A 131,898-nucleotide genomic window follows, 5' to 3' on the forward strand; every position below is an offset into this window, starting at 1 on the left:
GTGCTTCACAAAATTAACATAAAATAAAAACACACACACAAACTTACACACAAGTAAAACATTTGTAAAAGGTTCCCAAAATCAAACTTTCCCTACTTCAGAGGCCTGCGGCATTCTGCACGAGCTGCAATCGAGATAGTTGCCGTTCACAGATCCCTACGTAAAGGGAGTTACAGTAGTCCAGTCGTGAGGAAATAAAAGCATGAGTAACAATCTCCAGATCTTTAAAACTCAGAAAAGGTTTTAGTTTAGAGACAATCCTAAAATGATAAAAAAAAAAACTGCTTCTTACAACTGAATTAATCTGTTTATCAAAACTGAGAGATGAATCTATTATGACACCAAGATTTCTCACACTGTCTTTCAGTGTCATTTTAAGGGGGCAAGAGCACTGGCTATCTTCTCTTTAGCTTTAGGCGGACCAAATATTATGATCTCAGATTTTTTTTTTTTTTTTTTTTTTTTTTTTTTTTTTTTTTTTTTTGTTAAGCTAAAGAAAATTATTGGAGAGCCAACCTTTAACCTCATCTAGACATTGCAACAGGGACTGTAAAGACTGCTCATTTCCAACCTTAAGCGGAAGATAAATGTACAGAAGGCCCTCCATTAATCTAGTATGTATATAGTTGGTATAGAAGCATTACCTGTTCTGATCATTCCTGAGTGGTTTTAGTTGGTGTGCGTCAATGACGATATGCAAGTACACTGTTTGTTATTAATGTTAATTTGAGATCGTTTCTAGTCACTGTTTAATGTTGTGATATGTGACGATGCAGCCTAATGCTAAGCTAATCATGACTGGTAATGAAAGACGTTGTTTGTACAGAGTTTGTCTGGCATTAAGCGATCATTTACGGTGACTATCTGTACTGTAATCGTTTGCAGTGGATTACTTTATAAAGAGAATTGCTGTTCTATTGCTAATGTGTATATCCTAATATACATCTAATATTGTTGTAATATCTTAGCGTGTGAGCATAATATTGTATTATTTGGGATGATAATATTGCAGTTAGTAATTATTCCTTCTTTTTTTGTTCAGTTAAGAACCACATCCATATATACCTAATTGCCTATTGTGTAGATTGGAACCACAGAAAGAAATCCCTGTATGCCATACCGTGCTGATTGCTGATTCTGAATCCTAATCATCCAAGTAAACCTACATCAACCTGATTCTGTCTCCCTGAGTCGTGACTGACATCCTGTAGCGAATACAACATATTACCAGCTAACTAAGTTATTCTTATCCCTTCCGAACAATGAATCTGGGTGTCATCTGCATACGTATAATAAGAAATGTTGTGGCGACAGCAAATAGACCCCAACAGGCACATATGTGACCAAGGGCCACAAAACCAGTCATAAGGGTCAATTTTTCAAAATTGAGATTTATACATCATCTGAAAGCTGAATAAATAAGCTTTCAATTGATGTTTGGTTTGTTAGGATAAGACAACATTTGGCCAAGGTAAAACTATTTGAATATATGGAGTCTGAGGATACAAAAAAATCAAAATATTGAGAAAATCACCTTTAAAGTTGTCCAAATAAAGTTTTTAGCAATGCATATTAGTAATCAAAAATTAAGTTTTGACGTATTTACAGTAGGAATTTTACTAAATATCTTCATGGAACATGCTCTTTACTTAATTTCCTAATGTTTTTTGGCATAAAAGAAAAAAATAATTTTGACCCATATAATGTATTTTTGGCTATTGCTACAAATATACCCCAGCGACTTAAGACTGGTTTTGTGGTCCAGGGTCACATATATAGAGAAAAAAGTATAGGCCATATTTTAAGGGAACCACAGAAGATGAAACGTTTGCCAAATTAACAAAAAATGTTCTATCCTTAATATAGGACTGAAACCACTTCAAGGCAGTTCCCCCGAACCCGACCTCACACTCCAACCGTTTTAAAAGAATCGAATGATCTGTGTCAAATGCGGCACTGAGATCTAACATAAATAAAACTGCAGCCATCCCAGAATCAACCGCTATCAATAAATCATTTAACACTTTTAACAGAGCGGTCTCAGTACAATGACCTGCCCTGACACCAGAATGAAATTTGTACAAATCATTCACCCACAAAAAAGGGGTGATTTGAGTCAAAACTACCTTCTCTAAAACTTTAGATAAAAATGGAAGTTTAGAGATGGGACGGAAATTGTTCAACTCTGTAGCCTCAAGGCCAGGATTTTTTCATTAAAGGAGAAACCACGGCTTGAAACCAGAGAAGATGGAACACGACGCTGGGTTAAGGAACTATTGGTAACACTTTCTATGAAGCCCGTATTTATAATACATTATAAGGGTATTCTTAATGCATTATAATGAATGCATAATGCATTATAAAAAAAAACATATAGTATGTTGTATCATCTCATGAGTATTCATAAGAACAGTTTTAATGTATTATAATTTTTACTTACTTGTGTTTATAGCTTTTACGAGTATGATTACCTTCATAGTTATAACATATTATAAATGTCATATCTTGCCATGTTACGCATGTCACTTTACTTAAAGCATACAAAGGCCACTTATAAGTAATAATAATAATAATAATATGTCTCAAAGAGCCATAAGATCAGATGAATATGTAATATGACACATTTGTATTATCAGTTTGATTATGTTGATGATACTTCATGTCAGCTAGCAGTAATTATTATTAGTAGTAAGCTAAATATATGCTAACACCCTATTGTGATGGTTCCCCAGAAGACAAACTGATTATAAGTAACTTTGCAAGTACGTGAACCTGCTACCTAACCTTAACCTAAATCTACTACTACTCTAAGGCAGTGGTTCCCAACCACGTTCCTGGAGGCCCCCCAACACTGCACATTTTGCATCTCTCCTTTGTCTGACACATCCATTTCAGGTCTTGAAGTCTCTATTAATGAGCCAGTTATCTGAATCAGGTGTGTTTGATTAAGGAGACATGAAAAACATGCAGTGTTGGGGGGCCTCCAGGAACGTGGTTGGGAACCACTGCTCTAAGGGATTTTTTTTTATAATGCATTATGCATTCATTATAATGCCTTAGAAATATCTTTATAATGTATTATAAATAGGGGGTTCATAGAAAGTGTTACCGAACTATTGACAATAGCAAGTATACTAGCGCCCATAGTGTCAAACAAATATTTTAAAAACTGTGGTGGAACAGGATCCAGTAGGGAAGAAGCTGATTTCATGTGCTTAACTAAGTCCGCTAGGGCTGGAAGGGAGACCTGATCAAAACAGTCGAATGTACATGAACGTAACACAGGAGATTCGAGAACAACATTGGAGGGGACAATCTCTTTTCTAATAATGTCAATTTTTCTCACAAAAAGTTCAAGAAATCCTTAGAAGTAACAGAAATGGAATCTGAAAAAGATGTTAAAGCTGGGTTTAGCACAGAGTTTATTGTGCCAAACAAAGCTTTTGGACAATGGGCGGTTCTGTTAATTAAGTCTGAAAAATATTTTGTTCTTGCCTCTTTGACTGCACACTGGTAAGTGCTAAGAGTATCTTTTAGCATCTCATAAGAAATCTGTAATCTGTCCTTTCTCCATCTCCGTTCAGCTTTTCTACAGGCCCGTCTGAGAGCATGAGTTTAATCATTAAACCATGGCTGAGACTGAGGTTTAGCCCTTTTAAGTCTGAGTGGGGCAACATCATTCATAATGTCCAAACATACAGAATTAAAAACAGCAGTTAGTTCCTCTATATCTAGAGTGGATCCAGAAGCCTCAATGATAGCAGGCCCTGGGCTTGCTTCATAAATCTCCGCAAAACGCTTTGCTGTAATCTCATTTACAGGACGAACATAACAGTCAACAGATTCATTCTTCGAGATAGCAGCTGGCAAATTAATATTAAACATAACAGAGCTATGGTCAGATATCCGCTATGATCACATTATTAATGGACAGACCTACAGATAAAACTAAATTGAGAGTATGACCATGTCTATGGGTAGCATCACATACAGACTGAGTTAGGTTAAAAGAGTCCACAAGACCAACTGTAACAGATCCAGTAAGCTGTTACCTGTTTTCTGTATTTTAAGTTGTAATTTTACTCCCGATCATGAGAGGGCGCAAGGGAGCCATTATCAAAGAAAGTTTCTCCAGATCAAAGAATAAGAGGAGTGGGAAGTGTGGGTGAGGATACTTGTGAGCTGGGAGTGTTTGCTCTCTCCATGCTTTTTCAAACCCTTTTTGAGGAACTGTTTCTGTAGATTTATCAGAGGTTTCCAGTGGAAAATGTATTTTGCTTACTGAGCCTCATGTTGTATTGTTTGGTTTGTTTTGTCTAGAGGGTTTCTGTATCCACTTAATTTTGAGGGCATCTCAACTGGTTACTGTTGCTGATTTACTATTCACTTAGACTTTGGAATTTCTTTTGAACTACTTCAAAGCTGCTGATGATCTTGGACTTTAGCCTTTCATCAGCCTAACTTCTACAATGATGTGATGAACCAAGGACATTTGTGGTAACTCAGGACTTTAATGCTGGTTGGACATTTAAAAGGCTTTTGCCACCAAGTATGAACAAACTGATTGCACTACTGCATATGGTCTAGACTTTTGTGATGTTCAGTGTTGAAGTTGTATGCTCTCCTTAAAAGGGGAAATATAATATGCTGTTTGATGGTGATTGATCCCCCTTCTTTTTCTTATGTAAGGTTCGGGATTGTTAACTGTTACATAATTTGGCGCCCGAACAGGGACTTTGATCACCAACTTAACAGATCCTTTAAAGAGTGAGATGAATTCTAATTAAGTCTTGGCTGGAGCTCCTGCATGAGACAACACTGAGTCTATTCCCGAAATGGATCCAGACTATACTTCTGAACCTTTCACAACCCGATGTGAGCCAGTTCAAGAGCTGATACACTCTTTCAGCAGTTTGTATTTAGAATCAGAAGGAGGGGTGACTGCTCCAGAAAAGGACAATAACTTAAGCGGTCTACCACCTCCACCACCACCACCAGATGAGGATGAGGATGAGGAAAGTTTAATTAGTTTGACCATTGCAACAAAGGTGAGTCAGCTGGCACTCAGAATAGATAAGATGGAGAAAGAGAGTGTGGAACGTGTCCAGGGATTGGAAAGATATATTCAGAACTATCTTCAGCAGTATGACCGTCATTTGGCTGCTATAGAAGGACAGATGCCAGATTTGGCAAAGCTAACGAGCATTCAGACATCATTTGACACTCAAAGTCTGACGAAGTTGGAAGAGAAACTTACTTAGTAGAAAAAAGTCTTAGTAGTCTCCTGAATAAATCTTTAGAAGACCAACTGCAAGACATGGGAAAAGCTGTGATGTATTGTATGAAAAGAAGAGACAACCATCTCAGATCTTTGATTTGTCTTACACCTGGAGCTACTACCACAACAACACCACATGCACAGTTCACCTCCACGCTACACCAGTTGCCTTATAAAACGGCTGTAGAAATAGAATTCCCCAAGTTTGAGAGCACAGTAGATGAAGATCCAATTGCTTATTTAGAGAATTTACAGAGTATTTAGCTGTACGTCCTATGAGCGAAGCAGAGATATTAGCGACATTGCCATCTGTGCTAACACACACAGCCAAGAATTGGTGAGTTGCCGAAAAGGCACATGTTAAAACATGGAGTCAGTTCAAAACTGCCTTTTTGCATTTCTTCCTACATTGAGCCTTATGTCTTAGACTTAAACCAACAATGACCGAGAAGGAAATTATGCAGGCTAATTTGAGAAACTGTAATCCCCGTCTTGCAAGCAATTTAAGCGGAACGGTAATTACCTTTGATGACCTAGTACGCCTAGGAACTTTGGTGGAAAGAGACATTGCTGAGGAGAGGGCCTTCTGGAAGCAACGACAGGCAGAGAGAGCCTTTAGAAAAGGGGGCCCTGATAAGTCCAGTGGAGGTAAGCCCAGGAGCCACAGCATGGCATTGCTGACAAGAGGTAATGTCAAACTTCTTACCTTGACTGTAACTTTACGTAGCCAGCCTTGTGAAGCCATTGTGGATACAGGCAGCTGTATCCTTGCTGATGCTTCCCGGACAGAGAAAAGGCATTTAGAGGGATTGCTGCTGAATTGGCCAACTGTCTGTATGGATGTGTTGGGCCAAACATCTATTATTAAGCACCTGATCCTAACTAGCATTTCTATCCCAGTATGTAAAAGAGCCTATCCCGTTCCAGTCAATAAGCAAAACTTTATTGATGAGGAAGTCAAAGCCATGTTAGATGAAGGTATAATACGACCTTCTACATCCCCATGGGCTGCTCCAGTAGTGCTAGTGCCCAAGAAGGATGGAGGTATGCGTTTCTGTGTGGATTATTGGGCACTAAATGTTAAGACTCCTTTGGATGGCTTTACAATCTCCCAAATGCAAGATATCCTGGAGTCTGTCTTCGGAGCTACAGTATTCAGTACCCTAGACCTCAGGAGTGGATACTGGCAAGTGGGGATGGATGAAGGTAGTATCCAGAAGATGGCTTTTGTCACCAAGTAAAACCAGTATGAGTTTGTTCGTCTACCCTTTGGGTTAAAAAAATCTGGAGCAACATTCCAGAGGCTGATGAATAAAGTTCTGCAAGATCTTATAGGCAAATGCTGTTTTGTGTACATAGACGACATTGTCGTATACTCTAGAGATGTCCAGCGACACTTCCAAGATCTAAAGAAGGCATTTGCTGCGTTGGAATCAGCTGGCCTGACACTTAACCTTAAGAAGTGCAAACTGGTAAGGAAATCACTGACTTTCCTAGAACACGTCATTTCAGAGGAAGGAATCAAGACGGAGGATTCCAAAGTAGGTGCTGTTAGGAATTTTCCTACACCCAAAAATGTTAAAGAAGTTGAGCAATTTTTAGGTCTTGCTGGGTGGTACCATCGCTTTATCCCACATTTTTCAGAACGTGCTGCTCCACTTCATGCCCTCAAAAAGAAGGGTGTATCATGGAACTGGTCTGAAGAGTGTCAACATTCTTTGGAGGACTTGAAGGATGCCCTGCAAAAAGCCCCAGTTCTCATGCCTCCAGACGCAAGTAAACCCTTCAAAGTGCAAACTGATGTGAGTGACATCGGACTTGGGGCTGTACTGACTCAGGATTCAGAGAGGGGAGAACACGTCATTGCCTATGCCTCCCGGCTGCTTCAAGGAGCAGAAAAATCATATGCAGTTTCAGAGAAAGAATGTCTTGCCGTAGTCTGGGCAGTAGAGAAGTGCCGTCAATACCTAGAAGGGAGACCATTTGTAGTACTTACAGATCACGGCACACTTACTTGGGTTTTCAACCATCCTCACCCGACCTCAAGACTTACCAGGTGGGCTATTAGACTCCAAGGGTTTGACTTTACTGTGATGTATCGGAAAGGAAGATGTAATGTAGTGCCTGATTCACTGTCCCGTGCAATTGCTGAAGGAAAGCCACTCGGGTGTATTGCTGTATGCAAAGCAAAGGATGTGAATGGAAATTTACCAATTAACTGGGAAGAACTTGGTCGAAGCCAGAAAGGTGACCAATCGTTGCAACCTCTGTGGGATGAAGCAAAGCTTAACCCTGTCGATCCTTAATGTATCCACTATGTAGTACAAAACGACTTTCTGTTCAGATGTATTCCTGATGGTCAAAAGGGACATGCCTTGCAAGTAATCATCCCAAAAGATCTATGGCAGCAATTTCTCCATTTTGCGCATGATAATCCTTTGGGCGGGCACCTTGGGTGCATGAAAACGTTGCATCGACTGCTCAGTGTGGTGTATTGGCCAGAGATTCAACAGGATGTATGGGATTATTGCAAACAATGGCAAGTTTGTCAGCAATACAAGCCATGCATATCCAAACTTTCTGGAACTCTTCAATCTACTCCTGTGAAAGAACCTGGATATATGGTTGGTATCGATCTTATGGGTCCGTTTCCGAGGACCACGAAGCTGAACAAATATCTGCTGGTCACTGTGGATTATTGTAGCAAGTGGGTTGAGGTATTCCCTTTGCGGTCAGCTAAAACACCTTTGATAACCTACATTCTCATCAAGCAAATCTTTACTCGATGGGGGGTACCACAGTTTACGTCCCAACTTCTGAACGCTACCTGTAGACAATAAGGGTGCAATTCAAAAACTCACCACTGTGTACCACCCGCAGACTAACTTGACAGAAAGAGTGAATAGAACTCTTAAGATCATGATTGCATCATATGTCAAGGATAATCATCGGAATTGGGACCAGTGGATCCATGAGTTCAGGTTTGCAATCAATTCATCTTGGCAGGAGAGTACAAACTATACTCCAGCGGAGATTGCTCTAGGACGCAAGTTGAAAGGACCCCTTGAACTACTACAATATCGCTCTCCTGATCCTGACCAATCTGCATATGAAGTTACTGAGCGCCAGCAGTCACTTCTGGAAAGAGTGAAAGGGAGTGTTGCAAAAGCCCAGAGCAGACAACAGAGATACTACAACCGAAAGAGACGGCAAGAGACCTTCCAAGAAGGGGAACTGGTTTGGGTTCGTGCTCACTCGTTTGGGTCTCGTGCAGGGGATGCCTTTACAGCCAAGCTAGCTCCTAAGTGGCAAGGGCCTGCCAAAATTTTACAGCAGCTGAATAATGTACATTACAAACTTGAGACCCCAAGCAGGTCGAGAACTACCATGTAGAGAATTTGAAAAGGTTCTATGGCCAGGTCAGGCCTTCTTCTGAGAGGGGGTGTGTGTAACAGATCCAGTAAGCTGTTACCTGTTTTCTGTATTTTAAGTTGTAATTTTACTCCCGATTTCTCTTGATCAGAGAATAAGAGGAGTGGGAAGTGTGGGTGAGGATACTTGTGAGCTGGGAGTGTTTGCACTCTCCATGCTTTTTCAAACCCTTGTTGAGGAACTTCTGGGTTCTACATCTCAACATGAGTTGCTTTATTGTTTCTGTAGATTTATCAGAGGTTTCTAGTGGAAAATGTATTTTGCTTACTGAGCCTCATGTTGTATTGTTTGGTTTGTTTTGTCTAGAGGGTTTCTGTATCCACTTAATTTTGAGGGCATCTCAACTGGTTACTGTTGCTGATTTACTGTTCACTTAGACTTTGGAATTTCTTTTGAACTACTTCAAAGCTGCATGATCTTGGACTTTAGCCTTTCATCAGCCTAACTTCTACAATGATGTGATGAACCAAGGACATTTGTGGTAACTCAGGACTTTAATGCTGGTTGGACATTTAAAAGGCTTTTGCCACCAAGTACGAATGAACTGATTGCACAACTGCATATGGTCTAGACTTTTGTGATGTTCAGTGTTGAAGTTGTATGCTCTTCTTAAAAGGGAAATATAATATGTTGTTTGATGGTGATTGATCCCCCTTCTTTTTCTTATGTAAGGTTTGGTATTGGTAACTGTTACACAACAAAGTGCTTTACTACTGGTTTTGATGGGCAGCATACATGGGAGTTAAAGTCCCCGATAATTAAGAGATTGTCAGTGGTCGACACAATAAAAGAAAGGAAGTCTGAAAAGTCCTGAATGAACTCCTTGTCATATTTGGGAGGACGATAAATTAGTGCACAAAAAACCAGTAACAGTTCCAGTTTAAACAGCTGCAGTTCAAAACTCGTGTATTTCTCCACTGAAAGAAGACTACATTTAAATCTCATAATCATTTTAAACCTGTCGGCAGTACAGACGGTGTTGTGAGATAACACCAGCGGTATGGACATCAGGTGTTTAGGAAAGTTATGGCCTGCACATGCATACTGATAATCCACACTATTTACTGAGGCTTGACTATTCAGAAGTGCTTTTTTTAAAATACTATACAAAAAAGAATAAATATGAATCAACTACTGAAACATTTGTATTTATTTTATTTAACTATAAACATAAACATATCTTATAATTTTTAAAAATAATATACACAAAATAATAAATATCATTCAAAATAATTATATATCCAGGGTGCGATTTGTGGACAAAAAAAAAAAAGCAGATGGGCATGGTGGGTGTTTTTTTAATACAACGGAAATTGTCAGCGTGATGATTCACCCTTTTGAAGTGCTCCAACCGACTCCCGTTATGGGAAGGCAGGCTACTCTTTGCTGCCCTCTTCGAACGGCCCGCACGTCTTCCTGCGTCAAAAGCCGTTTTTGGTCAGCAGTCGAGCTACAGAAACCTGACAGGCCGAGGTTGTGTTGTGAGAGCATTGAATCCTAACCATTAGACCACCAGGGGAGGGCTGGTCGGTTGCTGGCTTGTTAATAGCATGAAAAGCAGCAGACAACAGTACAGGCCTCTGTCACGTCAAAAACCAACACATCTGGCGCGAGCACATGGTGCAATAGATAACATGTCTAACTATGGATCAGAAGATTCTAGGTTCGACTCCTGGATGGCTCACTCTGTGCTTTTTGTGTAATGCAGTGTGGTTTTGATGTCATGGGCATTCCTAAGTGTCACCCGGACATTAAGAAACAGTTTTAAACAAAATGAAAATAAACTAGATTGTTTAATTTCATGATTTATCATTTTTGTACCTTGACTGAGCGGCGTAGGCTGTTTATCCTTGAGAGGATGGTTACAATGCAACATCATGCATGTTTTTGAATGCATGACGTGCATATTTGTTTATTTATTTATTTTTTATTTTACCTGGACAGGACTTTACTGACCGGTTCCCATGTAGTCTAGCGGGAAGGGAAGGCGGGCTCCTCTTCCCGTTGCTTGCTTCGATCGCTCGATCGCTCAGCTGGTAGAGAGGAGGACTGTGAGAGGAATGTTGGCAATCCTTAGGTTGCTGGTTTGTCATTTTTCACACACTCACCCTTTTTTTTGGGCCGGCCTTCTCTCAAAGCGGCAAGCAGAGCTTGACTTCACAGTCCACAGACTTCACAGTGAGAGCACTTCCCATCTTCCCTTCCACACACCAGACTGACAGGACCACCATGATCATCCACCAGGGCTTGCTGTACCGACGGATCAAGAGCGAGGACGGCCGGCACTGACTGCAGCTCGTCCTTCCAAAGGCCTTGATCCAACAAATGCTACAGAGCCTCCACAGCAGGACAGCGGAGAGACATCACGGATGACTGAAAATTGTTCTCCGCATCCTGGAGGTCGCCTGGTGGCCAGCGGTCCGCAAGGATGCCTGGCGGTATGTGGGAAGCTGTGGAATGTGTACCATCATCAACCAAAGCAAAGAACCATCTCTTCCCCCAGCACCAACACCAACCATCAAGCTAGGAAGGAGGAATCTACGGAGGGAGCGGCGTGCCGGCAGTGCTGGGTGTAGAAAGCACCAGGGAGGAACCGTGCAACCTCTCCAGGGTTACCCAGGCTGGTACCGACTTCCACCTCTCTGCAATGGTTCCCCACTTCCTTCCAGCAAACTAGGGCCTGCATGGGAGTGCCTAGTTTTAACTAATTTATTTCAAAGACATTTTAAGTTACACTGTAAAGAGGACACCCATTTTATGGACAACAGATGACAGTGCTCTTAAGAGACTAGTTTCTTCCCCCGACATGCCGTAGGTGAAGGGGGGGAGACTATGTGACAGTCACACAAGAGGCATATTTTACCGCTCTATTTATTGAAATGATTGCATGTATAATAGAGTTTTAACTGGTTTACATGTTTTCCTAAGTCCATTTTATTCCTCTTAACATTTTAGTTTGTATGTCTTTAAGAAATGTATGGTTGGTCACATGACAGGAAGCAGGAACTGTATAAAGACAGCAGCATGCCAAACAAACAGGGAGTCACTAAACAGAACTTGCTGGGTTGTGGCGTTTCCAAACTGTGGACTTACCTTTCCAGTCACAACTTTGCAACCAATTGGATTATCACTTCTCATGGACTGTATACTGTTGGACACTCACATTGGGACAATTCAGCAGACTAGGATTCTGGGACTGTTTTAGGTCAGGGTGCAATGGACTGTACACTTTTAACAGACTGTTTTCCCGGTTTCATTGTGTTGTTTTAAAGTCCCGTGCACTTTGTAAATACACTGTTCCTAACCGTATTTCTGTTTTATGTCATTCTTTTAACACATACGAATCACTCACACAGTAAAATCTGTACCCATTTTAAAGTGTGTGACCCAGCCTGTTAAGCTGATCGTTACATTTGGTGGCCCGTACGGGGCATGTTTAAGATTTTTTGGCGATTACAATACAGTGCTCTGAAAATTTGATGAGTACTTTTTGTCCAAAATGAATGTGATACACGAATGGACATTTGCACCAGAGAGTGCAGAGCCACGGAGAAAAGGCAGAATGTTACATTAGAGCCCTCTACGAATTTAATACTAACTGTGAATTTGGGACAAACCGAAATGAACATATAAGAGACAGACTTGTTGTTGGAATTTGGGTAAAGTGCTCTTTAAAAAAATGCAGTTAATGACAGAGCTTACCCTGGAAACGGCGGTGCAGATGACACGGCAGGCCGAAGATGTCACACAGCAGATCAGCCAGCAGAAGGTAGCATCAAGGCGGTCATCAACGGTGCCGGAAAGGCTCTGGACAAAAGAGAAACGCAATAGAGGCAGTGAGAAAAGGAGGGAGGATACAGCAAACTAATGTGGCAGGTGTGGTAAAACTGGACACAGACACATCAGAAGATGCCCAGCGGTGGGCACAGAATGTAGAAAGTGCAAAAGAAAAGGACACTGGGTGAGAATGTGCAAATCAAAAACTCTGAGACAGGTGATTGCAAAAGAAATGAGTAAAGAGAGCTGTAGGTAAAACGTGTCTTTCACCTACAGTTTTTATTTGTTTTTGCTGTCTCTGAAAATAAATCCTTACATTTAATGTCAACAGCTCAATTAAAATAGTCTAAAAAGAATGTGGTAACATTTTGTGTTTGCAAAATTATTATTTTTTTAAACATGCCCCATATGTTTTTAAAATACTTATTTTAAAGAAATATATCTATGTAGTGCTGTCATGTTCAACTAGTTGATTTGAAAAAATAAAAATAAAAATAAAAATTAATAATAATAATAATAATAATAATAATAATAATAATAAAACAAAATAAAATAAAATAAATCATCGATTGCATTTTACCCGTGTGGAGTAACCGGCAAAAAAGTGGTGCCTTTCACGGAGAGAATCCAGGAAACGCATTTACGATCATAACTGTCACGGAGGCAAGACAAGAAGTGGTCGATCGAGATAAGGTCCCTGTGTAGCGTGACGGAGAACTCAAACGCGGATACACACGAGTGAGCAGGTTAGCCACGCAGTTATTCTGAGAACGCTCCAGCAAAGGAGTAGAGATTTCCACCAGGAAACCCGCGTTCTCATACACACACAGAAAGGTATATAAATGTTCCGCCAAGCGGTACTCACGTGAGTCGAGATGGAGAGATGAGGTGACCTACAAAGACGTTCACACATGAACTCAATGTCCGGTGCCGACTGAACCTTACTTCCTGTTTATATACCTGCGGAGATTACTTCCGGGACCTCGTGACCTCACGTGATTCGGTGCGTGTGACAGTACCCCCCCCCCTCCAGGACCGGCACCAGACGGCCCCGGAGTGGAGGATACCCGACGACGGTAGTCCTGGATGAGAGCTGGATCCAGAATGAACCGTCCGGGAATCCACGACCGCTCCTCCGGGCCGTAGCCTTCCCAGTCTACGAGGTACTGGGTGCCCCGGCCACGGGGTCGCGAGTCAAGGATCCTCCGAACGGTGTAAGCAGGACCACCGTCCACAATCCGAGGTGGGGGGGGAGCAGGAGTCTGAGGAGACAGAGGGGAGAAGAAAACAGGTTTTAGTTGGGATTGATGGAATATGGGATGGACCCGGAGGGAGGCAGGCAGCTGGAGCCGAAAGGTGACAGGGTTCAGACGATGGGTGATCTTGAAGGGGCCAATGTACCGGGGGGGTGAGTTTTCTTGAATCAGTCTTGAGATTGATATTCTTGGTGGATAGATAAACCCTGTCACCGACATGGAACAATCGTCCCGGAGGGTGTCGGCGGCGGTGCTGCACGACGTAACGTCGGTTGGCCTTTTGAATGGCAGCACGAGCGTGGTTCCAAAGCCGCCGACACCGGCGGACCAACTGTTGGGCAGACGGAACTTCAACCTCCGGCTCCTGATGTTCAAATATGGGAGGTTGAAATCCGTAGCATACCTCGAATGGGCTTAGGCCGGTGGCGGTGGAGGTGTGGAGATTGTTGGAAAGCTCGGCCCAGACGAGGTAGCTAGCCCAGGAGCGCTGATGTTCGCTGGCAAAGCATCGGAGGAAGCGCTCCAGTTGTTGGTTGGCCCGCTCCGTCTGGCCGTTGGTCTGTGGATGGAACCCTGATGATAGACTGGAGGTGGTGGCGACCAGGCGGCAGAAGGCCTGCCAGAACTTGGCCGTGAACTGGGGCCCTCTGTCCGAGACGATGTCCTGGGGGAACCCATGCAGGCGGACTACGTGTTCAAGAATAAGTTCCGCGGTGGTTTTGGCAGTGGGGAGCCCAGAGAGAGCCACCAGGTGCACAGCCTTGGAGAAACGATCCACGATGGTGAGGATGGTGTTCTTTCCTTGGGACTCTGGAAGTCCAGAGACGAAGTCGATGGAGATGTGGGTCCAGGGGCGTTTGGGGATGGGGAGGGGCTGCAACTCCCCGGTGGAGGGCGCGTTGGGATTTTTTGAGCGGGCACAGGTGTTACAGGCCAGGACGTACTCCTGTACGTCCCTCCGCAGCGTCCTCCACCAGAACGCTCGACTGATGAAGTGAATGGTTCTCTGGACTCCCTGATGTCCAGCCAACGTGGAGTCGCGTCCCCACTGGAGTGTTCGAAGAAGAGTGCCCACCGCGCCTGCCTGGGGTTGAGTTGTTTAGTTTGCTTGATGACAGTGAGGTTCTGGTGATCGGTCCAGACGGTGAATGGTTCACTGCCGCCCTGGAGCCAGTGACGCCATTCCTCCAGGGCCCATTTGATGGCCAACAGCTCACGGTCCCCCACCCCGTAACGCTGCTGAGTGGAATTAAACTTCCTGGAGAAAAAGCTACATGGATGTAACTTCTCGTCTGGACCGCGTTGCGAGAGGACGGCTCCTACACCCACATCGGAAGCGTCCACCTCAACAACGAAGGCCTTGGTGGGGTCGGGATGAGTGAGAATGGGGGCGGTGGTGAACTGGTGACACAGTGTCCTAAAAGCTTGAATGGCCTCCGGGGTGAGATGGAATTCTCCGCGTGATGGTTTAGTTAGAGCAGTGAGAGGTGCTGCAGTTGAGCTGAAGCCCCGGATGAATCGCCGATAGAAATTGGCGAACCCCAGAAAACGTTGCAGCTGTTTGAGCGATGTGGGTAGGGGCCACGAACGCACAGCCTCCAGCTTCTGGGGATCCATGGCAACACCCTGAGCAGAGATGATGAAGCCCAGGAACGTGGTGGAGTGCTGGTGGAAAGCACATTTATCCAACTTACAGTACAACTGGTGGGCCAACAACCTCTGGAGGACTGCTCGGACATGCTGGGTATGCTCTTCTAAGGTCTTAGAGTAGATGAGGATGTCGTCCAGGTAAGCGTAGCACCATCTACCCAGCAGGTGACCGCGGGGCGGTACCGCGCCCGGCACGAGATCGATAGCTAGGTCGTAGGGGCGATAAGGAGGCAGCCGAGCCGCGCTACGCCTGCTAAAGACCTCGACCAGGTCGCGGTACTGGACGGGGATGGCTTCGTGGTCGACGTCGAGGGCCCCGGGCTCCCCTGAACACGTCCCAACCCTGGCCCGGAGACAGAGCTCCTGACAGGTCGCACCCCAGTGAATGATCCGGCGTGATGTCCAGGAGATGAGAGGGTCGTGAGTGACGAGCCAAGGGTGGCCGAGGATGATGGCAGGTGAGGGAATCTTTGTCACATAGAACCGGATGACTTCAGAGTGATTTTCAATGATGAGGGTGAGTTCTTGGGTACGGTGAGTGATGGGACTGAGAGTTAGGGGGCGACCGTCAATGGCAGTTACTTTCAAGGGTTGGGATAACGCCTCGATTACAATCCCCATTTGGGCAGCATAAGCCTGATCGATGAAGTTCCCAGCCACACCCGAATCAACGAATGCGGTGGTCTCGATCCGTTGGTGGCCCATGAGGATTGATACCTGTAGCAGCAGCCAGGAAGAAACGGGCTCGGGGTAGGTTTTCGCAGTATTGGGACCAGATGAGGACCTCCCCCTCCTCACCTGGTCTGCCCGTTTCCCGGCCGAAGAGGGCAGATAGCACGATGGTGGTCCGGGGAGGCGCAATAGGCACACAGGCCCTCGCGGTAGCGTCTGGCCCTCTCTGCCGCTGACAGGGAGGTGCGCCCTATTTGCATGGGTTCCCCGGCTCCGGTTGAGTGGGCCTCTGAGGCGATCGGTGGAGGTGATGGAGATGCAGCGACAGCATAGGAGGTGGATGGTTCTGGGATCCTGTGGTGACCGGTGGCTCCTGTAAAAGAACGAAAAACAGTTTTAGTATTGTGATTCATCCGCTGATCCACCCGGAGGGCCAGCTGTATCATGCCCTCCAGGGTGTCAGGGAGCTCCCGCACAGCCAATTCGTCTCAGAGACGGGTGGAAAGTCCTTCGTAGAAGGCTGTGCGGAGAGCTGAGTTTGACCAGGAGGTTTGAACGGCGAGAGTGCGGAATTCGGTGGTGTATTTGCTGACGCTGCGACTCCCTTGCTTGAGATGATATAGCCGTGAATCAACCTCCACCTCGCTCTCAGGATGTTGAAAGACGGCTCTGAGCTCGGAGGTAAATGCCGGGTATGAATGTGCAACGTCTCCGTCAGCCTTCAGAACCGCCGTAGCCCACTCGGCTGCCTGCCCAGTGAGGAGTGAGGTGAGAAGTGCGATCCTGCTGCGGTCGGAGGGGTATCTGGAAGGCTGGAACTCAAAAACCAGGTTAAGAGTGGTGAGAAAGACATCGCATTTCGTTCCGGACCCATCCCATTTGTCCGGAAGCGATATTTTGGGATGACTGACAGGGGGGTTTTGGCGGACCGGTTCGGCGGGAGGAACCGTAGCAGCGGCCAGGTCGTCATGATCCGCCTGCAGGGCGGTGAGATCCGAGCGGAGACCCTCGCACTCCGCCCGAAGACCAGCGGCCTCGGTGTGCAGCGCGGTGATCTCCGTCCGAAAATGCACCATCTCCTGCCGCAGATTCATAATCTCTGCGGCCTGCTGCCGGATCACTCCCACCAGCTGCTCCAAATCCGCCGAGACCATCTCGGGACCGGACATTCTGTCACGGAGGCAAGACAAGAAGTGGTCGATCGAGATAAGGTCCCTGTGTAGCGTGACGGAGAACTCAAACGCGGATACACACGAGTGAGCAGGTTAGCCACGCAGTTATTCTGAGAACGCTCCAGCAAAGGAGTAGAGATTTCCACCAGGAAACCCGCGTTCTCATACACACACAGAAAGGTATATAAATGTTCCGCCAAGCGGTACTCACGTGAGTCGAGATGGAGAGATGAGGTGACCTACAAAGACGTTCACACATGAACTCAATGTCCGGTGCCGACTGAACCTTACTTCCTGTTTATATACCTGCGGAGATTACTTCCGGGACCTCGTGACCTCACGTGATTCGGTGCGTGTGACAATAACAAAGTATACTGCTATTGTGAATTCACAGACGGTACAGTTCAATTAAATATGCCATGCAGATTTAATATACGCGCTTAAATTATGTGCAAGTGTGTAGGTTACGTGCGTGTCACGATTTTAAAATAAACGTTTGAACCCTCACTCTGAGTTTACACGATTTGATGCGCAGTAAACTGTAAAAAACAATCGTCAGGCCATTAGCTTTATTGTTTATAATACATTATGTATTTTAACAGTTTTGTTCAATAAAACCATATGGTTACTTGCTTTTGATACTTTATTACCTACTTTAACTACCCTGACTACGCTAATTATTGTTACCATCATCACCTCAATTGTCTTCTTTCTATTCTTATTCAAATTCCAGCTCAACTTGCTGTTTGAAGTGACTAATTCAGATTAAAGGAGAAGTCCACTTCCAGAGCAACAATTTACAGAAAATGTACTCACCCCCTTGTCACCCAAGATGTTCATGTCTTTCTTTCTTCAGTTGTAAAGAAATTATGTTTTTTGGGGAAAACATTTCAGGATTTTTCTCCATATAATGGACTGATATGGTGACCCCAGTTTGAACTTCCAAAATGCTGTGTAAATGCGGCTTCAAACTGTCATGAACCGGAACAAAAACAGAGGTCGGGAAGAGCAAGACAAGACGAGCGTTTGGCATTAAAAAGTATATAATTTATATTCTTTTTCTGAAAAATAATCGATCATTTTACTAAATAAGACCCTTCTTCCTCCCCTGGGATCGTTTACAACCGCATTTGTGATCGTTTGAAGCCGCATTTAAACTGCATTTTGGAAATTCAAACTCGGGACACGATATCAGTCCATTATATGTAGAAAAATCCTGAAATATTTTCCTCAAAAAATTTCTTAAAGACTGAAGAAAGAAAGACATGAACATCTTGGATGACAAGGGGGTGAGTACATTTTCTGTAAATTGTTGTTCTGGAAGTGGACTTCTCCTTTAAAACTAAGCCAGGAGACCGCAGTAAAGATAGTTTGCGGTTTGATATTCCGATTTCTTTTGGCTATAAATACACAGTGCGCTGTCATAAACATGCAAATAATCCCGAATGTTGTTCTCCATGATTTGTGAATTCTGGTGATGCTGTGCCTTTTGGCCGAAATCAGTTTTTTTTTTTTTTTTCGATGCAACTCTCAATTTTATAATGCTTATAGCTCCGAAAGTTGGAAACTTAGCAGACTGAAACCAGTGTCATCTGAACCAGCTTGATCTGTGAATTTTTTCACAGTAAAGCTCTTGTCCGTAACCCACTTGGTAAGTCCGCTATAGTAAGGAATGTGAAAAATAGGCGCTGTTCATGTTTAACGTGTTTTACCATTAAACACGCAGACTGCTCGAATACAAAAACATTGTTTTTAAGTCAAACTAGATTTGTGAAAACTTTCACAATCGCTATTTATTGCGTAACAGTGTTTCTTTATGCTCTGCTCTCTTTTCTTCTATCATAATGTCACATGGTGCTGTTCCAGTGAGTATCGGTTTTTTTCAAGCCCTTAGATAAATCATACACATCTCTAATAGACTATTGTTATTTGTGGCATCTTCAAATTTAAGCTTTGGACGTTGTACCTTTCCTTAAGTCTTGGCTTCAATTTGCTGATTTGAGGAAATGTTTCACAGTATATTTGTCAGTTGATCCTTCCTGAGCCCTTATGTACTATTCTGATTTGTGACAAATTTCACAGTGCAATTTTAGACAGTTAACCCTTCCCTGATTCAATGACATCACAATTTTGATTTGTGAAAACTTTCACAGTTCAGTACTGGTCAGCTGATGTTTCCCTGAGTCACTAACATCACTATTCTGATCTGTGAAAAAAAAAATCACAGTTCAGTTTGGGTCAGAATAGTGATGTACATGAATCAGGAAAGGGTCAGCTGACCAGTACTGAACTTTGAAAGTTTTCACAGATCAGAATTGTGATTTTCGTCCAAAAGGCACAGCATCACCAGAGTTCACAAATCATGGAGCACGACATTCGGGATTATTTGCATGTTTATGACAGCGCGCTGTGTATTTATAGCCAAAAGAAATCCGAATATCAAACCGCAAACTATCTTTACTGCGGCATTCAGTTGTTAGTTGTGTTCTGTATCATTGTGCATAATGTAATAATTGCGTGTGGTCTAGTGATTTCGAGTTGGGGGATAGTTGTCATATCAGTCGATGGATTATTGCATCAGCAGCTACCACAAATAATCAGATTTGGCCAAAAAAAAAAAAAAGAAGAAGAAGAAGAAGAAGAAGAGAAAAAAAAAACGAACCCTAACGGTCGCATTTTTTTCCACACGAAAGAGAGAGGCTGCGCATTGTGTTTGTTGATTTGTTTGTATAAATAGTCTAGTGTCGGTGCCGCTGTTGCCTGCATATTATGTTTAGCAAATACGGCTGCATTGAACTCAGCTGATCAGATAAATAGCGATGGCTCCAGCGTGCCCGTGCTCGTGCATGTGTGTTTGATGTGAGTCCTTCAGCACGCGCACGGCGGATGTGTTTCTGCTCGGTCAGTCTGTGTGGAAACGGGCACGGTATGTCGATTTGGATCTAATTTAACCGGTGGAAATGTGATAAAACGATCAAGAGGTAAAGCTGTGTGTTTAAACGACATCGATGGACGATCGTGACTCGACGTCCCACACCAAAGGTAAGAGGGCTGATGTGACAGTTGGGTTATCATACGTTAGCGATGAGAAATTATATTTTGCTAAACACACTGATCTCGAGATGCTGAAGAACGTTTACTGTTTGGAGAAACTAATAACTTGGCAACTTGGTGGTTTTTATATCCTTCAGGAGATTTGGATGTGTTTCGGTGGGCGACACTGGCGCGTTTGGGCTCAAATGTTGCGCGTGTGTTCAGAGTCCAGCACTGCTCTCACATGATCGCTTATGGATGAGCAGAAACTGGCGTTGTGATTCTACGTCAGTCACACTGAGGGTGATTTTGTGAGTGACAGCAGCATCAGACTGAACACTGAATACAGACTGTCTGATCCTCTGCTGGCTTTGGCGTTATAAGTACCAGACGCAAACCGCATTTCAAGCATATTCTATGTTAAAAGATTTTACGTGAAAAATGTCGATAAATGTGTATCTTACGTCCACAAGATGATCATGTTTCCTTTCTACTTTTTCGATTACATTTTAAACGGCCGTGCAGTGTGACAAAGGATGAAAGTTTAAGCGAACTCATAAAAGCTGTGTGCATAGTAAGGGGAACAATCTAACCTAGTAAATCCACTTGGGTTCCAGAGTGTTTATTTTTTTTCCAGATTAATTTCACACGTCTAGTACAATTATGTTTTGTTTTTCTTTATTTCACCCAAAATAATGGAACAACATGCCCCATATGTAAAAAAAAAAAAAAAAAAAAAAAAAAAAAAACGAAAATATTTTGTCAGTAGAATATAATAGTTAACTTTTTCATACAAGACAAATGGCTTTTTTAATATTTAAAAACAAACTATTTTTTAATGTTTGAGTTTGACAATGAACAAAACAGCTGTACAGCAAGACAATGTGGGCAACAAGGTGAAGAAACATATTCAGACATGTGGAAAAACACAGAGCTGAACACAACACACCCCTCTCCTTCCCTCCACACACAGCTCTCACTCAACAGGAGACAAAAGTGGATCTTGTACAATGCAAATGCCAGTTTTCCATGAATATTTGCCATGCCACATCCCATGCCAGAGTTTCTTCAATAAATGTAATGTGTGGAGACAGATGTGAAACAGATAGTATCATGTGTTTGCTAGAGTTTGCTCTCGGCCACAGTGTGAAAAAATAATAATTAAATAATAATAAATAATAAAACTGTTTGACTTTGTGAATGTGTAGTACATGTCGAGGATGAATACCGTATCACTTGCGTTGTTCAACTCAGAGTGAACCAGAATAAGCAAATCATTTCCAATAAATTAAATGCATGCAGTGGACAGGGAACAAGTCATGACTGGAACCGTGTCGACACTAGATAATGCACTGCGCAGCTTGTCAGACTGTTATTAAATGCGTAGATGGCTTTTGTTCGTTTGTTTGTTAAGAATTGTATTTATGTATGTAAATATGTTCCGATCAATTCATCAGACCTCGCCTAGTAGTAGCAAAGACAATATAATATCTGAAATTTCTCAGTGTAATGTCTTCTAAAATAGCCCATGCAAAGACATTTTAATACCAGTAGGTTTCCATAAATTATTATTCAGCCATTAGAAATAAGTTTTTAAGTTTCAACTGTACATTTTAACTTTTTACAGTATACACCAGAAAATGCAGCAGTTTTTGACTGTGGAGAGTACACCGGTTCTTTCTTCTGTACAGCACTATTTTACTAACGTAAGTATTCCTGAAATGCACAGTGCTCACCTGAATTCATAGCCATTCAGGCAGACACACTGCTAGAACCTACTTTGTCCTAGACCCCCTAAAACTCTGATAGTCATGTGATTTCTTCACATTGGCTGAAAACAGCACCTGCAGTAGCTCTCAGGTTATTCAAAGTAGTAGTCTTTGCTGTGCATCACCTGTTCACTTAAAAACAGAAGTGTCCTCAGCTTTTACTCAAAAAAGAGCTCCGTCCCACATGCACGTGCACAGACACGCCTTGAGCATCACTTTGTGATTCGTGTCGGGGGCCATTCACATATAACGCATTTTTCCATGCCATTGTGCTACTTTTCCATTGTTTTTCAATGTAACAATGCCTGAGACGGACGTGTATGATGGTTGCACTCGCTGCTTGTGTCTTTCGCAGCATCTCTCACATGAGCGGCACATTTTTGAGATGCCGTGTCGGGTTAAAAGAATTTCAGTTTTCAGCTCATCAATGTCAGTTCCAAAAGTGGACCAATCAGAAGAAGGGCAAGCATTACAAGCTTTTTTTGTTTGTTTTTTTCAGTAGCAAGTTGACATGGCAGATATTTTATTTGACAGCAACATGGTAGAGGAGGCATTCTGCACAGCGTGTTTTTTTTTTTTTTTTTTTTTTTTTTTTAACCATTCCTGAGCACTGCGTCTCATGTTTTTAGACACGAAGACGCGTTCGGTGTAAACGGCCCCTTAACAGTACAAAGTAACAGTTGAATCCGGAAAAAGTTTTTCAAGCCCAAGGCTGATAGAATCATACTTGTGGTCAGCACTTGCAGGGAGTGGATTCCTGCCGGCCAACAATTGTTGTTTTGAAATGAGCAATTTTTCCACCAAGAACTATAAAGATAACTATATTAAGCATCCACATCAGCGGACAAAATCGTCTGTTTATTCTAAAAGCACTCGCATCTGCCGATTTAAATTTTCGAGCTCAATTTAGCAGGATTGATTCTGATTGGATGTTAATGTTTCCAATGATATTGTTTCTCTGTGCCTTTATCGCTATGGCTGTGGTGTATACTCCGCTATTCTTTAATACGAGAACAATTTTTAGAACTATACCTTTATTGTTATCTTATAGTTATCCCAGATAGCACACATACATCTGCAAGATGTCAATTAAAGTTTGCTTGATCTGGAAAGCATCTGCTGTGTACAAACGTCTGACAGACATCCTTAAGATATCCATTTTACAAGCATTCTAAATCTTAAACATCTTAAAGATGCTTAATAAATGTCTGTTTGACATCTGATATGAAACGTCTTATAGACGTATTACAGACGTATTACAGCAAACACTCTATAAAATACATCTTGCAGACGTCAAATGTGACCCTGGCCACAAAACCAGTCATAAGGGTCAATTTTTCGAAATTGAGCTTTATACATCATGTGAAAAGCTGAATGAACAAGCTTTCCATTCATGTATGGTTTGTTATGATAGGACAATATTTGGTTGAGATACGAATATATGTAATCTGAGGGTGCAAAAAAATCAAAATATTGAGAAAATCACCTTTAAAATTTCCAAATGAAGCTCTTAATAATGCATATTACTAATCAAAAATTAAGTTTTGATATATTTACAGTAGGAAGTTTACTAAATATCTTCATTAAACATGATCTTTACTTATTTTCCTAATGATTTTTGGCATAAAAGAAAAATGAATAATTTTGACCCATACGATGTATTTTTGCCTATTGCTACAAATATACCCCAGCGACTTAAGACTGGTTTTGTGGTCCAGGGTCACAAATAGACATCTCCGAGACGTATGTGTGCTATCAGGGATAGTTATCATCCTTGGTGTGAACAGACCTCTAGTTCTTCCCATTGCACAATAAGACACAACCAAATATGTCACTGACTGTCACTGTCATATGCTAGTTTAAAATATATTTTAAAAAAGGTCAAACTCACAAAGAAAAGAGATGTTCCTCTGAGCCACATACACAGATATGTTTATGACCTGACGTTAACTCTGATCAAACACACCTAAACGAGCTAATCGAGGTCTTCAGCATTACTAGAAAGCTTCAGGTTTGATCGAGGAACGTGGACCTTGAGGGCCAGATTGAGAACACCTTAACTATCAGTGAAGACAGTCACAAACATAATTTCAAATCCAAACATTACAAAATGAGTAACTTACTCAGAAATGAGTAAGGCAGGAAATGTAGACATTTTTTCCTGAATGTGGAAGTCACGCCTGACTGTTTAACCTGAAGGATGCTTTGCATTTCCGATCTCCAGTGTTTCTAGTCAAATTAGCGTATATTCCGAGATGATAATCTAATGTAAAACCTGTTAAAATGTGTCTTTTTTTTTTTAGTCGCATGGCTCCACAGCGCCATCACTTTGCAATGTCGCAATGACCGTCATTTGTCAGTGCCTTGCTCCTCAAAGTTTAATGAGTGTGTAGGCGACGCAAGCCTGCCGACGTTACCTACATTAAAAACAGATGGGCGCTATTTGAACGGGTTCCTGTGGAGACCGGAACAGAAGTGCATCCAATCGGAAGTTAGAATTTGTAATGGCGGCGCTCTTCGTTTTGTCAGGAAAAGGGTCTATAAAAAGGCAATAAATGCAACAACACTGCGTGTGCAGTTACTGTGATGTCACGGTGTTCTAGTTATTGTTGAAATAAAAACAAGCCTACTATAATTCAGATAATCACAGTGATTCTGCATTATATACTTTCCTGCTCAAGTACACCGACTGTATGCCATTTAATAAACTGTAAAACTACTATATGGTGACTAGACATCAGGAATGCGTTGTACATTTTGTTACTTATTTTTGCAGTGTGGGGCTACGATGTTTGTTTATTAGGAAGAAACATAGTGACTGTCTTAAGTTGACAGCAGTCCAAACAGATCTTCAGGTTTTCAAATAATACCTCTCTAAGTAGCCCTCGGGCCTCAGAGGATCTGCTGGCTATAAATAAGGGCACATATGTCACTGTGCTTCTGGCTGACATGAACTAATCTCCCTCTGAGCCAACGGAGCGAGATCTCTTTCGCTGCTTTCTGACAGAGCTCACGGTTCCCGTCTCTTTCGTACAATAACACCTTGTTTTTTCTATTCTTCACGAAATGCCGTCTCCCTGTTCCCCAAATCACCTTTCAGTCTGCACCGCTGTCTCCGCCATGTAAGACTCCAGCCTGACAGACAGGCTTTGATCTGACAGGACAAGATGTGATTGGGATTGAGTTTGTTTGACTCAAAATCCCTTGCCATATGTCATACTTCATTTGGATGCTCGTAAATCATAGATGCCACCGTGTCACGACATCAGAAGAGCGTTCGGCACACCGACCAGCTTTGATGTAATGAAAAAGAAAAGCACACATTTGTGCTTTTGCACAATGCTATTTCACATGCATACGCTGCGCCGTGATTTTAATTTGAACCATTGCACAAAAATAAAAAAAAAAGTCACGTCAACCGACTTTGAAATACAAATAAAGTGATATACACAGTAGGTGATGAACAGCAGTTTCGTGTTACTAGTCATCACTAGATTGACCAATCGGAGCACACCAACACAACCATTTTATAGTGAGTATTAGACCAAATAGTATTGTTGCATTTTTGTGAATTCTCGTTTGTTTTTGTTTTTTTTGTTTTTTTCAAATGATCTTGGAATCTTTGGGTGGGGAAAACATTTTACCACGTATCAACATAATTTTTTTGTTTTTTTAGGACAAACATGAGATGTCATTTCTTTTGGGTGTATCTAATGGGCAATCATGGGTCTCATAAATCTAGGGCAAAGTTAGCTTAAATTTGTTTTATTAACCATTAATGTTGTAATAGTGATCTGCCTTTTCTCAGTAGATGTTGTGTTGGCCAAAGACAAGAACATTTTAAAATAAAAAAATGAAAAAAAGGCAGGGGTGTAATTTGTTTCATTGTAAATTTGTTACAGTGCCATGTATTGGCAAAACAGGTTGAGTATCAAGAATATTGCTGTTCCATTTACAGAATAACCAGAGGTGAGCATTAGCCAATGGGATTATCGCTTGGGTGTTTGTCCCGCCCACTGCCGAAAGCAGCAGCTGCTCTTAAAGTCTTTCCACTGTTTTTGCTGTTCGTAGAGTGATGCATACAACATAGACAGTGTTGTGCAGGGCCTCCAGGACCATGTTTGGGAAGCCTTGGTATTAACGGAACAGCAGAATCTCTTTTGGTCAGCCGTTCCAGTAACGCAGCAGGAGCAGAATGTGCAGTGCCAGGCCAAACGGAGCAGAAACCTTGCACCAGCTCATCCTGTTTTTGTGATTGCTGAAATGAGCCTCTCTGTTGCCCTCACATTTACAGCTCATCCAGACAGCTTTTGATTGATTTTGTGGTGAGAGCAGTTGCTCAAATGCTCGATGTTGTTCTCTTTCATGAGCTCTGTTCAGGCAGAAAATGATGAGATGTAAATGTGAGGGGAATATGGTAATGTGAGGAAGAGAGATGATGATGGACAAAGTAGAAACGTGAAAGAAGTACGTCATTCATTGTCATTACTAAATTCTTGTCTCTTGGTCTAATATACAGAGTCAGTATAAGTGAGAGACATTCGGATGAGTGTGGGACAGGGCTATGTGCAGACAGGTTTGGTGTCATTATTTCTCAACAGTCATCAGTTCTGGTTGGTGACATAGTTTAATTCAAATTGAGAGAAAGCAAGAGCTATTTGGAGTTACGTAAGTCTCTCATTAGCAGGTGTTGCAGAGGGACAGCGCGTCTGTGTCACTGTGCCACAAATGACCTGGTGCCACATGTCACGCCAAACGGCTTCAGCCAATTAGAGAGTCCTGTCATAGTTCATTTGCTCTTCACTTCACGCCGTGTCTTTTCTGACACGAGCTTTCTAATTCATTTCCACTTTCACCTGCTGTCGTTGTTTTCTCTCATCAGCGTCGACGCCTCACGCTCCCATGGTCAGGTGGCCCCCTTTTATTTGGAAAGCATTAAAATCCAAAAATGCATTAACAGTCTCTATCCAACTAATCCAGTGAAAAAAAAAAAAAAAAAAAAAAAAAAGTATGATTTGTCACAACAACGCAGAATAGCCTTCCCCCATCACTGTGTTAATTGTGTAGATGGAAATACTCCAGTCATTATTATTATTATTATTATTATTTTTCATAACAAGATGAGATAAGAATCATGATGATAATGAAAATTATCTAATGTAATCTAACGTAAAACCTAGTCTACATACTGATCATGAAAATAATATACTGCAAGATACTATCAGTGCACCGACAAGGAAAGGAGTACAGTAGTAGAAAAGGAAAAGGAAAAAAAAAAAAAAACTGTAGAAACGATATGGTTAATTCAAAACCAATCACAATATTTTGCAGATTGTCCTGAATTTAGACTGCAGATACTTCAGGATTCAGAGAGCTGAGCTGAAATGCTTTGTCGTGAGGTTATGTAAGCACGTTAGAAATCCAGGATTGGGCAATATGACCAATTGTATTTCATGATAACAATATATCTTAAGATATGCTTAATTTTGCTGGAAGAAAGGTTGTTAAAAGTCCGTATTAGACACTAGTTAATAGTTTGTCAAGACAAGCTTTGATGTTAGTTTGATGGAAGCCTGGACAGAAAGCACTTCAGAAAGCTTGAAGATGGTAGTTTTAAAAGTAGAACGTTTCTTTAGTACACCAATGTAATTCATTTTTACTTCATGAGAACTGCAAATACAGTGTGGTTACATCTTGCACAATTACAACATGCGAAAGCCTTCTTCAAATGTGGGTCTTTTCATGCCAGACAGAAATAAACCACCTAGAACACCCTAATAACACCCTGGCAACTGCCCAGATCACCCTAGAAATGACAGAGCAACAAAACTCACTCACAACATCCTACATTTCCACTAATCCACAATTAGAGTTGGAGAAATGCTAACTTTATGTCCAAATATCAAAAGGATAAATATGTTCACAGTTTCATTCACTGTTAACTCTGTTACCAACAATGATGTGTATAAACACCTATGAAATCTGAATGAACAATGATAAATTTGAATGAGGCGCTGAACCGTGTTTCAGAGGATTATTTTTTTGTTTGTTTGTTTTTGAAGATTTTCTCAGGAATAATGACATAACCCACTCTGCTGTAATATTTTCTATTGTAAAACTAGAAATGGATGGGACCTTTTTGTTCACTTTATCAGGGACTATTTACAGCATCACTGAAATGATTTTCTAGCATTTTGTTGTGTAATTTTCCCAGCATTGTGTACTGTGGGCTAAATAGTCTGGCAGGAATCAGCGAAGGGACACGCTCTGATCAGAGAGGCGTGAATCATGCAGCATTGTGCAGGAAATATTATGACTTCATTAACTTAAAGTGCATTTCAGATAGATGTGAACAAGCCCACGAGCACTAATGCTCTCACACTGCAGTGTGCCGCCACATCATGCGGCTCATGTTCTCTCAGACCACACTGCCATAAGTGCAGCTCATTGTTTCACAGATTTTATTAAGCTTCTTTACAATAAAGCAACAATCACATTCTTGAAGAACAACAATTGCATTTGTTTCTTCCTCTGATGTTGTTCAGTGATGATATTTGCTGCTGTAGAAGCCACAAGTCAGTATGATTTCAACAAAAAGTTTGATAGCTAAATTCTGGATGAAGAACTAGCTGTAGTCCTGAAGAGAGATTCCCCAATCAGGAATTCAGTGATGTGGGGAAAACAGAAATATTAGCGCTCCGTCCCATAAACCATTGCAAATGGCATAGAGTGTGGTGGCTGTTTTGTTTTGTTTTTGTTTTTTGTTTTATATATTCATATAAATTCATGTTGCAGTTCTGTTTGACCTTGGTAACAGTTTCCTGGTCAATGGAACAGCATTTTTTTTTAAACTCTATTAACGAGACAACAATGCTATAATGTTGAGGTTTCCCAGCACTGCGCATTGAGCGCGTCTCCTTTCGTCCACACACCCATTTCAGCTCTTGGACTCTCCAGGGGGCTCTAGGAACATGGCTTGGAACCACAGATTTATTTTGCTTACTACATGGCTACTTGTCACATAAGAAAACAGTTGGACACAAGATAGTAATTCGAGTTGAAACATTTTATTTGCCCACTTGTAATAAAACCTTGGAGCTTCTGAAAAGAAAACAGTTCTTAGTAAGAGGCTTTTAGTCAAAACAACTGAACAAGTTGTACGTATAGCACAATGTAGCACAAAGTCATCATGCTACTACACGGCTGCTGTGTGCAGATAAAATATTAATTTGAATTAAAATTGATGAATTGAAATCAGTTCGTTTTAAAAATGTATATTATCTGAGCATTCTGCTGAGAAATGATCATTTACATGTAAAACGATTGGCTTGCAACAGGACGAACACTACAATAAAATTCCGTAATAATGAGGTTCTTCATTATCAGTATAGTCGACAGTTAAGATGTAAGATAGCGGAGGGCGAGTCCACGGGGCGAAACGAGAAATAAAAGTAGCACCAGTTTCAGTGACCTGAAGTTTCAGTGAGTTTGAGACCCGGCTCGGTGTCCTTTCCTGATCCCGCTGCACTGTCTTTCCTCAGCTGTCCTCTCAAATAAAGGATTATCTGAAATCCCTGTGGAGAAACTGAATGAGAAAAATACTTATGAAATGAAGACTGGTAAATGTGTGGAATCTGTTGGGGAAAAGATGGTCAGGGGCCGCATTCACGAAACATCTTAAGGCTAAAAGTAGCTCTTAACATGCCAATTTAGGAGAAACTCTTAAAAATAATAGGCACGTCAGTCCTAATTTTAGGACTCTAAGAGTATTTCACAAAATGTTTTAGCACTAAAGTCAGCTCCTAAATCTGTAAGAAGGGGTTGTCAAGTGGACCGCAAAGTCACCACATCACAAACCATCCTAAAAATGGCTGCTGCTGGCAATCTGCCAATGCATTTTCATTGTTTTATGGCTCAGTTGTATAGCTGTTTGCTGGTTTCTGAAGGCTGACAGTACTTGGTTATATCCTAAAAAAATACTTGCATGTATTTACATTTATTTAGCTTGACGTGGCACATCCTAATTCATAGATTATTTGTCTGATAGAATGTTAAAAAGTGTGAAGTTTTAGTGAAAGCATCTGTAGGGGCTAAGTATACAGAATTCAGCTATACGTCCGCTAGTGATGCAGTGCTGGGAATTCATCATTGAGCTTAATTATTACAGGTGTTTATTGTTTATTTCTGTCAGTAATTGATATCATAGTGTGGCTACAAATAGGTGAAGTGGTGGAAATATATCTCAATTCACCTCCTGTAACCAAAAGTAGACCTTTTCCAGCTTTTCCAATCAAGGATAATCGGTTGAACAGACCGAGCTATTTATGGACCGGGCACAACTTCAGAGAGCATCACCAGAACAAAGGCCTCAATCGATCCATTCATATTTAATTAACTTAAAAATAGACAAGCGCTCAGAGCCTGACTTCCAATAATTGCACGAGAATCACCAATGATGGTCATGTTCGCGGAAATGAGCGCTATTCCCAAAACAGGATCTTCCCACATTAGAACCGTATTGACCTGCTAAGTAGACGCAGAATTATGGTGCACTTTACTTCCGTTGGCTGAGGATCACAGCTGCTGGTACTTGAATGTTGACGTACATTTCTAAAAGCAGGGATACTGGTTTGTTGTCATTTTAATAAAGCTGCAGTGTCTAACTTTTAAACTGTTTTTAAACGGGTTTTGACAACCTTCTCAGCCACTCCAACCCAGAAAAATCTATCGTCATGGATATTGCAGATAACCGATAGTTCCACCAATCAACTATCGTTGCCGATTAATCGGCAAAACCGATACCTTGGTCGACCTCTAGTTGAGATCCATCCACTGTTGTTGGTGGCAACAAACAGTAGTAGGGGAACGCGGGCACAAACTAACACAGGGTTAGTTGTAACACACATGGTTGAAATATTTCCACACACGCTAGCATAACCAAATTTACAGTATTTACTAGTTGCCATAGCAGCAGTATATAGAGAAAAAAAGTGTGCCAAAATTCAAAAATATTTTGAAGATATTGCTGAATATTTATTTTACCATAGTAAAAGTACATGGTACTGGCTGAAGTAAATTTTTCATCTCAGTTTTTAGTATTAATTTAAAATGAGACAAATCTGCTATTGTTTTAATCTCCAATCTGTTATTTATCAGCTTAGGACCAGCAGAAGACACTAACCAGTTTAAAATTTCATTGCACACGATTGAGAACGTTGTAACACTGCGTTACTATGTGCCACGCTATTATTAAACTCTTATTCTATGACATTAGCGATGTAATTTACACCATTCACTTTTATGAGTTTTAATGAGAAACCACAAGAAACAGGTGAAAAGACTGACAATCAATGTTTAATGTTCAGAAATAATTTCAAGAAATGTAAAGCATTTTGCATCATTTATGTGTCTCTGTGAGAGCTGTGTGTGGAGGGAGGAGAGTGTATCTCTGTTTTTTTTCGTTCAATCAGATAACATTTTATGCTGTCATATGGTCATGTTACAACGTGCCCCTCACACGTTACAGTGTACCCCACCTACGGGGCATGTTGTCACACTTCACTTCCATTCTTTTGAGGTAAATAACAAAAAATGTACACATTGTCATTATGAAACAAAGTGACATATTTGTAGTAGACAAGTGTAAAATAAATGTGGATAAAAATTATAAGTCAAGCATTAAAAAGGCAACTGAGTATCACAGTTGTAACACACAATACATATATTTTCCCATACCACTGCAATTTCTCTCAAATATAGTTTTGTATTTTCGAATTCACTCCATAAGTATGAGTTAAACCTATTCTATTTTGCGTAAAAATGAAAAAAAAAAAACTCTCTCAAATGAAAGATTAAGCAGACATATACTAAACCACGCTTTTTCCAGTGTACAGAGGTTTACGGGAGTATTTGGTTAATTTTTTGCAAAAAAAAAAAAAAAAAAAAAAAAAAAAACACACTGAAGTGGTAAGATATCAGAACCAAACCGAACCGAAAACCGTGGTTAAAAACCGAGGTAGGTATTGAACCGTGGACTAACTGTATTGTTGCATCCCTAGTATGTATATATGTGTGATGTTGGTCTTGTGCTATCTGGCACCACTGATCCTGCAGCTTTAAAGATGGGAATAGGCTCTGAGAGGAAGAGTTGAGAAGACAGTGAAGAGAGCCTTTATGTGGACAAACAGCTGTTAGAGTTAGAAAATCATTTCATTAAAAAAAAACAACTGCTATTATCCCCTACCTTTTAACTTACTGTACTCTACTTTGAAGGAGACTGAAGCCCCAGAACGACTGAATGCTCTCACACGCTGGACACGTCGTTCTGTACTCGTGTTCTCTAAAGAGTGAATCTAATCACCATACAAGCAAAAGTTCACTTCGGGAATGACGTTTAAAGATACATGAAGCACAGACCCTAGAGTGATGTCAGTACATTAACAACAATTTGGGACGTATATCATTTATAATTTTAATGAGAATGATGTGAGCACGGCAGGATTTTGAGCCGCCTTCAGAGTCGCATCTGGGCTCCTGGGTGTGTGTACACACGTTGAAAATGTGCGTGCATTTTAAAGACGTGCACTGGTGCAGTGCTTCTCATCCAGCGTGCATCACTCATGAGTCGCGCACTGCAGGTTATATGAGCGTTTCATGTTCACTGGTCATTGCAAATCATGTGCTGGTCTTCTGCAGACACATATGCACTCTTTCTCTCTCCCTCAGTCACAAATCCAATTCATTCTCTGCTATCTGCATCACCATAAATATAACGTTTTAAAGTATAAAAATCTTGCAATATGCACATTGTCATTGTCAACTGTCAAATCTATACGGTTTCATCGTTTGCCATCATTGGAGTTTGACGGTGTTCCTGATTCTCTTTCTGTGAGTTCGGAGCGGCCTGTGTTGAAGGGATCCAGAAAAGCACCCGCTGTCTTTCCTTTGGAGCCCCAGCGTGTGTCCGACATGAGTGCGATGCCTCTTCTTTGTCTTTTGTCACTAGCCTGTGTTTCTGTGCTTCCTTGTGGTTGTTCTTGTAGCGTGTTCTTCCTAAGAGCAGATGCACAGTTTTCAATGGATGCCATTAATAATGGCCATGATGAGGAGCATGGTAGAACATCCATAACATAAAGGCTATTTATACTTCTGATTTATAGCCTTTATTACACTAAGGGTGTACTCACACTAGGCAGTTTGAACCGTGCCCGAGTGCGTTTGACCACCAAAGCGCGGTTCGTTTGACTAGTGTGAGTGCTCCGAACTGTGCCCAGGCGCGGTTCGTTTATAGTGTGAGCGCTAACCGTGCTGGAGCACGGAACAGGACGCGTGACGTTACGTTTTTTTTCCGATGTACGGGAACTGTAGTCGGTAATCAAAGCTGCAAAGTCCTTGCTGCACTTCAGCTGGTACCTTGCAAACCTCGTCATACGAGCAGCATGATTGCGTGAAAATTTTCGTGCCACAAAAGCGATAGACCTGTTTAGCAACAGGCTGTGAGAGGGCTGTGGACAAACCGCGGACCAAACGACTCAAAATTACTATCCACAAAGTAACCAGAGCGATGGACTCCATTGCGTTCAGTGAGAGCGCCTGAAATCCTGAAACCGTCGTAGCATAATGACGTAAGCGTGCTCTGGCACGAATGCTGAAACCCTATGTGAGTGCAGGCCAGAGGGGGAGTGGGGAGGGGGGACAATCGTACTCGGGCCCGGTTCACGGCAACCATGCCTAGTGTGAGTACACCCTAAATGATGTATAATGCTATGTAGTATAATACATGACAACACACTTGAAGAGTTCAGATGCAAAAGCCTCTAAATCCATCTGACATTTTTCTTTAAAATGAGCATTTCTTTCTGGCTACTTTGTGTAGGTTTCTATGTAGGTACTGGTACTTCTGATTGGGCTGAGGCTGGAATTTAGCGAGTTTGAAGTAAAAGTATTTGATAGACGTATAATATGTTTTCATTATCTCATTTTTGACCAAGATGGCTTTAGGGAAATAGACAACTAAACAAAATAATGTATGATTTACTAGAGGTTCTGACAAAATGTTTTGTTTCAGTCTATAAAAAAAAAAAAAAAGTTTAACAATTACAAAAAAAAAAATCATTCTGAATGAATGATTCGGGCTATGTCCACACTAATACTCTCTAAAACGTGATAAGTTGACTTAACTTAAAAAAAAAAAAAAAAAATTAGGAAACCTGTTGCTGTGACACACCGGGATAACACACACAAACAGTCCAAAGGGTATATACACAGGTCTGACATTTGCCTTAAAATTAAGTGAATATGAACACCTTACTTATTTTTGTTATTATTTGCTTAATAATTTTAAGGCAATGGGTTTCTTCAGTTTTTTTAAGTTAAGTCGACGTATCACTTTTTAGAGTGTATGGTTTCGTTTGAAAACCCACATTTTTCTGTCCGTTTTGGCCTTCTGTTCACACTGAGATGGCATTTTCAAGGAAAACTGAGCTTTTTGAAAACACTCTCCAAAGTGGATACAACACCATTTTCGTGTTTCGGCTTTTGAAAACGATGACGCATGTTTAGTCATGTGACGCGTTGTTCCAATAGACTAATCTATGTTTATATGGGTAATTGTGCATTTATGTGCTCTTCACTTACACACTGTTGCTAAAGATATTTACTTTGTTCACTCTTCATATTACAGTCCTAAAAAAATGACAGAAAATTGACTCACAATTGCTATCCTGCGGCAAAACATGAAGACGGCGGCTTTTTAGATCAAACACGAGTGAGCGTGACATCGGTGAATGATGAGATATTTCTGTAAATAAAATGATCCTGCCAGAAGAATTGCTTGAAATGTATTATGTCTGTTTGTCTGTATCATCTCGGTGAGGTTTTATGAGGTTTTCCACATGCACAGTAAGGCGAGTTTAATGTTTTCTGACATTTCAGTGTGGATGGAAAAACTTTTGGAAAATGCTAGCGTGGATGGAGAGCATTTTAAAACACAAACTCTTTTTTTCAGACGTATCTTGAATAATGTAGACGTAACCTCAGTGACTCGCTCATTAAAGACAGCGTTTTTTAAACAAATCTCTTTTTAACAGTCACTCGTCGTCACCTACTGGCATATTGATATGATTGATACAACCTTTATTTGGAGAGTCAAGTCACTTTCAAATGATGAATTATGCTCTTTTTTTTTTTTTTTGATCACTACTGTTTGAATGCTTTAAATGTTTGTAACAGAAATAATTTATGTTTGGAAAGTCTGTTTGTGAAGCCGTTTCACGCATCCACACATGACGACTGCTCTCTGTAGAGTCTCTGATAGCTGAATCGTTATCATTTAGGAATAAGTTGCATGGGTGTTTAAATCAAGACTGTGATCTTTAATGATTAACCGTGCAGCTGTAATGCCTGTGACTGAAGCTGGATCCAAGTCTTCTCCAACACACTGACCTGCTAATGAACGCATTGATCGGCTGGTTTAGGTGAGGCTGGTTAGGGTTGGAGCTAAACTCTAAAGCAGTGCTTCTCAACTCTGCTCGCACCTCCCAGAATATTCAGGTGTGTCCCTGCTGATGAGCCGAATCAGGGGTTTTAATTAGTGAGGCGTGTGAATCATTGTGGGAGGTAGTGGATGTGAAGCACTGCTCTACAGGATTCACTCCATCAAACCCCTGGCCTGTGACATATTCAATTTTCTGAAGCCCGCTTCTCAAACTCTGAGAGGATGGCTTCTGTAATAGATGCAGCATCTTGTATGACAAGAGGACTAAATCCCAGAAACTATTCACATGTTTTGGCTCCATTGTCAGGGTTTAGGTAGTGAATGCAGATGAGTCCCGCTGATGTCAGTGGTTTCATCTGCAAGGAGAGAGAAAGCTGGCTTTTTTTCCTTTACTCCTGATTGTCAGCTTCACAGCATGCTGTTAGTCCATTTGGAATACTTGCTTGTATGTATTTGGCATGCTTTGGTGCGGTGCCGAGATGAGGATTCGGTGTGGGCTCAAGTGAAGATTTCCATGTGAGGAAGTGCTTAACTTTGCCACTTTTCACTTCATGTCCAGTTGCCATGCAGTGCCATCTACCTTTTCAGTGTTGCCAGGGTTGCAGTTTTCCTGAGTAATTGGGCTAATTTGAAAAAGAGTCGTGGGTTGCACTTTTTTGGGCTACTTCTATAATGTTTCATGGCTGCCGAAGCTTTATCTGTAGACCAAAAAATGAAAACAAATTCTTATGTTAATGTGTATTGATCTTTGGCATGGATACCTGGCAACCGAAAGATCACTGAAAGAGTGCGAGATGGCATGGAGGCGCGTTTGAAGTCACTTCACAGACTACAAGTTACGTGAGTTTCAGGTTAATTGGGGTTAATTGAGTTTGCCAGTGTAGATTAGAGACCTGGAAATATCAGCATTTATTAATTGTGAAGATGTGTACAATCTATGATGTGTTAAAAGAACGGGGGAGGTGAAGAATGGTGTGTTTTCAGGCAAAAACTATCTTGTAGAAGTAGCATTTTAAAATCAAAACATTTATTTTAAGGCCCTTGAGAATCCCATAACTGTCAACTGTGACTGAACATGAGGGAAAAAAATGAGCTAGTTTTCATTCTGTTTGAGGAGGTTTTAAGCGGGCTTTGTAACTCAAATTTATTAGAATTCTGTGATGGAAGGAAGGAAGAGTTCTGCGATTGGCATATGCATTGCTTAGAACTGAATTAATGCTTTTTCTCCTTCCATTTCATTGATAGCATAATTGCTTTTGACTCAACTTTGTTTTCGGGTAATGCTGGTTATGTTTAAAGCACTTAAGAAGGCAGCACATATCTTCGTCTATTAGTAGATTATTTTTGAACGTGGCTGTTTTGACTGGCATCATCTCATGTCTCCTTTCTTCCAGTCCAGTCTCTTTGCGTGTGTGATCGTCTCTCTGACTCTTTTCCTTTGTGTTTCCTCTGCTGTTTTTATCAGCCTCCATTTCTGTGTCTCTCTGCTTTCTGTGAGCTGCTCCCTCTCTCTCTCATCTCCTCCTGTCTCTCTCTGTTTTCAATATTACATTATTTCAGTTTTTTTGTTTCTCTGTTTTTACTCCTTGTTCTTTCTCTCCCTTTGTATTTACAGCCTGTCCCCTAATCAAAATAATATCATAAAATTAGTATTAAGTATTAAGTATTCATAATTTAAAAATGTCACAAACAGTACATACACTGTAGTTCTATAAATCACATTTCAAGGCACATGTACATATATAAACATTTTGTAATGTTTGTGGCAGTATAGTTAAGAGATAATGGTTTGAATACTTACGCAATGTGATTTCGCATTCTTTTTTTTTTTTTTTTTTTTTTTTTATAAATTTGCAAAGTAATCACAAATCTGCTTTTTGCTTTGTCATTATGGGGTATAATCTGTTTTATCTTGTCCTGTGTTCCTAACTTTTTTTTTCCGTTTTCATTTGTGTTCATGAAGAATGTAAACATATGCTAAATAGATATTTATATGTAAATGTTACTGCCTGCACTCAACGAAATTTCAATCTCAATGAAATAAAGGAACTTCTTCACATTTTGATAAAAGTTATTGCAAATAGAGGCTTTATTCGAAAACTGTCACGACTGTTAGCATCTGTTTGGATTAGTTTATTTCTGTTTTTTGGATGATAACCTTCAGCCCTATTCTATTTTTCATTCAGTGTCCATTGTAAAAACTATTGGTTGGTTCAATGGTTATCGGCCAGTGTGGTTCAGTAGTTATTGTTAGCTGTAAAATCCACTATCAGTCGACCTCTATATCCTGTTACTTTCTTTATCGGACTTTCATGATCTGATATTGGAGAAAATATATATCAGATATGAGATATTAGTGCATGCGAACAAACCTGCTAACCGTGAATGTGAGAGAATTAGACGAAATCTTCCTTTTCAGTATTTTTTATTTTTTTAGATGAATTGTGAAAGCGCACATCCTCGTAGCAGTTGTGTACTTAACACACGTCTAATCAAGCTGCTCTTCAGACGATTTGCATTGGACCAGAAGTTCCTGCTCTTGACTAATCTGCCTTTCAGCCTGGAACCTTCTTCAGAGTTCAGCAGACGTAGAGAGAGCAGAAGCAGAGCCGGCAGACAGGTTCTCTTCACCTCTCTTCTTATATATGTAAAGGATAGTTCTGATCCTTGATGGCACTGGTCAGAGCAGTTGTGACCGCTCCAGTCACTAGATCTGCGTGTCACTGCACAACGCCCTTAGCCATCAACCATTCTGTCAAAACCGGTGCATGCATTTTGTATTTCAGAAAAATGAACTGTTTATTAAATCTTTAGTGAAGCATGAGTGACTCCTGTTGCTGTCGTGTCTCTGTCATTCACCTCTCATTTTGAGGCCACAACTTTGTTGCTCTTGCGCCATGACAGCTGACGTAAAATAAGGATCAGGCTGAAGATAGCCGATAAATTGTCTTGGGACATCCCTAGTTTATTTATTGTTTATTCGTTCGTTTGTGCGTTTTTTTGTACTTTTTGTACTTACTTGATTATATCGTCGGTGGCATAAAATGGTCTTAAACTGACAATAATATTGTTTATCACAATTTTTTTCTGGGGCAATAAATCACCCAGCAGAAAGAAATCATTGTGACAGATCCTTCAAATACTCTGCATGTTAAACCCCTTTCTGAGTGTTTCATGAAAATGAATGAACGTAGCGCACGTCACCGGGATTGTGCAGTAGCTATTTTCTTCCATTTCTGTTCACATTTTTATTTGAAATGTAAATCACATTATTCACCAGTCATTCAGCTTACTCATTACATCAGCACAGCTTGTGTGACAAGTCCAGTGTCATGTCCCATTTCAGATGACAGCAGATTGAAATTAGCACAGTTTTACAGCGGTCATGTCCCGTACGGTTATTAGCACAGTCAGCGGTCACGACGCGTGGACAGATCTTTCACAGAGTGTTTTTGTGATTCATCTTTGTGTTTAGTGGGGTAATGATGCCTGAGATTTTACTCTTTGAGAACAGCAGCCCTGGTTAAGAGACCACAGATGATTTGGGTTTGATGCATTTAGATTGTTTAAATCTGTTGAAGGAACAAAAATCTGTGGCATTCAGTTGACATGATAATTGTAAATGAAGTGATGGTGTTGCAGTTGGACTGTCTGGAGTAGTTGTGGCACAAGTCATAAATCAAAAGAGGGCGTCTGCTGAAGACTGTGTCGTTGTTTATAACAGGAGTGATGTCCTGTAGTTTTACACAGGAAATAGTGGTGCACTGGTGAGTGACACGGGACAGTAACAGAGTTTGAAACTTTTGCACCTTTACATTCACGCTTTAGCACAGTATGCCATTAAAAGCCAAACCAAAACGGCACAAGTGAAAACTGACTTGTGGATGTAGGTATAAGATAATAATGCTTGAAAGGAAGTATGAAGCTCATCGGTTGATCGTGGTCCAGCTGATCAGCGGTGCTTTACAGTTGACATTAGCAGTGCTTGTCACATGAGTGGGTGAAAGTTTGTTGATGAGAAGCTTTTGCTCACAGACTCACAGAGACACTGTGCCTATATCCTATTCCCTAGCCTATATCCTTCTCATAGCCACTGTTAAGGTGAAGTGTTTGTATTATAATGGGTCTATGAAATGTAAAAATCTTGTGTAATATAACTAATAATTAGACATGCTAGAACACAGAATTTGGTAACAATAAACATAAGGTGGGCAAAAAATAAAACATTTCATAGGGCCCTAAACATGGATTTTTTTTGTTAAACTTTTGAGAAACTGATGTTAAATTGTTTAAGTTTCATGATTTTAATCAATTAGACATGCTTTTTGATTAATAACATTTGATTTAACCATTAAAAAGGAGTCCAGAAAAAAATTAATAAAACAGAATTTGGGAAAAAATAAAACGGATTTTATAGGGCCCTACTTGTATTTTTTAAATTGTTTTTGCCATGAAAATAGCTGACATGGCATTAAATAAAAATATACTACTACTACTTGATTAATCTGATTAATTGTATTACAGTTTCTCAGCTTGTCTGTCTTAAATTACTTGAATTAAAGTGATAGTTCTCAAAAAAAGTTGTTCAACACCTTTATGAAAAGGTGAAAATAAAGTCTGTTCATTGGCATTGGTGGTTGCATGAAGAACCTTTAACATCCATGGAAGCTTTCCGTTGCACAACTGTTTCTTTTATAGTGAAAACGGGTCCTTCAGGCTTTTAAAATCTTCAAATAAATGGTTCTTTTAAGAACTGATCGCTGAAAGGTTCCTTTAGGAACCAAAAATGGAGTCATATTGGCGTAATATGATTTCTGGCTCTTGTCAGAGCCTTTGTGAGACGGTGGCAGGGAGCGACTGAGACGGTTCCTCAGATAAGCCTGTTGAACTTGGATAATTAGCACAGATGACTTTATCCTCACGTGCACCGCAGGCCGGTATTTCACTCACTTAAACAGATTTCTTTTTATTTGAACTTTTTCTGCTCGATTCAGTATTATCCTGTTGCTGTAACGTCATTCTACTCTTTTCAGACCACATTTGATGAGGGAAAGAGAGGAGATTGAGCAGCAGTAACGTTCTCGGGAAGATCGCTCGTCAGCTCGCAGCAGTGCGCATTCGATATCTGAGAAATATAGCAATGAGGAGACCTGGGATTACACCTGATAATCAGATAAACTCAGCCCTCAGACCTTTCTGTATTTAACCTACTTCATTATCCCATTCTGTTGTACCGACGGTGACTCCTCAGGAAGTCCCGTCAAGAAACGCTAGCAGTACACAGCTTGATGATATAGCTTAAACCATTACATCTCCATCTTTTCAGTCACTTGACAGTGTTCAATCGCCGTTGCATACGTTTTGAATCAGATCACAGAGTAAAGTCTAACATAAGCGGTTATCGGCCAATAATGGCCCATTATCATCTGTTCGATCAGCGTGGCTGAGATGGTCTGTTACTTTTCTCTCTGGAGCACGTGATTGTGATATTTGTGTAAAGTGATGCTGTTTTTCTACAGAGCTGTACTAGTTTAATCACTCCACGCACATAAAATGATTAACACTCAAATCTACTGCATATTTCGTGTCCCTCATTCATTTATTTGGCGAGTTGTTGGGGTCCCGATCCCTCCGCCTGTTTCATTTTCCCATAGCGATTTTGGAGAAAATCTGGACACACGTTTGCATGTGGAAAGCAGCCCTTGGATTTGAATGTAGATGCTGTTGTTCCCCTGTGTTTGGGAGCTAAATGAGTTTGGTCGCCTTCATTTTCATGCAAGACGTCCTCACCCAGCCGATTACCTCTGTCCAAGATGAAAAAACGCATGTGATTTGCAGAATGATAAGCGGTTTAATGCGGGGCTCTTTCAACAGTGCGAGTGAGTCGCGGCAAAGCGAGACCGAAGGTTTTTGATGTGTTTGCCAATGCGTCCGAAGAGAGCAGACGTGTCTCTGATCTGCCAGCTCGTGTCACGCTTTCCGAGCGCCTGTGTGGACACCAGTCGCAGGAGACGCACTGATGTTTATTCATGTCTCCCGAGCACGGCTATATATACACACGCACACCTTTCCAGGCAGAAATGAAAGGGCTCTCTGCACAAAGAGTAGCTGTGATGGCACAGACAATAATGATGCCTATTTATAGCTGTGCGTATCATAATGTTTTGAATAATGCAAAAGTGAGCCGTTAACGAGGTCTAGAACTAAACCGTGGCAAACGGGGAGGATGAAAATAACCAGACCCAATGAGACAAGAGGCGTTTTCACTGAAGGCTTCCACATCGCCATCCATTTTATGATCAAAAAGAAAAAAACAAACAAACAAACAAACATATTTTCTTTTTATTTCATTTTTTAGAGTCATGGTCAGTGGAAGGTGCTTGAACAACATAGCTAAACTCAGCCCTCTGGATAATGTGCAATGCGGAATTAATGTGTGAATTTTTTGTGTGTTGTTTTTTTCTGGCTAGACTTATTTCCTAAAAATAGAGTAACAAAATGCCACTTGGTAACATGATCACCTGAGGACTAGAAACAGTAATTAGTTACTTTCATATGCACCACAGTTTTTTCTAAATGATAGTTTTCATGATTCACTATTATGGATGGAGGACTTTTTAGAGGATAGAGGATATTTTAGTCATATTCAGAAGCAACAGTTTGAAGTTAAAAATGCCTTAATTATGGATTTCTTTTGTCTTCTCAAGACGGTAACTGATGGACTGAAGTGGTGTGGATTACACTCTTAGGAAAAAAAAAAGGTTCCAAAAGTGATGCCATAGAAGAACCTATTTTGGTGTCCCAAAGAATCTTTCAGTGACCATTTTAAAAATCGAAAGAACCTTTTTCAATTACAAAGAACCTTTTCTACATTTAAAAGGTTCCATGGATGTGCAAGGTTCTTCATGGAACCATCAATGCCAGTAAAGATATTTTAAGAACGTACTTATGGATTATATGTTTTTAATCAGCTGTGTGGTCTCTGATGGCACCCATTCACTGCAGATGATCCATTGGTGAGACAGTGATGGAATGACACATTTCATGTCGTATGGCCTGATGGTGGTTATCACATACACGCTTTTGGATGTTTAAATGTGTGTGGTTGTGTGCACTAGAGGTCAGGAGCTACAGGACCATCCTGAGATTGAGGTTTTTGTAAAAATCTGTGTAACCAAAATTTGTTGTGGGCCATGACAAAGATGGCTGCTATGCTTAAAGTAAAATAAGATGATTTTAACATAATGTCAAAATTACATGTCTTTGTTGAATAGATATAATCAAGAAGGTCAAAGCCTTTGATTTTGGACAGAACAAAATCACCATTTTAAGGGTGAAATACAGGCAAATGACATTTCTAAAGACTGTGACACGCCAAACCAACATCACAGAACTAGTGGTGATGGACACTGGCCGTGTCGCCTCTGTTTGAGCCAAAACGTTGTGCTTGAACACAACGCAAAGACTACAGCCAATGGCCAACTAGCACATACATGTTGTGCCTGTGACAGAGGAAATAACCATCTATATCAGCAGGTGGCAGTACTCAGTATTCATCGTTCAAGAAACTAGGACTGCCTATAGACAAACTGTAGGCAAAGCTGCATTTTCTTACCATTTTGAATAGGAATATTCAATTCCAGATGGGCATGTCGTTATGTACACCTTTCCGTATTCAATAATATATATTAGAACAGCCATCTTTGTGACTCTTGTTGTCTTGCTTTCATCACTTTCATTTTTCGTTTCAAGCACTGATTCACTAAGCTGAACAGCCAGTCAGAGTGATCTCTATCGTGTACTCAATGACAGACCATCAGCTTGGTGCGTCACAGCCTTAAAAATGACTTCTCTTTATGTTAGGGTCATTTTACATTAAGTAATAGTTCATCAAGCAAATCTAGCAGATTTCATATCAAAAGAGCTGTAGTTGTAATGCATTAAAGTCTTGGGGCAAAGAAGTGTACTGTGTTTGTGGAAAGTGACATAGTTTTGCACATCCATACGGCTCATGTTTTCTCCTCTAATAGACGAGTTGTTCTGAGTCAAATCCCTAAGCTGACAGAGGGCGCGATTTGCATAGAACTCCCATTAAAGTTTGTGTCCGTGAAGAGTTGCGGATGAGAGCGGGTTTTGGGGATCTCAGGAATGGTGGATGCGTTGACATAAGCTTCTCCTCTCAACCCTAAATACCTGAACAAAGCTCGGGAACGGGAGGAGTTTAGGGAGGTCTGGCAGCGTTTATTGACAGAAGATGCGTAAGAAGGGCGAACGTAAGACCCCGACGAGAGCCGGCGATCTGAACTAATCCTCCGCTCTCTGAGGGCCGGACCTGACGGATGAAAACGCTCTTGATCTGAGGCGAATGAGGTCACCTAAGCCCTGATTAAACAAACAAAACTTCAGCATTTCTGCTACTTTTTGGCTGTTTAGCTGACAGAAGGGAGTTTTTTTTTTTTTTTCCTTGACGAAGCAAAGTCACAGTGATTTAGCGATGAATGAACTAATGCGGCTGGAGAAAACTTTTCTCTTTATGTCAAGGCTTTGCTTGTCAACGTTTGCCAGAAAGTTTGCAGCCTGACTTGAGCCACGACACACCACAGTTGATACTGCGAATGCATTGACCTCAGAGGGGAAGGGTGCGTCGCAAGGTCACACAAGTGACATAGCGAAAAAAGCACTATGTCATGCAGCCAAATGTTTAAGAATGTTTTAACTTGCTGCAACGCTCTGACAAAGGCATCTGTTGACCAATGAGAATTGGTCTAATTGCCCTCGTCCAAATGTTCACTGCTCATTCCACATCCGCAAAAAAACAGCAGAAGTCGTCGGCCTCTGTCGGCCTTTAACAGAGGAGCGGCCTCCCGGCCTCCCCAGCAAAATAGTGCTGCATGTGCGGGGTTCCCGTGGAACATTTTAAAAAGTATTAAAACTGAAAGTCATAAAAGTCTTATTTTTACTTGAGATCTTAAATTTTAGATGGCACTTTGACATATCTAATTACCTAAACAAATTAGAATGATTTAATTAGCATTGCATGATTTTTATAATTCTTTCTTTCATTGTGTCTGCTGCACATGAAAGGAAGAGAGTTAGGAAAAGAAAGAAAGAGAAAAGTTCAATTAAGTTCATTCTATAGGGGTGTGCAGTGTGTATGGTCTATGATAATATCATAAATGTTGTTTTAAAGACGTGCAAGATGATATCGAGTTTGTCACTCACGTCTTATATTAAAAACAATAAATTAACAGTAAGTTCATTTTAGACACATAATTGTCAGTTTCGTTTGTTTTTCCTTTATTTCGCCCAAGCAAATATTAAAATGAAACCGCAGCAGAACCGAGTCTGTGAGCAACACACAGTGGTGATTAGTTACTGAATTAAAGGGATGGTTCACCCAAAAATGAAAATTTGATGTTTATCTGCTTACCCCCAAGACATCCAAGATGTAGGTGACTTTGTTTCTTCAGCAGAACACAAACGAAGATTTTTAACTCAAACCGTTGCAGTCTGTCAGTCATATAGTGACAGTCACTGGGATCCACGGCTTTGAGAGTCAAAAAAAAAAAAAAAAACATACACCGACAAAATCAAATTAAACCCTGCGGTTTGTGACGATACACTGAGGTGTTAAGACACGAAACAGTCGGTCTGTGCAAGAAACTGAACAGTATTTATGTCATTTATTTATTTATCTTTTTTACCTCTGATCCACCGCGTGTTCACAACAGCCGGTGCATGACGCGTCAACTTCCTCTGGCATAGACGCATGCGCGGAAGTGATGTGTCGCACGTATACGTCACTCCTTGATTACACAGTGCAGAGATTGTGGGTTCAATCCATGGATCCCATTGACTGCCATTATATGACTGACAGACCACAATGCTTTTAGTTAAAAATCTTCGTTTGTGTTCTACTGAAGAAACAAAGTCTCCTACATCTTGGATGTCCTGGGGGTAAGCAGATAAACATCAAATTTTCATTTCCGGGTGGACTCTCTCTTTAATCTGACTTTTGAACAGATCAGTTTAATCCTTCGGTCACCCATTCATAAAGATGGTCATCTGCGCTGTTCCTGAATGAATCAGTGGTTTGAACAAATTGTTCGAATGAATGACTCATTCAACTCTCTTATTAAGACCGTGACTTGCCGCCACCTCACTATAAATCTGAATGGTGAGTTAATTTCACTTAAATAATAATTAAAGTTCATTGGATTTAACTGAAATAAGTTCTGTGAAATCAAAATGTCGTTGTAGTAAGCTGAACCAAAAATAGAGATTTCTAGTTCCCAGCACGGTTTGCATCAGACTACAAGGGAAAAAAAATGTTAAAATTAAGTGTTATTTTGTGTGTTTTTGGGGAGACATATGTTGGTATTTAATGCTGTGTTATGTTAGGATTTACAGAGGTTTCTGTTATGTATGTCTTGTAGTGTTACTGTAGGGGTTGAGAGTGGACATCAACATTTTAAGACTACATACACTGTATGTTGCGTAAATAGATGCAAATACATGCATTTTGCAAGTGTATAGTGAGAGTTCTAATGACTAATAACTACCTTAGCACATGCTAGTGTGCTGTTGCTGACTAGCTCTAGATTTGAGTGAATGTGATGTTTATGTAAGCAAGCTGCATATACTTCTCATTGTGATGAGTGGGGTGGGACTGAGAGCCATGGAAGCGAGGTTTGGCTTGGCTCCCACGGCTCTCAGCTCTGTCCCACTTGTCAGAACAATTGTAAGCTCTGTTAACTTAAAATGAGTTTGTTTACTCAAATGTTTTGAGGATTCTCAGCTTATCAGGATTGCAGTGTACAAGCAGTTTTCGAGTAATACTTAAAAGTACCTTTTAGCAAAGTACCTTTTAAGTTATTTCATATTTAAATATTGAATGGAAAAAAAAGATAAACTAAATAACTCATAGAATTATTTCTGCAATTGTAAATGAAGTGTAAATATATTAATGCCACTTCTGATGCTGCTTCTGTGCCACCTCTGTGCTGCAAAGATGGATTTTGTTGATAATGGTTTCATTTGATAACAGCCTTATACTGTATTGTTATTCTAAAATAATTCTATTTCAGTGTTAGAATTTGAAAAGGATACATGTTTCTGATAAGTTTATGTAAAATGGCCTTATATAGGTAAAAATGGAAAACAATTTAAGGTGGCAAATATTGCCCCTTAATAATAATAATAATAATAATAATAATAATAATAATAAAAATAGTTAATGTCTGTCACTGCTGTGAACGTTTTTCTTAAAAGAACATACAAAATACCAAGCAAACAACAGTAAGAAAAATCTTAATACAATTCCAAGAAGTCCAAATAGCTGGATACTATATATGAACAAAATAAACATAATTAGAACATTAAGAAAGAACAATACATACATACATACATACATACATGCATACAGACATACAGAAATAACATGCAATACAAGGGACTAGAGGCACTCCGATCAGGATTTTTGAGGCTGATCACCGATCGCCGATCACAGGAAGCTGTATCTGCCGATCTGATCACAGATACTGACCTTTTTAAAACGTCCTGTTAATCATGTAGAATTATTTATAGAGATTCAGGGCCTGATGTGTTTTTTTTTGTTTTTTTTTTTGAGAGAGGGGAGTTTTTTTTTTTTTTTTTATTTGACTTTCTTTTTAAATTATGTATATGTATATGTATATGTATGTATATATATATATATATATATATATATATATATATATATATCTCACATAAATGTTTGACCAGGCAGTGCATTTTTGTTTTTATTGCACAATAAATTACAAATATTGCACAATAGCTTACACACAGCACAAGTCTGATTTCCACGAACACATTTATCCATTACTTTGATTTCAAATTCAAACATTATTAAAAATACTTTTCAGCATATTTACTGCAAACAATGCGCTGTCACTTTAATTCTGCATGTGCAGCACAGACTCTGTGCTTGAACGCTTTAATCTGTTAGCGTGAGCGCGGAAAAAAATACGCACTGCAAACGGAGGTATGCAAATGTGCCGTTATGTGCTTATGCTTCAAGTGTGCATGAGCGCCCAGTCTCCAGGAGAGCGCGCGAGCGATGAATGGTTAAACGCTGAATGGAATGAACAAAAAATGCAGTTTTAAAAACTTTAGCGACGATGCGACACTGATTCTATTCTGTAAGTAACAATTCCTGTGTCAACTGTGCAGCTCGCTTATAGTCAGACGTGATGTGGTGTTTGGAAGCCATGTGTGCACTTTTGAGAGTGAAAGAGAAAGGACGCGCGGTCATTCACTCGTGTTATTAAATGAAGAAATATGAACTGTACCTCACCTTCAGCATTATAATTGTTTTACCCGTGTCGAAAAGCGCCCGAGACGGTGCCGCTGCATGTCGTACCAAACCTCTCACGGCAGGCACTTCATCAGCTTTAGATCGGTTTATGAGATCGGCCTTTTTAGAGACCACCATCAAACATCCTCAAGGGATTATCGGCCGATAATGATCGGTAGCCGATCAATCGGAGCACCCCTATAAGGGGCTTGAGACTGCTGTGAATTGACCAGTGCAAAGAATGTTTGGTATTCATTTTTATTTCTATTATTCATTTGGTTTTAAAAAGGCTTACATTGGACTTCAACAGCAATCGTGATGTAGTTTTTGAAAAGTGTTCAGAATTCAAAACAGGGCAGAAGACAAGCGGCGCTCTTCATCTGAAAGAAAAGTCATTCAGCGATCGCAAATCACGCTCTTTAGAAAGATTAAACCGGGTCTCCAGGCTCCACATCACAGCCTGCTGATTGTATTTATGAGTATGTCAGAATGCGTCGCAGTCACTTTCGCATGCACCCGCGGGCGCGGCGCTTCCTCTGACCCCCCGCCGCATCACATCCACAGGAAGTCTGCGTGTGACATTTTCAGGGGCGTCGGGTTGCATAACCAGGCGCAATTGTTCTTTTCGTTTGATCTCTTCTCTTCAGCGTGCGCTGCAGACCTGCGCCGTTCGCTAACTCTGGAGGATTATTTCATCCCGACTGAAGTCATCAGTTTTATTACATCGATGAATTCACCATCACCTTTGGTCCTGCCGCCTGGCTGAAACACTGCAGGGTTTTGGCCGTCCGCCAGCTTCGGTCACGTGACGTTTCGTAGCAGGATCTCACTAATCTGCGGCTCATGTAGGGCAGAGCAGCTGCGCAGTCACGCCGTTCCTCAGGATTATGTGTCTGCAGTGGTGGGGCCGCTGCGCTGCAAACACACAGTACCACCAACACATGCAGTCACACAGTCTCACAGTCCATTAATGATTTTAAGCACAAGCACTAATGTCAACACAGTGTTTTCTTTTCAGGTGTTTTCTTGATGTTGTCGTTTTGAAGGTGTAATGTATTTGAATGTGTTCTCGGCAAATGATGTCAATTTTGTCCGTGTCCCCATCCTTTCATCTAAAAAAGCAAACTCACTCAGAATGAATTGGCTTTTTTGCATTCACTGAAGGAATTTAGTAGATTAGGATAGTGTGCAAACAAACATGGCCAAAGAATTAGTGCTTATGCCAATTTGCACCAGGCAAATGATATTACACATGGCTGCTGCTGCTCCTGGTGCCAGGTTGTTCCAGCACCTACCGCTTGCTGTACGGTTTGAGGCAGACGCGCACTAAGATGGAAATTGCTTGCATGAGAGTTTTAAAATAAAGGTGCATCCTAAAAATGTACATAGAAATATGCATCTTTACACATTGCACTTGCAGGTAAAGAAAGGCACAATGAAACAGGAGCGACAATTTTAGTCGCCAGATGAAAGTGAGCTTGAAGGGGCAGAGTTTAAGTAACAAAATGATTGGAGAAGTCCTGCATACGTCACACGAGAGAGGATCCAGTTGTGACATTTTGATTAAATATTATGAGGCAAAAACACTTCTTAAAAATTACACCGGCACAGATGTTCACGTTAACATCTATAAACATCTATTTAAAAAACGTGGTGAATTTTCATTTCATCACATGCTCTCGTTTGGTTCCAATGTTTTTAATCAAGAAAGAACTTTTTATTGGTTCTCAACAATAGACACTGGTAAATATATTCCTTTAAATGAACTGTAAGCAGTTTTGGATCAAAGCATCAGGTAGATTTGTGATATGCGTGTCCCGTGAGTGATTCTGGACATCCATGTCACCTCTCACGAGAGCTCAGTCCAGTTCTCCTGGAATCAGTGGGCAGAACTGGGCTGAGAGAGTGGATCTATTCTCACACATTCGTTACAGTCAATAAATGTGTGCAGCGTTCCAGCATGCAGAACGTGTGCACTGCAAAAAAAGCTTGTCTGTCTTAGTATTTTTGTCTTGTTTCTAGTCAAAATATCTCAAAAAAAACAAAAAAAACAAAACAACAACAATTACAGCAAGATGCATTTACTAGATAAGCAAAAGGACACAAGCTATTTAATCTTGTTGCCTGGGGGGGAAATTAAGTGCATTTTCCTTAAAATAAGTAAGAGCATCTGCAAGTGGGGTAAGAAAAATAATCTTGTTTTAAGAGTATTTTTACTACCCCGCTGGCAGATAAATTCACTTAATTAAGACTAAATATCTTTTGTCATTTGTGTCTTATCTAGTAAATGCATCTTGATTTAAGAATTTGCAGATATCTGGACTAGAAACAAGACAAAAATACTAAGCAAGATGGGTCTTTTTTGCAGTGAGAAAGTGATTAAACACCCACAATCCCACGCTGTATTTCAGGCCTCGTCTCTGTCTTTCTCTCTCTGTAGTTCTCGTTCTTCTCATAAGCTTTAGTGTTTATGACAGCACTGCGGAGATCTTACAGAGGTGAGAATAATACATTCATTTCTCAAACCCTTAGGCTTTAAAAGTGCACGTCACCGGCGGGACACAGACACTACAGATGCAGACGGCATGTGGCTTCATTGTGCCCTGCGCAGGGTAATCAAAGGTCGGCAGCATGGGAAAATGGATAGTATAATTCAGCGAGGCCATCAGAACGCATCTGTGATTCGGCTGCTGTGAAAGGATGGCGCAGCAGCGGATGAGACACATTGTTCTGGTAAATAATGGTGGATGTTCCTCATTATTTTTTTGTTTCTCCACACTCATCTGTTACATCATGCCAGCCTGAGATGAATGCCACTTTTTGGAACATCCTTATTTCACCTAAACCTCATCTCATATCTACCTTTGTTTCAAATTTGTATCTATCGACTATCTTGCTTGTAAAAAGGATCATTTCTGAAGAACCTTCACGCTAAGGGTGGGCGACGTGGCAAAAATATCGTATCACGTTTTTTTTTCAGAAATGTCACGATTCACAATTTTATCACGAGTCAAGCTGGTTTTACTATTTTGCAAGTACAAGCAAATTTCCCTATTTTAAAAACTTTCAAGGTAACAAGTACAAAATATAAAAGAGTGGCAGATATTTAGGCCAAAGTGAGTTCTTCAGTCAAGAGCAGTGAGTGATTTTTCTCTTTGTGGTTTGTTGTTTTATTAACAAGTAAAAGAATAGTTCACCCAAAAATAAAAATTCTGTCATCTGTCTGTCAATTCTGTCATAGTGTTTTATTTTTATTCCATCATTTGCTCGCTTTCAGGTTGGTTTAAATCTGAATGAGCTGAACGTTATCTACTTGATAATTTCTACTATTCAATGGGGACCAGGTACTGTTTGGTTACCCACATTCTTTAAAATATCTTATTTTGTGTTTAGCACAAGAACGAAATTAATACAGGTTTGGGCAGAGCCGATCCTCCTTATAGGCAAAATACGCAAGCTGTGTAGGACCTCCTTGCTCTCAAAGATGATTTATGTTTAGTTTTGTTTATGCAGTGAGCCAACACGAATGTTAGTTTCTTTTAATGTGGTGCCCTTACTACATAAAAATTTGTCAAATCATGTATTGCGAATGTCCATTCTCTTGCTCGAGACTAAAAAATGATTTGAAAGCTGCAAAAGAGACTGCTGTTTCTCAAGTGCTTCCCCAAATTTTTGGGTGAACTATCCCTTTTAATGACAAGCGCCAGCATTGTCTGTATACTGTCGCTTTAAGAGCTGTACGCATCTAATATACAGGCAAGCGTCCGTTTATCTCTCAATTGTTTACTTTCACTTTAGACATAAGCAGCTGTGTTTACATGTAAACCTTGTGTGTTTTGACAATATTAGTGCACAGTGGCGACTTGTCGGGGAGGACAATTTAATGTTAATAAAATTCACAATTCATTTAAGTTTTTTTTTTTTTTTTTGTAATTTCACAGCTATAATATAACATGTTACTGAAGTTGGAAAGCATGGCTTTTCTATCACAAATGCCAAATCTGCTGATGTAATTACAACCGCTAAGTCAGGGGTGCTCAGACCTGTTCCTGGAGATCTACCTTCCTGCAGAGTTTAGTTCCAACCCTGACCAAACACACCTGTCTGTAATTATCAAGTGCTCCTTCAGATCCTAATTAGATGGTTCAGGTGTGTTTGATCAGGGTTGGAGCTGAACTCTGCAGGAGCAGGGTTGAGCACCCCTGCGCTAAGTGATAGAGGAGTGCTGAGAAAGGAAACCTGGCAGGGGAGGCGAGCCTTCTTTCTGGTATACAAACCAATCATCATAGAGACATACATTTTGCTATATTAGTTTGAACGTCTCCCGCTGCGCTGATGATGTACTAAGTACTTATGATGAGTAGCTTTATTGAATATTTGATCACCAACAGATCTACGAAGCTGCCATTTAAACAGTATATATACAAATGAACAACAAAGAGAGAACATGCCTAAGCTTGATAAAGGCTACAGCATGCAGCTCTCTTTTAACACAGACTTTTAAGAAGGGATGGATGTTTTCTTCAGGTGATAGGCCAGGTAAGTGAAATTATATGATCTTGCTGTATGTGTGCCGTTTTCTTTGTTTTCTGACTAAAAGTAACCAAAAGGCCATTGTAAAGTGGTTAGGCTAACAACAACAACAACAACAACAACAACAACGGGCAGAGATCTCCAGACCAATACAATTAGTGTGCCTCCTCGATTTAAAAACCCATGAGCCGCCACTATCACACGCGATACATAACTCGGTTCAGCTGCAGCTGATAGAATAGCACAAAAGCAGATCGTAGAGAAATCGTCATATCGCACACCCCGAGTTCACGCAGCTCAAGTGTAGCATCGGTTCATAATGACAGCAGAGCTCAATGCCAACAATTATTTCTGCTGGTCCAGATGGGACTGTGCCTCAGATTTTTTCGTTTTTTTTTTTTTTTTTTTTAACTTGACCTGCCAAAATTTTCACTGGCCCTGATTTTTACCCATGTATCCTTGTTACGACATTATTTTAATTTTATGGTTGATTCCCACAGTAAAAGCTAGTCAAAGTCGCCTAGCTAATATAAACTTCAAACATTATCAAAGACGTGTATACAGTCAGCGATAATAAGAAGAAACAAAACAAATTACAATCAGCAGCGCAAATAAATAAATAAAAAAAGATGAAATAATCTAAAGTTTTTCAAGTGAGGTTAACAGAAGTATTCGGGTCAGAAATACTATGGAAATTAAAAGTAATCGACTGTAAAACAGCATAGAATAGTCTTTACTGTATGAATTAAATATACTGTAAATGAATCCTTATTAAAGCTTAAAATGCTATTTAATCTAGAACAATGAGTGTTTTTCTTTTCTTTGAAAAACATTAATGACATTAAGTGACAGCAGCCTAATATACTTTTTGCTGTCTACGACCTAATGCACACATCTGATATATTGGCACAAATCGTATGGATACACTAGTACTTTTTTTTTTATTTTTTTTTATTTGTGGTCACTATGAACTGCTGTTGAATTAAAAAGAACAGGGCCGGTTGCATAAACTGCTTAGACTATCACTTTTTTTTTTCTTTAAGACTGACCATGCCTTTTATGCTATTGGAACAAGTCAAACTGAACTGGGCTTAATAATGGCTCGATGTTCTTCTGTAGAGCAGCTGAGCTGAACCCATTTCATAGTTAATGAAATTTACACAGTGATTGAACTGAAAGGATTCAACACTAATACTGGTACTGTTGTCTATGTAGAGCTGCTTTACAACAGAAACTGAACTTGTTAGCGATATAGAGAAAGGTGACTTGACTTGACATGAGGGTGAATAATTGATATTGGTATATGTACCTCTGGCTGAATGACTCCTTTTACAGAGCTTTTAGATATAAGAGTGCTGGAGCATTTAGCAGCTGAAGCAGCAGCGTATCACACTCTACAATCTCTCAGATGCTGTGTAATCTTGTCATCCGTTTCCAGCAGACAGGATTGTGTATCAGGTTAATGAATTGAACCTCATGAATCTGGCAGTAATTGATATGTATAGTGTTTCCTTCATAGCCATCACCATCTCATGTTATATTGCAAGTAGATGCCACTTGGTTACTTTTGTGCATACAAAGTATATAGTTTGTGAATGCTGTGATGAGCCCTGCAGTTCAGCTGACATAAACACCCTGAAGGATGACATGAGTCAAATGAGTTATTTGCAGTGGTGGGCACTTAGTACCACTAAAAGAATCAAAAAGAATCGAATCGCTGGACTGATTAGCTCTGTCAGTTCCTTCAAACGGCACGCATGTTTTCTGCCACCTCACCCTGTCTCAGGACACTGCATCATGAGAGACAGAAATAAGCAGAAGATATTCAGATGTTTACTCTGCAGTCTGAAGATAAAGATGCTTTCCATGTCAAAGACATCCAACACAACTTCACCAGCACACGTTCAGATGAGGCGACATGTTTACTGCTAACTATCTGAAGCACACGGTTTACTGCTGTCAGAGACACACACACACACACACACACACGTCGTGTTTCCGTGTTTTATGGGGACATTCCATAGGTAATTGTTTTTATACTGTACAAACCGTATTTTCTATCATCCTACACCTAAACCTAACCCTCACAGGGGACTGTGCACACTTTTACTTTCTCAAAAAAGACTCATTCTGCATGATTTATAAGCCTGTTTCCCCATGGGGACCTAAAAAAATCAAAATTTACTGGTATTACCATAACGTGATAAATACCAGGTACACACACGCACACACACACACGTTTGTTTTCGTGAATTGTGGGGACTTTCCATAGACTTCTATAGTTTTTATACTGACCAAACGATATTGTCTACCCCTTAACCCAACCCTAACCCTAAACCTACTTCTTACAGAAAACATGTCTGCATAATCTTTTTTTTTTTTTTTTTTTTTTCAAAAATTTCGGGTTTTACTGTCCACGTGGGAACATTTGGTCTTACACTTTCTGCTGGTCAGTTTATGTTGTACAGTATAAAGATAGTTTTTGTGGTGACAGTATAATTGTGTGTTAAGTGTTGAGGTCTGCATTTGTAAACATATTGCACATAATAAGATGTTTTGAGTTTTGGGTATTTTAGCCTTAAGGCTGGCTGTAAGAGAGTGTGCTCCAAAACAATGACAAATATTTTGCACTTAGAAGATAGTATTTATGTGTTCAGAATGTACAGTCTGAGACAAATGCACATCAGAAATGTTGATGACATCCTTCTGCATTTCAGCTTCTCGTCCGATTTTTCTGTCCAATCAAATGCTCTCTAGAATCTGCAGTGTCCCGCCCCCCTACACTACAGCTGCTGCTGCTGAAATTAGTAGTTGTTAACACTGGAGCTCTTTTCTGTCTGGTGAATGGCGCATGGTAGTGTAGTGGACAAGTCACTAGCTGTTTTTCCATTATCCTTCAAACTGCACAAAATGAAATTGTGAAATGAAAATATGCCTAATGGAAACATTTTGATGTTGCAAAAACTCCTATATACTGCAAAAAAAGGTTTACGCTCGCATGAGATGGGGTTTTTTTTGGCAATTCGAAAAAGAAATATTTTGCAAAACTGCAATAGAAACAGCTTTTTCACAATTGCAGGGTCACCTTGCATACATAAGTCATTATTCTTTAATGTGCTATAACCTCACAAAAACACCTTATATGTGACTGCTTACACAAGCATTAACTACACAATCTTTGCCATTATTAGTGAAAGTTCAGGGGGGGAAAAGGAATTCAGACGCTCACAACGTATGCCATAATATGTCTCTCTTTATTTTTCGTGTCAGCAACCCGCTGCACTACTTCAAACTGCATATTGTCACGCCTACGCATACTTAGTATATACTTCACATATACAAATGCAATGCTTATATGCTAAATGTTTAACTGAACAAACATATGAGTAAAGGACATGTTTTTCTCAATTATTTACATTAACTGTAATACATGTCTCTATTCAAAGAAAAATAAAATAACTATTTGTAAACAAAGTCTCAACATCCTCCCACCCGATGAACCAGGTTCATACTCTCATTTTAGGGTTGTTTATTTAAACTAATTCCAAGGGATATATTAGCTGTACAGGTCTTCTTAACACATTGCCTGATGAAGTACGGACACTGCATGAGCGTACTAGGCCGTCTCTTCCTGAATGTAGTTTCTCAATTGTTCCCATTTTCCATGTTTGACGTGGTACTCTGTCCTCTCCAATTAAGACAACATCACCTTCTTTTAGCACAGTAGCTTTTACTGAATCACTTTTATGCGCTGACTTTAAATCCATTAAATAGTCTTTTCGCCAACGGTTCCAGATGGTAGTCAGCAGTCTCTGTCGGTACTTCCATCGCCGATTTGCATGTTCTTTAGTCAAGTTTGAGTAGCTGGACTCTGAGACCACAGCCTTTGGTGGCAGAGATGTTAGTCTTTTTCCTATTAGGAAATGTGAAGGCGTCAAAGGTTGGGGCTCATCTGCTTCGCTGTGTAAGTAGGAAAGTGGTCTAGAATTCAAAACTGCTTCTACTTCTGTCAAAATAGTTGTCATCTCTTCAAAGTTTAGAGAAGCTTTCCCTAGGACTTTCTTCAAACAGTTTTTTACTGAGCTAACAAGTCTCTCCCAAAAACCTCCCCACCAAGCAGCACGTTCTACAATGAATTTCCAAACAATGGATCTTGAAGCAAAGAATTCTGTAAGCTCAGAAATTTTAAAGGATTTCCACAGTTCTTTCAGATCTTGATCCGCCCTTTTAAATGTTTTTGCATTGTCTGAGTAAATTATTTTACACACACCTCTTCTTGCTATAAATCTTTTCAAAGCAAGTAGAAACTTCTCTGTAGTTTGGTCTGACACTAATTCTAAATGTACTGCTCGTGTAACAGCACACGTGAAAAGTGCAATGTACGCCTTTTTTGATACATTGTTCGATTTGACATACAGTGGACCTGCGAAATCTACTCCTGTTACTTCAAAGGGGGAAGATTCAGTCACTCTGTCCCTTGGCAAAGGAGCAGTGATTTGCTGAGCTGGTCTTACTGTCAATCTTTTGCAAACTTTACAGCGTCCTAAAATGTACTTCACAAGCTGGCGACCACGTAGAATCCAATATTTTTCTCTTACCTGGACTAGAGTATCTCTTACACCTGAATGCATTACTCTTTCATGATAACTCTGAACTAGCAATTCAGAGTATCTTGACTTTGTGGGAAGCACCCATGGGTGTTGTTCTCGAAAACTGAACTCGGATTGCTGTAGTCGTCCACCAACGCAGATTAGTCCATTTTCATCTACGAATGGGTTCAAATCCTTGATCTTTGAATCTTTGTCAACCATTTGACTTGACTTAAGCAAATGCATTTCTTTGCTGAAACTCTGTTCCTGAGTTATCCTTACCCAATATATCTCAGCTGTGATCAGTTCATTTGTTGAGAGTTCGCCTTGAATTTTACATCTGGATCGGGTGTTTGTTATGAATCTCTTTATCCATGCAGTTATTCTCAACACTGTTTTCAGCTTACTGTATTTTGCTAAATCCAAGAGAGGCTCTGTTGGTTCAACACCGCCAAACTGTACGGTGACCTGATACTTGGATCTTAGCTCAGTGTTCACTTCAGCAAGGCAGGTTTCCTCAGGTTCTTTTGAGTAAGCGTGAGTAAAGGATTCTGGGCCCCACCACCAGAGCCGGTTCTGTACGAGGTCTGCTGCACTTTTTCCACGTGTAGCTAAATCAGCTGGATTGTTCTTTCCATCACAATGTGACCACGATTCAGGGTTCGTGAGATTCTGAATTTCAGCTACTCTATTAGCTACAAACGGCTTCCATCTTTGTGCAGAACCCTTGATCCAGTGTAAAGCAATTAGTGAATCTGTCCACATGCATATTTGGGTTTTCTCCATATTCAAGGGACGAAGCAGATTATTTCCGATCCGAGCTCCAATTAAAGCTCCCATTAATTCCAAACGTGGTAAAGTTAGCTTCTTCAGTGGAGCAACTCTTGTTTTAGAGGCTACAAAACTGGTTACAGTTTCTCCACCTTCATTCTCTCCTTGCAGATAAGCAACTGCACCATATACCTTTTCACTAGCATCACAAAATATGTGTAGCTTGTGCACACGAACGTTAGGTTGGACCTTAATTCCATACCACCTTGGTATGTTCATTAAGCGGAGCTGTGGCACTTCACAACACCATTGAACCCATAACTTTGACAAATCTAAAGGCAACGGTTCATCCCAGCCAAGTCCTCTTTCCCACATTTCTTGAAGAAGACATTTCACTCTTACAGTGAAGGGCGTTAGAAATCCAATGGGGTCAAAAATACGTGACGATGTTTGTAAAACATTTCTCTTGGTGTTTCCTTTGCCCTCCACAATATTCAACAGTTGCTTGGAATCGAACACAAAATCATCTCTTTCTGGTCTCCATACTAAACCTAATACTTTTAGTACATTTCCACTACTGTCTGGTACTAGGTCTTGCTCCATTGCATTCTCCGTCCATCTTGCTTTTAGTTCTGCTGAATTTGTCACCCATTTGCACAGTTTCATACCCGCTTCTAGCAGGATGTCTCTGGCAGCTGTGGAGATATTATATGCCTCATCCACATCAGGAGAACTTAAATCATCTACATAGAGCGACTCACTCAAGGCTTTTACTGCTTTCGGTTGTTCTGACTCCTTTTTCTGAATATGATGCTTAATGGTTGCAGCTAACAAGAATGGACTTGGGGAAACTCCAAAAACTACTCTACACATTCTCATAATGCGCAGCTCAACTTCTTTGTTGTCAGTTGGAAGACCATGAAGCCACAAAAATCTGACGGCATCCTTTTCCTTTTCTGCCAGAGCAATCTGCAAAAATGCCTTTGTGATGTCCGCAGTAAATGCAATTTTGTGTAGTCGAAACTTGATAAGTACATCTAACAGATCAGGATTCAAGTTCGGTCCCGTAAGCAAGCAGTCATTCAATGATGGACAACCCTCCTCATGCGAGGATGCATCAAACACCACCCTTAATTTTGTTGTTGTTTTATCTTCTCTGATCACGGCGTGGTGTGGTAGATAGTACTCAACAGCTTCTGCTTTCTTTGGTTGTGAGTTTTCTTTCGGAACATCTTCACAAATGCCTTTTTGCACATAGTCTTCTATTACATCTCTGTATTTTGTGTAAAAGGTTACGTCAGCTTTTAGGTTTTTCTGCAGCTTCTCAAACCTTTTCTTAGCTACCCTGAAATTGTTCTGTAGTTCTGGTTTATTTGGTTTCCAGGGTAACTCCACCTGATAACGTCCCTTCTCGAAGGTTACAGTCTGGTTAAAGTGTTGTACGGCGTCTGATTTCTCTGGACTTTCAGTCGTCTTGTTCAATATGCCCAAGGACTCTACTTCCCAAAAGGCCCGTAGCTGTTTTGACATCTGCATATCTTCTTCTAAACAAATTTGCATGCAGGTTGTGTCTGTTACACTAGACATGGGAATTGGCCCTTGAACTGCCCATCCAAAAATACTTTCTAGGGCCACAAGAGATTCAGTTAATCTCTCGACTTTTCCTGATACTACTTGCCAGTAGTAATCTGCTCCTATTAAAACTGAAAGCTCAGAATCATTAGTATCCTCTGATACAAAATCTGCAAGTTGCAACCCTTTAGCTTCAAGCTTCTGATGCACATATTCTCCAGGCACTTTCATAACAGCCGAACAGACTTGGAGTTTCAAGTGCTGTGATTTCTATTCTTTGATTCGGATTCCACACACTTTCAAGTTCTAATTTCACATTTCTGAATTCTGTAATTACAGGATTCTCCGCTCCAAAAGTGTGAAGATTCAGTGTCTCTTTTTTCATCACTGGTAGTTCTAGTGTTTTCACTAGACTCTTTTGCACAAAGCTTCGTTGGCTTCCTCCATCCAACAGGCAACGCACTAATTTTCTACCTGCTGGACCTTCTAGCCACACCTTAACTGTCTGAAGCAGCACAGTCATTTGCCCTCCAGCTTCTGGCTTTACAGTGCTAGACACTGATGACACTACAGCTTCAGTACTAGCATCATTATCCTCCGCACTGTCCTTGTTAACATCAAGCGGCTTGTTGTTTTCTTCACAAATTGACTGATGATGCTTACGTCCACACTTACTGCAGAAAATTCCCTTGATCCTGCAGAATTTTGCTATATGTTTAGGCCCCAAACAAACAAAACATCTTCCCAACTTCTTCAGCCTTTCCTTTCGAGCAGCCACTGAGTATTCAGAGCAATTTTCAGGTTTATGATTCAGATTCTCACAATATACACAAGCCTTAGGAGCATGACTAGCTGTGTGTAAGGCAGCTGCAGAAGACACTGTCCATTTTTTGGGTCTTGTTTCATAAGTCATCTCCGATTTGGTAAAGCATCTATTATTGTACTGTTTGTCCTTTTTTGCGCTTTCTGGTCTGGTAAGTTGCAGCGCTCTTTCTCTGCTTTGCACCTCCCTTTGCAGAAACTGAATAAGGTCAGGCACCTTCCATCCTCCATCAGAATCCAACTGACGAGTATAGGCTAAAGCGACGTCCTCTGGCATCAGTTGCATTAATACTGGACATAAAAGACTGCCATAAGTGTCACATGGAACACCCAGAGATTCCAAACTCCGAATCTGAATTTCACACTCATCATATAAACTTCTCAGAGCCCTTATGTCTGACGATCTCTTAACAGGTGCCAAATTCAGCAATTTAGACATGTGAGCACTGATAACAATATCCTTTCTTCTAAATCTGTTCTGTAGTAATTCGATTGCTGCATCGTAATTACTGTCTGTTAGAGTTAGTCCTGATACTGCGTTCGCTGCTGCGTCAACTAAGTACGTTTTCAAATAAGCAAATTTTTCTTTCTTGCTCAGCATTTCGTTAGAATGAATCGCGGCTTCATACTGACTCCAAAACTCCTGCCATTTACTGATTTCCCCAGTAAACTTATCAATGACTAATTTGGGTAGTTTGACATACCGTTTTTCTGGCAAACGTTCGTGATTTGCGGGACTTTTTATCCGTTCGCTTTCCTGTTCGAGCCGTCTCTCAAGCAGTCTCTTTGCACGGGATTTCCACATGATGATGCGGTCTTGATACTCCAGCGCGCTCGCTATCTCACCCTCCAAGTCATCCGTTGAAGTTTCGTTTTCAATGCCTCGGTCAAGATCCACTAAACTTTCCTCCTTCACGGATAACATTGAAAGCAACTCTCGCAGTTTATCACAGTCTGGCTCTTCGTTCTTAATCTCCTCTTCCAAATTAGTTAGCAACTTCGTTGCCGAGCTGCGAATCGTTTTCCTCTTCTTTTTCATACGCTCTAACTGCGCAGCCATCTTCTCTTATCTCACTTTCACTTCCAATTTTCTTCTAACTCCGAGATTCTTATTCCACGATACTATCCCGGGTTTCGGCACCAAAATATCAGTGAAAGTTCGGGGGGGAAAAGGAATTCAGACGCTCACAACGTATGTCATAATATGTCTCTCTTTATTTTTCGTGTCAGCAACCCGCTGCACTACTTCAAACTGCATATTGTCACGCCTACGCATACTTAGTATATACTTCACATATACAAATGCAATGCTTATATGCTAAATGTTTAACTGAACAAACATATGAGTAAAGGACATGTTTTTCTCAATTATTTACATTAACTGTAATACATGTCTCTATTCAAAGAAAAATAAAATAACTATTTGTAAACAAAGTCTCAACAGCCATTAAAGCTTGAATAACCCCTTATTTACACTGCACTAGTCTGTGGAGCTGATCACGGCCACTGTAGTCAATGCTTGTGTTTACAACAGGCTTGTTTCCATTTTAGAAGTGGCTCTCCGTGCTGCTTTTGTAAAGATGGATGCCTGCATCTCCTGCGATTAAAATTAGTATGGTGGCTGCGACATACGTAAACTTACCAACGTTCATTGCCATGACTTATCACAAGAGAATTAAAAAAAATTAGTCACATAACATTGGTTAATGGAAACACTGTCATTTTGCAAGTTTTTTTAATCGACATTTAGCAAACTTTGCAAAAATCTGTAACGGAAACGCACCCACTAATGCTGATCAGACCTCTTATCTGTCCACTGCCGTTCTCACGTTGTGATCGATTGAATGACCCAAATGGCATCATTTGATAAGTTTTAGCTGTGAACTTTTTCACTTAGTTTTCATTGCACGGATCACTGTAATGTACTGAAGCTTAATGTTAAAATGTTAAAATGACAGCCTTTTGGCCTGTTGGAGCTTAATGTTAAGCACCGACAGACTGTTGAGAGAGAGTCCATGACAGACTTCATGAATACCACCTGTGACTGTTTCCAGGCTCTGGCTCGGCCAAATGAGTCCTGGCTGCGTCTCGCTCTCCCAAACCTGCGGACTCCACCTGTGACTGGTGAGCTTAAATGGGAAACCAGCTGAAGATGTGTTTTTATTTGATCCGAGATGGGTCTAAACCCCACTGGCGTCTTTGTCTTGTGAAGGTCAACGTTCGCCTCTCATTAGACTGCTGATGATTTATGTGGCATCTAAGCCCAAATTGTGTACATGCCATTTTTCCCTCAGTAATATCTGGCCAGCGGTTGATGTGTCATCTGTCTGAGCAGTGTGCATGATTGACGCCTCTTTAGGAAGCTCTTGCCAGAATGACAGTTGTTAAGAAGACATCCACACAAAAAATGGGTGTACACACCTGATGTTCAAAACCTGACATTCTTTCTTCTGTGGAAAGCAAAAGATGATATTTTAAGGAATTTCCTGTTGTTGTTTTGTCCATGTAACATAACAATTGTTTGGTTACCAAATTCTTGAAAACATCTTTTGTGTTACACAAAAGAAAGCGTCAGGCTGGTTTTGAATGACATTTGCTGAATTTTAATTTTTGCGTGAACTGTTCCTTTAAATTCTGTAACAGCCTCTGTGAAAACAAAAACATGATAAGAGTTATTCTTAAATCCGCAGTCTGAGACGTTTGTCTCGCGTTATGGATCTGCAATGCTGTGGCTGCTCAAGATCAGATAGGCTTTAACCTTTAACAGAGATCAGATATCATACTGTTGTTAAAAAACGATCAGGATTTACTAGAGACATACAGTGTGGAAACGCTGTGGATTGGTTTATTTTCGTGGCTGACCTCATATTGTAGGAGTTTGCAGAGAATTTGCTCCACTCGTGCTGATTTATTTAGAATGCCAGAGGAAGACGGTATCTGAACATGTAGATTGTCTTGGTAGATTGCATTGGTCATTATGGAAATGAGCTGCGTCTGTGCCCTTTAATTATCGGTATCGGATCACCTGCAGAACTCTCCACTTCCATCAGCACTTTTATGCGATTTCAATTTGGCCTGTTTAGTAAGTTTGGCCTTTTTAAAGAGCTAACCTGCGTGATGAATGTCACCTATGATGTTTTGTATGAAAATAAACACAATTAGCTTATAATGTTGTGTATTTTATCTGATGCAATCTGGTATTATGTGTAGGGGAGAATTCAGTGAATTCATCTTATGCTCAATGAACAGGGAGCAGAGAACACAGCTCAGGGATCTCTCTCTCTCTCTCTCTCTCTCTCTCTCTCTCTCTCTCTCTCTCTCTCTCTCTCTCTCTCTCTCTCCCCTAATGAACTGATGATCTGAATCAGGTTTGTTAGATAAGAGAGATGTGTGGAGCGGTAGGCGCCAGGACCAGAATTAAACCGCTGCATTAAGGACAGCACAGACAGAAGCAGGTTTTTTAGGATGCTTTCACTTTAAGATCTAATGCACTGGTTTAATATAGTGACACACATCACATTCCTTTCCCAACGGTTTACGTTCACTTATAAAAACGGATAGCTCCAGCCCTTGATTCTGATCGGTTGAGCCGCATTCTAAGCTGTTGTAAATTACTCTACAAACATTCACCTTTGTTTACATTTGTGTGTTCTTCGGCAACCACAAACATTTGAGGAACTATGTTGTTTGGCGGAAGAATTGTTTTTTTTATTAATATCATTAGTTTATTTACTCTGATTTATTTTGGAAAACCTTACTACTGTTACATACTTTCCCTGTCTAGGGATTGGAGAAAAGGTGCAACAAGAAAGATTTTTGGGAGGTCATCACTCCTGTCCCAGCCAGCAATCAACACACAAATTTGAAAGAAAACATTTGTTCTTTTTATTGATTCTTTAGGAAAGGAAGCAAAAGGGGGACCAGGCCAAAACAACAAACAAAAGGGAATCTGATTGTTGGGAGGATCAAACTGACTTACCTGAATAAAAGAAAAACAAATAAACAACAGAACTTTTGCTTCACTCCCTATCTATTCAAAAACAGGAGAACACATGATTAGCAAAAGAAAAACACAGATTTGTCAGCATTATCAGACTTGAGGATGTTAGAATAAACCCGAAACACACGTGATCATTGTCACGTGGTGATTCTAGCCAATCGTGAAACAGCCATGTGGTCATCAGAGCTCCTGCAGCCGCTCTGAAGAAACTGCGCCGGCTGAGTCAACCGGCTGCTCTCGAATCGCTGTCGCGGTACTTTGATGCCACAAGTGACAGTCACGAGGCGTCGGCGCCGCCTCAAGTCGGACAAAATTTCTAACTGACATGCACTGCTTTAAGTCAGAATTTGATCGAGCTGTGCAGCGCTGCGTTAAGTCGAACACACCTAAAAAGAAAACAAAGTACAATCACATTGCACAGTAAATAAATAATGGCCACATACATCATAGATGTAAACAGGAAATTGAATATAGGAAATACATCCTGGGTAACACTACATATATGGAATAACCTTTTAAGAGCAATAAGCCCCCTGAAGCAATAAACTTTTGGGGCTTATTGCATTATTAAGACTACTTTGATGCATTAACTAATTAGCTATGAAAAAATAATGGGATTAAAATATTTTACCTGTACATCATCGTCATCGTTTGTTTCATACAGTTGACTTTTGACAAATATGATGCAGGGCAACAACTCCATGAATGCAGTTATGCCCTAAAATTCATGATATTGGGGTAAAAATGCTCTTGTTTGAGTTGTTGTTTCATATTTATATATATATATCACATATCACACACAGCAAGAGCAATATGACACGACTGCTGATTTTGTCCCTTTTCTGTCATGAGCTAAAATGTGATTTTATACAACAGTTCAGTAAATTAGTTGATGTGTTATATTTGAAACACAGTGTGATGTGTTTTTGCTCAATTTAGCAAAGAACGTATTACTTTTGAAGCCACAGCAGAATTGTTCCACATCTCCGAGCAACACAGCGGTGTTTAGTTTATAAATGAATCCACACTTCTAAATTGAATCACACTGAATCGTGTGAATCAATGATTCAAAGGTCCATTGTTAAAGAGAGCCATTTACTTCATTCCTGAATAAATCAGCTGTTTAAACGAACTGAATGAATGAATGAATGAATGACTCATATAGACATTTACCGCCACTTGCTGGCAGATTTAGTTTCTTATTTAGAGTATAATTTCATAAAAAAATAAAATAAAAATAAAAATAAAAACATTAAAGGGATAATCATAAAAAGTTTGTGGAACATAAAAGAAGGCATTTTAAAGACTGTTGGTAACAAAGCTGTTTTGGTTACCAATGACTTTCACTGTATGAACAAAAAAATACTGAGATGTTTCTGAAATGACCTTCTTTTGTGTTCCATTGCTTATGTTAGGCTGTTGCAGCCTAATCAATTTTATACTGAATCAAATAAAATATTTCTTTCTAAAGCTAAAAAATGTAACGTCTACTTGATACTTTCTCATTTAATACAAAAAGAGCTTTAAATAATCTTTTGTGGGCATTTTCACAGTCAAATTTGTTTTGCGATTAATTCGATTAAAAATGTTAATCGACCCACAGCCCTAATTAAGACATAATCGGCTATCAGCATGCGAGGACTGAATTGGTCGTTCTTTATTTTCTCGTCCGTACACAAGTTAAAGGAGCACACTTGCGGTTTGCAGTCAATGCTCGAACACGAGCGTGACCGTCAGAGACGGAGGTAGCGGAGCGGGTCTGTAGAGAGGAGCCGCTCGTCGCCGTCCTGATCCCAGACGCTTCAGCGCACGAGAGGCTTAACGGCCGCTCTACACCTGCCCACGGGCCGTATGGCAGCTGTGAGCTGGCCAAGAACCTGCTGCGCACACGCGTCTTTGCATATCTCTGCTGACAAAAGTATCCAGCCATCTGCCGCTGCATATGGAGATCTTTTGAAGCTCCGACAGGAGTCAGAGCTGATGAATCAAAGCTTGTGCTGTTTACTTACCTTGGCATCTCAGCATATGAAAAAGCTGAGTTTGTATACTTTCTTTTGTCTGTGCCAATGGATGGCTTTTGAAGAGAGATGTGGGATGATTTACGTCAAAAGTCTATAATGCCTGGAATTGCCTGTCATCTCAATGGTAGTTGCCCGGCTGGAGCAGTATGTGACCTGCTTGCTGCCATCTTTGCTAATAGGCCATGTTCATGAGCCTTGCAGTACTGTTCATCTAAATGGCCGTGATGAAGAAAAGTGCCTTTGGCCCAAGCAGTTGTGAATTTAGCGGATTCAACAAGGCCCCCCCCCCCAAGAATCTGTGATCTAAAATTATCGCTGTAGCAGCAGGAGCCGACCAGACATGCTAACCAGCCAGACCTCAAGCCTGTGGCGTCCATGTTGGAGTCGTGGGTGGTGGGATTTGGGACCATCTTAAGTCTTTGTGCTTCACAAGATGCCTCTGTAAAAAATAATAAGGGAAAATCTATATCAGAGCCATGCCAGACCCACGGGATCTCCTCGTTTCTCTGACAGTTTTGGTTTGAAACGTCCACAGATGGCTTCGGTGCACAGAATTAAACCATCAGGGCATACATTACCGCTTGAAAGGGCTCACCTTCTCCAACGGCGTCATGCGGAAACGGCGGCTCGTAATTGCCCCTCTAGGACGCGGGGGCAGTGAAATCGCGCTTGAGCAGAGTAATGAGCAGAGCTCTGCAGCTATGCGGGACTGACGGAAGACACGCGGGAGAACTGATCTCCGGCCGTTTATTACATTTTCTTGTGGGTGGGAATGGAACGGTGAAGGAGAACTGTGGACAAATGAAAAAAACGTGTCGACGTCAGAGTAGAGGTCGTTCATAATGCTGCAGATCATATGCATGTAATGAGGTGACCCACTCAAATCTTCTGATTCATCAGAGAAAACCAGGATGCATTTAGTGGTGGGTGGAGAGGAAAAAAAAACATGTCACGTCTTCACACATTCATTCTCCCTCTCCCGTTAAAATCCCATGTGCACCGGAGGAAGATTCTGGGCTGTTTTCAGCTAAAATTCTGTGTGGATTGTGTCTGTGTCCTTTACCACATTTTATGTACACAAACATTTTATTTAAAGGGAAAAGCTTGCATTGTCAGCAGAGGGGCTCAACAGAATCAAGACGCTTGTGTTTTTTTTAAAAAAGCACTTGAATCTATCAGTGTCACTGCACTGTAAAATGTCTAAACAGTTTCTTTTTATCAGTGCTATTACTGTAGGTCATGTGTGGTTCTAGACCCTTTTAGGTCTGTAATAGAGGTCGACCAATATGGATTTTTCTCTGTCCAATGCCGATATTTAGAAATCAGGGCAGCTGATATATTATGCCAAAAAAACAATAAATAAATAAATAAAAAAAATCAATAAATAAATTATATATATATATATATATATATAGTTTTCCTAGTTTTCACGTCTTGGTTTTGGATGTACTATAAAATGACTATTATAACAATTTTTTTGTACTTTACTGTACTTAAGTATAAAGTTCATCATTAAATAATAATGCATTGAATATTTTGAAATATTATGAGATTTAATTTAAAAACTACATTGCCTCAAGTTTTGTCTTTATTGTTGAAGCTGCTGTATATTCAGCCAACACAGACTTGTAGCCAACACTCTTAGTAGTTTTTTTTTTTAACTCTGAATTTACTCATTTACATCTGCTCGTCCCTGTGTGTGTAATAAGTAGAGTGTATGTGCATTGTACACCTACTTATAGGTGCGTATTACTGACGCGCTCTTTAAATAATAAGAAAAATATTGCGCCATTGACTTTAGACCAGGTTTTAGTTGGTCAATGGCGCAGTCCATTTCAGCTGCCTCAAAATAGCAACGTGCCAACAATGCGCCTGAACGCACCTCGTTTTCAGACCAGCACACCCATGGGCGCCAAAAAATGGGTGCAAATGCATTTGCTATTTAAACAACGTGGCGCAGGACATGAAAATGATAACTGTGTCGGGCTGAAACTAGCAAAAATTAATTGCGTCGCGCCTGCTGCTGCATTGCGGCGGATATATGAGGGCCCACTGACTCACTAGATTTGTTTAAAAAGGCACATTCATTCATAAACGAAACACTGCTGTGTTTGAATGGAGATGGGCAGCGACTGAGTTGTGCCTTGTTTCAAACTATTTTTGATGACGAAATGGAGCAAAATCAGGCAATAGCATTTTAGTCTGAGAATGTAAGTCACTTAATATTAACTTTGTGTTTATTTAACTGTTGTAATAAATCAATACATCATTTACAAACTCCCTTAAAAATCATTAAAAGCTGTCACTCATCTTAGTTTATTGCGATCTCACAAAGTTCCATTGTAATCAACGAAGTTCTCTACACTGCACAATCAGTCTCTTATTTACACTCTTTCTACACTTTGTTTATGAAAGGATTGGTGAGATATGTCTGATGCATTACTCAACGTTGCAAAAACGCGTAGAAACCTTTGAAGCTCCCCTCAGCGCAAACACAATTATGCTGATGAGGTCAGTCGCACTGCTGCTCCTAAATATTTTTTCATAGTCGCACTGAGTAGTTTTTAGTCGCAAATGCGACTGAAATGGTCGCAGTGTAGAGCCCTGGTAATACTTGTTAATAATAACGATACGATGACAATTTTCCTTAGTCAAACAGGCGGCTGCATGTGTACCAATTTGAACTGTACTGCAGAAAGACTGGTATCATTGTATCATTTATGAAACTTCTGCATTGAGTGTCTAATTTAAGTACCAGTAGACTACATTTAACTTACCATAATATAGACAAACAGGCACCCTAAATTCAATCGTCTCTGGCTACACTTTCTCACGGAGGACTAAACCCCCTCAGGATGAAATCCTAGAAGCGTTCCTGCTGCGGATGATGTTACTGGTGTCTCTCCTCTGGGTGAGATTCGTCCAGAAGACTTGATTTTTATCCTTCAGTTGTTGATTGGATTGTGAAAAGTGAGTGTTGAATACTCTGTTGTGAGCAGTGGTGGACGAAGTACACAAGTCAAGTACTTGAGTAAAAGTACAGATACGTATAATAAAATATTACTCCAGTAAAAGTAAAAGTGCTCCTCTTTCAATTTTACTCGAGTGAAAGTACAGAAGTACCTGATTTTTTATGTACTTAAGTAAAAAAGTACTGATAAATTTATTTTGCAATTTTATATAGGCTACTTAATTGAATTTGATATTAGCACATATTTTTTATAATCCTACTGCTCAAAATACCTGGGATTTTCCCAAAATAACCACTATATGCAGTAAAAATACATTTTTGTTGTTGATATGGTGTTGACGAGAGTGATGTAGTAATATTCATTGTGAAGCTTACACTGTGATGTACCTGGGGGAAAACAGATTTGACCATCTAATTTTCACCAGTAAGAAAAAAGTGTTTTAAAGGCGTTATCGGATGCCCATTTTCCACAAGTTGATATGATTCTTTAGGGTCTTAATGAAAAGTCTATAATATACTTGGTTAAAAATTCTCAATAGTTGTGTAAAACAACACCATTTTTACCTTGACAAAATCAGCTCTGCAAAAATCATCTCATTCTGGTCGAGGTTACTTTAAATGCAAATGAGCTCTGCTTACCCCGCCCCTCTCTTCTCTCTGTGGAAAGACGAGTCTGTTTACTTCAGCCGCATTTAGCCGCGTTTAGCTGCTAAACTTGCTAACTAGCACTTTATTAGGAAAGGCGATCGCAAAGATTCATAAAAAAAAACCCTTATAGTCACGTCTGATGTAAGTGAAGCTGGATCTCATGACATGAGACCATGTTACCATGTTCTGAACATCAGATCCTTTCTTTTTCCCTTGGATGTAATCTATCTGGTTAAATAAAAATATTTGGACTTTATATCTAAAAGTTACCTCAACTTAGCACCAGCAAGCTTATTAGCTAGACAGTTCGCATTAGCTAACAATATTACTTATTTTCAGTATGGTTATGAATAAACATTCATCTGTCTACTCTAGTTGATCCAAACAATATAAAAACTGTTGCTAAACAATATAAAAAACACGTCACGTAGGGCCACATGCTAAGCATTTTAATAAAACTGATAACGTTACATCAGCGGGGAATCTGAATGTGCATGTGTTATTTTTATTTAATCTGTTGTTAAAATTTTTCGTTTTTGACCTGATGACACTGATGTTGATGTGTCTCAATACATTTCAGTGGACTTAAACAGATCATCCTTTACAGCAGATGTAACAGACAATGGACAGCTTTGACCTAAATACTATTTTTAGTTACAATAATTAATCCTAAAATTCGACATTAGTAACTTATTTTTCGCCGCGTCAGTTGCACGCGATCTCCCAGTTCTTAATTGTGAATTCAGTTGACTGGAGACTAAACAGATCATTTGAATCAGTGAGTTGTTGACTCAAGAACAGCTGCAATCGGATCATTCCAATTCGTAAATGAATCATTTGGTGCGATTGGCGAATTAATTTAACAGGTTCATTGAAAAGAATCAATTTGGTCATGAATCAGACACCACTTCTGTGTCTCAAAGCATGTGATATATTATAAGGAGTAACGATATGTTTTATGAAATGCAGTTAAGTAAAAAGTATGATCTTACACTTGATTAAAAGTGAAAGTTACTCAACATAAAACTACTCCAGTAAAGTACAGATACTTGAAAAATGTGCTTAAGTACAGTAATGAAGTACAACTACTGCCCACTACTGGTTGTGAGGGAGGCGTGTGAGATACCAGCACCCCACACCACAATCAATGACCAGGCATTTGAACGAGTGTCAGCTCATCCTCTCTGTAGGTTTCATTCAGGGGGCATTAGGGGGAGACAACTTATATGACAACTTATATTTTAGATGATAAACAATCCAAGTGTTCACAGGTCAAAGGTGAATGTTCTGCAGGAACACACACATTCACTCCTCTGACCACTGTAATATGCTACTGTCATTTATTTATCCTCTAAATGTAAGGAATTTTTAAGATCCTATTAGTTACTGTTCTTTTAATGAATTAATATGATGTTCAGCATATTCAAATAAGTGTTTTACAAAGTGAAAATCTGCGCATGACCTTTAATACATATTATTTATAGAATGGAGAATACATAATTGAGATGTAAATTATGCACATTATAAATAGAAAAGTGTCTCTCATGAGCGTGAAATGGCACAAGCGCTCTGTCAGCACCTGAAACTGACCCATATTAAACTCTACTGTTACAAACCTCTTTGAAGCAGTTCATGTAAAACTGATGGGGAGTTCGTTTAGGAGCCTGGTTTAACGTTGGTTTACTGTTTGTCTGCACACGGCTCAGTCTGCGTCTGTCATTATACCGTCTACCGTTGGACAGAATTATTGGTATAACCCTTCCTGCTCTCCAAGCAAAAAGGCTGGCAAAATCAATCGGGACCCCTCACATCCAGCACACCCCCCTTTGAACTGTTGCCGTCTGGTCGACGCTACAGAGCACTGAGCACCAGAACAGCCAGGCACAGGAACAGTTTCTTCCCTCAAGCAATCCATCTCATGAACACTTCACAATAAACGTGGAACCCACAACACTTTTATACATTCACTTATCCAGTTATTTGTTTAACACACATACTTATTTATACTTTAAATTTGTACCTTACATACATAGTAAATTGTTTATTGTGTTTATTGTGAAGTTATTGCTGTTTTGCACATTGTCTGTCTTATATAATTATATATTGTTCTTTTTATTATGTCTTTTATTGTGTCTGGTCCTGTCACCGTCATTCTATTGCACTGTGGAGCTTCTGTCACTACAACAAATTCCTAGTATGTGTAAACATACATGGCAGTAAAGCTCATTCTGATCTGATGATTCTGATTCTGATTCTGGTCTATGTTTCTAAGACATCCAGCCTAGTGATTCTCAGTCCCAGTCCCTGTAAACCATCACTCTGCACATACTATTGTGAAGTGAAGTGAGTGTGACGGATCTCTCTCCTAATGAGGTGACGACCTGAATCAGGTGTGTTAAATAAGAGAGACATGCAAAATTGCACAGAGCGGAGCTGAGAAGCACTTATTCGGAGTCGAGTGTGATCATCGCTCATGCAAAAATATTTTCCTCAGAACAAGAGTTCTGCTATTTATAACACAGTTTAGAGCAGGAATATCATGTGCCAAGTAATCCTTGCTCTTGTTAAAACATTAAAATGTAGCACGCCGCAGGAAAAGTGTTCAAAAGCAGCACGTCCTCCTATGAATACTTCTTACACCTCGGGTGTGCAGTACTTTTCAATAATTCAATGGGCTGATGTGAATTATTTGTTGATACGGTTGCTACATCTATAGCTTTACCTCTAAAAATGTGTATGAAATGTGTATAAAAAAATCATTCTGTTTACTGATCACAGCAGTAAATGCATGCGTGTGCATGATCTAGAGTGTGCAGACGGAGCACACATATTTACGGCAAGTGTGTATGTGCATTTCCGTGTCTGCTGAGTGCGTATGCAGCGTTTCATACTTCAGGCAAACAGTATTTTCCTCATGGTATTAATGGAGACTATAAGAGAGAATGAGTGCAGCTGTGAGTCTCTCTGAAGGCCCGAGTGTCGTCAGAGTGCGTGGTTTGTGTGTCTGTAATTGATGTGTCTGAGTATCTCTCTTCTGGGACAAAAACCATTAAGTGTCACAGACACACGTCCACGGCTGACTGGCCAGTTTCTCAGCCTCATGCTGATAGTAATGGACTGCGCTGTGCTCTTCTTATTAGTCAACACGAGCTCGTCGGCGCTGCATGGAGAGCTGCAATTTACAGTCTTCAAAGACTGCGAGGACTGTGAGATGTATTTTCCACTCTGCTTCTTGCGCGCGCGCACACACACACACACACACACACACACACAGAGAGAGCGAGCGCGAGCTGGGATGCCGCCGCACCGAGGAGGATCTGAGCTCGGCCGCTGCTCCTCAAGATAACAGCAATTGGATCGTAAGCTCAGAAGAGATTCTATTATTGCTGCCTGATCCAAAATAAATAGGAAACCACAAAGGAACATCGAGCAACAGTAAATATCATATTATACTCCGCATCATTTCTCCATCTGCGATAACAGAGAGATCGGGATGAGGAAGATTTGTGAATTTCATTCCTGGAAATCACATAAAGCAGCAGTTTATGTGAGGGCTGTGTTTCCTCTCTGAACGCTGACCTTAATCTCCGCTGCGCCGTTCGGCTTTGACTCGCAGCGTTTCATCTGCATGCAGGCTGCGTTCGCTCGCAGATTGAATTTCACATCACAGACCGTGTGCGGTTTATTCTGTGTTTCTCTCCTCCTGTTTGTCTCGGTCCTGTCTGAGAGAGACGCCGCTTGACGGCTCTTTCTCTATTAGCATTCAGGCCGTTCATTTCATATGTGTGGCTGATGTAATTTGAGGAGTTTATTCAAACCGAACCTATCGGTCAACAGTTTTATTTGTCATGGTTTTATTAGTCACTTTTTATAGCGCCTTATACAATACAGATTCACAGCGATAAACAGGAAAACAACAGAGTCATTTATGAAAATTCAACTATGGAGGCAGCTCAGATTGTGCTGTAAAGCAGCTCTAAAAGACAGTGGTGTGATTATTCAGATCAGTGGGAAGTTCAGCAGCTTTACACTAGTTCATTTCAGCTATAGGCGGTCCTGCAAAAGGCAGCAGTGTCGTTATTCAGCTTGAGTCAGTTCAGTGTTGACTCGGTCTAATACCAGGGTGGATGTTGCTAGATGTGATTCAGTAGTAAAGCAGCTTTACAGAAGACGATAGTACCATCATACAACTTAATTCAGTTTTGTTCTCATCCAATGATGGTGCAGTCTTATTCATGAATTGCAGAAAGTGTCTTTCAGTCCCAAATTAATCAAACTAGAGACGACACTGGCAGACTCAGACTTCATTGGGTGACAGAAATGGAGAAAAAGCCTTGGGAGAAATCAGGCTCCATCAGGGGACCAGTTCTCCTCTGGTCTAAGCAAATGAACACGGTGTGATATTGATCGAGGTGCGTTACACTGGCATTAGGTGAAAAAAGGAAGAGTCTGTTTAGCTGGTAGGAAAACTTGAAAACATATCTGCCGTTTAATCAGTAGTAGACAAGCGGCTTATCAGTGGCCTTTAACTATGATGAACGTCCTTCTGGATAAAATCGCTGACAGCTGGCCATAGGGATCTGTGCTGAGGACTTGTCAAGGCTGTAAAGGGGTGTGTTGTGGTCATCTCTAGGTGGCTACGGAATGGTCTGGATACGGAACCAATCTGGCTGACTACAGTCTATCTTCAGTCTTCAGGAGGTCTGGTTCAAGGCCTTGATATACTTCAAACAAAGTTCTGTCGTTCTTCATTGGGGGGCAAAAGAAGTTCGAAATGGCTGAGCGATGGTATACTGTTTTCGAACATTCCGATACCCCTTGCGCTGCTGGGTGCGGGGTGTAGATTAACCCTTAAATGCATACCTCGGGTCTTTAGTGACCCGGAACATCATTCACTACCCTCTCCCTCCTCCGCTTCACATCAGTTTTCTTAGTATTCCTTAATCTAATCATTATAAAAAAATATCAAGAAAAAAAATATATAAAAGAATGTCTATTTTCTGTTTTTTTTTTTTGTTTTTTTTTTTTGTAAAAAGTGTATAGGGTTGCTCAAGACCTGTGGTGTGTAACAGTGTAATTTTTCATGCTCAAAAATAGATAAATATCTGATGACTCAATACGTGCAATTCACCTTTAGTCCTCGAGGTGGCACTGTTTGTTGGAAAATAATGACATGATGTTTCACTCATAATTATCACAGGCATAAAACAAAAGAATATCATCAGCAAAAATTGAATTTGTTTGAATGGCTTTACTGCAGAGCAACTAATGTATGCAATAAAATATAAATGTCACTGTTATTTGATGGTGGATGTGGTGAATAAGCTGACAGTGATCAAAATATTGACTCTGAAGTCATTGAAAACGATAGTTTTGATAATACGTTTGAGATCACGAATATAAGCCAGCTGCTGAATGTACTGTGGTAGGGCGCTCTGAGGATGATGGCGACGGTAAAGTCATCTGCTCAAATTGAACCCTTCTGAGTTTCAAAAGGTAACGAAATATGCTTTATTTTATTCTTCTGTAACTGTTCTTAAAATATCAAGAGAGATTTTTGCTATTGCAGAAGTTAGAGATCCCTACGTGCTGAATATATAGGTCCGGTTCGCTAAAGACACGAATATGTAAGAATGATTGGCGAAACATTCATGCATTTAAAGGTTAATGTAAACGTGTCGTGACGCTCATGTGTATACGTTTGTACCAACTCTGATACTCGATGTTGCTAACTTGGTGTTGTTGTTGTTTTTGATGTTGTTCTCCTGTCTGACCTCCATTGAATGAGAAACGAACCAGGAAAAAACAAACGCACGTCAAAGAAGGCAGAGTTCCGGAACACACCCATCATTTATGTAATCGCCACAGACCAATGGTAGCTCAAAAATGTTCAGGAGCCAAAACAAACTCCCCCAGAAAGTTTGCTTTGGTGAGCTATTTTGAACTGCCGAAACTGATTTTGTTCCAAATTACATAATTTCAGTTCATTCTTTAATAAACCGTGGCCTTTAGAAATGACAGAATCAGAGATGGGGCTTTTCTCTTGATTCACTGTTGTGAAGCTTGTGAACACAAGACAGGAGCAGCACACAAATATGCCATTCATGGAGTAACATTCTGCTGTGGGCTGTTAAACATCCATGTGCAGCTTCAGTGAAGAATAAGAGTCGCATTCAACATACTGACTCTTCTGCCTCATGTTATTAGTCATTTAAATGTACCATATGTAACAATCATTGTGGGACGGTGAGCGGGACGGTGATTGTTCAGTGTGAGAAGAGGCTCAGTTACCATCAGGCAGTAGTTCAAGTGTCCGGTGACGGTGGGCTGTAATTTCACACACTGGATCTCATCAGAAGGTCAGTAAGATCATCATGACAGACGCCATCACTGACTCCCTCTGATTCTCCAGCGACTGCGTGAATTACAGCTGAAAAGGTGTCACCTTTATTCAGAAGTCCATTTTTATTTTCACAATTAAGGTTACAGAATTAAAGGGGTCATGAAGTATAAAATCGAAACAACCTTCATACGAGCACATATACGAGGTTACTCCACAATAAAACCAAACTGCAAATGTCACAAACTGCAAATGTATATACACAAATGGCCAAAGGAGATCAAACTACTAGAAATGCATGGCTAAAGTTCATTTTTGATGACATGTCTGAGTGATTAAATTACATTTTTTTTGTTTGTTGTGTTGTCCTCTGATCATTGCAGTTTCATTGGTTCATTTTAATCTGACTCGGACTCAGATGCATATTTCAGCGCATCAAAATACAAGTTACACATACTAACAGAGACAGAGGGTGGAAAAAGCTAACATTCAGAAACATAAAATAAAGATCTGAAATGCATTTCAAAACCCCACCAAGGATGATAAAATTATTTGTATTCTTTTATTCTTTTTCAGTAATTCAGTTAATGATGATCATAACTGGACTTCAGGTCGATTTTGGGCCAAATTCTCCCCTTCCGACAATCCTAGGTAAAGTCCTGATTATATTAATGGTTTTATTAGATTTTCCTGTAGTGTGGGCTGTGTTTGGAAAGTGACTTAATCTGCTCGGAAGAACATGGGGGCTGCACGATCTCAAATTGTAAATATCCAACATATTTAATATTTACGATCAGAAATGCTGTTGTGTGGGGGAACCCTGAGGACAAATCCACACGCATTCTGTAGACTGTCATGTGAAACGATTCCCAATCAGAAAATGAGCCTCCAGCTTGTGCTGTAACATGTAAAGCTCTCGTTCATGCCATCTTCACAACCATCAGAATAAAGCGTTAGCAGATATTAAGCAGACTGTCTACGAATACTCCAATCACTGCTAGATGATGTGGAGTTACAAAGTTACTTATACTGAGCAGAATGTCTAAAGTGGACTATCAGATTAATCCTGGTCTTTTCTCCAGGCATGAAATGTAGTTGGCAATGAATCCTGAAATGCGTGTTGTAAAATGAACGGTTTCTACCACATCCTTTGGCCATATTGGTTTCATCAGGAACCTTTAACATCCATGAAACCTTTTCACTGGACAAAAGATCCTTCATAGTAGAGAAGAGTTCATATTACTGAAGAAAAAAAAAAAAACATGAAAAAAAATTAAGTTCTTTTCAGAGCTGATCACTGAAACATGTTTTGAGAAACCAGAAACCAGGTTCTTCTAATGCCCTTCAGGCAGGTTTATTTTTAGCAGCTGGTGTTTCTGCAGGCTCTCTGCGGATCTGAACACAGCACAGTTTAGAGTGCTTTAAAAACAGCACGCGTGCCCATATGAAGACATGCTCTACAAGACTGACCGTGTCCTGTAGAATGATATTGTTGGACAGAAGTAAGCTGATTATTATTCAATGCTTTCCCTGTAAGAAGGTTAACACCGGTGACCTCAGACGTGGATGTGCTGTTAAGCTGCACTTCAGCGAGGGGGAATGTGCCGTGCTCCGTCAAGTTAGTTTGCTGGTCATTATGTATGGGTGGCCCGGGTGGCACATGTCCCCGCCGCTTTTCGCCGTGTCTGATTGTGTCACCCGCACTGTATGAAAAGGCTCGTAACAGGGACGCGTCTAACGTCTGGCCGCTGATTGTCAGTTGTGACTGGGATGAAAAGGCCATGTACACTAGCACACAGATGCCACTGTCACTTCCAATGACTTTATAGAACACAAACAAATTGCTTAAAAGCTTAGTTTAAATCATTAACAAAACATTGCCTTGCCACGCTCGTTTTGGTCACTGGATTCAGAGCAGCATCACCTGCAGCAGGAGCACCTGATTGGGGAGTCATTTAGGCTCATTGTAGATGCTCTCAGATAGCTGAGAAGCCGAGAATGTGATAAAGGAGAACACACGTTGTGGAGGACGTGTAGATCTTGGTGAATGACGAATGGATGTGCTGGGATTGTGTGATGTTCTGCGGGCGGATGTGATGATCTCTGCTGTGATGTTGAGTCCATTAGCTGTGCTGTCTCCGTCGATCTCTAGCTAACTCGTACATACGACACACGCCAACCGCGTTCATTAGCAGGATGACAGAAGAGCTGATGATGATGATCATTGAGAGCTTCCTGTCGGCAAAAGATGAGTGGGGAAAAAACAGCCTCGCTCCATTAACATAAATATAAAATGTATGTTGTGTTAACATTTTATATAAAATGCTCTTTTTCAGCCTTTTGTCTACAGAAAAAAAAAAAAAAAAACATAAAAAAAATGAACTCCTAGTAAGTACATCTACTGTAGGTAGTTTTTTTATTGTGTAAGATCTGCAAAAAAAAAAAAAAAATAAAAAATATATATATATATAAAGAATATAAATATGGCTCTTATGTTTCAAAGTGGATGAATAAATAATAAGTGACACTGCTTTGAAAAGAGAATAATTGGCCCAAAATAAACCTGTCATTTACTCGCCCTCATGTCTCTCCAGACCCGTGGGAGGTTTCATCCATGAGACACAGATGAGTGGATGGGGATGTGCACCCGTCAAACTCCAAAAACAACACAAAAAATACACCAATTGCTTTTAAAAATTACATTTTATATGAAAGAGACCATGAGTGAAACTGTATTTAGGGCTGTCACAAATGATTATTTTGGTAATGGATTATTCTGATGGTTAATCTTTAACATTTTGGCCATTTCTTCTTAATAGAAAAGGTACAGCCACTGTAATTTCTTGAATATGGAAACATCAAAACGTTTAAACTCAAGAGTGAGGGTTTAAACTTTTATTTTGAAATCGCGATGAACAGTTAGCATATTTAGAAAGATAATGATGTATTCTTCTGTGTTTGTGTAGGTTTACTTACATCTGATGAAATAGCAACACGTTGTGTTCCCAGATGAACATTATAATAAACACAAACTCACAACAACATGCAGAGATGGAGTTTGAGACACTCCACACATGTAAATAACAGTTTGTGTAGCAGCATTTACTGTGAACAGAGCCACTCTGAGACGCACATGCGTATCCTGCTCACATGTAAATAATTAAAGCGCATATATTAAACCTGCATCACATACATTTATTCAATTGAATGTAGCGTTTGTGAATTCCTTACAGCATTATGCTTTTATTATCATTTTTAAAAGGGTTTAACATGTGCAATGCGCCACTTCTGGTATTATGTGGATTACTCGACATAGGCAACATCCAATCATGGATTTTTTTTAACTGAATGCTCGAATAGAATTAAGGAATCGTTGCAGCCCTAATTGTATTCACTTAAAATCGTATCTGTCTATATTCTAATATGGCATGTTTGAGAGAACACATGAATACTTGTGTCACGAATCCTGTCCACGTTCTTCTGTCTGCTCGCCACCAGAGGTTGCCTTCCTATTATATTGACTCTTCCTATTATATGGGACTCTCTGACTGTTTGGACTACACTTCCCATGTTCTATTTCACTGATTACATTCCCTAACCACCATTCAGGGCCAAGTAGTGTTTGCCTTTATCAATGTGTTAGCGATAGCAACATTACGAAGCCATTCCAAGTTTTTCTGTCTAGTCTAGTCTTGTTCATTGCCTGTTTCTCCCGTGTCTTGATCCGAGCCTGTTTACCTCGTCTTGTCTGTTCTCTGCCTGCCTTGAACTACATTTCCTGTCTTGGATTATTCCTTTGTCTTGCCGTTTCAGACTTTGTTTGCACCTCGCCTGGACTATAGCCTGCCCTGGATTACTCCTCCGTTTTGCCCTGTCAATATGTGTTTGCTGGTATTTATCACTGCCTGTTTTTGACCATGTATTTGAATACAGATTTGCATATGGATCTGCACACCTCTTGTCTTGCTCACTCCCAAACAATGTGGATATACTGTAAGTTACGGTGCCTCAAGAGCACTCAGCACTATATATGTGCTCATAACTTTGCTTACCCTTTTTTTTTTTTTTTAATTATTTAGTACTGCCCTTCAGAAACTGCATGAGATTATTTAGTTTTGATGTAGTAAACTCTAGTGATGAGCACTAGTGCACAGAAGTGACAGCAATAATTGATAATAAAATGCATAAATTCTGTGACTACTGAAACTTTAAAACATTTCACTCACACCAATTCAAGTCCAGTAACACAAACATGCTAAAACAGCTTCAGATCCAGTGGGTCAGGCGACTTTTTAACCAATGTTCTGGATGCTGACAATCAACATGAACTTTTATTTTCCAGGTAGCCTTATATTTCCTGCCTCTGTTGTGCTAATGAAGGTCAGTCAGTGAAGGACAGGTGGTCTGATCATCTTCTGATGTTTGATGGACCCGTCTCCTCCTCCTCCTCACTATTTATGTCAGGCTTTGTCTGTTGAGCAAATCCTATAGAGGAGACGGCCGCAACCGCCGGATCTAAAGTGTGTTTGTGGTCTCAGAAAGCCTGAACACCTGATGTTTCTGTGCCATCAGGTCATGAGGGTCATCTTCTGGGAATCATGCTCCAATTGTCCTCCATCAGCCTCACCAGTCCAGCCCAACAGGGAGTTAGTCTGATGTCCTGAAATATCTGGATCGGTGTCTGAGCTGCTCGGACGCCCTGCGGTCTCTTATCTACCATCCGCAACCTTAAAGGAAAAATTCAGCCGTCATTTACTTTCATCATTTTCTCGTCCTCCTGTCGTTTCAAACCCGTGTGAGCTTATGTTACCACTAAGCTCCAATAAATGTAAAAGCATGAGCAGCTGTCCATATGACTGGTGCTCTTCTTAAGTCATATGATGTAATGTGTGAGGAACAGACCCAAACTGAGGCCATTATTCACTGATCTTCTCTTCTGCTCAAGCTGATGTCTAGGCACCTTCACACATGACGTTCCTCAGTGAATAATAACTCGCTTCGGTCTGTTTTTCATACGAGGAATCGTGTGTCCTCAGATGACATGCAAAGCAGTGCAGGAGTAAATAATAGCAGATTTAGTTTTTGAGTAAAGCATTCCTTTAATGCTGCTTAATCTGCTTCTGCTGAGGCAAATCATCTCAGATTTCCTTTTATTTCAGATGAATGTTCTGCAGTGGCCAGCAGGCCGGTCTCGTCAGAAAGAGCCACATGTGCATCATTTAAGTGCGCAAGCCGTCCTCAAATGTCCCACAGCCGTCACAGGTCATGACCCAACAGATCAAGTTTCAGATATCAGAACATCTTATTGATTTTTTTGCTGAAATGGTCTGATGATGATTTGTCTGAAATTTAATAAAAAACTGTTTTTTTTTCATGACTCAAAATGGAGGACATATCATTGGATTCTGTAGATCCCAAGGATTGTGATATTTATATGATAAAAAGTTGAGAAAATGGCAGAAAAACAACAATGGAAAATGACATATGAGGAATCAGAAGGAAAAAAAAAGCTTTTGTCAGTCCTGTTCTGGAGCAGTAAAGTTATATTATATTATATTATATTATATTATATTATATTATATTATATTATATTATATTAATAAATTAATTTTATTTATTTATTTATTTATTTATTTATTTATTTGTTTGCTAAGTATTTTTATTCTTTAAATAATTTTCCTATGTATGGTTCTAGTAGCACCCATAAACGAAAAAGCAGTAAAAAAAAAAAAAAAAAAAAAGACCTCTGATAATGTCTGGCTATGCTCCTTCAGTTCTTGGCCCCTAATCAACACTATGTATAGGGTAAACATACTTATTAAGCTCACCAAAATCTACACTGAGACATTTTTAGTGCCAAGATATTGGTTTCAGTACAAGAAGTAATGTTAAAATAAAATATTAAATCTCACACACAAAAAATATTTAATTTCATTTTAAATGACAAAAGCATTTCAATTAAGATTTACATCATTAAATGTAATAACTCTGGCTGTGCTTAGTGGGTATATTTTTGTAACCTTTAAGCTCACCCCTGTTCCCAATAAGATCACATCATGTTTTATTAAAAAATCTTGTTTATTTTAAACAACCTTTTTAAAGAATAATTGACAAATGTTTTATTTGAAAGTACAAAGTCAATCACACACCACAAAAAACAAAACACTAAACTCAAGCAACAAGGCATTCAATTTAATTCGTTATATATTCATAGTGAAGTGTAATTTAAAGGGGTCATCGAATGCCCATTTTCCACAAGTTGATATGATTCTTTAGGGTCTTAATGAAAAGTCTATAATATACTTTGATTTAAAATTCTCAGTGGTTGTGTAAAACAACACCATTTTTACCTTGTCAAAATCAGCTCTGCAAAAATCATCCCATTCTGGTCGAGGCTGCTTTAAATGTTAATGAGCTCTGCTCACCTGCCCCTCTCTTCTCTCTGTGGAGTGATGAACCTGTTTACTTTAGCCGCATTAGCCGCTAAACTTGCTAACTAGCATCTTATTTAAAAAGACGATCGCAAAGATTCATAAAAAAACCTTATGCTCACTTCTGCTGTAAGTGAAGCTGGATCATGAATGATTTGTATGAACATAGACGGATATATGTAGATCGGGAGGCGCATTCCCTTCACAAACAAACGTAATCCACTGCATCTTCAGCGGCTCAGATGTCGGGAGTAAATGATGACCACTATGTTCATTATTACATCCAGCAGCACAACACCTCAATCCAAGGGTGCTCAACCCTGGTCCTGGAGATCGACCTTCCAACAGAGTTCAGCTCCAGCCCTCACCAAATACACCTGAACCAGCTAATTAGGATCTAAAGGAGCACTTGATGATTACAGACAGTTGTTTTTCATTAGGGTTGGAACAAAACTCTGCAGGAAGGTGGATCTCCAGGAACAGGGTTGGGCACCCCTGACTCAGTTGCTTAATTCTTGTCTAACTTACATCCCTGCTCTGGCATCAAAACAATGGAGGTCGGACTGTTACAGCTGATCTGAGGTAAGACGCTCATGTCAATCAACTATCGTGGGAGTGTCCTCTGTGGGTGTGACGCCACAACGACAGGCATCTGAGAAAAGCTCGATTTGAAAAAGGGAATATTATTTTTACAGATTAATTAAAAACCACTGTATGGATTTTTATCATTATAGGGTAGATTTGTACATACACTGCCAACACACATTAATTAGCATCCGATGACCCCTTTAAGCACATTGCAACATCTAGACTAGTCCACATTCAGCTAAGTAACACTTATTCAAATATCAAATAACAAAACCAACCAACATAACATTTCATTCATGGTGATGAACACAGAAACTAGCCTCATTATGAAGCCTCTTATTAAAGGGATGTCTACATATCTACAGTCTCTTAAGGCTGGAACACACTACATGATTTTTGTTATCTAAATGCTGTGAAAATAAGTTATTAATCGTTTTATAAAGGTTAACTTAAAGTGACAACCATCAGTTAATATTTAAAGTCTGTGTATGAACTGTTTACATAGACATTCAATGTGGAAGAGCTTAAAGGGAGCACACTGAGCTTAATTGGAGCAGCAACAATTTTTAATAAATGCCTGTTTTGACAAAGACATGGTCAAAACAGGCAGGGTCCGACAATGGCTAACAGGTATATGCGGACAAGACACGAGTAGTCCGTAAAACAAGCGAGGGTCGATCCACGGCGAACGTTATCCAAGGGGCTAGGCAAAAAAGGGGTAATCCGAAAAGACAGGCGGGAGTTCCAAAAGGCTGGCAGCGAAACAGACAAGACTATAACAAGGCATAGAATCAAGACTCAAATGACTAGGAAACAAGAACAAGACTAAACTAGGAAACACGAATGAACTGACTAACTGGCTCTGTACAGTTGCTAACACAAGATGTGTGCTAAACACGAACCAATACTCGGCGACTAGTGAAAGGAAGTCAGGGGTTTAAATAGTGTTTCTGATGTTTCTGATGGTGTAACAGTCAGTGTAATGTGAATGTCAAAGAGACCTCTGCTGGCGAGCAGACTGTGAGAACACCTGTGAAGTTATATATTAGTGTAGCACACAATATTATACAGCCAGTCAGCAGTCTGTAGCATCTGCGCTAAATTGCTAAAACTATCTTTTGGATCTAACTGTAATTATTTCCCACATCCAAGTTCCAGGTTATAATTTGCAAAAGTCTAAAAATTAATCTCTTAATTTTACAGTAAGTAGTGAAACTTTACCCAAATAAAGGCTTAAACATCTAAAAAAAAATGCACATTTAAAGGAGAAGTCCACATCCAGAACTACAATTTACAGATAATGTACTCACCCCCTTGTCACCCCATGATCCCAAATGCGGTTGTAAACCCAGCTGAGGAAGAAGGGTCTTATCTAGTAAAACGATCAGTTATTTTCATTGAAAAAAAAAAAACAATTTAAATACTTTTTAATCTCAAATGCTCGTCTTGTCTTTCTCTCCCTGAACTCTGTGTATTCTGGCTCAAGACAGTTAGGGTATGTCGAAAAACTCCAATCGTATTTTCTCCCTCAACTTCAAAAATCATTTCAAAATCATCCTACATCGCTGCAGAAGTACAGACCCAAAGTGAACATGCAAAGAAGATCAAACACCCTTAACAAAAAAGGTAAAACAGCGATGTAGGACGATTTTGAAGTTAAGGGAGAACATGAGATGGGAGATGGGAGACATACACTGACATGAACCGGAACAAAAACAGTTCAGGCAGAGTAAGACAAGATGAGCTTTTGGCATTAAAAAGTATTTAAAAGTATTTTTATTAACATAATTGATTCCTCGACTGGGATCGTTTACAACCGCATTTGTGATCGTTTGAAGCTGCATTTAAACTGTGTTTTGGAAGTTCAAACTCGGGGCACCATATCAGTCCATTATATGGAGAAAAATGCTGAAATGTTTTCCTCAAAAAACATAATTTTTTAACGACTGAAGAAAGAAAGACATGAACATCTTGGATGACAAGAGGGTGAGTATATTATCTGTAAATTGTTGTTCTGGAAGTGGACTTCACCTTTAAAGGCCCTCTAATTTGGTGAAAGTTTTCAGACAGTTTTTAAAATGGCCGCCAGACAGTGTGAACACATGGAGAGTCATATCTCAGTGTGCAATGGTCTGATTGACTTGAAATTGCAGGATGTATGTAGTGCAAACACATCAGTTGGTTAAGACATCAAATAGGATAATACATTATTTTTCTTTTTATAATCTAAGATCAAAAATGGAAGTGTGCTTATTTGGTATGTTTACCCTATATTAGATGATAAAGTATATTAGCAATGTTGTAGAGTCACTTACTAAAAGTAAAGATGCTGCTAAATGTGATTTTCAGTAGCGTGTCAGCTGCGGTTGTGTGCATTTAAAAGAATATTCTAAGCTTTTCTGTTAAGTGTCAACTTTGTGGACAGCATAAGGGTAAGGAAATGATGAGAGGATGTTTGTTTTTTGTTTTGTTTTGTTTTTTTTTTTAGGCGGGTAGGTCTCTTTAAATAGATTTCATTTTTGAATTCACATTTTTGAATGGAATCAAAAACCTATAAATCATGAACTGAATCAAGCATTGAAAGGTTGTGCTGCACCAGCAAGAGCTGAAAGTCTTCAATCAGAGGATGACAGAGGAAGCCAACAAGGAGCAAAAACCCAAATCATGAGGAAAAACAACAACAAGCACTGCAAGGAAATGAAGTAATATAAGAAAATGAACAAATGATTATATGAATAAATGCAGTAGTTCAGTGATAAATGATTCTGATTAAATGATTATACATGAATTATAAACTACAAAAAAAAAAAAAAAAACACACCACAGAGGTGTTCATTTGTTCTCTTGAAGGAACACACACACACAGGTTGACTCGCATGCGCACTCATCCTTGACGTTTAACAGCGACTCCTCCTGTTATGACAAACTGTGCTGTGAAATGGAGGTGTGTGCATAAGATGTCATTCATGGACTGGTGAAAGCATCAAGCACTCTGACGCTCCTGACTGGGTGATCAGCTCAAATTAAACTCTATTAATTTAAACCTCCTTCAAGTTCAAGATAACTTGGGTTTTGCCCTTGGGTTGTGTAAAGTTTGCTCTGCAGCCTCTGCTGTTTTACAAAGTGTCTTTTATCACAGAAACACATTTGTCACTGTATGTGATGTGACTGACACAGCACGCATATTTAACTACACGACAATCAGATGATCGGCTGACCTTTGAAAGTGCGAATTTCACCCGCCAGGACGAATGATTACCTGCGTTTGCAAACCTTGTGCTGCTCAGTAAGTCTTCGGAGCAGAATTAGCTCGCTATTTTGTACTGTCTTGTTTTTTGGCATGTGTGTGCAACTAAGTAATCTGAAATAGAATGACACGAAGAGGAATTCAGCAGTCACACAACATGAATTTCATTAGTCCAACATAGTCATATAAATTAGTCATATATTACATATTTACTTTGGGTGAATTATGTCTATTTATTCAATGATGTGAACACAGATTTAGAGTTTGCCACCACAAATAAATACTGACATCAACATGTGTAATATATTGGCTCTGTGATAGACTGAATAAATCTAATCAGAGAATTATAAGAGTGTTCCTCCACTGTGCTCCTTAAAATTAAAGTTAGTTTAATAAATATAATGAAATTACTAACAATTTAATTCAGTGTGATGAAAAAAAATGACCCGATATTAATAACATTACTTTAAAGAAGTAATTAGTATAGTTACTAGTTATTTCTCACAAATAGTAACTGAGTTACTTCATTATAAAAGTAAGTAATTACCAAGGATTTATTATTATTTTTTTTTTAATATGTCAAATTATTTAGATGTCCCCAGTATTAAACATGGTAAATGAATGAAATTTAAATAAAATGAATTTTTATTTTACTCACCAAATATATAAAGCTTAATGGCACAGTTTTTTTTAAATATCTGAATGTACACTTAGCATCAGTCAGTCAAACATTATAATATGACATTATGATAATTTAGCATTAAAATTGAGTAATTAGAACTTCAGAATAACCATGTGTGAATGCATATTTGTCATACTGAGTGAGCTTAGGACTGGTGGTGGTGTTTAAGATATTGTTTGTAATTTAGTGTTTCTATAAAAAAAGGGTAAAAACTAAAAATAATTCTGAAAAGATAACAAAAGTACTACGAATTCTACTAATAATAACAATATAAAACACACTAAGGATTAATGAGCCGCTGGGTTCATGAATATTAAACACGTTGTCTGCGTTCGCTTGAACTGATTTGCTGAAATGAAAACTGGGATGATAAAAAGTGAGCACCAGCCAGTGAGATTGCCGTTTGCGCAGTAGTTCTGACGCTGAAGAATTCCAAAGCAACGCCGTTATTTTGACAGGAAAATACAGCAAAGAATATCATTTGCATGTAGTGTGTCAATTCTGCATGGTATATAAGACTATCTCGCTCAGTATCTTTTTTGGCATGTGTGTGAGACAAAGTGACGGCAAATTTCCTTCACACAAGACTTTGCGGTTCGTTAAATACAGGTACACTGTGCATCCATTCAGTTGTCTGTTTATATATGTGTATATATATATATATCATGTTTATGAGTCATTCATACTACAACACAACAGTTACAGCAGTTAGATGAATTTCACTCCATTTGCATTCTACTTCCTTCAAATGAAATCACAATTCTGCATCTGGTTAGCTTTCCAATTCAGATTGAGTTAGATTGTATTTTAATTATTATGATCAATTATGCATCTATATCACATAGTGACATTGGTAAGATACCTGACACACACAGAAAAGTGGCACAGAATGTGCTTTGATCAGAAGTTGCCGGTTCTTGATCGAGCTCTCTCTAATATGTTCCCGGGGGCTGCAGGATTTGGGCGGTGTTTCTCTCTGTCGCGCCTTTCACTCATTTTTTTTTTTTCCTTCCTGATTTCTGTGTGGAACACGGCGCCGATCATCCGGCAGACTGTCGACCAATTAGAGACGTTAAGGGTGTGAGAGAATACAAAGCTTGTGTTGTGACTGAAGCTGAAACTGACAGACAAGGGCATCTGACCCCAGTAAATATGCTTCAAACAGCAGTAGGCGTGTTGCATGAGAATTTTGTATTTTCCCACCTGCATGCAGCTAGTGCCACTAAATCCTGTTTACACATGGAAATCCCTGAAATCAAATTCATTATAGAACAATGACCCCCTCTGTGCTCAGCATTAATCACAGCAAATCCCCCTCATAACACATGACACTGAATCAGCGATGGCGCTCTCGCGTCGCCTGCTGAACCTCGACGGACGTGAGCGTTTGATTCTGATGCGGCCGGACTGTGACTGGTCTCGCTGTGATCGATCCTGGTCCGTCCTGCTGTAACCTTCTCCATTTCTGTCATTCATGAGATGTGCATGTGATGGTAAACAGCAGGTCTGTAGCTGCTTATTTAAGCCCCTCATTTACATTCCACAGTGGAGCTCATTTCTAAAAGCTTTGAGTTCAGAATTTATATTAAATGCAATTATTTCAAGTCAAGAGCGCTGTAAATCAAGTAGGACTTCAGTACATCATTACATGTAATATTTTGTAATGATTGTCTTATAGTCTTTGAAATATAATAAAAGTGTCCTGGCAAATACTGGCAAGTATTTGTGGTAAAGTACACTACAGTTAAAATGATAATCAAGTACTTTGCATGTGCTTTAGTATGTTAGCCCACACATCAGAATAAGCGTATTTCTTTAAAACACGACAAAATATTATTAAAACAATTATTTAAAATGTACTTTGAAGTGAAACTAATTTGACATTACGAAGTGCACTTTTTGGAAGTAAGTTAAGAAATGCAGTCATGAAAGTGAACTCATTTTTTTTACACTTCATGAATATTGTATTATCTGCAAGTACAGTTTTTTAAAAAAACATTACGACAAGTGCACTTTGAGTACTATTAAGAGCACTTCTGCTTGATATCAGCGGCGGCTCACGGATCTCTGAACTCCTCACAGTAATGGATTGAGTTGAGATTTGATGCGGTGCATGTGAAGACTGAGCTCAGAACAGTTCGGTTTGATTTCGTCCCATGCTGCTTGTTGTTGCAGAAAGCGCAGGGGATATGTTCCACGTCAGCGTCCCCTCGCTCCTCGTCTGCTTTAATCATCATTACTGCGAGCTGGCAGGCTAGGAGTCATTTTTATATTTCATTACACTCGCTGAGATTAGCCGACATTCACGTGAAATCCCATCTAACCAAACGCAGCTGCTTTCAGCCTCAACTCCCCAAAACCCGTCCCAGCAAAAACCAAACCTCCAGTACGGCAAAAGTCAAAGCCGTGCTTTTACAGGCCGATTCTGTGAACACCTGCTGATTCATGAGAGATTTATCAGGGACGAGCGATTATGTCGGTAACAAGACTGACAGCATCAGTCTGAATAATATCAGGATGAATGTTGGGTGTACAGCAGAAGTCATTTTTAAAATGAATGCATGTAATCCAGCACTCATATATCATATACACATAAGGCTGAAGTCATGTGGTGTGTCTGGTCATCTCGGTCATGATGCTGTCAGTCTGTGTGTTTTCCTCAGCATCACATGTGTTTGTGCAGTAGAAAGCTGAACGTGTCAGACATTCTCCTCTCGTCTCCTCAGGTGTGTCATCAGCCTTCAGCTGCAGACGGGGGGATTGTGGGACGTGATTGAATGGTCAAACCTATGGCAGAGCAGCGTGACACAGGTAAGAAAACTGCAGCCGCTTCGCTACAGCATTTCATTACATCAAACCCTGAATGAAGGCCTGATGGTAGTTTGTTCCACATCACAGCGACTCTGATTGATAATGCGCTGTATTAAAATAAATAAAACATCCCTTTTTCACTCTTAGCAGACAGAGAGCTGTTCCTAAAACACAACATAATTAATAATGTTTCGAAAGCGCAAGATATTTTTCAGCATATTTAATAAACAGACTTTCATTAGACCTGAGTTTGTGTGCCGCCAGCTCTCTCTGTCTCTCCCACATTGCTTTCTGTCTGCTCTTTGTACCCTCCTGTATAAATAACGGCAAAATCCCTCAAATAAATTATAAAAAACGCTATCTTTCAATCTTCTGATTGCTTCTGATTTTTCATCCCCGGTCCTGCCTCTCTTGTGCTCAGTCGAGGTCACTGTACATAAACATCTCATATGTGCAAAGCTGATAAGCGCTTCCGGGAGTATTTGTATTAACGGAGAAAAATGCAATAGAAAGACTATGAATATATATGAAAATAAGCTGATGTTAAGCTCTTTCAACAGCATTTGTGGCATATGGTGTCTTAAAAAATTACAATGAAAAAATAAATCCAGTCTCTCTTAGGTCTAAACTTGAACGGTCAAGTGATTCAGTTTTTTTAATCTGATTAATGTTGTGCTGATTAATTATCCAGTTAATCTCATTCAAGTGAAAAAAAAAAAAACTTGAATACTGAAATATTAAATAAAAAAAAAAAAAATGAAATTATGCTCTAAACATGAAACTAAAAGCGGCAGTAGATGGCAGAAAGTCACAGTGAGAAAGTCTTAATGAGTGAGTCACGGAATTATTTATCTAGCAGAATCACTCACAAGAATCATTCAGAAACCAAGCAAGTGATTATGAATGAGTCACTGAATCATTTATTTAGGAAAGGAAAGGAAGTGACATGTGGCCAAGCATGGTGACCCATACTCAGAATTTGTGCTCTGCATTTTACCCATCCAAGTGCACACACACACACACACACACACGGAGCAGTTGGGGGTTCAGTGCCTTGCTCAGTGGTCTCAACTCAGTCGTGATATTGAGGATGAAGAGACTGCTGGTGATTCACTCCCCCCACCTACAATCCCTGCCGGACCTGAGACTCGAACCCGCAACCTTTGGGTTATAAGTCATTACTCTCTAACCATTAGGCCACAACTAAAACAAAAGTTTACAAATAATTTACTCAGCCTCTTGTCATCTGAGATGTTCATGTCTTTGTTTCTTCAGTCGATAAGAAATTATGTTTTTTGAGGAAAACATTTCAGGATTTTTCTCCATATAACAGACTTCGTTGGTGCCCCAAAGTTTGAACTTCCAAAATGTAGTTTAAATGCAGCTTCAAATGGCTCTAAATGATCCCAGACGAAGGAGAAGGGTCTTATCTAGTGAAACAATCTGTCATTTTTGAAACAAATTGACAATTTATATACTTTTTTTAACCTCAAATCCTCGTCTTGTCTCGTCTCTGTGATGCACACATGTAGTCTGTGTAATCCGGGTCAATACAGTTAGGGTATGTCGAAAAACTCCCATCTCCTTTTCTTCTTCAACATCAAAATCGTCCTTTGCATGTTCACTTTGTAAGTCGGTACTTTTGCAAGACAAGCATTTGAGGTTAAAAAGTTGTTAGTATATAAATTGTTAATTTATTTTAAAAATTACAAGACCTTTTTAACCTCAAATGCTTGTCTTGTCTAAGTCTGTGTGAACTTAGGGTATGTCGAAAAAAAACCCATCTTGTTTTTCTGCATCGCTGCAGAAGTTGCGAAGTTGCGATAAATTGTCATAAATTGTCAATTTGTTTCAAAAATGACTGATGGTTTCGCTAGATAAGAACCTTCTTCCTCGGCTGGGATCATTTAGAGTCATTTAAAGCCGCATTTAAACTACATTTTGGAAGTTCAAACTTGGGGCACCAATGAAGTCTATTATATGGAGATAATTCCTGATTTTTTTTTTTTTTTTTTCTCAAGAAACATCATTCCTTGTCGACCAAGGAGAAGGGTGTGAGTACATTATCTGTACATTTTTGTTCTGGAAGTGAACTTCTCCTTTAAATGTACATCTAGTTTATTAAACTGTGGTATAAAATCAATATCACATTTGCAGTTATGCAGATATTAGGGAAAAGCAGCACTCTTGCTGGTCTGGGATTGTTACACTATATCATATGACATACCTGTAAATTTAAGAGGGTCATATTTTGCACTCGTATCTGTTTTAGGCTCGTATAACTGCATTCTGACAGACTTCATCACGCAGTCCGTCATCCTGCATCATGATCATTAGACACTGCTTCAATGGAAGATGACGGGGTGGCTTGTATTTCTGTTAAAGTGCTTCCTAATTTTTCAGTACAAAAGGCGTGTTAAATGAGCTGTAGGGATGGGATATTATATAACTAAATAACGGATATCTGTCCTTCTTCTGGGTCTCCTCTCATGTTTAAGTTTACACGTGTCCTAACCAGGCGCATCAATGCGGTAGCGGCGGTGCTGCTAGACGTTTTTTCAGTCGCTCAGTCTCTACTTTTGGAGAGAAGTGGCTTGTCGCAGGACTCCTGGTTGGTTATTTTTAGCGCAGCAGCTTTGTTTGGGAAGTGTTTCGCAGCAGCAGTGCAGATTATCTGCTGGATCTGACGCCGCTGGAGGCCTCGTTGTTGGACGGGCTCGAGTACCTCACTGTTTTAATCTCTCAGTGTGACTGTAAGTGATAATAGATTGTGATGGCGGAGCTCATCCCGCAGTGACCGCGGCTCAACCCCTGACGCTTCAGTCCAATCTAAAGCGACAAATCGAGCTCTTTTCCACTGGAGGAAGCCCAGAGCATTAAACTTTATTTTAGTGACGTTTCAGCTGCTGCCTCAGCAGAACATTTTATGGCCAGTTCTCAGACCAGCCATCGTTGGCTTCTCTGACTCAGAGACAAAGCTGATCCTCTGGAAAATTTCATCAGCGGGATGTTGAACTGATCCGTTCGGTATTAAAGCTCTGCGCCGCTCCCCTTTGAGAGAAATTGCCAATTGATTCTGCTTTCAGTAGAGGAGCGTTTAGCGTGACGTCCAGAGAAAGAGAGTCTGAAGTGGATTAGTATCTTTTCTGACCTCGCTGTCCAAAAAGACCGTCTGCTATGAAAGCATCTCTCCCTCTGTGGATACAAATCAGCCGGGTTTTCAGTATTCATGCGCCGATAATGCATACAATTCAGATTTTTCAGATCCTCACAGGATTTCTGAGGCCAGGCCGCTTACTAGCTAGAGGTCACGATCCTGTCGGTAGATGCTCTAAGGCACAATTCTAGAGGAAAAGCATCTTTCTCTTTTGACAGTCATTCAAAATGTATCTTTTTTCCCCCCCAAGCAATATATGATGATCATCATTTGATTTCCTCAAGTTCATATTTTAGTATCTAATTCTTTTTTCTAAGATGAATGGAAATACTAATGGATAGAGGTCTCTGGGTTTCATATTGTACAGCAAACTCTTTTATTTTGTAAGTCAACTAGTGTGGGTAAGTTCCCTTTAAGACGAAAGTCGGGTGAAAATGACGGTATAGCTCAACAAACACAAATTATCTATTATTAGAGTAAAAGCGAGGCCACTGAGATTATTTTCACCGCTTAGCAACAGCTCCATGCGTTTCTCTGCTCACATGATAATGGAGCACATATTTTTGAGTCTATTCATAGTTCATTAACACTCTTCGGCTCGCGCGCAGGCCTCTCTGTTTGCTCTGCCTACGCCTTTGCACCATCCTGTAGGTGGAAACGCAAGCTCAATGTAAGCTGCTCTTTGGCTCGCTTGAATTTCTTTCTCTGCTCTTGATTCTCTGCTCATCTGGGTCATGATGTGCCTTTTATATTAAATTCTTATGCTCCTTATTTTCTTATGTTCACTTATTATGTTGGTTAAGTTCTTTACAGCAAAAAACGAAAAAAATAATAATAATAATAATTATATATATATATATATATATACTTTCTGCTAAAATTACTTTCTGCTATCCTTCTGACTCTGTCTTAAACACTCACACCGCAGCTCTGCAGAGTTTAGCTCCAACCAGCTCCAACTCACACCTGCTTGGAGTTTCTACTAATCCTGAAGAGCCTTGATTAGTTGGATCAGGTGTGTTTGATTAGGGTTGGAGCGTAAATGTGCAGAGCTGTGGCCCTCCAGGAATTTGAGACCACTGGGTTAACCGCTTCTTACTTGTGTTGACAGTGTAACGCCCTTTACCATAATCAGGTAAAAAATCATTAGCAGCTGTGAACGGTATTATATCTGTGCTAACAATGGCATCACCATTAGAAATCCATGCATTGTTTTTTCACCCTCACAGTGAAAAAAAACAGCGTCTCTTTGACACGGCGATATCACTTCTTTGAGGATGGGCCAAAGCAGACATAAGCAGTCATTATGCTAATTTGTAACACAGTAACAGCCACAGTACATCACGGAAATAACATCAGGACTACAAACAAGGCAAATGTTTCTATTGGAGAGATGAACTCTCACTGGCGTGGACTTTGCAAATTTCTTACATGCACAAACAGTTAGGGATGCACGATTAATGGAACACGATTGTCCATGTGCATTTTGTCAGTAAAGCCGGTTCTGTAATCAGCAATAAATCTCCATCACCTGTTTTCAGATGGAGCAGCAATTACTATACAGAGCCGTAGTTCACAGGTTGCGCAAAAAAATCGTAGACTTACTGCACGATTATGAAATCGAAAGAAATCGTTCGCGATAATGACTGCTGTTTGCGTAGCTTCTCAGTGAACTGCGGCTCCGTGTAGGTAGTACATCCGAAAGCATGTGAAAATACCACATTTAATAACGTTTTTAACTCCAGACTCACTTCATAACGTCGAGTGTTTGAAATAAATTCTTCAGTAAGATGATGTGGCTTCTTACACAGAATAAGGCACACAACATATTTCATGGTATTCTAAGCAGTGATAAAGGCACTGTATTATAAATATACTTTATTATAATGAAAATTATAATAATAATAACTTAGATAAAATATATGTTGTCATGGTCGTGTGTTTATTAGTCACATTGAATCAATGAACACAGTTAAATCTTCTGTTTATTCAGCTGCAGAGATCGTGATTTCATGGGTATCTTCTTCTGGCGTGTTTTGTGTTTCCGCGCGAGAGCGCCCTCTGGCCTTCGGATGAAGATTTACTGCTGATCACAGAACTGTACTTCCCTGAAAGATACACATGAAAATTGTAGCTTCTGCTTAATCGTGATTATAATTTCATTTTGATTTATCTTGCAGCCCTACAAACAGTGTTGGAGAAAGTGACTTTTAAAGGGGTCATCGGATGCCCACAAGTTGATATGATTCTTTAGGTTCTTAATGAAAAGTCTATAATATACTTTGGTTAAAAATTCTCAATGGTTCTGTAAAACAACACCCTTTTTACCTTGTCAAAATGAGCTCTGCAAAAATTAAACCCATTCTGAGGGATTGTTCCTTTAAATGCAAATGAGCTCTGCTTACCCCGCCCCTCTCTTCTTTCTGTGGAGTGACGAGCCTGTTTACTTTAGCCGCATTTAACGCATTTAGCCACGAAGCACGTTATTAGGAAAGGTGATTGCAGAGATTCATAAAAAACCCTTATACTCACTTCTGCTGTAAGTGAAGCTGGATGACGAATGATTTGCGTGAACATAGACGGATATATGTAGATCGGGAGGTTCATTCCCTTCACAAACAAACGTAATTCACTGCATCTTCAGCGCCTCAGATGTCGGGAGTAAATGACGACCTCTATGTTCATTATTACATCCAGCAACACAACACCTCAATCACTCAGTCGGAGATATTCTTGTCTAACTTACATCCCTGCTCCGGCATCGAAACAATGGAGGTCGGACTGTTACAGCTGATCTGAGGTAAAACACTCATGTTAATCAACTATTGTGGGAGTGTCCTCTGTGGGTGTGACGGCACACCGACAGGCATCTGAGAATGGCTTGATTTGAAAAAGGGGATATTATTTTTACAGATTAATTAAAAACCACTGCATGGATTTTTATCATTATAGGGTAGATTTGTACATACACTGACAACACACATTAATGTTCAAACAACATGTAAAAGTGAACTTAGCATCCGATGACCCCTTTAAAACTAATGGATTACAATATTGCGTTACTCCATGAAAAAGTTTACTAATTGTGTTAGTTACTTTTTATGGAAAGTAATGCATTACATTTGTGTTACTTTTTGTCACCTGGGCTGGGCTTTTTTTGTTAAAAGTTATATTTTTGTGTAACGAAGGCGCTGAGGCGGCGTTAGAATCCATATGCAGAGGTTTATTGTACAAAGCAGCAAACATACACGTAAAACCAGGCAATGGGTCGTTAACCAGAAAGCAGTCCACTCTTTCGACAGTCCAAGGGTAATCCGTAAATCGTAGTGAGAAAGCCAGGCAATAAGGTCAAACCTTGATATCAGTCCACACAGTTCAACAATCCAGAAAGGGTAATCCAAGAAATCGGTAGTCAGAAAACGAGGCAGAATCATACACGTGCAAACAAATCAGAGTAATCAGAAAACGCTTGGTAAGGCAGGTAAACTGGCAATACTTCGCAATGTGTGAGCACATGGTGAGTCCTTAAATACTGCCAAACAGGAAGTAGCAGTAGAAGCAGCAGAGGGAGCGCGCAGTCAGTATTCGGGTGATGGCTCCCTCTGCTGGCTTGGCATTACAGAACCCCTCCCTCTAGGAGCGACTCCTGGAGCTCGACGAGGACGTCCCCGTGGTCGTGGTGCTGGACGGTCGGGTCTGGCTCGGTGGAATTCCTCTATGAGAGACGGATCCAGAATGTCGTTGGCGGCTACCCATGACCTCTCCTCAGGTCCATAGCCCTCCCAGTCCACCAAATATTGGAGCTGACCCCCTCTACGTCGAGAGTCCAGCAACTCCTTCACCTGATATGCAGGCAAGCCGTCCACTTCCAGGGGTGGCGGCGGTTCTGGGGCCATCTGGCCGGGGTCAGCCTCCGGGTGGACCGGTTTGAGGAGCGATACATGGAAGGAGGGAGAGATACGGTAGTTAGGAGGAAGCTCAAGCTGGTATGTAACTTCATTAATTCGTTTAAGAATTTTAAATGGGCCTACATACCTTGGGCTGAGCTTCCTGCTGGGCAGCCGCAGCTTGATGTCCCGTGTAGAGAGCCAGACCCGTGGTCCAGGTTGGTAGGGAGGGTGTGGCAGGCGGCGTCTGTTGGCCTGAATCTCCTGATTCCTTACAGCCCGCTGGAGACGCACATGGGCACTGTCCCACACCCTCTCGCTACGCTTAATCCAGTCATCGACTGCCGGCACTGAAGACGGTTCACCTGACCACGGGAACATCGGCGGCTGAAACCCCAGGACACACTGAAAGGGGGTGAGGCCTGTAGAGGAATGGGTGAGAGAATTTTGGGCATATTCAGCCCAGGGGAGAAACTCTGACCATCTGTGTTGCTCACGACTGCAATAGGTGCGAAGATATCGACCGATCTCCTGATTTAATCTCTCCACCTGGCCATTACTCTGAGGATGGTAACCTGAGGTGAGACTGACATTAATGTCGAGTTGCTTGCAGAAGGCTTTCCAGACTTGGGATGTGAACTGAGTTCCTCTGTCGCTTACAATGTCCTCAGGTAAGCCATAGACACGGAAGACATGGTGGAAGAGGGCTAAGGCAGTTTCCATGGCTGTGGGGAGACCTTTCAAAGGAATTAAATGGCAGGATTTGGAAAAACGATCGATGATTACCAGTATGGCTGTGAACTCCTGGGAAGGTGGCAGGTCAGTGACCAAAATCGATTGATAGATGGGACCAGGGGCGTTGTGGAATAGGTAAGGGCTGGAGTAGACCTGACGGTAGTTCCTTGGGGGTCTTAGATTGAGCACAGATCTGGCAGGATTTGACATAGGTAGCGGTGTCTTTGGTCATGGATGGCCACCAGAATGAGTTCTTTAGGAGATGTAGAGTTCGTGATATACCTGGGTGGCCAGCACTGAGAGAGGTGTGGACCCATTGGAGTACTTGGTGACGCATTTCTTGAGGTACGTAGTGCTTATTAGGTGGACATTGTGGTGGTGGTGGATCTTGATCGTGTCTGCGTTGGATTTCCTCCATGATATCCCATGAGACAGGGGCCAGAATGACGGTGGGTGGAAGGATGGGTTCCGGTGGATGAGTGTCTAGATGAGGATCATGTTGCCGGGAGAGAGCATCTGCCTTGCTATTTTTGCTGCCTGGTCGGTAAGTGACTGTGAAGTTAAACCGGGTGAAAAAGAGAGCCCATCGAGCCTGGCGTGGATTTAGTCTCTTTGCACCTTTGATATACTCGAGGTTCTTGTGGTCTGTGATTACTTGGAAGGGATGACGAGCGCCCTCCAGCCAGTGTCGCCACTCTTCGATAGCTGCTTTCATGGACAACAGCTCCTTGTTTCCAACGTCGTAATTTCGTTCGGCACTGGTGAGTTTTCTGGAGTAGAAGGCGCAAGGATGGAGTTTGCCTGGTTGACCATGACGTTGAGAGAGAATGGCTCCAATTCCACAGTCCGATGCATCCACCTCCACGACAAACGGTAATTCGGGATTGGGGTGCTTCAGAATAGGGGCTGACGTGAAACTTGTCTTGAGTGCGGAAAACGCTCGATCTGCCTCCTCTGTCCAACAGAGTTTCTTGGGTTTGTTCTTTAACAGTGAGGTAAGAGGAGCAGCTATGGTGCTATAATTACGTATGAATCGTCGGTAGAAATTTGCGAAGCCCAGAAATCTCTGAAGCTCCTTAATGGTTGAGGGTTGAGGCCAACCTGTGACTGCCTGAATCTTCGTGGGATCCATCTTGACCCCCTGGTGACTGACCTCATAGCCCAGGAAGGATGTCTGGTGGACGTGGAATTCACATTTCTCTGCCTTGACATACAATTGGTTATCCAGTAGACGGGATAAGACTGCATGCACGTGAGTGATGTGTTCTGTCTCTGACTTGGAGTAAATCAGGATATCGTCAATGTAGGCGATTACAAACTTGTTCATGAAGTCCTTCAGAATTTCATTTATGAATGACTGAAATACAGCTGGGGCGTTGGCTAACCCATACGGCATCACCTGATATTCGTAGTGCCCCTAGTGGTGAGAAATGCAGTCTTCCATTCATCTCCTTCCTTGATCCTGATGAGGTTATATGCACTTCGTAAGTCAAGTTTGGTGTAAATGGTGGCTTCCCGCAGTTGCTCTAGAGCCGGGGGTACAAGAGGCAATGGGTAACGGAACTTTATTGTGACGTTGTTGAGTCCACGGTAATCGATGCACGGCCTCAGACCTCCATCCTTCTTGGCTACGAAGAAGAAGCCTGCTGCTGCGGGGGATGTTGATGCACGGATGAAACCTGATTCTAGTGCTTCCTCAATGTACTCCTCCATAGCCTGGTCCTCCATTCTAGACAACGGGTACACCTTACTCTTAGGTGGCATGGCGTTCGGCAGCAGGTCAATGGCACAGTCCCATGGCCGGTGTGGAGGGAGTAAGGTAGCCTTGGTTTTGCTGAAAACTTCTGATAGATCTTGATACTGCTCAGGAATGGAGATTTTTACCTTCGTGTCTGGACTTTCAATGCTTGTGGTGAGACAGGGTTGTGGTTGAGCAGGAAGACAGTTCCTTAAACAGAAATGTGACCAGTGAGTTAATTCCCCTTGATTCCACGAGATGGCAGGATCATGGATGGAGAGCCAGGGGAATCCGAGGATAATCTCGTACTTGGGTGAATCAACCACATACAGGGTAATGTTCTCCTGATGAAGTAATCCAACCTGCAGTTTCACTGTCTTGGTTTGATGGTGGATGCCGTGGTCGATGAGAGTATCATTGATGGCTTTGATTCGAATGGGCGGGATGCATGGTTGAGTTGGAATGTTGAATTTTTCTACGATGTCCTTATTGATGATGTTCAACGCAGCCCCAGAGTCAATCATCGCTGTCAGATCGAGAGAGAGGGTATCAGTTCTTATGGTAACCGGTAGTGTCAAAGATTTGTATTGTAATATGGAGAGGTTTTGGATATTTACCTTTGAGGAGGTCTTGGATTTGAGTGGACATCCAGTGCTACGGTGGCCTGGTTCACCGCAGTAAAAGCACAGGTGATTTTGACAGCGTCGAGTACGTTCCTCCTCAGATAATCGTGAAGCGTTTATTTGCATGGGTTCGATCGGTACTTGTTCTGTTACTGAGCTGGAGCTCGGGGAGTTGCGATGATAACTCTTGGCTGAGCGTTGTTTGGGTGTCTGCCTCATGAGATTATCAAGTTTAATGGCGAGGTTAACCAGTTCTGAAAATGATGAATTCTCTCGTCGGCAGGCGAGCTCAGTTTGTAAATCACTGTTCAAACTGTTGTAAAAGACGGCTTTGAGAGAAACATCATTCCATCCACTCTGAGCTGCTAGAGTACGAAACTCAATGGCGTAATCAGCTGCGGTGCGGTTGCCTTGACGAGCGTGAATGATTTGATTCGAAATATCCCTGCCCGATGCGGGATATTCGAATACTTCCTGAATTTGTTGCAAGAAATAGTCAACAGATCGCTTAAACTGTGAGTCGGCATCCCATACCGCTGAAGCCCAATCGAGAGCCCTCCCTGTGAGCAGCGTCATGAGAAACGCACATCTTTTCTCTTCAGATTCAAATCGTTCAAGTTGATAATCAAAATACAGTTTCACTTGTCGAATAAACCCTTTGCATTGCTCAGCTGTGCCATCGAATTTGGTAGGGAGAGCAAAGCTTACCGTAGAAGGCATTGGTGGAGGGAGGGCTCGCACGTAGTGTGTCAGATGTTCGTTGACAGACTGCAGCTTCGTAAGCTGTTCTTGATAATTCTTTAGGAGTTCGCTCTGATAAGCAAACGCTGCTTGTAAGTTGGAGACCTCCGCTGGATTCAAGGGAGGCGAAGTATTCTGTAACGAAGGCGCTGAGGCGGCGTTAGAATCCATATGCAGAGGTTTATTGTACAAAGCAGCAAACATACACGTAAAACCAGGCAATGGGTCGTTAACCAGAAAGCAGTCCACTCTTTCGACAGTCCAAGGGTAATCCGTAAATCGTAGTGAGAAAGCCAGGCAATAAGGTCAAACCTTGATATCAGTCCACACAGTTCAACAATCCAGAAAGGGTAATCCAAGAAATCGGTAGTCAGAAAACGAGGCAGAATCATACACGTGCAAACAAATCAGAGTAATCAGAAAACGCTTGGTAAGGCAGGTAAACTGGCAATACTTCGCAATGTGTGAGCACATGGTGAGTCCTTAAATACTGCCAAACAGGAAGTAGCAGTAGAAGCAGCAGAGGGAGCGCGCAGTCAGTATTCGGGTGATGGCTCCCTCTGCTGGCTTGGCATTACATTTTGGCAACTGTAAAGGCCCTTTCACAGCAAAAGTGTCTCTGCAACTCACTCTTTTAACACAGGGACAGGAGAGGTGACAGCGAATAAATGTGAAAACAAAGTAACTTGAGTTACTTATTTGAAAAAGTAATTTGTTGTAAATTTAAAAGTAATGCGTTTACTAGTTACTTAAAAAAAATAATCTGATTACACAATTTGAGTTACCCCAATACACACTAAAAGAAAGATAAAATTATGCAAGGAAACATCCACTATTATGATGGTCAACATCATTAAAACATGTTGGAACGAGTACATTGTGCACCTCTTGAGTGTGCTACACACAGGTGAGTGGGCTAGACAAACCACCTGTAGAAACACACTCTTTTCTCTCTACATGCACCAGACACTTTCTTATTAACACTCCGTGTTACAAGGACCTAATAAGGACTTAAGAAATGTTTACCTTTCAGTGCACCACAAATTATATTGGACTATTTGCATTGTTATTTCTTAACCTTAAATACCTCTTCTGCACATTATCATGCACAATTATTATGTAAAGTACTTGTATAGTCTGTCTTAGGTTATGTATGCCATGATTCTGGTCTGTATTTTCTGTGTTCAAGGACTTTTAGTTTGTAGTTTTGTGTCCTTATTGTTGCCTTGCTTACCTGCTGCTCTGCTCTCTTGGTTGTTGTCATGGACACTTATTGAACCACACCCATTTCCTTGTTATTAGTTCCTGGTTACTGATTAGTTCATGGCCTCTGCTCTCTGTATAAACAGTCTTTGTGCTTCCCTTGAGTTTGTCAGTTGTTGAATGTCTGTGATGGTCTCTGCCCTTGTCTGAGTTCCTCGTACCCATGTTGGATTATTTGTTCCTTCCTGGATTTTCATTAAACTCCTGCATGTAGATCTTCATCTCAGTTTGCCTCATTTTGTCTCTGCAATGTTACAATGTGTGTTGTATAGTCAGTTATTTATAGTATATGTATAGTTAGATTATCGCTTTCAGTAAGTTAGCTATGTATAGGTTTAAAAAAAATAGTTCTTATGACTAGTGTGTGTTTGTTTATATTTAAGTTTATTTATGTAGCACCGTGGTCCTGCGAGACGCGACATTTCGTTTCACTGTATGTCCACACGTGTAGCGCAATGACAATAAAGCTCGACTCGACTTGATTTAATTACCTGTAACGAGTACGAGTAACGGCCCCTACTGTTACCCATGTGGAGTACATCACAACCTCTTTAAGAGGCGTTCACACAGTGATTTGCCAAGACTATGTGACCAGAAGTCATTCATTTTTAATGAGAGTTATAGGGCTGAGACAACATGAGCGACACTAGTGTTTCCACCTTCAGTGTGGCACGCTAAGAGACACTCGTTCGCCTCACATTCACACTTATTTCAACACTTGACAAGTCAACAATAACACGTGAGAACATGTTTGATGATTTCATTTATTCCTAAAGAACTCCTTCAGGATATGTCGGTGTGCTTTAAGCAGACATTCTGTCTGAAACCATTTTTCAATTCTGCACAATCTGCAGCTGTTACCTGGATGGGATGAATTTTTAACCAGGACTACATTATGTAAATATCTGTCCCACTAAAATAACAATTTTTTTAGAACTACTTTTTTTTAAAACGTTGTAAATCGTATAGGACAGGATTATTTATTACATATAATAATGTCTAACAATCTAACAAAAATCTATCTGTACCAAGCTCTAATAATGTATAGAAAAAATAATTTATCAAAAAAAAAAAAAAAAGGTCTACACATACCCATTAGCAACACAGACAGCAAATAAAAATGCTTTAATGCTTTTTTTTCTCATTCAGTCTGGAGAGCCTCTTTAAGAGTAATAAATGGGCAGACGTGAGCTGGACATGTTTAAAAAAAGACACGTGCGAGTTTATGGCGCGTGACTCGAGACTCCTTCCCTGATGAGCGCAGATGAGCTTCTCTACTTGTTCTTGTAAACAAGATTTCTTTTCATTTTTCATGAGTATTCTCCACACTCTGAAAATCCTTATGTGTTTATTCAGCTGTGTGTCCAGGACAGGTAAAATATGGGACAGGTGGCAACTCTAAGCAACAATGACTGACGTGGAACTTCTGGGCTTATAGCAATTTTTCCTGAGCCCGACAAAATCCAAAAATGATGAGTTTCAGGTAGCAAGTAAAAAATACATAGTTCTCTTTACACTGGAGATCCATTTGCAAAATGCAGAAATAAAACTATGAGAATACTGGCAGTACAGTACAAGTCCAAGGCTGAACACTGTTTCTGTAGGTGTATACTACACAGAGGGTATTCCAGAAAACAGACTTAACTTACTGTTACATAAAGCCAGAACCCTGATTACCTAGCCATGCTTCTGTTTTCTTCTTTATTTCGGTTAATGGCAGTTTGCATCCTTAGCCCACATCACCACCTACTAGGCAGGTATGCAGACATTTCACCTTTTAATCCTTAATCAATTCTTAAAGGGAAACCTGGGTATGAAGACTAGTGTGTCTTAATATATACCGTAACATAAATAACGTCTCTTACTAAAATATGTAGTAGAAAACCCATTAAAGATTTACTTTATTTAAAAATCCACATTGTTTTATACATTTTGGACTATGGGGGCCGCCATTCTTTCGATGCCTACATGACATGGTTGTACTCTGCGAGCTACTGTAGCTACCTGTTGCTATTTTTACCACAACACAACTCTGAAAATAAAATACTGATACAATGACAACAGCTACTGAAAGAGGTGGTGATGGATATAGGTGTAGGCTTAAACCAAATGCTGTACCATTTTTCCCACAAGGAGTCTAAACGCCACTGGATATCGTGTGAAATCCACGCTGATAAACTCCTTCAGTGGCTGCGGCGTCACGTCAAGCGTCGGCCTGTTTACATCCTGCCAAGATGGCATCTAGCATTTCTTCTCTCTGCCATTTGTAAGCTCTTTCAGTAGCTGTGTTCTACTAAAAGCCTCAAAAGCATCAGGGCTTAAGTGGAGAGAACAAAGACATGGGTCTTTAGGAAGTTTTATTCATCCATTTTTTATCACCAGGAAAAGCAGTGAAGACTTACATCACTTCTCCTGTTGCCCTTTGACTTTGACTGAATTACATCCAAAAGTCGCACAATGTGGCGTGGCATTAGTATTTTATTTTCCGAGTTGTGTTGCTGTAAAATAGCACCAGGTAGCATCAGTGTTACGTCATCGAAATAATGGCGCCCCCATAGTCCAAAATATGTATAAAATTATGTGGATTTTAAATAACGTAAATCTTGAGTTTTGGACTACATATTTCAGTAAGAGACTTCATTTACGTTATATCAAGCCATACAAGTCTTAATACCCAGGTTCCATTTAAATTATTGTGTACAAGAATTATTCATGCTAGATATATAAATGAAATTGAATATTAAATATAGTTTTTTTAGTTATTTTGCTATAAAGTATCACTTATGTATTTTATTACATATACGTAACATGGAAAAATGTCTATGTAATATAATATTGTGCAATGTTGTGTCTGAAAAATACATACTACTGCTATTACTACTACTGATAATAATAATAATAATAATAATAATAATAATAATAATAAGGTGTGAGTTTAAGAACATGCTATATTTTTTTTCTATTTAACATTGTCAACTTAAAGTAGTCAAGGGTACCTTGTCTTTCTGCTCACGTCTTTCCTCAGGTAGCATTCATATTGTCGTCTGTTGCACTAATGGGTGGGAGACTCTCAGAGTCATGAATATTAATCATGTAGTCTTTGTTCACTCAGAGTGATTTGCTGAAATCAAACGGGCTGATGGGATTTACTGCTTAGTCCCGCCTGCTGCCGGAGCAGATGGATGACAGACGCTTCTGCTCGGTCTTAAAGCCTTCGTTTTATGGGCGTTACGTTACGTAAAGCAGCAATTTAGATAACAATATTTCATTTTTGAAATGTCTCGATTATTACCAGTGCTGGTATATTATGACACCGCTCGCTGAGACGCTGTTTTTACTGTAATGACGTTACTGACAGACCATATGTCTGTGTGTGAGAGAGACCTGCAGGTTTCGTTGTTGTTTTGTGAAGTGTGACATGCAGTCTATGAATCATTATTGGTATCATCATCAGTCATCTGACTGTTTACTTTTGACTTTGTTCTGCAAATTAAGTAAATATTTGCAATTGTGCTCCTGCAGTCACTGACACTAATCACGTTACATAATGACGACTGACGTGTTTTCACCAGCTCTCTGAGATCCTGGTGCGCTTTATAAAGCTGCTCACTGAAGGGGGACGAGTCCTAAAGAATTCAGACCTTCTGTTAGCCAAACACTAAAGGTGCTCTATGTGATTTCAGACTTTCTGCTGGTGGTAACGTGCTTATGAAGAGATCGCGTTTAAAGGAGCTTAACCTACACTCTCTGAGCATATAAACTCACTTATCATGTTAGTCAAGGTTTCTGTGTACGGCTTCATGAAAGGTTGATTTCACTGAAAGTGAAGAATGCGTGTGTGAGAGAGCGATACAGCACAAAATAAACGAGAGAAGTGTTACACGGTTTCTCTTTACACTCATGAATCATCTGAATGTCGCCTGACAAACAAAAGGCCAATTGTTACTGCTAACAGATGACAGTCCCATCAGGATTTCATGGGTATTTTCGTGATTTTTGATGCCCATTATGACTAAATGTATATATATTTTTAAAAGTCAGTGTGAGATTTTCACAATTTTTGTGCTGTTTTGCAGTCAACACTAGTAAATATATTAAATGCTACCCTGCCCATTGCTCAAATTTTTCCTTTACAAACAAAGTCTGAATATATATATATATATATATATATATATATATATATATATATATATATACATATATAGGCTTCAGAATTATGGATTTTGACTTGATATTTATGCTTTTTTGTGTATGTGCAAAAATTGTGGAAATCAGACAAAAGTGGAAGCTGCTGCAATAAAGTGACGTTTGGGTGAATTTGCATAAACTCTGTAGAGACTGAGATGAGATCAGCATCTGTTATGGTCAAATGAAAGTGTGACGCTGCAGTTGTTAGATAAAAAAAAAAAAAAAAGAGGTTTTATGACCCTCAGAGGACACCAGAAGACTTCACAGTGCCACACTCACGACTGCTGGGGTCCGTTTATTAAAGCCCCCTCGTTCCCTCGTCATCCCTGAGGTGTCGTCGTCTTAAATTCAGGCCGACGTGAAAACACTCCAAAGGCTAATGTGTCAAATGAGGCTTTGTTGTCTAGGGCCTGATTCCCTCAGATGTCAGAGTTCATTCCTCCAGATTTCCGTCTGCAGACGCGGGCTGTTGATACGGGCGGCCGATAGCCTGGGGCCCTATGTTTCCAAGGGGACACCGAGTGCTGATCATTTAAATAATTAGACGTTTTCATCTTAAAATTATGCACGGCAACGTCTCAGCAGCCCTCTTTGCAGTGTGCTATCTTGTTTGAAAACTCATTTATGTTCTTGACACCACTGCTTCACATCCGATTGCGCAGCACTGACTCACAGAGTCTCAGATGCATGACAGGAAATTTTAATTCCTGAAAATAAGGAGGACATACAAATAAATCAGGACATTCTTTTGTCCAATTTCGGTTTTAATTCACCCTCTTATTTGAAAGATGAATTCTTTGTTGTATCTAGGGTTCCGCATGTTTTGAATAGCGTTAGCAGTTTTTTAATACGGGCTGAAATGGAGCAGGATCCATGCTCCCACAAATCAGTACTGTGTTACTCACATAAACTAACTGTGAAAATACTTTTTAGTTCATGATTTTTAGTGAATTAACCAGTGTTAACACATGTTACAAATGTCAGTCTTACTTGTTTAATTAAATGTCAGTCAACCAATTAGATAAACTAGAAAAGTGTAAAATAAAGTTCAATTCATTTAATACATTTCTATCTGTAAAAGCATTACTTTAGTCTGAAGGAGGTGCATTAATCTGTCAGAAGGGTCCATGTATTTATTTTGTCCCCCACATGATCTGGGTTAGAGATGTTCACATCGCTGGTGGTGAAACAAAGCCGCTGTCATGCGCTGATGCTCTCCGCTGCTTTGACAGTGTGTCAGAACGGGACTGAGATGTAATGTGGTGATGGATCAGCGGGAAGCTCACATTAACTGCAAGGTGAAAAAGCACCCACAATGCCTTTTGAGCAGATCACTGGAACTACATTCAGAGGTAGTCTGGGACAGATTACAACCACTTTTAAGTGCAATAGAATAGCTTTTGAACGAACCATCAATGTGTTTACAATACGAAAGTGAGTATTTGCCTTTTACACATGCAAGCACCTCTGAATCTCCTTCACCCACATTGGAGACGTGTTGGAATGAAAGTCTGGCTAAACAAACTGGATAGGAAATGCATGTTAATGTCAGATGTGCCGTAAAGCAGGACAACTTCTGATCGATTTTCCGTCCTGTGCTCGTCACGTATTTGTGAGATAACCATGATCACTGTGCAGAATCCGCACTTTAGATTTCAGTCTCCAATAGGTTGGATTTTAGGCAAATCTAGAAAAGCTCTCTTCAGTGCTGTAGTGTTGTGTGAGCTCTAAATGAAGTCAGAGCACCTAAACCACCCACACCGAGAGCAGATCCTAAAAACCTGTGAAGTATAAACGCAGCTGGAGGCTCAGATGCGCTGTTTTACATCATTGCCAAGAGTTGAGAGACTGAATTCACATTTATTCATGTGGTCCAAAGCAACATGCTGCTAGCTGAGCTACAGAAGCTAAAGCTTTATAGTTTTTCAAGTAATCATGTTCCTGTGTCTTTTTTTTTTCTTCATAAATTCATAAATGCCAGTTTAAGCTTGTTTCCTGTCACCCAAAGCACCCGTGTACAGACATTTGGCTTGAATGGAAAGAAGGCAGCCCTCTCAAATATATTTAGAAATAAAAAAAACAATGTTACATACTGTTGAACATCATCTAATTATTACACCATAGGGCTGTTATACCAATCAAATAAAATCGGTATCAACAAAATCCAACTTACCAAAATCCATTTACACTGCAATTACAATAACCTAAATAATGTTATGAGATTCATGTTTTAATACAACATTTTGAATGTAGAAATATGAAACACTGGGGAAAATGAAATAATACATAATAGAAAATGAAAGTGAATCACATAATCAGAATTTTGTTCAAACTAGTTAATTCATTCATGAGTGAAACAAGTGACCGCTGACTTAATGAATGGATCACTGAATCGTTCTCACGCACGATTCGTTCAAAAACACTGAATCATCCAACAATTCGGACTATAGAGAGCATTTGATTGGACAGAAAGCTTGATGAGAAGCTGAAGTGCAGGGAGATGTCATCAAAATCTTTGATCCATATTGGCAGAAGTTAGAGACTGTAAGTTTTGAATGCTTATATCTTGTAAATGTACATTTTGTCAGACACACTAACTTATAGATAACCTTAAGGCAAACATGTTCATACTAAAAACCAAAAAGCTTCCATTTTGATTCCATGTGGACTTTAAGAATTGATGCCACCAGCCAAACTTAAAGAAAAACTAAAATATAAAATAAAAAAGCAGATAGGGCACTTCTCAAGTCAGTGGATAAAGGGGCAGGTGTGTGAGCAGCACTAGAGGTCTATCTGATATGAAATTAAGGAAAATACAGTCATTTTGCTGCATGACCCATTAAGCTCCAGTGTTTTCTGTAGACCGTTTTATTCAGTTTACAAAAGGCGGTGGGCAAAGCATACTTTAAATAATTATGCCTTTTAAACAAGAACAACTGATTAGCTATTTTCACTGCAGAAACCCACAGTGTGAAAATGAACATTCATTCTCACCACCAAAGTACTCACAGTAAAGTACCATGAACACAAAAGCACTCCAGTTTCAATTTATTTCATAGATGCAAACTCCTGTAGGTTATGCTTAATAAACACAGTGACGCAGTGTATGAGATGAGACCTGTTTACAGAATGTCTGTTGACAGGATGAAGAATAATATTATTGCTTTTGTCAAATACTCCAAGAAAGGTCAAATGTCTTCCTTCATGTGAAATTAGGGCTGGCAGACATTTGTTTATTCATTTTTTTTTTTTTAACTTTCTTTTGATAGGACATTTGAAGAGAGACTGAAAACAATTGGATTGGAGTGAATGAAATTGGATCAGGAAAGTGATGTGGCGACATGCAGTTGTGTTGCCCACAAGAATTAAGTCTTGAATTCAGTCTTAAACTTATATGTGTAAAAAAAAAAAAAAAAAAAAAGGAAAGAAAGATAGAAATTTAGACAGAAACAAATTACTACTGCATAATATTTTGACAGAATAATAACTCTCATTGTTAGGGTTATGTTCTGTTTTGATTTAGTTTGCACCATGTTCTGTTTTCCTTTGCCTGGGTTTTCCAGTTAGTTTCATCGGTTGTCAATCACCCACACCTGTTCTGCTTTTCCTTGATTGCACTCTAGTACTTAAGCCCTGTGTTCCCGTCTGTTCCTCATCCAGTATTGTTCTTCTCCATGTGTTTGCTCCTACTGTCTCCTGTGTATTCCCATTGGACTTATTAAAGACTGTTTGTTGGATTGTCCTGTGCTGTGTGCTCTATCCTACACAACACCGTTACACTCGTCTCCATGAATTTTATATTGGTCTGGCTGAGTTCCAAAAACTTGTTGGAAAATGAATCGAGAAGTTCACCCAACAGAGAAATATAATAAACGCTTGTAAATATTGAAATTTTAAAATCTTGCTTTTCATGTTAGTCAATCCCTGTTCAAGATTTCTTTATAAAGGTTTGCATGCATGTTCCCAAATTGAATGTGAATTGATTTTGTGCATTAAATTTACCCTGCGATGTGACATGAACAAAACAGACATTTCAGCCATTATTCACAAATATTTCTGCAGCAATTAATTGTCAGCTATGACTGTGACAGCCAGAGTCTGTCCAGTCTGTCTTTCCTTTTTTCTCTTTTATCTTCTTTTTCTAGCTAAGTATGCAATTTGTTGTGCAGTTTGCACTATTGACCGCAATTAGGACCAGCCCATTAGCTGAAGTATCAAGCTTCCTCTGTTTTTCAGACTCTAATTAGGAAAAGTGTCTCTGTCTCTCTCGTTCATGGTCTGAAGGTGATGAGGTGCCTGTGCACAGACAAGTGTCTCACCTCAAGCTGAGGATGTTAATGAGCTAGCAGGGGAATAAATGTGCAGTATGCCTTGAGTGAAGGAAAAACCTGTAACGCCAAATAGCTTTACACTGGTCCTCTAAAAGCCATTGCCCTTAGACCACCTACTGATGTCATGGCCTTACCAGAGATGCTCATGCCCTCCCAATCTTACAGCATGTGAAAGACATTGCGTGCTCAGCACTTCATGAACTGCATGGAAATTGTTCATGAATTTACTTTGTTACTTTTTTCTTACCATCTTGTATTTCACTGCATTTTCATGCCTGGTAAATTTTGCCACATGTAAAATCAGAAAGTCTGACTTTTTGTAACATTAACCTATTCTGCAAGTGGAAGCATATTTAAATCTTCATGAAATGTGATATATTCTGAACACACTCAGAAATTAAAGAGTTAAGGTCATTGCACACTGAGTCCGAAATTTTCGTATGCGTTTTTTCGTATTCGTCATTCTAAAAATCTGGCACGCACAGAAACTTTGCACACTGAGTCCAATGCGTATTAATTTATCCGTTGCGAAAAAATTCGCAAAACAGTACAAAATGGAATCTTCCAGCAGTGAGGATGATTTTGTTGTCCATGCTCTTCTTAAAAAAAAAAAAAAAAGAAAGTACATATTGGGTCCATCCAATTTTAAGATATAGAGAGGAATGAGAGAATACTTTTTGTGTGCACCTCCTCAAGGAGCGATTGAAAGTTTACTTTAGGTACTTACTTTGATACTTTGCTAGCGTTACTGGAGCCACATATCTGGAGAGCACTAATTTCTGGCAACTCAGTGTACAAGGACCTTTACAGTGCTGTATGCTGCGAGACGACGTGGATGAACCTGTTAGACACAATTCTGAATTCTGGTGTTCGCTTGTACGGTGGCTCTACACTGTCAAAACACCTTTTAAAATGCTTGCTATGGATGCGGAAAACGCAGAAAATCGAACCCGATCCAAACTTTTTAATGACAGATGAAAGTTTCGGAGGCAGTGTGTAAACATGAGGTGGTATTTATTTTTTAACGTGCGAAAATTTCGGACTCAGTGTGCAATGACCTTAAAGATAAATTTCTCTTACTACACTTACAAGCGGTATGACTGTCTAAGCGGTTGTAAGCACCATGTGAGGCCTTGGCTTTGACTCCACCATGATTTATTCTGCTGTGTGGGTGTGTTGGGTCCACAGTACTGTGATGGAATGATGGTGTCTTTGCTTCCCTGAAGACTGGGGAGGAAGATCTCCTCTTCTTTTTTTAATTTAGTAACAAACGTACCTTGTAGTTGATGTTGCCTTGAGGATGAAGTCACACAACCTGTGTCTGTCATGGCCTCTATGCTGCGGCACTGAAAGTAGAGCTCTGGCACCGAGCCTATTTTTGAGAGCATCACGTGCGACTCGACAGAAAACACTGACTATGCACTGTGTTGGCTTTTATGAAGCGGCATACAATACTGAAGTGAAGCACTCAAACATTGTTTGAACAAAGACTGCTGCATGCTCTACACCCAGTGACACGAACACAAACCTTTCAGTTAATTAAGATGATTTATAGCTGCACTTTGGTTCTGGGGATCCATGTAGATTAATTATCATTTGGATGTAAATGTTACACTTCTCCTCTTATAAATTAGATTTCATGATAATCAAGTTTGTAATGATTTTCAGTAGCTCACTCCTGACAACCATTTTATCATTCGTGGCTGTGGAAGTATTCAGTGTGGTTAAATCACTTTATTTTCAGTATAGAGTCGTAGAACTCAACAGAAGTGCAATCAGTGCTATCAGCACAGCATTAATGTGTTGCTGAAGCCACAGAGCTGCACTCTTTACATGCCCTCAACACAAGATGTGTGAAACAGGCCCTACTGTTACTTTCACAGCTCTGATCTGAGCTGATCTGTTTCTTGGCAATGCAAGCATCCTGCACACTTATAACACACATTATAAATAAGTACTATATCTGCATGAGAGTGGTTACAAACTGTACGTCTATATTAACTGAGTGATGCTAGAAAGATACGATACACGCACAAGTCGTCTGTTGCTTCTGAACATGAGTCACACGTCGCTTTCACACCATGTTGTAATCACAAGATGACACCACGTGACGTTCTACTCAGAGCTGCTCATGTTCTTGGACCCAGAGCTAGCGCCAAAGTAGCACCTAAATGAATTTGGTGCCGCTTTAAGTCGTAGCTCTCAGAACATTCCAAGCGTACAAGTTGCAATTACGAGTTCTAGAGCACGTGAAGGCTTTGGCGTTGATAGTGTTGCCATGTCACGTGCTGTCATCTCTGAACTACAGTAATTACGACGTGGTGTGGAGGCATCTACGTTAACCTGATTCAAAAACACGTATTGAAATCATAAATGATCCTACTGATTATTTCTTATGCATTCTTGTCCTCCAGGTCCCTTTGTGTGAATCTACCATGGACCCCGTGCTCTGTCAGATGCTGGTCCTGGGTATGGCTGTAATGATGGCCCGTGCGTGCCCCAAGTACTGCATGTGCCAAAACCTCTCAGAGTCACTGGGGACCCTGTGCCCGGCTAAGGGCCTGCTCTTTGTGCCACCTGACATAGATCGCAGCACTGTGGAGCTCCGCTTGGGGGGAAACTACATCCTTCGAATCACACAACAGGACTTTGCCAACATGACAGACTTGGTGGACCTTACACTCTCACGCAACACAATAAGCTACATCCAGCCCTTTTCCTTTGGCGACCTGGAGACCCTCCGTTCCCTTCATATGGACAACAACCGTTTGGTAGAGTTGGGCCCCAATGACCTGCGAGGGATGGTCAGCCTGCAGCATCTCATCCTCAATAACAACCAACTGGGTCGCATCTCCGAGAAGGCGTTTGAAGACCTCGCGGCATCACTCGAGGATTTGGACTTGTCCTACAACAACCTGCAGGCTCTGCCCTGGCATTCAGTCCGGCAGATGATCAACCTGCACCAGCTGAGTCTGGACCACAATTTGTTGGACTACATTCCCGAGGGGACCTTCGTGGATCTGGAGAGGCTGGCCCGCTTGGACCTGACCTCTAATCGGCTCCAGAAGCTTCCGCCGGACCCTATCTTTGCCAGAGCGCAGGATTCTGAGGTGATGACTACGCCATTCACCCCTCAGCTCTCACTCAGCATAGGAGGAAACCCGCTTCACTGCAACTGCGAATTGCTTTGGTTCCGGCGTCTGGAGCGAGACGACGACCTGGAGACTTGTGCCTCGCCTCCTGGCCTGAAGGGCCGCTACTTCTGGAACGTTCGGGAGGACGAGTTTTTGTGCGAACAGCCACTGATTACTCAGCACACCCACAGGATGCTGGTTCTGGAGGGGCAGACTGCCAGTCTTCGGTGCGAAGCCATTGGAGATCCCATCCCAACCATACACTGGGTCACCCCAGACGATCGCTTGCTTGGCAATTCCTCTCGCACCGTGGTGTACCGCAACGGGACCCTAGAGATCTTGATCACCACTTCAAAGGACTACGGGACCTTCACTTGCATTGCGGCCAATCTGGCTGGTGAATCAACCGCTTCAGTGGAGCTGTCAATTATTCAGCTACCCCACATAAGCAATGTCACAGGCCAGGCGTCGCAACCCAAGTCCCGCCTGTCGGACATTACCGGCAGCTCCAGGACCAGTAAAGGCACTCCCAAGAGCCAGCCGGAGAAAGCGGTATCTGTTTCTGAGGTGACTGCTGTGTCTGCTTTGGTCAGGTGGACCGTCAGCAAGACAGCTCCCAAAGTGAAAATGTTCCAGCTACAATACAACTGCTCAGAAGATGAAGTCCTCATCTACAGGTACGAAGCAGAGTGGCTTCTTTCACATTTTCAGGGCTATGGCAGGAATATTGATCCCAGAGAAAGATTTGTCGCAATTTAGCAAACTGTGGGGAACCAAGCGCTTTTTGGTTTGATCAATGTAGATGGTTTACTGGGATGTTTTTAGTCTGGGAATCTTTCTTTAGCAAAGACTGTTGGCTTTGTTGAGTGTTTTGTTGTTTGAACAGCAAGCGGTAGCCCAGACAGTTTATATAGCACACATTTGTGAATTGTAGCTGTCTGCAGGGATTCGTCCTTCATCCTTCACTGTCCACTTGGCTAAAACAGTACATAGACAAATAACATGCTCTCCGCTGTGACTTCTCCTCATGATCCAGTAACTCAAAAAGCTCCAGCTTGTCTTGTCTTGTCTTCTCTTCTCTTCTCTTCTCTTCTCTTCTCTTCTCTTCTCTTCTCTTCTCTTCTTCTCTCATAATCTTAGTGTCTACTGGATTCTGAGACTCCATGTGTAGATAGTATGTTAGTGCTCTGATCTTTGATGAGGTAAAAGTATATTTTAGCAGCTGCTACAGTGCAGAAGGAAAATCATATGACTTGTTCAGCCATTCACCCATTAACATTTGAAGAAACTGCTCAGTTCAGCTCATTGGCAGTAATTCGGCATCTGTATCAGAGTCGTGCCTTTGTGAGATATAAATTATTGACTCGTTTCTTCATAATGGTTCAATGAGTTTCTCTGGGAAATGTTTTGAACAGCATAATGAGTAAATAAACTCTCACTGTGGCCAGATTATACTGTCATAACCAGCTGCAGCGCAACAAGATTTCAAGGACAGGAAATATTTCTCTCAGAGCTCGAAATAAAAATGCTGTACGACACAACAAAATCACAGCCTGTCAGAAGCGTGAGGCTGAGATCTCTCTGTTTGCAAGCTCTCTCACACTCATAAGAGTGTGAAACTAAGAGCACACACCTTGTGTTTTAAAGAATTCTGTGATGCTTCTCCAGATGGCATCTTTTTTAGGTTTTCTTTATGGAAAGATTTGTCAACATTGGATGTTAGTATACATGAGACATGGGATTTTGGTCCAGTGAGATTTTGATGTGGACAGGGCCACTGGTGCGACGCTGCTTATATAGAAAAGAGATTGCTTGTCCCATTTGGTTCCTTTGTCTAAGTGTAGACTGCATCTAAATCATAATGCATATATATCCATACATAATATTATACATCAATTCTATTCAAACCAGCCCTAATAAACAAAATGTTCGCTCACATCTCCCACTTGGTGATTCGAAGCATGAAGGTCCTTTTGTCTCAACCAAGAGTTTTCAGCATAATTGGGTGTTTCTTCAACCATGGAGAAGTTTGACTCTCTGGGCATTTAGAAACTTCCTTAAAATACACTTTTGAAAAAACAGTAGTTTCTTGCTGATAGTTTTTTCTTTCTTTCTTTCAATTCACACAGCTTTGGAACATTACAACTTAATTGAAAATAATACAACATTAAGGTACTATGTTCAAGTAATATATCTTTGTTATATATATATATATATATATATATAACAATGAAGCAAGAAACTACTCTGCTTGTTTCATGTAATACCTTTATTGAAGAACATTTCAGCATATTAAAAGCAGGAGTTCCTTATGTATTATTCAGTATATTGTAATATATTAAACCAGTATGTTGTTCTGTATATTTTCAGTAAGTTAATGCATTGATTACTCATATATAAGGAAATATTTTCTTTATATAAGGGTAGATGTCTGGGTCTGGAACAAGAGCCAAACAATAAAGTCTAAATATAAAAGACATTTACCAAAAATAAATGATGAAAGCATGGTGAAAAAATAAATAAATAAAAAATAAAGTTTTAATAACCATTTTAATGTGGCCTTCAAATAACGAAAACAAAAATGTTGTAATTTGTTAGTTTTAATTAAAAAATCAAGGAGACGTGGGTACAACTTTGAAACCTGAGCTCTTTGCAAGCTGTGAGAGTAAAGAAGAAGAAGAAGAGAGTAGAGACGAAAGGAGGAGAGCCCGGATGAGGGGTTTTATTTAATGAGCTCATGCTGACTGCTTTCAGGAAATCTGAGAGGAGCGTCACCATTCATTCTGGTGGCTCTTATTTGTGTTCCTGTTCTAATTAAACACAATTAACCTGCACATGCCGACAGTCTAAAACTGATTAGCATTAGAGGAGGAAGGATATGAGACAACATCAACAAAACCTCAAGTAGAGTCATCCGGCACCAACACAGATTCCTGAAAGCAGCCTTGTGTCACATGTTAGTGATGTTTGCTGTCACTATGTTGGAGTGTTGAGGGTGTTTGCACAGCCTTCTGTCAAAACCTATATGCAAATCTATACAGAAATTAAATATAGCTAGATTTAAAGGGGGACGAAATTATGATATCCTCAGGCCAGCAAATTTATCCGTGATTGAGGATCCTGGTGTAAGTAAAAGGAGAGACATTATATAGGTGCATTAAAGGATGTCACCCTGTGCACACATCCCTACTACAGTACATACTACTGACTACTACAGGTCTCAGACACACATGTTGAGGGCTGGGTGTGATGTGATGGTGATGTTGACAGATGCAACGAGTCAGCTGCAGTCAAATGTGAAACAAAAAAAAAAATACTGAAAAACAAATTGGTTTACTGAAGTGACACTATACTATAAAGCAAATAGATTGTAGGTGTAGAACTGCTTCCAAAACTCCTGTTGAAGTGTTTGTGATGGTTTTGTCTGGAGGTCTCAGCAGTGATGCTCCATCCGTACACGCTTCATGACAGCAGAAGAGCCTGTACCATGATCCTTTCGCTGGCGACCCACAGATCAAACGTGCGCAGAAGTAAACACTTACCAAATTATTGATGTTCTTGCAGTGTTTTTACCTTCCTGCACTATGGCTTAAGATCATTTCTTCATTAATATATGTCTGTGATATCGGATAGGCCATCTGCTCATGGCAGCAGCACAGATGGGTAGAAGATATAAAGCCAATTACTGTTGGCTGTCAGCTCAGCAGGGAGGAACTTAAGTTAAGTTCACATAAAAATAAGCCCTGTCATGTTTAGTGGACGGGTAAGCAATACTTTTTGACTAAGTTGATGTCAAACAAAATGTTTAGTTTTTCAAATGATTTTTAATATATAATTCACACCTCTAATACTGGCAAATCCAGTAGCTAGGTCTTTCTGAAACATGTTTGTTGTATTGGGCCACTACCAGCTACCATCAGTCAGACTGGAACAAATCTTATTCAGACATTGCCGTCTTTGTGTGCAGTAAGCATCAGACAGGAAAGAGCAAAAATGGTGCATTTGGACTATTGGCGTCACCCTGTGCGCATCCCAAGTGAACAAATGATTGAAATCTAATCTGACACTTCAGGCACATTTTCAAAATCTGATTTTAAATGGATTCTCAGCCATTGTGGTTTGTAGAAATGTCATGTTTTGTTTTTGTTTTTTTTCACGTCTGTGATATCAGGTCAGATTTCAAGTTGTTTTTCGTAATTTAAGATGACACGTACGTGCAAAGTGCACTGTAGCATCTGCTGCTGTCTGAATTTCCATCCTTTCATTCGCTGCTCTGCATATAAAAAAGCGTCTACTAAATGAATAATGATTCAGAAATAGTGTAATTATGAGTTCTGGGCTTCTAGGAACAGGGTTGAAAACTTTCAATCTGACACATGGTGGAAATGCTGATCTATAATATGTATAATCTGTATATAGAGATCAAGTGAGTGGAAAGGCAAGTCTGTTGTGAATAATGCTAATCACTGAATTGTCACAGTATTGATATTGGTTCAGTTGATGCAAACTGTGGTTGAAGTTTAATGTAATGAGTTTGATGGGTTTGTTGTTGTGTGTTTGTAGGATGATTCCTCCCTCCAGTAAGGCCTTCCATGTCACCAACCTGGTATCTGGGACTCTGTATGACCTGTGTGTGCTGGCCGCCTGGGACGACTCTGCCACTACGCTCACTGCCACTAACGTGGTGGGCTGCGTGCAGTTCTACACCCGGGACGAGTACCCACAGTGCCAGTCTCTGCACGGGCAGCTGCTGGGCGGCACCATGATCCTGGTGGTGGGTGGAGTGATCGTGGCCACGCTGCTGGTGTTTATCGTCATCCTGATGGTGCGCTACAAGGCGGGGGATGGCGGAGGGGGCGGAGAAACCCCCGTCAGCAAGCTGAGCAACGTCAGTGAAACATACTCTCAAACCAATGGAGGGAGGCTGGGGCAGAACGGAGTGCCTCTGCTGGCTTCCAAGCCCAGAGTCAGCATGCAGGACGAAGTGGTTGAATTCAAGTGTGGTTCGCTCCAGAGCAGCTCGTCCTCTTCCTCCTCCTCTTCCTCCTCAGGTTCAGCAGATCCCACGTCCTACAGCCCCAACAGTGCCCTCGCCAACATCTGGAGGTCCGCGCCTCCCAAGCCCCGCACCAACTTAGACCAGCTTCTAGGGGCCTTTACGTCGCTGGAGCTTCGGGGCCAGGCCAAGGAGCCACGTCCGTCCGGAGGCCCGGCGAACGCAGCTACCGCTTCGGCCCCGTCGGGCCAGACGGACAAGGAGCCTCTGCTGGGCCGGACGCTGGACTCGCGGCTTAGCAAGTTGCTTATGTTGCCTCTGGACTCCAAACCGAAGAGGAGCCATTCGTTCGACATGGGCGACTTCACGGTGTCCACGGCGCAGCAGCTGTGCTCGTACCCACGCCGGATCAGCAGCATCTGGACCAAACGCAGCCTGTCGGTTAACGGCATGCTGCTGCAGTGCGATGAGGAAGGGGACAGCAGCGGGAGCAAAGGCACCATCGAGAGCTCTGAGTGGGTTATGGAGAGTACTGTATAGGGGCCGAAACCTACAGGAACATACAGGACATTATATACTCCATCCTGCATGACTCTGAATATGTTTTTTTATTATTGTTAATCGCCTTGCCATATCCAGTACAGATGCAGCATTCAGGGGGTGAATTCACAAAATGATTGTGCCACTCCAGATGCAGTATTTCAGCACAAAAACCTGTCAAGTCTTTGACTTTTGACATTGACTTGGTCTTGCACTAATCAGTTGTTCCACAAGGTGGCAACACTGATCCGGGTCATTGTTTTACAAATGAACCTAAAGAGACAGAACAACACCATAGTGAAGACTGCAACAACAACAGATGGCAGCGCTGACGAGCGCTTGTGTGAGGGTGTTATGAGAGAGCAGCAACTTCAGTTTAAAAGAGTAAAAATATATTTTTATCAGTCATCACTTCTGTAGAAAAATAGAAAAAGAGGAGACACCGGACTAAGATGAACCTTTCTAGAGAACATGCGCACGCATACAAAAACTAGGTTTACTTTGGGCTTTACTGTTGCACCATCACTGCATCCAGATGTTCATTCAGAAGAGATGGTTTTCTGTTGCAGCAGTCATTTATCGAATGCAAAAGAGCATTATAACCAGCAGTATATGCAGACACGCAGTGCAGGTGTCTGGATTGCAGTGGTGGACAGATGAGTCACAGGAAAGTTTGTCAGATCATGGTGGTCTGCTGTTGTTGAGCACCAGTAAGCTTAGTTTTTGTTGTGTGCTCCACAACGCTGATACTCAGACGGTGACTTTTTGGCCAAATGAGCCTGTTGAATTGGTTTCTGTCCGCATTGGCGCTGTCAGTGAGAGACAGAACTCTGATTGGCTGTTCGGCTTGGTGAAAAAATCAATGCAGAGGAATAAAAGTGAAAGTCATCAAAAGAAAGAAAGAAGTCAGGACTAATTTTATGTCATCTTATCTGTGCATTTCAGTACGCAAACACTTTCATAACAGCATGAGCCGGAATAAAGAAAGCGATTAACATTATTCATATTCAAAATGGTAAGCACGTACAGCTTTGTTTATGGTTTGTAAATATGCAGTTTCCCTTTTTGAATGATGAATATAGACTATTGATACCTGTTGGTATAGACAGTTATTTCCTCTCACACAGACACAGACTGTACCTGATAGCTGGCCGTTGGCTGTATTTTATGCGGTGTGTTCAAGCTCAACTTTTTTAGCCCCGACAAACACGACGTGAGTCAACAACACAGTCAGCTTTAGTTGCCGCTAGGTCTTTAATGTCGGTTTGGTGTGTCACGGCCTTTACGTGATCAGCATAACTCCTAAACCTGCACAGGCGACACATCAGTGTTTGCGATTCATTCTTTGTGAATTCCCCCTCAGTCTGCTGTGCTGACTCATTGGTGTGAGACGTGTGTGTGTGTGTGTGTCTGTGTCTTATTTGTGTCTGAATCAGACAGGTTTAGAATGAATGTGGAAGAACTGTGGGATAAACTCTTGTGCTACTGCAGATTTTCAAGCCTGGTGTGGGAATTGAGGCACATAGACAGAGGAAATTGTAGCAAATTGCCATGCCAACAGATTCCCTGAAGAACATCATAAAGACTCTGTGAATATCTTAATGTGTGACACTGTTTATATGTGTAATGAATTTAAAAAATTCTATATTTTTTATCTTGTTGGTCAAACATTTCTCTTTCTTGAAGAAAGAGAATTCCTGAACCTTCACAGCTCTTATCTCACTCCCTCCCAGTTCTCGTTTACTCGTTTTGGAGAAATCATGTGTGCGGTTTCAATGAATCCTTCTGATATTTGAAGCTGGCTGTTTACGTGTGATGTTTTTTCTATATTCCTGTAATCACAAAGAAGATGGAAAGACATAAGACATTAGTAATGAAAAATGGCTGTGTGAAAATATGTTGAAACATGTCTTCTGTGTTATTTTAAGTCACTTAATAATGAAATTCAACTATTTTGTGTGATTTAAAACAAAAGGCCAGTCCAGTGCTTCTCATACAGGGGCTGGTGTCCACTAGAGGGCCTCAGCTGAAATTTAAATTAAAAATCTAAAAATCTAAATTAAAATGCTTTAAAAAACTGTATTTGGGTTTTCTGCCTCAATAACTACATAAAGTCTTTTGAATATTGAGTTGGACAACAGGGGACTGTACATTGAGAACCACTGGCCTATTTCATCTTAACAAAGACAAATGAAGGAATCAGTGAGCATCAAAATATCACTTTGCGTTCACTGTTTTTTGTCCTGCTTCACATAGGCAGCGTTCACACTTCAGAATGTGGTGTCACTCCTCTTCTGAGTGTTTTATCTAGTTCTGTTCACACAGTTCATTTATTAACAGGAGTGGCACCGCATTGTACAGCCCACTTCATTCCTGAAGGCCCTTACCAAAAAGAAGTATACTTCAAGTTTATTTTATTAAGTATACTTAAGTAAAGTTCAAGTATATTTTTAAGTATACTTTATGTAGTAAGTATACAAATATCAGCATACTAGCAGTATACTATTCAGTGTACTACTTTAATACTCCTTGGGACTAAATTGGCCTGCTTTCTAGTATATAAAGTATACTTTTAAGTATACTTTAAGTATAACAGTAGTAAACTTTGAGTACACAACTAGTTTACATCTATGTTTTCAGTTTGTACTGCAAGTATACTAAAAGTGAACTAATAGATATACTGATAGTTTACTAATTAAATACTTTTTTATGCATTTTTACTACACTTTGAAGTATAGTCTCAGTAAACTACAAGATTAGTAGTTTTATACTGTAAATATACTTGTAAGTTTTTTTTTAAGTAAACTTTATATCATACTTTAAGTATACTACTATGCCCCTTTTTAGGTATTATTTTGTATATATTTTGTTATATGAATATCTGAACATACAAAACACTATGAATAATATGTAGACAACATTGTCTTTGTCTGTAAAGTATTTTACAAGATTAAGATATCCAGGAAATAGATGTAAGTGGTTGAAAGTATCTAGGCCTGAAAACTAGATACACAAACCTCAAGAACGGTGGCAATCAGCAAATATTAAAAAGATGAGATCTTTACATCACAGCACAACAAATAACTAACAATAATGACAAAACAACAACAAAAAAGTTTAAATGAAGTCAGCAAACAACAAAACAATAATCCTATAACAGTAACTGGATAATTTACTTACAAAGCCTTAAAATTTCAACAATATGAAATTCTTTGCTCAGACAACTGTGTTTGACTAGTTGGGACAACATTTGTGTAATTTTGTTGGTCTGACAAGGGTTTTTAGTTTAAAAAAATAGCATTTTTTAGTATTTGAGACAAAATGTTTCGTAAAATGGAAAATATGTATTTGCATTTTTTACAGTGTGGAAGCATCTGTTTTGGTTTCTTCTTCACTTGTGTTTTGGAAATTTTGTACAGAAGATGTGTAATACCATCTCTCATGTATAACAATGAAAACAGATTCTCAGAGCAGAAGTATAGCTCAAATATATCTATATATATGGTTTTGATGCTATTTTATGTCTGACGATTGTGTTAGATTACACGTGGAAGCATTTCAGTTTCTTCTTCACTTGTGTTTTGGAAATTAGCACCCCTAGCGTATAACAATGAAAACACAGATTCTCAGAGCACAAGTATAGCTTAAATACTTTTTCTAAGTATAAATCAAGTATACTTAAATGTCACTTGAATAAACTTCTTTTTCATAAGAGGGGTTCAGCCAGTGACCGCCAAATTGTCAGTGGAGCTCAGAAGGACGCTGATGCTGGAAAATCACAGAAACAGAGGTGAGTGCCTGGATTCATTCACAGATTGTGATTATTTATTTTTCTCGACCGCAGTTCCTTGCACCAGCACTGTGGTTGATCACCACGTCTACACCGAACAAGACCGATCAGACACCGTAACACGAGTCTGGATTACTGAAACTAAAAGATGAAACAAAAACACATTAAAACTACATCAAAGTGTGTTCATGAGGTGAAACTGAGGTGAAACTAAAGTGACACTAAAGCGGCCCATTAATGACAACGAAGCCAGCATCTAGCAACCGAAGTCATTCTTAAAATAACTGCCAACAAAAACTGAAAAGTGCTTAACATCACAGCAGTGATAATCACAACTTCAGATTTTTTTTTTTTTTCCCCTGAAGCTTCAGTGCACAATGGTGGTGTATGAAATAATCCATTTTTAATAATCCAGTGAATGAAATCTTTTACAAATGAAAGGTGCTTCATCTCTTTTATCACAATTTAATTTGGATCTTGATGGTAAATCTGAGCCTTTTAACTCTACAAACTCCAAACTCAGCCCAGATCTTCAGACTGATCTGACCGGGTGTGCTATATCTTTTCTAACTGATCGGACTTACGGTTTTCCTAAAAATGACGATTAAAATTGGGAAAAATCCCATAGACTTACATTGACGGAATGTTCAAATGAGCAACACTTTTCAAATTCCAACTGTCAAAACTCCCAGAATCCTTTGAGACTCAATCAAGCTTCCCTTCTATGTACTGTATTTCTAATCCATTCAAACTCATTCAAACTCATCTATCTATCTATCTATCATCTAACCCTATCTATCTATCTATCTATGCCTAGCAACCAGAATCATGCTAGTAACTTGCTAATCATGCTAGCAAAATGCTAGTAACTTGCTAATCACGCTAGAAACATGCTAGTAACTTGCTAATCATGCAAGCAACATGTTAGTAACTTGCTAATCATGCTAGTAACATGCTAGTAACTTGCTAATCATGCTAACAACATGCTAACGACATGGTAATCATGCTACAATCATGCTAGCTAACATGCTACTAACATCTATCTAACTATCTATGCTGCTAGAAATATGCTAGCAACTTGATAATCATGCTAGTAACTTGCTAATCATGCAAGCAACATGTTAGTAACTTGCTAATCATGCTAGCAACATGCTACTAACTTGCTAATATTGCTAGAAATATGCTAGCAACTTGATAATCATGCTAGTAACTTGCTAATCACGCTAACAACATGCTAGTAGCTTGGTAATTATGTTAGCACCATGCTAGCAAAATGCTAGTAACTTGTTAATCATGCTAGTAAAATGCTAGTAACTTGCTAATCATGCTAACAACATGCTACTAACTTGCTAATCATGCTAGTAACATGCTAATAACTTGCTAATCATGCTAATAACATGCTAACGACATGCTAATCATGCTACAATCATGCTAGCAACATGCTACTAACTTTCTAATCTTGCTAGAAATATGCTAACAACTTGCTAATCATGCTAGTAACATGTTAATCATGCTAACAACATGCTAGAAACATGCTAATTACATGCTAATCATGCTAGAAAAATGCTAGCAACTTGCTAATCATGCTAGAAACATGCTAGTAACATGCTAATCATGCTAGAAACATGCTAGTAACTTGCTAATCATGCTGCTAAACATGCTAGCTAATGCAATCATGCTAGAGTCATGCTATGCAACATGCTGCTACTAACTATGCTATGCTTGTTGCTAGAAACATGCTAGCAACTTGCTAATCATGCTAGAAACATGCTAGCAACTTGCTAATCATGCTAGAAACATGCTAGCAACTTGCTAATCATGCTAGCAACATGCTAATCATGCTAGAAACATGCTAGTAACTTGCTAATCATGCTATAAACATGCTAACAACATGCTAATCATGCTGTTAAACATGTTAATAACATGCTAACAACATTCTATCTATCTCTGACAGACTGTATTGCCATCAAAACATTGAAACGTTATGCTTTAAAACTGCTTTAGAATTTAAACTATTTCATGCTGAAAACCATCAAACTTGAAACTTTTAGAAACTTCTTAAATTTTTTAACATTTATAAACTTAAAACTTTCTGTTCATGCTTTCTCATGCTAAACTTAAAAACTTGACAAACTTTATCTAACATTAAGTTGGCTTGAAAGCCAACTTACTGATATGCTATTTAAACTTCTTATTATTAAGTTATTAAGTTGGCTTGAGAAAGCCAACTTACTGATATGCTACTTAAACTTATTAAAAAAGTTGGCTTGAGAAAGCCAACTTACTGATATGCTATCTAAACTTATTAAGTTGGCTTGAGAAAGCCAACTTACTGATATTCAAACTTTAAAACTTAAATATTTTGACTTGAAAACCAACTTACTTAAAACTGCTACTTAAACTTATTAAACTATTAAACTTGGCTTGAGAAAGCTTTTCTAACTGATCTGCTACTTAAACTTATTATTATTAAGTTGGCTTGAGAAAGCCAACTTAAAGTTTGTTGGCTTGAGAAAACTTTTTCTATTTAAACTTATTATTATTATTCTTCTTCTGAGACTAAAATTATCAACTCTAACTCGTCCTAGGGCTTTAACTCTACAAACTCCAAACTCAGCCCAGATCTTCAAACTGATCTGAAGTTAGTTGCTATATCTTTTCTAACTGATCCGACTTACGGTTTTCCTAAAAATGGCGATTAAATTTGGGAAAAATCCCATAGACTTACATTGACGGAATGTTCAAATGAGCCAGCACTTTTCAAATCCCAACTGTCAAAATCAAAACTCCCAGAATCCTTTGAGCCTCAATCAAACTTCCCTTCTATGTACTGTATTTCTAATCCATTTAAACTCATTCAAACTCATCTATCTATCTATCTATCTATCTATCTATCTATCTATCTATCTATCTATCTATCTATCTATCTATCTATCTATCTATCTATCTATCTATCTATCTATCTATCTATCTATCTATCTATCTATCTATCTATCTATCTATCTATCTATCTATCTATCTATCTATCTATCTATCTATCTATATCTATCTATCTATCTATCTATCTATCATCTACTATCTATCTATCTATCTATCTATCTATCTAATCATGCTATCTACATGCTATCATGCTAGTAACATGCTAGCAACGTTGCTAATAATGCTAGAAACATGCTAGCGACATGCAATCATGCTAGAAACATGCTAGCAACTTTGCTAATCATGCTAGAAACATGCTAACGACATGCTAGTCATGCTAGAAACATGCTAGCGACATGCTAGTCATGCTAGAAACATGCTAGCAACTTTGCTAATCATGCTAGAAACATGCTAGCGACATGCTAATCATGCTAGAAACATGCTAGCGACATGCTAATCATGCTAGAAACATGCTAGCGACATGCTAATCATGCTAGAAACATGCTAGCGACATGCTAATCATGCTAGAAACATGCTAACGCGACATGCTAATCATGCTAGAAACATGCTAGCAACATGCTAATCATGCTAGAAACATGCTAGCAACATGCTAATCATGCTAGAAACATGCTAGCAACATGCTAATCATGCTAGAAACATGCTAGCGACATGCTAGTCATGCTAGAAACATGCTAGCGACATGTTAGTCATGCTAGAAATGTTTCTAGCTAGTCATGCTAGAAACATGCTAACGACATGCTAATCATGTTAGAAACATGCTAGCAACTTTGCTAATCATGCTAGAAACATGCTAGCAACATGCTAATCATGCTAGAAACATGCTAGCGACATGCTAATCATGCTAGAAACATGCTAGCGACATGCTAATCATGCTAGAAACATGCTAGCGACATGCTAATCATGCTAGAAACATGCTAGCGACATGCTAATCATGCTAGATGCTAACATGCTTTTGCTAATCATGCTAGTCATGCTAGAGAAACATGCTAGCGACATGCTAATCATGCTAGAAACATGCTAGCGACATGCTAATCATGCTAGAAACATGCTAGCAACATGCTAATCATGCTAAAAAACATGCTAGCAACATGCTAATCATGCTAGAAACATGCTAGCGACATGCTAATCATGTTAGAAACATGCTAGCGATGCTAATCATGCTAGAAACATGCTAGCGACATGCATGCTAGAAACATGCTAATCACATGCTAATCATGCTAGAAACATGCTGCTAGCTAGTCATGCTAGAAACATGCTAGCGACATGCTAATCATCATGCTAGAAACATGCTAGCAACATGCTAATCATGCTAGAAACATGCTAGCAACATGCTAATCATGCTTAGAAACATGCTAGCAACATGCTAATCATGCTAGAAACATGCTAGCAACATGCTAATCATGCTAGAAACATGCTAAAACATGCTCTTGCTAATCATGCTAGAAACATGCTAAAACATGCTAATCATGCTAGAAACATGCTAGCAACATGCTAATCATGCTAGAAACATGCTTAGCAACATGCTAATCATGCTAGAAACATGCTAGCAACATTGCTAATCATGCTAGAAACATGCTAGCAACATGCTAATCATGCTAGAAATGCTAAAAACATGCTAACATGCTAGAAACATGCTAATCATGCTAGAAACATGCTAGCAACATGCTAATCATGCTAGAAACATGCTAGCAACATGCTAATCATGCTTCAAAACATGCTAGCAACTTTGCTAATCATGCTTAAAAACATGCTAACAACTTAATCATGCTAATCATGCTAGAAACATGCTAATCATGCTACAACATGACTAACAACATGCTAGTAAATTGGTAATAATCATTAGAATCATCTATCTATCTTTCTGTCATCTAGACCAATACTATCTATCTGCTCGCTATCTATCTATCTATCTGACTAGACTACTAAATCATGCTAGAATGCTAATCATTATCTGTATCTGTGCTAATCATGCTATTATGCTGTATCTGTATCTGCTAATCATGCTAGAAACATGCTAGAAGTGGGTAGGATAGAAACATGCTAGTGGGTCATGTTGTAATCATGCTAGGAAACATGCTAACCGACTATGTTATTTTAATCATGCTTTGAAACATGCTGATCAGACATTGTTATATCATGCTGAAACATGCTAACTATGCTACATGACAGCATCATGCATTGAGCTTCTAGATCATGCTTTTGATCATGATAACACATGCTAATCATACTAAACATTTTAACAATGAATACAACATCATGCTAGAAACATGCTATGAAGTAAAATGTAATCATGCTAGAAACATTCATAGCAACATAAATCATCTTTTTTTAAACATGAGCAGTGTGGTTTTTTTATTTATTTACATATGAAATACATGCTAAAGTGTCAGAAACTGCTAGTGCAACATGCTAAAAAACATGCTAGAAACATGCTAACAACATAAAAAAATGCTAAAAAATGCTAGACATGCAGAAACATGCTAGTCATGCTAAAACATGCTTAGAAACATGCTTACAAACATGCAATCATGCTAGAAAAACATCTACTGGTTAAAAAGTATGCTAGAAACATGCTAAGTAACAATGCTAAAGTCATGCTAAACAACATGCTAGCAACATGCTTAACATGCTAAAAACATGCTAACCTTGCTAATCATGCTAGAAACATGCAGCTACATGAGCGCATGCTAAAACATCTTAGCTTCTCATGCTCTGCTCATGTGTGAAACATGCTAGCATCATGCTAATCATGCTAGAAACATGCTAGCAAATCTGCTAATCATGTTAGAAACATGCATGCTGATAATCATGCTAGAAACATGCTATGCTGCGGATGCTAGCAAATCTGCTAGAAACATGCTAATAAAAAATTGCATTCTGATGCTAGAATGCATGGTTCATGCATGCTGGATGAGATAAATCAACATGCTAATCAAATATTAACTGTATTTTCTAACATGTTAGAAACATGCTAGCTATGTTAATATGCATGGTGTGTATAAACATGCTAGAAACATTTCTTAATCATGCTAGCATGCTAGCGCATGCTAATCATGCTAAAAACATGCTAATGCTAATCATGCTAGAAACATGCTAAACATGCTAATCAAATCATGAAACATGCTACCATTTGCTAACTAAATGCTAGAAACATGAATAAACATGCTAATCATGCTAGAAACATGCTAGCAACATGCTTGCTAATCATGCTAGAAACATGCTAGCAACATGCTAATCATGCTAGAAACATGCTAGCAACATGCTGAATCATGCTAGAAAAACATGCTAGCAACATGCTAATCATGCTAGAAACATGCTAGCTGCATGCTAATCATGCTAGAAACATGCTAAGCGACATGCTAGTATCATGCTAAAAACATTATAGATTATGCTAATTAATCATGCTAGAAACATGCTAGCGAAATGCTAATCATGCTAGATACATGCTAACGTTATGCTTTTCATGCTGGAAACATGCTAGCAACATGCTGCTAATCATGCTAGAAACATGCTAGCAACATGTTAATCATGTTAGATCATGCTTATCATGCATGCTAAAACATGCTAGAATACATTGTAAATCATGCTAATCACATGCGCTAGCGGTTATCTAAATCATGCTAAAAACATGCTAAGAAACATGATAATCATGCTGCTAATCATGTGAAGCAACATGCTAGTCCGTTGCTAATCTAATGTGTTAGAAACATCTATCTATCATTTAGAAATCATGCTAGTAAACTATCTGAATTTCTATCTATCTATCTATCTATCTATCTATCTATCTATCTATCTAAACTATCTATCATTCAAACTTTAAAACTTCTAAATATTTCAAACTGAAAACTTCATCCAAACTTAAAAAACTTCTTAAACTTCAAACTGACTTTTTAAACTTTTAAACTTTTTAAACTTTAAACTTTTTAACTTTTTAAACTTTTTAAACTTTTTTCAAACTTTTTAAACTTTTCAAACTTTTTCAAACTTTCTGGTCCGGCTTTCTCAAGCCAACTTAAAGTTTGTCTTGACAAACTTTTTTATCTAGTTATTATTATTATTCTTCTTAGCCAAAATTTCTGAATGCTACTCCTCCTAGAGCTTTAACTCTTCAAACTCCAAACTCAGCCCAGATCTTCAAACTGGTCTGACTCGAGTTGCTATATCTCTTCAAACTGATCGGACTTACGGTTTTCCTAAAAATGACGTTTAAAACTGGGAAAAATCCCATAGACTTACATTGACGGAATGTTCAAATGAGCCAACACTATTCAAATTTCAACTGTCAAAATCCCCAGAATCCTTTGAGACTCAATCAAACTTCCCTTCTATGTACTGTATTTCTAATCCATTCAAACTCATTCAAACTCATCTATCTATCTATCTATCTATCTATCTATCTATCTATCTATCTATCACTAGCCAAATTAGAGTCATGCTAGTAGCCTGCTAATCACATGCTAGTAACATGCTAGTAACTGGCTAATCATGCTAATAACATGCTAACAACATGCTAATCATGTTAAAAACAGACTAGCAACATGCTATAACTTGCCAATCATGCTAGAAACATGCTAGCAACTTGCTAATCATGTTAAAAACATGCTAGCAACTTGCTAATCATTCTAAAAACATGCTAGCAACTTGCTAATCATGTGCTAAAAATACATAATCATCATGTTAAAAACATGCTAGCAACTTGCTCATGCTATCATGTTAGAAATCATGCTAGCAACATGCTAATCATGCTAAAACATGCTAACATGCTAATCATGCTAGAAACATGCTAGCAACATGCTAATCAACATGCTAAAACATGCTAGCTAAATCATGCTAGCAACATGCTAATCATCAGAAACATGCTGCTAATCAATCATGCTAGAAAACATGCTAAAAAATCATGCTAGAAACATGCTAATGCTAAAACATGCTAGAAACATGCTAACAACTTGCTAAAACATGCTAATCATGTAAAACATGCTAATGCTAACAACTTGCTAATCATGCTAGAAACATGCTAGCAACTTGCTAATCATGTTAAAACATGCTAAACATGCTAATCATGCTAAAAACATGCTAATCAACTTGCATAATCATGTTAGGAACATGCTAGCAACATGCAACAACTTGCTAATCATGTTAAAAACATGCTAGCAACATGCTAATCATGCTAGAAACATGCTAGCAACTTGCTAATCATGCTAGAAACATGCTAACAACTTGCTAATCATGTTAGAAACATGCTAGCAACTTGCTAATCATGCTAGAAACATGCTGCTAATCAACCATGCTAATCATGTTAGAAACATGTTAACAACATGCTAATCATGCTATGTTAGAAACATGCATGCTAGAAACATGCTAGCAACCAATCATGCCTGCTAACAACATGCTAACAACCTGCAATCATGCTAAAAACATGCCTAGCTTGCAACATGCCAACCACCCATGTTACCTTAAACATGCACCCTAGCAACCACCCCTGCACCTTAGCAACCACCCTAGCAACATGCATAAACACCCTAGCAACCACCCTGTTACCTAGCAACATGCTAGCAACAACAACACCTTAGCAACCACCCCTGTTACCTTAGCAACCGCATAGCAACACCTTAGCAACCACCCTGGGTACCCTAGCAACCGCATAGCAACACCTTAGCAACCACCCTGGGTACACTAGCAACACCCTAGCAACCACCCTGGATACCTTAGCAACCGCATAGCAACACCCTAGCAACCACCCTGGATACCTTAGCAACCGCATAGCAACACCCTAGCAACCACCCCTGTTACCCTAGCAACCGCATAGCAACACCCTAGCAACCACCCTGGGTACCCTAGCAACCGCATAGCAACACCCTAGCAACCACCCTGGGTACCCTAGCAACCCTGGGTATAGCAACACCCTAGCAGCAACCACCCTGGGTACCTTAGCAACCGCATA

General features: G+C 40.0%; 1 protein-coding gene across 2 annotated transcripts; it reads left to right on the forward strand.

Moving 5' to 3' along the window:
* Positions 1 to 19,918: 19,918 nt before the first annotated feature.
* On the forward strand, positions 19,919 to 121,444 carry lrfn2b (leucine rich repeat and fibronectin type III domain containing 2b). 2 transcript variants are annotated; one of them, XM_051100425.1, is made up of 5 exons: positions 19,919 to 20,279; positions 50,401 to 50,601; positions 89,810 to 89,894; positions 112,972 to 114,368; positions 118,255 to 121,444. In XM_051100425.1, exons 4-5 carry the CDS (start codon positions 112,993 to 112,995, stop codon positions 119,225 to 119,227), a joined length of 2,349 nt encoding a protein of 782 aa, XP_050956382.1. In that variant the 5' UTR covers positions 19,919 to 20,279; positions 50,401 to 50,601; positions 89,810 to 89,894; positions 112,972 to 112,992; the 3' UTR covers positions 119,228 to 121,444. The 2 variants fall into 2 exon arrangements, with proteins under 2 accessions (XP_050956382.1, XP_050956381.1); XM_051100424.1 differs by lacking the exon at positions 50,401 to 50,601.
* The last annotated feature ends 10,454 nt before the right edge of the window (positions 121,445 to 131,898 follow it).

Source organism: Labeo rohita, unplaced genomic scaffold (genome assembly GCF_022985175.1).
Source record: "Labeo rohita strain BAU-BD-2019 unplaced genomic scaffold, IGBB_LRoh.1.0 scaffold_100, whole genome shotgun sequence".
Taxonomy (NCBI): domain Eukaryota; kingdom Metazoa; phylum Chordata; class Actinopteri; order Cypriniformes; family Cyprinidae; genus Labeo; species Labeo rohita.

Coding starts and splice junctions, on each gene's coding strand:
- lrfn2b (XM_051100425.1), top strand. CDS start 112,993: ATGGACCCCGTGCTCTGTCAGATGCTGGTCCTGGGTATGGCTGTAATG. Junction 114,369..118,254: donor GATGAAGTCCTCATCTACAG/GTACGAAGCAGA, acceptor GTGTGTTTGTAG/GATGATTCCTCCCTCCAGTA.